The sequence below is a fragment of the Lotus japonicus genome, chromosome 5 (assembly GCF_012489685.1).
Source record: "Lotus japonicus ecotype B-129 chromosome 5, LjGifu_v1.2".
Lineage (NCBI taxonomy): Eukaryota > Viridiplantae > Streptophyta > Magnoliopsida > Fabales > Fabaceae > Lotus > Lotus japonicus.
Window position 1 is genome coordinate 9,131,356 of NC_080045.1, and position 142,945 is coordinate 9,274,300.

Genomic DNA, 142,945 nt, shown 5'->3' on the forward strand with positions numbered 1-142,945 from the left:
GAGAAAGGAGAAGTTGTAGATTTTTTTCCTTGCACCGAGGAAATTAATTATTATTGTTGGTGCTTGTCGTTACAACTACAGAACTACATATCATAGATGAGATTTTACTGCTTATCTTTGTTCGCTCAAGCTATACTATTGAGGTTAGGCTTTTAAAACTGGTGTTATCCTTTCTAATATGCTAAACGCCTAAACCAATGTTCTAACAATAAATTGATTTCCTTGGCTTCCCTGGAAACATTTGACATGAATTTATCCATAGGTACAGAACGGCAATGAGGTGCATACCTCTGTCTGACTAACAGAACGGCAATGAGGTGCATACCTCTTTCTGACTACACTCTCTGATTCTCAGCTAGCTGACGATGAAACATGATTGATGACTCAAGATCTTATCTTGCTCTCATTTCAAGTGAGACCAGTACTCATGGAGGTTTTTCTCAGTCCATTATATGTATATATTCACCAGATAAGAGATAGAGATGTGTGTTTGGTGTTGCACTACTGTGATGCATATGTATATATTCACCAGATAAGAGATAGAGATGTGTGTTTGGTGTTGCACTACTGTGATGCATATATAGTTTTACTGACTTATTTCATCAATTCTACATCTATCTATCATCATTACATATATTAAAAGTCACTTTTCGAAGGAAAGTTTAGATTTTATAATTAATCATTGTTCTACCATGGTTCAATTAATCAAACTTTAGTGTGATTGGAAGTCTTGCTTGCATGAGTGTGTAATTATCACATTACGATTTAGTATCAGCATATGTTTTTGATTTGGTTATTGTACTTTCAACAACAGGAAATATTAGATTTTATAATTAATCATTGTTCTACTATGGTTCAATTAATCAAACTTTAGTGTGATTGGAAGTCTTGCTTGCATGAGTGTGTAATTATCACATTACGATTTAGTATCAGCATATGTTTTTGATTTGGTTATTGTACTTTCAACAACAGTGCTACATAAAGCAAAGAGTTGTTTTAGCCATTCAACAAATATAATGGGTCTAAAATTTCTAGAGGGGTTTTCTTCCATTCATCTTCTTTAGTAGCATGCGATTAGTTTCCCCTTATAAATAGATCTGATTGGTTATGGAAACCACTGGAAGGCCATAGCCAAAAAGTGGCTTCAATTCATTCTTTGGCTTTCATATCTGTCTGCAAATTTGATTGTTATCTTTGCGCTATCATAGCTAGATTTATGTTGCGCATACTACTATTATGTTTGGTGGTCTTTAGTCTATCCTACTCTAACATGTCTATCAATCTCACTTCATGAGTTCTTGATTTTCTGTTACTTAGAATGCAGATACGGCTGTAAGCTGCTGATTTGGAAGCAAGTTTCATTTGAATTAGCATGAGTTCATATTAATTCATGTTAAAGTTGGACAACAATTAGGAATAGCACCTAGGATTGCTGCTGATTTGGAAGCAAGTTTCATTTGATTTTTTAATTAGAAATAAATATTTTAATGACTTAAATTCAAAATGTGATACCTTCTTACTTTATGAAGTGCTTTTTTATGCCAAAGAACAGACTCTGGTTGCAGTGAAAACAAAATTTGCATATGATGTTAGGTACTGTGTGGAATTTGTGAGTGTGTTTGTGGATAATTTATAAGAAAAACGGTGGTGATAGTGAGGTAGAGAAATCTGAGAGAGATTTTGATGTAAATGGAGATTTTTCTTTCTTATGAGATTGGACTTTTAATCCTTATCCACACCATTCGAAATTTCCATTATAAATACTATTATTTTCGACACTTATGTCACTGACAAATAATAATTAGGTTCTGATGTAATGTATATTCTTTGTAATGGAGAATTAAGTAGTTGTTTTTAAGAGTCTTTTATATATAATTTAGATGCAAACAGTATACACTCAGCTATCATTTGAGCACTAGAGCAAGTAAAGGGAGCATACTACGACTGCTTTACTATTCTGAATTTCTTTATCGCATAAATGCTCCGGTAAGCACAACAAGCTCAAAAGCAGAATAGCATGATGAAACTAGTAGATATTATTAATGAACCAAACCTTTAAGTTCCAACCTGTCAAGACCTTCGCTAGAAATTTGTTCTAAAGTACGCCCATTAGTACTACTATAAGAGCAAAGCAACATGCTTCTTATATTGGGAGATAGACAAAAGCAGAGGTTGCCTTAGTAAGCTTTCTCACCTGGATCAACAGAAAAAGCAACTGAAACTCGATCGATGAAAGTTGGAATGACAATGTTTACTCTTAAAGTCTTCGGCAGGAGGAGGATACAAGAGATCGACCTTGAAGCAAGCAAGGTATGGTGGGTGTCATCATCTTCATCGATATTACCCACCAGATAGACTTGAGAAAAGACTTTCAGGCATCCTGAGAGTAAGGAGAAGCTGGATCTAAATGTATTAGAAAGAGCCTAAAAACTTTTATATATAGGAAAAATATTTTACATGAAAATACTTCTACATAAAAATAAATGTTAATAAGATTTCATCGGATTTTTTTTTGTTACAAGAAAAACATAATATAATATAGTTTGATGTTATTTTTTTACTACATAATAATATAGTCCACTTTAATTTTTTTGTACAAATTATTATAGGAGTTAAATTCTCTTACGGGAAGAAATATATTTTAACAAGAAAGTACTTTCATTAAGTATTAATTAATGTATCAAATACAATAACAAATTTCGCGGTACATTCTTTTTTTTCTAAGATTAAAATGTGTTCTGAATGTTTTATTGGTGATTCTTCATATCTATAATTTGTGTTATTGTCTTTAGGCTCATGAAAAATGTGAAACGACTTCATGTTAATATGGGTCAAACTTAGTTTATTTTATTGTGTAAAAAATGAACTCGCATAATCACGTACATAAAGAATCTTTTCTCTTTTTTTCATTGTAGATTAAATCAGCTATTGTTTATTAGCCATCATTAAACCACATCCCCTAATATGTTTTGCATAATTTGAGATTTGGTTAACTAATTTTTTTATTAGTTATTCAATTGTACGAAGTTTAATCTATGCAACAAAGGTTTTAATTTAAGACTTTTTGTCCACTTTGCTCATCATTTCATACTCTTCTATTTCATCCGTTGTTTATTATATTTTTAATGATCAAGGTATTAATTGACCTATCAAATATAATATATGTATTCCCCATGCAACGCGCGGGTAAAAAACACTAGTTAAATAGATTTTAGCATGTTAGAAAGTAAAACTTTATTTTAGTTAACATAAGAAAAGTGTGCAACCTTTCATCAGCACGTAATGTGACGTGACATAAAATTATTAGATTGTAAAATTATTTTGCCTACACATTGTGTATAAAAAGTGCATTAATTAAAACTTCATAACATTTATTTATTGTAATATATAAATAAATATCTAACATTAGTTTATGTTAAAATCACATAATGCTTAGACTTACTCCATAATATTACATTAATTGCACTCATTATTATTTACAATTAATAGGGTTCATTTATTATTAAAATTATTAAAATTAATTTATATCAAACTTAAACGGAATAAACACAATTGATGCAAGAGCATAAATGCATAAGCACAATAACTATTTAACATAATAATCATTTAACTCATACCACGTGTAATTCCATTTAGTTTGGATGAAAAATGTGACCTCAAAGACTAAAAACAAAATGTGCAATTTTGTGAGGATGTTAAACAAGAAAAATATTTTCTAGGGACTAAAAACAAAAGTGATGTATTTTATAGGAACCAAAACCTTATTTAAGCCTAATAATAATATAATCTTAAGGGGCAAGTCTAGTGGAGCATGACAAGGTCTCGAACCTGACAGGTCGTAGATTCGAACCTCCTAGTTTCTTTGGATTGAGATAAATGTAAGTCTTATATAAGTGTTCTTTGAGTCCGATAGCTCTCCCTGCCTAGGACTAAGCACCGTTCCCTCACCCTAAATTTTAGTAAAAATAAAATAAAAATACAATATAATATAATACAATATATTATAATATAACTACATTTAATACTTTTTTTTACATTTAATACTAATATTGAAACATGTGAGAAATAATAAATTTAAGAAATAAAATCTTTACTTTTGCTACCTGGATTGAAAGTCAAACTGAACGTTACTCCTCTATCTTTCATTGTTGCATTTATCAACTTCTTGAGGATTATCTATACAATGGAGAGTACCTAGCTTTGCTATTTTTACCTATTTATGTTTTCCAATTCTCACACTAAGAGGAAGAGAGAGAACACAAGACAACGAAGAAAAACAAGGAGATTGAGTGTGTCACTCGTCATATGGAGCCACCTAAAAGAAAGCCACTACACAACTTTTCCATGCCAGGCTTGAAATGGGGTAAGCAAAAATCCATGAGGTGCGTCAAAGTCACTGACCCAGATTGTAATGACGACAACAATGTCGCTCAGATGAAGCCCATGACTGATCTCAAGGTCTCTACTGACAAGCCCAAAGTTTCCATCTCTAACAAAGAGAAACCCACAAGGCCCTTGAATTTGAGGTCCCAAAGAGCTGCTACCAACAAAAAGGATGAGGAGAAGAAAAAGAACATTGAGTGGCCCAAGTTTTCTATTTCACTCTCCAAGGAGGAGATTGAACAAGATTTTCTTGCTATGGTTGGGACCAAACCTCACAAGAAGCCTAATAAGAGGCCTAGAAGTGTGCAGAGGGAATTGGATGTGAGTAAAAATAACATCATCTATAATATTTTTTTTTTCTGTTCTCCAATTGATTTTGTTTGAACTCTTCTAAAAATAAGAGTTTTGTCAATTTGATTTTTCTATGTTTGGTTTATTCCAATATTTTGTAGACATTGTTTCCTGGATCGTTGTTGTCAGAGATCACTCCAGAATCTTACAAAGTCCCTGATGATCTGGAATGAGGTATGATAAAATGATAGTTTATTGTTATTTTTCTAGTTTCACTGCATAAAATATTAGATTTTCCGTCAAATTAATTGACATAACCTATTTTAATGGATGCAATAGTTGTTAACTACTTAATCGATATATTCACTTGTTGTATTTTAAAGTGTGAAAATCCCTTTTATTATTGAAGAGCTTCTATTTTTCAGCTCCACCAGTGTTGTTGATCATCTCACAAAATAAACTTGTGTTTATCCATTCATTGTAAACATTATGTAAATCTAACTCATGAAGGTAAGAAAGAAAGTAATCATTTCTCCTATCAAAGAAATTAATAATTTTTGGAAATCTATGTTTTATATGTATTGATTTATGGTTTTGAAAGAGTATTTGGGGAGTCCATATTAGAACCTGGTAACCATTAGCGGGGGTAAGGACCTAGGTGCACCTAGTTTTTTATTCTTGGAGGAGATGGTTATCGTTAGATGGAGCCTCTACTTGGGTATTTTTTTTTGATAAGCTGGATAAAATATATTGAATGAAGTACAAGGGGTACTTCAACCCAATACAAATAGGAACCAAGAGAAAGAAAAAATAAATGTATCAACCCAATATATTACTCTACTTGGGTAATATAACCTTTAGGAGGAGAGGCCTATCAGCTATATGTAGCCTATCCCGTTGAGATAATGTGATATGACATGATTCTAAATGGAAAGAAGAGAGTTATTCGTGAGATGGAGCCACCTATTGAATAAGATGATCATTAAAAGGAGAGGCAATAAGCAAGATGTAGCCGCACTTGTTAATATGATATGATATGGAGGAGGTAAGGGTTATTCGTTAGATAAATCCACCCCTAGGCCTTAGGAGAAATGCCATGTTGTAGGAGGAGACAACTATTTGGATTGTTGTAATTGATAGTATGCCATGCTTACACCAAGTTTTAAAGGATAAAATTTCATGCTTATAGTGTTTTCCCTTCTTGTTTATAGAGGTAGGTAGACCATCACTAGGTCTTTGTAACTAACCCTTTTCCTTTTCCATTGCAGATTCTCAAGTAGCTGAGTCGAAGGTTGTTTGCAGATGCAAATCGTCCAATCCATTCTTTCTAGTAGGTCTCCTTTGATTTGGCGGCCATGTTAATGTCTTTTGTTGAGTTTGTGTATTCTGCATCTATAAAGACTGTAAGGTTTTTCATTTGAAATGTGTAGACTTTGACTATGTTATCACTATACTTCTAGGGGTGGTAAAAACTCTCTTGATATGAAATTGTTGAATCCTTGTTTGCTTCATCCCTTTCTATTGTGTTGTCTTTGACTGCGGGCCCTGCTTTATGGGTATTTATTTTTAGTGTTCTAGTTTTTTTTTTTGGTGTTAAGGGGCTCTTGTGCTGGTAGGATTTTGCCATGTTAGGTTGTAATAGAGGCTTCTAGCTCATTTGGGAGAGCTTGCTCTTAAACCTATCAATATATCTATTCTACTTCTTTGAAAAAAGAAAAAAAACTAACTTAACAATTTATGTTAAAAATACAGTAAAAACTCTACCAAAATTTTATAAAATTTAATTTGAAACATGTTCATTTTGAAAAGTTATTTTAAAAAGGCTTTCCAAACAAGGGTAATAATATGTGCGCCATGACAACTTAGATTTTTGGCTTTTGGCAATTTTTCATTTCCCAACATTTTCTTATTTCCTTAAATATTGGTTCTTGCAATTGTAATTCCATAATTTGTGACTACTATTCTTCATTAAAAATTAATCCTATCACTTATTGAATACTATTCATAAATTCTTCCATAATAGTGAACCTTCAATCTTCAATTATTAGAATAAATTAAGCTTTCAGTCTTTAATACTCTTTAACCATGTTTCTTTTCAATAAATTCTTTGCGTTTTCAAAGTTCAGTTCTTCCTAGCTAATTTAATGTATCTACACTTACCTTTCAAGCTAATTGTGTTAAGTAAAGAGATAAGATTACTAAACTTTTCATAGAAAATTTTCGTATAAATGTTGGCAGAATTTAGGGTTTAAGATTGATTTTAGGAGGGTTTGAGGCCCGAATTAAGTGACTAGTATCAATTTTAGGGTTAGGTGTCGATTTTAGGATTTAGGGGCTGATTTTTTAGGTGTTGTGGGCCGATTCTAGGGTTTATGATGAATTTTAATGTTTAGGATCAATTTTGGCGTTTAGGATCAATTTTAGGGTTTAAAATCGATTTTAGAGAAAATTACATTGCTAATTAAATCGGACAAAGTTAGTAGGTGACAAAGTTAAATTGGACAACAAATTTTCCAAATGTAATTTTTTTTTATCAAGAATTTGTTTGATTCACCAAAAAACCACCTCTAGTTGTCTTATTTATTGCAATTAGAAGGAGACAAAATGTTAGTTGAACAAAAGGGTCTTTCTCATATAAATAAACAAGTGCTAATACGAACACACACAAGACACAAAGCTCGTTTTTTGGAGATAAACATCAAAGAAAACAAGATAGGAGAAAGCACTAATCATGGATTCCTGTTGTTCTGTCTCACAACCTCGTGACCCTTTTTATCAGGCATGAACACAAACTACTATAATCTCTACTTCTGCTTATCAAAAAAAAAAACTATAATCTCTACTTCTAAGCATTGTTTCATAACGAGTTTGGATCCACTATTAACATTTGATAATCAGTATTCCTCCATGCTATTATTAGGGAGGCCTAACTCAACCTAAAATTTAGCTCAAGAGTTGATGGGTGTTTTACCCTTTATAAACACTTGTTTGGTCACATCTCTAGCCAATGTTGGATTTCTAACACATTGAAATTACTCTACCATATTCGATTTTGCAATAGAAAGACGGATAATAACTTATTCACTTATGGAAAGAAGCTATAAAATATAACTTTTAGATTTACCATGTTTTGGATTGGGTGCCACGACACATTAAGTATAACAAAATCAAATTTGTGAGTGTTTAGATTAGTTATCACAATTGATTTTGGTAAAATTATTTTTGAAATCTGATTATAGCAAAAGTGAATTGTGAGTGAGTTGATATATGTTTGAATATATTTATGAACATGTGGTTTTTGTTAAGTAAGTTATGAAATTCAGTTGCAAAATCTAAACACAGAAACTATATATCCTCTCTAGCTTATCTCAGAATTGATTTTGGATCTGCAATCAATTCCCCATAATGACTCTCAAACATCAATACTTTCATCCATAATTAATTTCAGTCTACCATAATTGATTATGGGTTTTCAAAACAGAAACCATACAAACTCTTCATTGTGTATCATCCTAATTACCCTCAATTACTTCTCTCTTTCTACTATCATCAGAATAAATAGCAAATTAACAATGATTCTGATGAGCAAGGAAGGACTAATCATTTATCCATGACATGATAGTAGTATTTGAAACAAAATCAGTTCTTGACTTTCTTAGCCTTCCCAGCACACAAAAAAGAACACAGCCCAAAGAGGCTTGCACTTCCTTTAGAAAATGAAGGAGTTGGTAAGTTCAAGACAGGACTAACCCGAAGACTATTTACATAACTCTTACCTGATTTAGACTTTGGCAAAGGATACAAATTATTTAAGGCAGAACTTGATTTTGAACTCACTCTCTTCAGATTCAGCGATGACCCAGTTGATTTGCTCCGAGGCAAAGGAGGTGAAGAACATCCCAAACTATTATTCTTTGCATCACAATGGAGACTTCTGCTTTTGCTGAAACTCCATAAAGAATTTAACTGAGGTTTCTTCTCATGAACACCACCATTCACATCAAGTACCTTTCTTGTACTTTCTTTCTTGATCTTGTCAACTCGAGGCGAGGATTGACGAGGTGGGAGGTTTGTATATGGAGGCTCCTCGAAACGTGTGTGCTTCGTCGGCTTAGAGTTTTTCTTCTCTTGCACCTGAACAGGAAGTATCACCCCATTCGAGAAAAGCTCGTCTGCAGAAGATGATTCAAACTCAAGACCTCTGCTTGTTGTGCTGAACTCAAATTCCGGAATCGAATCAAGTAGATTCAATTTATTTTTGTAAGGAACAGTACCATCATGTACTCTCTCTGGTGAAACTTGTAGCTCAGAGCCAGAGAGATTATGTGAGAAAGAGAGACAAGGGGTGAGAGCTATTTTAGAACACATCATGATCACAAAATGAGGGGAAAGTTGAAGTGATTATGGATTGAGAACACAAGTTGAATTTGAATTACAAATAGTCAGAATGAATAGGAAGCAGAAGGCATCATCATCCAGATACAGATTACAATAAGAGGAGATTTTCAAGGGCAAGAGATATTGTGTGAAAGTTGAAAGATCAAAGGAGATTTAATGTTCTTTCTCTGAAAATGAGGAGGCACAGGGGATGTCTTGTCAATCGTTTGTTTGTAGAACAGAAACAAGGATATTGACTTGAAAGAAAAACAGTTATATGTGACAGTTTAGAGAATATGGGAAAAGTCGTATACTGCAAAGCCAGTAAAAATGTTGCTAGATCAAAGGTAGTAACTAAAGTTAGTTGACCAATTAGCATTCTTTCATATGAAATTTCTTTTTGAATTTCTCTAATGTTTCATTATGCCTATATGTTAAATTATATGATGTTTATTTTTCGCATTATATAGGTGAGACTTTAAAGTGATAGAGATAAATACAAATTTCAATATGAAAAATATGAGAAAAATTCAAAGGATTCTGATTAGACGGGTGTTAATACTAACAAATGATGTGCTATAATATTTTTTTTTGTTAAGTGAAGTATATGATAGATGTGCTGACATTAATTCCTCACCTCACTATCTGTGCATTAAGCGGTAAGAGGCGGGTCAATTAGTTTTTTTTATTTGTAAAAATTATGTGATGTAATATGAAGATAGAGATAAAAAGAAATATGAGCTCGATGGAGGTTTTTCGTGTTAACTAGTCTAGTGGGAATTTTTTTAATAAGACTCAAATCTACAACTTTTGTGTAAAAGAATCAGACATCTACTACTTAAAAACAGTTCCTTAGCAAGCTTGATGAGAGGTGGAGTTTAAAAAATCACAATTATTAAATATATGGGACTATATTTTTAGAGTGTTGGTCTATGAAAGAGCCATGCAACCAGCCAGTATGACTTATTCTAGCTGTAAGACAGATTTTTGGGATTCTTATCCCAACTACATGCCGAGCTTTTTCTTCTATTGTATATTATATTATTATATTTATGCTTATTTTAAAAGAAATTGTCTCATCTCTCATATAAATATAAAATATAAACAATCACAATTTGTTATATAATAAAAAAATCATTTTGATGGTGAATTAAGTACTGTCAAACAAATATTTCTTGATTAAGTTAGCTCCAGATAATGATCTTTCATCACTTTGTTCCCTATATCTGAAAGCGATTATAATAATCAACAATGTTGTCATGTTGAATAATTCTACAACACGCTGATAGACCAAACTGATTATATAATTTTTTTATATAAATTAAACGGGGAATAAATTAAACAACAAACTTGAAAAATCAATTAAAAGAGAAATTAATTCTGCATTATTGGCGGATGTATTTTCTATTATTATCTAATGGAGTCAAACTTTCCATAAAAAATATAGGAGATACTGGAAAACATACAAGCAATTTTACGTCTTACCACTAATTATCACGAGATACGATAATAAATATAGCTTAAATCATGAGTCGGAATCCATGATTCTTATCCAAAAATTGAATGTTTTCTCCATCTTAGTTACGTCAAGAATGGCAAGCAGTTGATCACTCATGTCACTAGACTCTCCTACCACATATATCATTTTATTCGTTGTTCCATAACTTGCCAGTAGTTTAAAATCGCCAAATGTTGGGGGAATTGTTATTTGAACTCATCCGACAGCTATTTAGACCATGTTAAATTCGTAAAATCTGAAAAGACTCTTTATAAAAAGAAATTCGATCGCACTGTGAATGTGCGACCACAACGCACTTGCAAAGTGCGTCCATCATGCACTTGCAAGGTGTGTCCATCACACCCTTTCAACGTGCGTTTTGGTCGCACTTTCACAGTGCGAGCGGAACACACAGTTTTTTTTTTCCCGTTTAGTTTCTGGAAGGAATTTGGGATTGACACTTCTTGATTAAGGTAACAGGACCATTCTGAGCTCAAATATGCAGTCAGAATCTCCAAATTCCTACACCTTCTAGTAGTCGTTTTACAATCAGGAGGAGTGCGGTTTGGAAAAGTGGAAAGTTTTTTTGTGTCGGATGCTCAAGCAACCAACTGCAACGTTGAAGAGAAAAATCAAACAATCATAACTTAGCACTTTCTTTGAAGGTCCTAAGATTTGTGTAATTTAGCCAAATTCCTTCATTTGGTATTTTATTTTGAATTTTAAAGTTTTTTTATTCCACCATAAATCTCCAAATATTCTAACTTGATTTATTGTGGAGTCTCATAATTTTTAAAAATCATTAGACATCAGTTCTGTAAAAATTTGCAGCAATTCCCCTTTAAAAGTGTGTTTCCATCGCACTTTATAAGTGCGTTAACAACGCACGTTTCAAAGTGCGTGAGTGACGCACTTTAGAAGTGAGTTTATTTGCAGAAAAAAATTATATTAAAAGCGATAGAAACAACTCCTTACAGTTGAAATTTTTCAAAAAAACGACAGAAGATGTAGGTTCTGGTGGTGGTGGCGGTGGCGGCAGTGGTGGCGGTGGTTTTGGGTTGTGGTGGTGGGAGGTGGTGGTGGGTGGGGTTTTTTTTTATTGAGGGTATTTTAGTATTTTTGCACTTTTTCAGGGATTTAAATAGTTGTGTGGGGGGTCTAAATAACAATTCACAAATGTTGGTATACTATAAAATTTAATTGACCAAGCATCATCAGTAATGGGCATGTTAGATCGTGTTCCACTAGCTCAATTCTGTTAACAGTAGTCTGAAATGCAATTCTATTGTCTCTCACGTGAATTAGTTGTTGAGAAAGAAGATTCATGATGTTCTCTTTCAGCACGAGAAACACAATTGTCATTACTAATTTGAATAAGCATTATAACCAACATTGCAATATTCATTTTCAAAAAAAAAACATTGCAATATGCATTTATCCTCTCAATTTAGCTCTTTGTTCTTTGTTCCTTTTGTACATTATGGGTTGAAATACCCCTAGTATCTCTATTTATATACCAATTTTGCGTACCAAAAAAAACTATCCTATCAATTTTTCTTAATATTGTCATGAAACATGAAAAATTAAGTCACAATACTCAACACCATCTTCTAACCACAACTCACCATAATTAATGTTCATTAATTCTTCTTTTTATGATAAGAATTTAGACTAGCTCAATGAACACAATAGATCAAAATACAAGACAACTACTTACAAAAACTGAAACCATCATATCAATTCATAACTTTTTTCATTACATACACTCATTTAGCGTCAGAAGAGGGAGGAGAAGTAGAGCAAGAGGAGGGGCGGCAAAGCAGGGACTGGGAGGAGAAAGGTGAAAGGGACATTTGGGCATTATGACAAATGTGACACTCGGGAGGCTTGTAACGAAGTTGTAAGAAATCAATGGGCAATGTCGGCTTGTCCGTAGCTAAATTTCGTGCCCATGAAATTATCATGCCCACATGACATTAGCGTCGTTTGGAGTAGCACTATAATGGCTGGTGATTTTAGTGTTTTCCTCTAGGTGTCTCTAATTGCTAGTGGGCAAACACTATTTTGGCCTGTGATTTTAGCATCCGTCTTAACCAATCTAAGTGGCCCCGGCAGCTTCAGCTCTAGATTTGAATGAGTTTTTTAAGTTGTGTGTCGGCTTTATTGGCGCTAAAGTGCTGAAATTAGCGTTGATATTGTGGTTGACATTAACTTATAATGCTAAAATGACTATTTCTTGTAGTGAAAGTGTTGAGGTTGAAACTTAAAGATTTCGTTCCTCACATTTTCTCGTGAGAGGTTGATACAACTTTTTTTAATACAAATAATCATTGATTTGCATCTTCCAAAAGTTAAAGTTTGTATCATGCAACCTTTCATTTTTCACATTTCCTTTATTTGCAACCATCACTGCCATGCACATATCTTGCAAGAATATGCAGAATTCCAAACCAGCTCTGATACTGTTGTTAAGAAAAAGATTACCTGATTTTTTTTCTTCTGTAATGTCATATTCTTTAAGTGAAAAATAAATGCTGAATAATGTACACACCAAATTGATAACATTGTTCAACTAATAATGTCTACATCCAGACTGGTGCAGATTTCTTATTACAAAAAACATTATATACATAGTCACTCACAAACTAATTGCACTCTTTGTTTTCTTACCTCGCTGGTTTTGTCTGTATGCATGCTGCTTCACTCTTGCATCAATATATAAATGATAATTAACCATTAGCATTGTATCTAGTTTGTTGCTAGCTAGATTTCCTCAAATTCATGCAATCACGTTTCAAATCCGTTGTGCGGTATTTCAAAAATTAGAAAATGTGGTCGATCAACAACTGACACCTGTTTTCAACACTTAATCACCCCATGACTAATATAACTAGTATCCGAACCCGTGCGTCGCACGGATGAAATAATATGGAAAAAGAAATTAAAATGAAGTTAAGAGCAATAAATAAAGTTTTTTATATGGTCTTTTTGTTTTAACCGAGTCGAGTTACATTTAGGTATGTTTTGGTTATGTTTACTTTTTACTTTGGTTTTAGAGAAGACATTGTTATACACAGAATCATGTGTGTATTATATTCATAGGTATAATCTTGCATCCGTTGATCACCATGAGTTAAAAACAAAGTAATAAAATATAAGATAAATTTCATCCAAATTGACGTAACGTTGAAATCTGAAATAACCCACATCTAAAATAGTATTTTAATTAGAGATATAATGAACCAAATTACATAACAAATAGATTTGGAAAGATCCTTAAAATGTGAAAATCACTTGAACTGGAAAATTCATTATAAAATAAATAATAGCAATGTAAAAATGCCTTTGATTTTTTTTTTGATGAAGTGACATTTTTTCTTTTTCTTTTTCATAAGTCTTCACCTGCAAAGAATGAGACACCATAAAAATTACATCACTAACTGGTTAGGACTAAAACTATTTATTTAAGAGAAAAAAAAAATATATTACTAAAATAATAACATATTTGTAGTCAGATGACATATTAGTGCATATTTAAGTAGCTTGAAATTTCATGTATGTAGTGATAAACAATTGTATTCCCACACGTAATAGCTTAAGCATCATATGAACATATAATATCATAACATTTGTCTAATATGATTCCAAAATAGGATGAAAGCAATATGCACTTCAAATAAATTATCAGAATCAATAGTAGAAATCATCTAACAGCTTTTAAGTAAAACTATTATTACCAACACAGTTATTTGTCGGGCTGAAAGACTCCATGAGTATTTTGCCACACAATATCTCTTGCAAACCTTCAATCATAATATTCAACAACAAAAATAAAAGGAATCACACAATTGAATTGGAATCTCATCATTCAAGTACCAAATAGAAATAGCAACATATTATATGATATATTGAAAGTACAAAGTAATTTCAATTGACTAAAAATATTAGATAAAGAACAAACCTCAAATATTTTCAAAGACCTCCCTGTAGACAACATTTGTTGCTGAAGTGGTAATTTTTTCTTCATCATCCAGTATTAGGATTCTTAACACTTTTCTACTTTTGACTCTTGATACTGCTACGTAGAACTGACCATGAGTGAATACTGGTCTAGGAAGGTATAATCCAACATGGCTCAAAGACTGCCCTTGACTCTTGTTGATGGTCATTGCGTAACAAACAGCCAATGGAAACTGTCGTCTTTCAAATTTGAATGGAAGACCAGAATCTTGGGGAATCAAACTCATTCTACCAATGTAAATCTTTTGCCAGAATTTGTTCCAGTTACAACAGTCGCACCGATCACATTTGGGCACAAATCCTCTATTAAAAGTCTAGTTCCATTACATAATCCAGAGGATTGGTCTAAGTTTCTTAGAAGCATGACAAGCACCCATTTCTTTAACACCAATTTGTGATTTGGAATTCCATAACATTTTACTTCATGTAGAAACTCCGGGGTTAACCATGAAACTTCAACATCGTTGTCCTCATAAGATCTGCAAGTAGAATCACAACTCAGATATTCTTTTCTTCCCCTTCAATGCAAGATAAAATATATTGATTGACTTTTTCAACTGATTCTAATGTGAGGGCTAATATAGCTCTTTCTTGATAAAAGGTTGGATCTGTAAGATGAGAAACCATATTTGGATAAACAAACTGTATAAGTTGGAGCAACGGTTCAGATGGATCAGTAATAAAAAGATCATGAGGAACATCAATAAGCATTTTGCCGTCATCATTGGGTGTTGATTCACCGTTTCCCAATTTAAGAATCTACTCAGAAAATTCTTTGACATCATCATTATCTTGATGTCCATTTGTATTGAGTAACCTCATATTTTTTGTCAAGGAAAGAACTTTGCAGTTTTCCCATAAATATGAAGAATTTACAGTTGCTGTAACTATATCTTGTCTAGACCCCTTTTGAATAACATGTAGTATTTGTTTGAAATCCCCTCCTAATACAACTACCTTACCTCCAAACGGTTTATTGGCATTTGCTCGATTCTCAGATGACATTATATCCTTGAGTGTCCTATCAAGAGCTTCAAAGCAAAATATGTTCAACATAGGCGCTTCATCCCATATGATCAAAGAAGATTGCTGCAACAACTTAGCCTTCAAGCTACCCTTGCTAACTTTACAGGTTAAGGTTTCATTGATATTAAGGGGAATTGAGAATCTTGAATGTGCCGTTCTGCCCCCGAGAATCTTGAATGTGTCGTTCTGCCCACCGTTGATGCAATTCCACTTGAGGCGACATTCAATACAATTTTACCAATTGCTCGTAGGCCAGCTGATAAAGTCTTCCAGATGTAAGTTTTTCTCGTTCCTCCATAGCCGTAGACAAAGTAAAAAATACCTGAATATTTGGTTACTGCACCCATGATTTCATCATGCACCTTTTCTTTGTTCATCCGTTAAGGATGACACCAGGTTTGCATGCATGTCTTGCATTTCTTCACTATTGTATGTCATCTCATCTACACCAAATTTATTCTGGTAGTGTTCCACCCCAGATAAGTCATAATTTGAGAAGCATGTAAAATCTGCCAAAGACTTCCCATTAGATTGCAAAATGTTGTCAATTTTTAGAAGACATTGTTTCTTCAGTTATGTTTCTTCAATTATCAAATCTGCAAAAAAAAAAAGTATTATGCATATTAATACGCATTAGAAGAATTTTTAATATAGTTAGCATGTTATCTGGTTTATCAAGGGACATGCGTAATGAGTATTCAATGCCTTCAGCCAATAACTGCCAAGTACTTTCCCATACATGGTCTGGCCTGCTCATAGAATTTGTTATGATCAAGGAAACAAATAACCCTCTTAACTGGTTACCTGATCCAAGCTCACTGGCCTCTCTGATAGCACCAATGTACTGTTTATCGTCAGACAACAACCCAAGAGCATAACATGCTTTTTGGTAAGTACTGTGAATTTCCCCTTTTACGGTCCTTATGCTCTCAAAGCTAGTGCATCCTCTTTGAACAGCCAATAACATCCTCATGTAATATAATTCTCCGATACCTGGTGGAATATATGTTAGTCTTCTAATTGAGTATCCTTGTTTCCTCAACTCCCATATTATGAACTTTTCATTATACACAAATTTACTTGGAAACTCAGAGTAGGTCAAATCCACGCCAAAAACATTGTGGTATAGTCCTTTTTTATCCAGTACATCCGTAATGTCTTCATGATCTCCAAAAAGAACGGATTGTTGATTCTCAAGGTGGAATTTTAATCCTTTTACCGGAGGCCACCTGAGATGAATGTCAAATGCAAAAGAAATAATTAGTAATTTTATGAGGGCATCAAAGATAACCTATGTAAAGTTGAATACAATACTACAATTAAAAGTAACCATGAAAGTATAAGTAGAATCAAAGACTTATTAGGTCTGCGTGTTTTGATGAAATAATCACCTTTCATGGATCTCAAACTTAAAAGTTCTCCAAACTGCTTCACACGGTGAAAGGTAGCGACAATCATAGTACTGCTTTATTTCGTCAACAACACGTTTATTTCCAGATGATTCAGCTTTTGTTGTAATCTCAGCAGTGACCCTGTCTGATCCTTTGTTAACATATTTGAACAGATACTTGATGGAATTTGACTTGTTGCAATACTCGACATTAATATGCGCATGATACCTCATTAGCAATTTTGGGTTATAAGGTACAACATTCCTGCTATCAAGTTCAATTCCATTCTTCAGAACTTTAATGCCAGACTGTCTTCTACGATAATGTGGATACCCATTGTCATCAATAGTTGTAGAATTCTGGAATTTCTTTGGGAAGTACTTAGTACACTTCCCATTCTTCATGCATGCACATGTTGGATTAGCTTTACCACATGGTCCATGCATTATTTAGGTGGAAACAACATCATACAATTTGGGGTATAATTGTGGATCTGGCAATTCTGCTGATATCTTTTTGTCAATATCATGAGGTGAGGTAAGCTTGCTTTCACCATGTAACCATAATAGTATATGAGCATGCGGAAGACCTCGCTTCTGGAACTCAATTGTTTACATTCCTATTTTAATCAAGGAAATTATTTTGTAGGTGTTAGTAGCATAAATACTTGAAATAGATATAGCTAAAATTAACTAACATAATTGTAAGTTAATGAAACTTGTAAGTAATCTGACCTGCATCAACTTCTCCAAAAATATTTTCCTTCTTAAGATCTGCAATGAGATTATCAACCTTCATCTTGAACACTCGACATACTATATATGGTCGCTCATCTGGTTTTAGGTTTATGGAACACACAAAATCTGCGATTTCTTTCCAATTAGAATTGCAAGTGATTGTAATAAAAAGGTATGGAAAGCCCATCTTCTTACATATCGCCATAGCATCCTGGCAATTATTGAACATATCAATACTTAGGTTGATTAGTTGAGAATATGGAATGAATGAGAATCCAAACATCGGGATGTTTGTTTCCTTAATCACAACAGCTGTAGTTTTTTCTTGGAAGTTTAGACGACAAGAGTGATATGTTGATTTGTACTTTCCGATAATACCCGAAACAACTAAACCACTAAATTGGTAGACCACACCTTCCATGAGTTTGTCATTAAAGATCTCAATGACAGTCGAGCCTTTTATTGATGCTTGTATTTTAGAACTCTGTAAATTATAAAAAAAAATGCTGAAATATTTGAAAATTTTCCAAGAAAAAAATTGTAAAGTTCGTAAATATACCTGATGATCCATCAATACCATGTCAATACTACCTATGTCTGATGGATTGTCAAAGGAAGGTAGAGTCCATAGACGTAATATCCTTGTAGTGAAGGAACTTGTTGCTTTTGAAAGACAAACATCTGATATGAGGTCTGTCATGGTTGAGGGGAAGGAGGGGAAGTAGAGATAGTTGTTTGAGAATTTTTGAGATGGAGAACGTGAATTCTGAAATGTGTGATAATGATTTTTTTTATAATGAAGTTTTTATTTTTAAATTATTTTAAATTTTGTATTTTAAATTTGCCTCTTTTTTTATGAGTTAAAGATGATGAATATAAGATCAGGTACATTGTTAACCTCAAGTACTTCTACTTGATTAAATCTAAACTAATCCACGAATTTAGAGTTAGTAAAAAATCAAAATTCAATTCTGAGTTTTTAAAGCATTGATATGTGACCAGGTGCCAGGATGTTTCAAGTTTCTTTTTCACCTTAAATTGTGGGATTTTTAATTCAAAATATAATATTATATTATCAGAATTTTTATTCAAAATTCAAAACTTTTGACCACCGAAGTTAAAAAAATCATTCGAAATTTTTTTAGCTGGTTGTTACGTTTGTTTTTTCTTTTCTTTTATATTTTGAATTTCAAATAGTATATAGGTTTATTAGATGAATATTATGAAGCTTGACTATATAATATTTCATGAGTTTTAATAGCTTGACACATGTCCCTACAATTGTGGAAGTTGTAGATTGTTGACACCTAAGTTTTAAATGACTCTCAAACTATATATTATTAGATTTTTATAAATTGGAAAGGGAAAATAACAAGAAACTTCAAATTAAAGATAAATTAAAACAGATGTGTATCAAGCTTGAGGTACTGGAGAAAATACAAATAGTCTAAGTTCTTACCACTAATTTGTCATCACTGGCTAAATACGATAATCAATCAATATATATTAGAAAAGAAGAACTTCCATAGTGACGTGTCAGCACCAGATTAATTCTTAGTGACGTTTCAGCACCAGATTAATTCTCATAAAAATTATTTCACGTGTCAATTTGTTAGAGGATATAATTTTCAATTGATATTTGTTTTAATTTTATATATTCTAACCTAATTAATTGATATTATTTTAGAAGATATAATTTTCAATTGATATATGTTTTAATTTTATATATTCTAGAATAATTTATTGATATTATTTTAAAAGATAAAATTTGGTCTTTTAATTTATTTTAAATTTATTTTTAGAATATATTGATTAATTTTTATTGAATTTTCGAATTTTTTATTAATTCGGGATTTTATGAGTTTTTATTGTGATTTGCTAGATTTTGTTAGTTTTTATCTATCTTTATTTAATACCATTTTTAATATTAGATTTGATTAGGATTTAGGTTGTTTATTTCTTGATTTTATCTTAATTTATCTTATTATTTATTTTAAATCCAGAAAATACTTTATTTTATTTTAGATTTACTTTTAGCGTATATTAATTAAATTTTCTTAAATTTTTGAATTTTTAATGAATTCAGGATTTTAGGAGTTTTTATTGTGATTTGCTAGACTTGGTAGTTTTTATCTATCTTTATTTAGTACCTTTTTAAATTTTAGATTTGATTCTAGGTTGTTTATTTCTTAATTTTATCTTATTATTTATTTAATTTTACTTTCAGGAAATATTTTATTTTATTTTACATTTATTTATAGAGTATAATAATTAATTTTTATATAGTAAGTCAGTGATGAATAATGTTTTCACGCTCTGCTAGGGCAGGCGATTTCCGGCAGGATCACTGGCCACGGAATGGAAGACAAATGCAAACCAATGATCGGAGACAAACATTATCCTTCTCCGTTTTCATTGATGGCTTGGGTGATAGGATTTCAAGGAGGAAAGTGGAAAACATATTTTCTAAAGCTGGACATCTGCGTGAAATTTTCGTCCAAAGGCAGAGAAGGGTGGGAAGGCGTTTCAGAGTTGGTTTTGTACGTTACAGCACTGATGAGGAAGCTTGGATTGCAATCCGAAAGTTCAATGGATTACGGTTGGATGGGGCGTTCCTGGAGGTAAAGAAAGCCAAGTGTCAAGGCGAAGCACAACGTATATGGAGACCCTCAGAGACTAGGAAGATCGATAAATCGCATCAACAAAAAATCTGGAAACGAAAGGTGAAAGCTACAGGTGCCTTGACAGAAAAACTTCAAGGAGATGGGAGCCTTTCATACACGACGTCCAATATAGATAAAGAATGGCTCAAACGGTGCGCGGGGGCATCGATGCATGGTTTACAGTCCATAGAAAGCTTGCAGGAGTTTTTTATTAGAAATGGTTTAACAAGCTTTAACATCAAATCCATGGGGGCGAAGGATGTGTTATTAGAATTTCAATCCGAAGAGGATAAAGATTTCATTTTAAAGGAAGCGAGGGGTTTTTTTGAGGATCGCTTTGAAGGAATCTCTTTGACACCAGAGTTATGGTGTGCTACATCACACTTGGTGTGGGTGAGACTATGGAAGGTACCGATGTGTGCCTGGAATGGTGATTTTTTTGATATGGTGGCAACTACTTTTGGAAGGTACGTATGTATGGATGGTCCTACAAAAAGAAAAGAACACGTGGATTATGCAAGAATATTGGTGGAGACGACGGTACCGGTATTCAACCCTCGAGAAGTAACAATACAGTTCGAATCCGGGGTCAGCTCGATTATTATCGAACGGGAAACTTCACTCGCTCATGATCGTAAAAGGGAGGAGGCTCGTGCTGAAAATCCTGTTGATAATTCATCATTGGACTCAAAGGAAACGAACACTTGGGAGAACGGAGATGAGGAAGACATTTCTCAACGAAATATGGATCCAGAAGATGTTTCAGATACTGATGATTTGTCCAACACTGGGCACGGCGGAGGAACGGTGACCAGAAACGCCGGTGAGAGGGTGAACAAACCTGACGAGTTAGAAGACACGTGGCGCAATCAAGGAAACGACGAGGCGGAATTGGGGGATAGAAATCAGTCGCTGATTTTGTTTGAAAAAGAACGGCTGATTCAGCAATCTTTGCAATGGTCAATCCCAACACAGCATCAAAACGCACAGGAATTAAGGAATCTGAATGCCATAACGGGTGGTCAAACTTTGATGGGGGGGGAGAGATTGTGGGCAAATGATCAGGAGTGGTCTTTGGAATTATTAAATGGACAGTTACAGATTTCAAATAATAAGGGAGATGTATTAGTTTTGTCCAAAGGGCCCACACGGGTTTTCTCCCATGGACCAGCGGTTATGGGTTCTTTGTTTGAATCTCAAAAACGTTTGTGTGGGCCGCAACTTATTGCCAACAATAACACATTGAATGAATCTGATTTGGCCCTACTAGAGATGGGTCAACAAGCTGGAGGACCGAATGATTTTGAGGGATCTTTCTTTGATGATATATCACAAACAGAGATCGATGATGTTGTGCCTGTAACGAGAAAAAGAGGCAGACCAAGAAAAGCTGAAACAACGGCGAGAAGGGGTAGAGGGCGTCCTCGTGGGAGCAAAAATAAGCAGGTGCGCAGAAAGGGAACTTCATCTTGGCGTGCAGAAGCAGAGGGGGAGCAACGCATGCTAACACGTGCTCAGAAAACCTAGATTCTTGGAAAAGAGTTGGGTTTGGTGTATCAGGGATCAGAGGAGCTTATGATTGAGGGATTGGAGGCACAAATTGCTTCTAATCATCCATCTGTACCTAATTAATGGAGTTGGGGGTGTGGGTCACATGGAATGTGAGGGGATTATGTGGCTCAGGGAAGAGGAGGGTGGTGAAGCATGCAGTGTCTAAACTAAAGCCAACGGTGCTGCTGTTTCAGGAAACAAAGCTTGATGCTCAGAGACAACACAATTTGGAGGATATGGCCAAGACCTTACATATGGGTCTTGTGACCGTACCAGCATCAGGGACATCAGGAGGGTTAGCAACATTGTGGAGATTAGGTTCCTTGGAGGTTGTGGGGTTGAGGTGTGAGAGCAGGTACATACTTTTATTTGTTAAGTACCCAGGTATAGCTGAAATTTTGTTGGTGGGGAATATATACGGGGCTCATACAGGGGAAAATCGAAGACTGATGTATGCAGAATTGTTGGAGGCAATGCGAGGTCATATTGGGGGTATGATTCTAGGGGGTGACTATAACACAATTTTAAAGGATGGGGAGAGGAAAAATGAGGCAGGATTGGGAGTGGGGGATCGTGAGTTTAAGGAGTTTGTGGGTGAGGCAGGACTGCTGGATTTCCCTCTTCATAATTCACAATTCACTTGGTTCTCCTCGCGCAACAATGGCATCTGGAGCAGACTGGACAGATGGTTTGTATCGGAGGATTTAATGATGCTATGTACTAATGTCACACAGACAGTGTTGGATTGGAGCTGCTCTGATCATCGTGCGGTCTCAATCTCTTTTGGGTCAAAAGATTTTGGACCAAAGCCATTTTATTATTTCAATCACTGGGTATTGGAGGATGGTTTCCAGGAGCTTGTGCGGGACTGGTGGGATTCAGCTATAGTTGAGGGCTGGTCTGGCTTTGTATTACAGTCCAAGTTAAAGGGACTAAGGGTGAAAATTAGAGAGTGGAGAAAAAAGAAAGGTTCCTGGGGTGTGGAGAAAATAAAGATTTTAGAGGAATCATTGAATGACATTATGCAACGGATGGAAAATGAGGGAGTGTCTGAGAACTTGAGGAGAGACAGGTTGGTTATTTTAGAGGATTTATGGAAGGAATATCGAGTGGAAGAACGAACTTGGCTTGCTAAATCAAGGCTGCGTTGGATGAAAGAGGGAGACCGAAAATCTCGTTATTTCCATAAGGTATGCAAAGTCAAGATGGCTAAGAAGAACTTGAGTCAGTTGGAGTTTGGAGGCAGAGTGCTGGAGGATCCTAATGAGATAAAGGAAGCTATTAAACAGCATTTTCAGACTTTCTTTCAACAAGAGGCGTGTGCAAGACCAGTTCTCCGTAATAGAGGATTGAAAAAGGTGTCTCCAGCAACCGCGAGGTAATGTGGTTTGGACACCCCCACCATATGGGGTTTTAAAATTTAATGTGGACGGGGCTGCTAAAGGTAGCCCGGGAGTTAGTGGGATTGGAGGGGTGTTGCATAATTCAAATGGCAACATTTTGGCTTATTTCTCCATGTCAACTGGTATTTTGTGGGCTTATGAGGCGGAGGTACAGGCTATCCTACATGCTCTACTGTTCTGTCCATTTTAACTGTCATCAGGTTCTTATTGAAAGTGATTCTACGTTAGCAATAGGGTGGACTTTAAATAGTCATAGGAGACCATGGAAGTTACAACAGATTTTTAATCAGATTGATTATCTGTGGGAATTGGTATCTTGTGTGGGAATACAACACATTCTAAGGGAGGGTAATGGAGTAGCTGATTTTTGGGCTAAACAAGGATGTGGCAGATCTGATGTAATTTGGTCTTTCACTGAGACCAATTTTTAGCTTAAATGGGAGGGATGTTCCCATATCTCACTGTTTCATTCAATAAAGTTTCATTTTAGAAAAACAAAATAATTAATTTTTATTGAATTTTCGGATTTTTAATTAATGCAGGATTTTATCAAAATAAATCTAAAATAAAATAAAATATAGAGTTTATCATGTTGTGATTGATGGTTTGTGCCATTTCAGTTTATCCTTTGTTCGTAATTCAATCCTGAATTCTTAAATTTCACATATTTTGTGTGTTTTGATCCAAAAGTTTACAAATTTTTGCATAGACCCTTTAACGAATCATTGTTGAAGACGTAATGTTTTGATTCTGATGTAATGTTTTTTCTATTGTTCTTCTTCCGCTTTTGTATTTTTTTAAACCAGATTTTAGTATAGTTTGTAGAAATCCATGCGTGTGAAGCCATTCTAAACCAGATTTTGGTATAATTTATAGAAATTTACGAAACTTAGGATAGCCTGAATTTATATTCATTTCTCAAATTTTGCATGTTTTTATTCATCATGTTTGAGCTGTGTGTATAAGCATACTATTTGCACTGTATGTGAATGATGCACAACTTACAATTTTTTTTTTTAATGATGCACAGGTCAGTCAAATTGATGAAAGCATATGAAGAGCTCACATTTAATCTTCATGAGTATGTTTAGCCCATTCTTAAGGTTGGTTCATGTTTTCCTCAAACTCATTAGTTTTGCATATACTCATGTTTTAGTATGCCAATTGGGTGACTTATCCTACTTTGCTCTATATATTTCCTTAAGTTCAATTTAAATTGATTGTTAGTATAAGTTTATTGGTGAAGTAACCACAATTATTTTGGGTGGGAGAATTATTTTGTTTTTTTCTCACATATATAGATAATTTGCTGGGGTGCGCACATATGGAGCAATACACCATTTTTTGTTTCTCTTGACTGAAATGTTCCTTTGATTTTTTGTTTCACAAGGGTTCCACCCCAAGATTCACAAATACACTAAATACAATTCTTTCACCACAGTCTTTTCAAATTGGTGAAGGAGGGTATTTTTGTAAGGCCCAAGTTTTTTTAAACTTATGCCAAGTAAATAGAATCCTATTCACGATTAGGGTTGATATATCGTGAAGGGAATCCTGAACTAGAGTTTACCAAATGAAATAAATTTATGAAGGAGGAAGTTCAGGAAAAGTCAAAGGATTGTATCGAAGTCGATTTAAGTTATAGCACGACTAATATTCGCCTTAAAACCTAGGACAAGAATCTTAGGAAATAACACTATGTTCCACCCTTGGAACACTGTAGGATTTTAGTCCAAAAATCTTCAGAGAAATGTTAGAACTTCTCTTTTTCCATATATCACAATCGTTTCGAGGCGAAACTCTAGGATCTACGAACGTCAGATTCCAATCATCGGAAGTTTGCCGAAACCGAAACCCTGGTATTTCAAAACCCTAGAATCACCCGACAATGAAGACTTTTTCTATTCAGAGCTTCAAATGAAGATTCCACACGCGTACACCCATTTCTCTCGATGATTTCGATCTTTCTTCAGAAGGAAGATTTCTATTCCGACATCCGATGCAAAAAGCAACTTATCGGGTAAAATAGTTTTACACCGACTTTGCATTAGTTGCCAAAAATACAAGGAGACCTCATTTTAGTTTTGGAATTCTTTCGCCAAAACATATCTATTAATTCACGGAGAATGAAGCCAGAAAAATCAGATTCGCGAAACTTTCATTTCGCCGCGTTTTGCCAACCTCTATATATAGCCAAGAAAGGAAGAAAAACACAAAAAAACTACCCATTTTCCCCACCCAAACCCGCGGCCAAGAGAAGAAGAAGGAGGAAGAGTTTTTCTTCGTTACTTGCTTGATCGTTGATCAATCAGTTGCTGCTTCAAGGTTTCGAGGTATAGTCGCTAATCCTTACCTCTGATCGCTTTTTCCATAGCTTTTCTATAGACTTTTCTAAGCTGATAGTTTTGAGGTTTTTGCAAAACTATCCTGAATATTTCATTTCTGATTCTAAACCTCTTCCTTATGTGCCCAAGATCACTTCTGCCGGATTAGATTTTCCGTTATGTCGCCGAAATTCCGCCGGAATCAATTTTAGCCTTAAATACCCATTTTTGGGGTAAAGCTTCAACCTTTAGGCTGAAAACTATCGCCTTAGCTTAGTGCTAGTAGGATTAGTTGTCATAAATGTCGTTAGTAACGTCCCTGTCAAATTTGCTTTTTGGGATTTCAGTTTTGAAATTCTAAGTTAAAAATCATGACCAAAATACCCCTGCGACAGTTTTTGATCCGATAATTTTTCCGAGTTTAGAATACCCTTAGTTACGGCTAATGATAGCATAGGAACCAAGTTTGATCGAAGAAAAATCGAACCCTACAATTACCAAAAGTGGCCGAGCCCTATAGGGGAGGAGGAGGAAAATTCCTTTTTTGAAAACTTGTCCTTTCGCGCTAGATTATCGTACCTCGGAGTATATACTACTTCGTGTAACCTTAGTGAGTATTGATTACTGAGTTTCTGATAGTCTTTGATGGAATTCTGTGGTTTTGCTCTAAAGGTTCTTTTGAAGAATTTCCTGAAGATCAAGGAGCTCATTGTGAAGGAACGTTTGAGGAGAACGCTGGAATAACTAAAGGTAAGGGCAACTTACCTTGCTAGTTAATGCTTTAGGTGTCGATGAATTCGACTTGATTTATTGTTTATGCACTTGTTTGTGTTTGACTGGTAAAATGTTTTCTGAGGCTTCGGCTGACAATGTAGATGATTCATCTACTGAATGCTTTTGATATTGAATTTCATGCTAAGTGCCAAGTGGGTAATTTAGGATGTGTGGTGCATGCTTTATATGCTAAGTGCTACGTGGTTATTGCATAATATGTGGATATATGACATGCTGGTTGATTGGGCTGAGTTATTTATGCTTTTGTAATGAAATCTGAGATTCTGTGTAGTGAGAATAGCGGGCAGGTCATGCCGATTTTATTTTGAGAAAGTTTGATAGGACGAATGAGATTCGGGCCTTGTTATGGTGTTTATGGATCGAGACATTCTCTGGAGTCATTTGGGGATTAGGAGATCCTGAGAACTTATAGGATTTGCGATAAGACTAAAAGGATATCATTTAGTAAAGAAAACTCATAAGACATTAAACAACCTCTAAATCTTTAAATAAAGATAATAAGCTCGAAAGGAAGCTTTGGATGCAAATCTTAGTTTTTGGAAAACGAGAAGTGTCGTCGGATCCAAGTGTTGAGATATTGAGAGGTTTTGAGTATGTTGATACTCTTGTGCTCTGGGAGCAGTTGTGTTGTTGGGCTATCTGAGAGATAAGCCGGGAAACGGGTAGTTTCCGAGCATGTTGATGCTCTTTGCTCGTTGAGCAGTGTTGACCATCGGATAGAGATGAGTCGGATGATTTGGAGATCATCATGAGATACAGTTTATGCCTTCGGGTACAGTTTATGCCTTCGGGTACAGTTTATGCCTTCGGGTAATTCGGACATCGACGGGGGATATGATCGACCGTGAGGTTAGGATCGACCTGTTGATTGTCGGGCATGGCGGAGGGAAAAGTCGACCCGCAGGGTTAGGACTGATCCGGCTATGTCAAGGTTGTAAGTGACACTCGAGGGTTATGGTCGACACAATGCCAGTGTTAGGACCGACTCGATCGTGCCCAGCCTACCTCTTCCAGAACTGTCGAGATTGACGTTGCATTGACATATCATGCACTCTAATTGTATTCGCTGAGATTTGGATGAGTGGATGTTGATAAACATCGTTAAGTGTTTTGATGAATAGATGTTGATAAATATCGTTAAGTGTTTTGATGAATAGATGTTGATAAATATCGTTAAGTGTTTTGATGAATAGATGTTGATAAATATCGTTAAGTGTTTTGATGAGTAGATATTGATAAATATCGTTATGTGCTTTGATGATTGAATTGTATTAGAGATTTGATAACATGCTATGTTTAAACCTTAGGGTAGACAATGCAGAACTTATATGTATATATACAACATATAAATATACCCCTTATACTTTACCTGATGTCTTGTATTCTCCATACTGTATTCCGTAAGTTGACCCTTGCACGTGCTACCTGTGTTTGGGGGGCTATGTATGCCCTTTTTGTCAGATGTCGTCGGTGGATTCTTTCGTGATTCTTCGTCGTTCGGGGAAGACCCGGAGCGAAATGACTACTACTGAGCCTTCGACGTGGAACCGGACTTCATGCATGACCAGATGAGAGTCGATGATGGAAGTATGGGGGATGGGTGTTTAGAGTCTACTAAGGTTGGGTGTTAGTGTCCTAGCTCTGACTTATTCTTATTTTTGAGGGCTTGTGTTGCTGACACTTGACCTATCATTTTGGAATTGTACATTTTTCCTACGGGCGTTACACTTTGTAAGATCAAGTTTTGATCTAGTAGTACAACTCTATGTTTTGATGATTACAAGTTAACCTTTTGATATGAACAATTGTGGTACTCTAACGTGTTTTTCTGAGTGTGCTATTTACAGGCTCTAACCTCAACTCAATCTCACACAAATCAGAAGCACTGTGTATAAAGGGTAACCCAAGCAACGCTTTCGCATTCACCATGTTCAGTATGAACAGTGGAAAAGCTTCAGAAGTTCTGAAGCTATACAAACTCTGATGTGGACTCAGTCGCTAGAAGCTCTGAAGATCCAGAAGTTCTGATAACCAAGAAACACTGAAGGTTCAGATGTTCTGATGGTGTAGAAGACTCTGAAGATCCAGAAGCTGAATAGTGGAAACTCTGAAGTCCAGAAGCAAGAAACTCTGAAGGCCATGTTCTTCTGTCTGAGTTCAGAATCAGAAGATACAATGGTCAGAGGATCTGTGCTTTCCCTCTGACTTTGATCAACCGGCTTCACAAGTTCCAATATGAAGTATTCCCCTGATCAGAAGTCTCCTAGGTTAAAAGGTCAAGTCGCTATCCAAGTACAAAAGCAAGTGTACCTTCCTGACGACCTACCTAACGTTCTCAGCCACAGCAGAAGCTGGATTTTCCAGAACTGCCCTCCAACGGTAGCATTTCCCATGCAACGCTCAACCCTAATCCTTGGAGTATATATAGAGGCTGAAGATTGAAAGAAGCGGCGAGAGAAAAAAAAAACACATATACGCGCAAGACATATTCAAAATATTCTAAGCTTTCTTTCATCTGAAATTCATTGTGTTTACTATTAGCTTTTTAGAAGCAAATCTCTTGTAAACAATTCTTTGATATACAGTTTGTTTAGTTCCTTTAGGAGATCAAGGTTGATCGGATCCTAGAGAAGACTAAGAGAGTGAATCTTAGTGTGAGCTAAGTCAGTGTAATTGTTAGTCACTTGTAGGTTTCAAGTGCAGTTGTAACTCTTACCTGATTAGTGGATTGCCTTCATTCTAAGAAGGAAGAAATCACCTTAACGGGTGGACTGGAGTAGCTTGAGTGATTTATCAAGTGAACCAGGATAAAATCCTTGTGTGCTTTTCTATCTCTTATCTTTAGCACTTAAGTTCTCGAAAGATTTGTCAAAATCTTTAAGGTGGAAGTTTTGTTCTGAAAACGTTATTCAAACCCCCCCCCCCCTTTCTACCGTTTTTCATACCTGCAATTGGTATCAGAGCGCAAGTTCTGATTACCACACCTAACAGTGTTCAGTGATCCGGGCCGGTGTGAAAAACAATGGCTGCCACCACCAGTGAAACTCAAAGAGATGGTTACAACGCAAAGCCTCCTATGTTCGACGGTCAAAGGTTCGAATATTGGAAAGATAGACTGGAAAGTTTCTTTCTGGGTTTCGATGCAAATCTCTGGGATATTATTGTGGATGGCTACGAGCGTCCAGTTGATGCAGATGGCAAGAAGATCCCAAGGTCAGAGATGACTGCAGATCAAAAGAAGCTGTACTCACAACATCACAAAGCAAGAGCAATTCTTCTAAGTGCTATTTCCTATGAAGAGTACCAGAAGATTACAGATCGTGAGTTTGCTAAAGGCATTTTTGAATCTCTGAAGATGTCTCATGAAGGAAACAAGAAAGTCAAAGAATCAAAGGCATTGTCTTTGATCCAAAAGTATGAATCCTTCATCATGGAGCCAAATGAGTCCATTGAAGAAATGTTCTCCAGATTTCAATTGCTTGTAGCTGGCATACGACCTCTCAACAAGAGCTACACAACAAAAGATCATGTCATAAGGGTCATCAGGTGTCTTCCTGAAAGTTGGATGCCTTTGGTGACTTCAATAGAGCTCACAAGAGACGTTGAGAATATGAGTTTAGAAGAACTCATCAGCATTTTGAAATGCCATGAGCTGAAGCGCTCAGAGATGCAAGATCTGAGGAAAAAGTCCATAGCCTTGAAATCCAAATCTGAAAAGGCTAAGGTTGAGAAGTCAAAGGCTCTTCAAGCTGAAGAAGAAGAATCTGAAGAAGCATCAGAAGATTCTGATGAAGATGAGCTGACTCTGATCTCCAAGAGACTCAACCGCATCTGGAAGCACAGGCAGAGCAAGTTCAAAGGCTCTGGAAAGGCAAAAGGAAAGTATGAGTCCTCAGGCCAGAAGAAGTCATCAATCAAGGAAGTCACTTGCTTTGAGTGCAAAGAATCAGGGCCCTACAAAAGTGACTGTCCAAAATTGAAGAAGGACAAGAAGCCAAAGAAGCACTTCAAGACCAAGAAGAGTCTGATGGTGACATTTGATGAATCAGAATCAGAGGATGTTGACTCTGATGGTGAAGTCCAAGGACTCATGGCCATTGTCAAAGACAAAGGAGCAGAGTCAAAGGAAGCTGTTGACTCTGACTCAGAATCAGAAGGAGATCCTAACTCAGACGATGAAAATGAGGTATTTGCTTCTTTCTCTACCTCTGAACTGAAACATGCTTTGTCTGATATCATGGATAAGTATAACTCTTTATTGTCTAAGCATAAAAAGTTGAAAAAGAACTTATCTGCTGTCTCCAAGACTCCTTCTGAACATGAGAAAATTATTTCTGATTTGAAAAATGAAAATCATGCTTTGGTAAATTCTAACTCTGTGCTTAAGAACCAGATTGCTAAGTTAGAAGAAATTGTTGCCTGTGATGCCTCTGATTGTAGAAATGAATCTAAGTATGAAAAGTCTTTTCAAAGATTCCTAGCTAAAAGCGTGGATAGAAGCTTAATGGCTTCAATGATCTATGGCGTAAGCAGAAATGGAATGCATGGCATTGGCTATTCTAAACCAATTAGAAATGAGCCTTCTGTGTCTAAAGCTAAATCCTTGTATGAATGCTTTGTTCCCTCTGGTACCATATTGCCTGATCCTGTACCTGCTAAAGTTGCTAAAAACCCTCTTAAAAAGGGATCTTTCTCTATGACTAAATATCATGCAAACATTCCTTTAAAATATTATGTTGAGACACCCAAGGTGATCAGAACCTCTGGGGTAACTAACAAAAGAGGACCCAGAAAGTGGGTACCTAAGGACAAGATTATCTATGTTGCAGATATCCTTGATAGCTCCACTGAAACACCAATCATGGTATCTGGACAGTGGATGCTCGCGTCACATGACGGGAGAAAAGCGTATGTTCCAAGAGCTGAAACTTAAGCCTGGAGGCGAAGTTGGCTTCGGAGGAAATGAAAAGGGTAAAATTATTGGTACTGGCACTATTTGTGTAGATAGCAGTCCATGCATTGATAATGTTTTATTGGTAGACGGCTTAACACATAACTTATTGTCTATAAGTCAATTAGCTGACAAGGGTTATGATGTTATATTCAATCAAAAGTCCTGCCGGGCTGTAAGTCAGATCGATGGCTCTGTTCTGTTTAACAGCAAGAGGAAGAACAACATTTATAAGATCAGATTATCTGAGTTGGAGGCTCAGAATATGAAGTGCCTTCTGTCTGTTGATGAAGAGCAGTGGGTATGGCATAGACGGTTAGGGCATGCCAGTATGAGAAAGATTTCTCAGCTGAGCAAGCTAAATCTTGTCAGGGGCTTACCCAATCTGAAGTTCGCTTCAGACGCTCTTTGTGAAGCATGTCAGAAAGGCAAATTCACAAAAGTCCCTTTCAAGGCAAAGAATGTTGTCTCAACCTCAAGGCCGTTGGAACTTCTGCATATAGACCTTTTTGGACCAGTGAAAACTGAGTCTATAGGTGGCAAGAGATATGGGATGGTTACCGTTGATGACTATAGCCGCTGGACATGGGTAAAGTTTCTAACCCGCAAGGATGAGTCTCATGCTGTGTTCTCTACCTTCATTGCTCAAGTGCAAAACGAGAAGGCTTGTAGGATTGTGCGTGTCAGAAGTGACCATGGTGGAGAGTTTGAGAATGACAAGTTTGAGAGTCTGTTTGATTCCTATGGAATTGCACATGATTTCTCTTGTCCCAGAACTCCTCAACAAAATGGTGTTGTTGAGAGGAAGAACAGAACTCTTCAGGAGATGGCTAGAACCATGCTCCAAGAAACTGGCATGGCTAAGCACTTTTGGGCAGAGGCAGTAAATACAGCATGTTACATTCAGAACAGAATCTCTGTGAGACCAATTCTGAATAAGACTCCTTATGAATTGTGGAAGAACATAAAACCCAACATTTCTTATTTTCATCCTTTTGGCTGTGTTTGTTATGTTCTCAATACTAAGGATAGATTGCATAAATTTGATGCTAAGTCTTCTAAGTGTCTATTACTTGGTTATTCTGATAGATCTAAAGGTTTTAGATTTTATAATACTGATGCTAAGACTATTGAAGAATCTATTCATGTTAGATTTGATGATAAGCTTGACTCTGACCAGTCAAAGCTAGTTGAAAAGTTTGCAGATTTAAGCATTAATGTTTCTGACAAAGGCAAAGCTCCAGAGGAAGTTGAGCCAGAGGAAGATGAACCAGAGGAAGAAGCTGGTCCCTCTAACTCACAAACTCTGAAGAAGAGCAGAATCACTGCAGCTCACCCTAAGGAATTGATTTTGGGCAACAAAGATGAACCAGTCAGAACCAGATCTGCCTTCAGACCCTCTGAAGAGACCTTGCTGAGTCTGAAAGGATTGGTGTCCTTAATTGAACCCAAGTCCATAGATGAAGCTCTTCAGGACAAGGATTGGATTCTGGCCATGGAAGAAGAATTAAATCAATTCTCCAAGAACGATGTTTGGAGCTTAGTGAAGAAGCCTGAGAATGTCCATGTTATTGGAACGAAATGGGTATTCAGAAACAAGCTAAATGAGAAAGGAGATGTAGTCAGAAACAAGGCAAGGCTAGTTGCTCAAGGCTACAGCCAGCAGGAAGGAATAGACTACACTGAAACATTTGCTCCGGTAGCAAGACTGGAGGCAATCAGACTGTTGATCTCCTTCTCAGTAAATCACAACATAGTTCTACATCAGATGGACGTAAAGAGTGCCTTCCTAAATGGTTATATCTCAGAGGAAGTCTATGTTCATCAACCCCCAGGTTTTGAAGATGAAAAGAAACCAGACCATGTGTTCAAATTGAAGAAATCACTCTACGGTCTGAAGCAAGCTCCCAGAGCATGGTATGAGAGACTTAGCTCATTCCTTCTGGAGAATGAGTTTGTAAGGGGTAAAGTAGATACAACTCTTTTTTGCAAGACTTATAAAGATGATATCTTAATTGTGCAAATTTATGTTGATGATATTATATTTGGTTCTGCTAATCAATCTCTATGCAAAGAATTTTCTGAGATGATGCAGGCTGAATTTGAGATGAGTATGATGGGAGAATTAAAGTACTTTCTGGGAATACAAGTTGATCAAACACCAGAAGGAACATATATCCATCAGAGCAAGTACACTAAAGAACTTCTGAAGAAGTTCAATATGCTGGAATCTACAGTGGCCAAGACTCCAATGCATCCTACATGCATTTTGGAGAAAGAAGATAAAAGTGGTAAAGTATGTCAGAAGCTCTATCGTGGTATGATAGGTTCACTTCTATACTTAACTGCATCTAGGCCAGACATATTATTTAGTGTTCACTTATGTGCTCGTTTCCAATCAGATCCAAGGGAAACCCACTTAACTGCTGTTAAGAGGATCCTAAGGTATCTGAAAGGCACCACTAACCTTGGCTTGATGTATAAGAAAACATCAGAGTATAAGCTTTCAGGTTATTGTGATGCTGATTATGCTGGAGATAGAACAGAGAGAAAAAGTACTTCTGGAAATTGTCAATTTCTGGGAAGCAATCTAGTCTCATGGGCAAGCAAGAGGCAATCAACCATTGCACTATCAACTGCAGAGGCAGAATATATCTCAGCAGCAATATGCAGCACTCAGATGCTCTGGATGAAACATCAGCTGGAGGATTATCAGATCCTTGAGAGCAATATCCCAATCTATTGTGATAACACTGCTGCAATCTCATTGAGTAAGAATCCTATCTTGCATTCAAGGGCAAAGCACATTGAGGTAAAGTATCACTTTATTAGAGATTATGTACAGAAGGGCGTACTTCTTCTGAAGTTTGTTGATACTGACCATCAATGGGCAGATATCTTTACAAAGCCCTTAGCAGATGATAGATTTAATTTTATTCTGAAAAATCTAAACATGGACTTTTGTCCAGAGTAAAGATGGATCAGAACCTCTGACTATGATACTTCTTGATCAGAAGATGTCTAGTCCAGAAGGTAACTCAATCAGAGTGTGTGTGCCCACTGGTACTGACTCTGAAGCTGAGACAACAACACGTGTGTCAGAATTTCTGATGCATAATTCCTTGTGCCCGTGTGACAGTCTGTTATGATTGCGTGTAGATATGCTTATCTCCTGTGTGTGATTTGTGTATTTTACTGTTACTATCTATCTTTAATTTTCAACCGTTGATTTCCGTTGATCTTAAAGTGCTTTTGAATCAACAACGGTTATTTGATAAAACCCACTATACACACACGTTCTCGTTCACTTCCGGTTTTCACTCTCGCTCTCTCTGCTTTTCAAAACCGTTTTTTCTCGATTTCTCTCTCGATCTCACTTCATCTTTCAACCTTCATCTTCTACCTCAAACCTTCAACCACTTCAAAATGGTGAGACAAACCAGAAGATCTACTGCAGATGCACCTCAGTTCCCTCACATGGTAGTTGGTCTAGCAACGGGTCAAAGGGGCTCTGAGAACCCGGCACAAGAACAAGTTCAAGCTCAAGAGCAGATTGTTCCAATTGCAGAACGGGGCTGTGCCTTTCACTGCGTATTTGCTCCTGAGGAACTTCAAGTCCTGGCAGAATGGAGATTCGACCTCGACAACCTGGCTGCAAATGGGTATGATCTTCGTCCTGAAGTCCAAGCTCAAGGTTGGGGAAATTACTTCAACCGACTTCGAGGACCGGTGTATGAGAAGTTGGTCAAGGAATTCTGGAAGCACGCCAACTGCGATGATACTCAAGTGGTATCTCATATTCTTGGCAGGAAGATCATCATCACGGAGAAGTCATTCGTGAATCTGCTAGGTGCAGACACTGCTTATGGGTTTCGATTCCAATTCACTGAGTCGAAGCTGAAACCCAGCACCAAAGACAAAACCAACCAGGCCCTGTACTCCACTTTCAAACCGGGCAAGACAAGTTACAAGGTGATGGACCTTCACCCCAAACTCAGGATCTGGCACAAGATCCTGCTCAACTGCATCAATCAGAGACCGAAGGGCAGTTCCCCAGATTACATCAACTTCAACCAGAAGGCGATGCTGTTTTTCATTCAAGACAAGAGGAAGATCTGCCTTCCCTACTTCCTGTTCTCCTACTTGAAGGAGTGTATCCGGAAGTCTAGGACTACTGCCTCAATCAAGTCAGCAATCAAGTATATCCCCTTTGGGAGACTGCTGTCTGATCTCTTCATTGAGAGTGGCCTCATTCAAGACCTGATCAATGCTGGTTGCACAGAGGACTTGAGCACAATTGTCAGCGATGTCTTCACTGCCAACTCTCTGAAGAAGATGGGTTTGGTCCAGAAGAAGATTGCTCCTGCTCATGAAGACACATCTTCTGAGATCAGAGGAAGAAGGATGCCTCTGAATGACTACCCACTGTGGACTCAAGCAGACAATCCTGAAGCCATCAGATGCTATGTTGAAGACCTCAGGGCTCAAGGATTCGAAATTGATCTTGATGATTTCTTCAGCAGACTGCCGCCAGCTCCAGAGTTTCCTTCTCCTCCCAAGAAGAAAGCTCAGAGGAAGATGGTTCTGGAAGAATCCTCTGAAGAATCTGATGTCCCTCTGGTCAAGAAGACGAAGAGAAAGCCTGATGATGGCGATGATAGTGATAGTGAGGATGGTCCTCCTAAGAAGAAGCAGAAGAAGGTCAGAATCGTGGTGAAGCCTACTCGGGTGGAACCAGCTGCTGAAGTAGTCAGAAGGACTGAACCTCCTGCCAGAGTGACTAGATCATCAGCACATTCAAGTAAGCCTGCACTTGCTTCTGATGATGATTTGAATTTATTTGATGCACTCCCTATTTCTGCTATGCTCAAACACTCCTCAAATCCCCTCACTCCTATTCCTGAATCCCAGCCAGCCGCACTAACCACCACTCCACCACATTCCCCAAGATCTTCCTTCTTTCAACCTTCCCCTACTGAAGCACCTCTCTGGAATTTGCTTCAGAACCAACCCTCTAGGTCAGAAGATCCAACCTCTCTCATTACCATTCCATACGACCCATTATCTTCTGAACCCATCATCCATGACCAACCCGAGCCAAACCAAACAGAACCACAACCCAGAACGTCTGATCACTCTGTTCCCAGAGCATCAGAACGTCCTGCTGTCAGAACCACGGATACAGACTCTTCAACCGCCTTTACACCTGTATCCTTTCCAACCAATGTTGCTGATTCTTCTCCCTCCAATAACTCTGAATCTATTAGAAAATTCATGGAGGTTAGAAAAGAAAAGGTGTCTACCTTAGAGGAATATTACCTTACTTGTCCAAGCCCTAGGAGATATCCTGGCCCTAGACCTGAACGTCTAGTTGACCCAGATGAACCTATCTTGGCCAATCCCTTACAAGAGGCAGACCCTTTGGCTCAACCAGCTCACCCTGTCCCTGACCAACAAGAGCCCATTCAACCAGACCCTGAACCCGAACAATCAGTGTCTAACCAATCCTCGGTTAGATCACCTCACCCTCTGGTTGAAACTTCAGACCTTCACCTTGGAACCTCTGAACCCAATGCTCCCATGATTAACATTGGTTCTCCACAAGGTGCCTCTGAAGCTCATAGCAGCAATCACCCAGCCTCTCCTGCACCCAACCTCTCCATAATTCCCTATACTCACCTTCAACCCACATCTCTCTCTGAGTGCATCAATATCTTCTATCATGAAGCCTCCTTGAGGCTCCGCAATGTGCACGGTCAGACTGACCTCAGTGAGAATGCTGAAAATGTGGCTGATGAGTGGAACAATCTGAGCCTTGGCTAGTGGCTCAAGTTCCGATTATGATGCAGCTCCTGCATGCAGAGGGAAGTCAGAGGATTGAGGCTGCCAAGCAAAGGTTTGCTAGAAGGGTGGCTCTTCATGAACTAGAACAGAGAAATAAGCTTCTTGAAGCTATTGAAGAAGCCAAGAGAAAGAAAGAACAAGCAGAAGAAGCTGCACGTCAGGCAGCAGCTCAAGCTGAACAAGCCAGACTAGAGGCAGAGCGACTTGAAGCTGAGGCTGAAGCCCTTAGATGCCAAGCACTTGCACCAGTCGTGTTTACTCCTGCTGCTTCTGCTTCCATTCCAGATCCTCAAGCTGCTCAGAATGTTCCTTCCAGTTCTACTCAGACAAGCTCATCCAGACTCGACATCATGGAACAACGTCTTGACACTCATGAATCCATGCTGATTGAGATGAAGCACATGATGATGGAACTTCTGCGACGCACTGACAAACCTTAGTTTTAGGATCTCTTCTTTTTCTTCTTTTTCGTTACCTTTGTTTTCCTTTGTTAAACTCTGTTTCTTTTTATTTATTTATTCTCTTTTGTTCGTTTGTGATTATATATGCATAACTATATACTTATGTCACATATGTTTGCTAAACTCGTTTTATTCATAATTGTTTTGTGTTTACATCATATTTCTTTCCATCATATAATCTAGAATGGAGGATCTCTCCTCATTCTTCTGCACTCCTGGCGCTGCTCTGACCTATCCTTCTCCAGACGATCCAGTACATGCTGGATGTTGCTGAGCCTGTTCTTCAGCTCATCCCTCTCCAGAATCTCTTCTGAAGTCTTGAGCTTCTCTTCCAAACTCTCTTTCTCTTCCAGCAGCTTGAGTTCAAGCCGGCTGAGTTCTTGCACCTCCTCCACGAAGGCAAGAAATTCCTTCAGGTCTCTCTCCAACTCTGGACGCAGGTCCTCTTCCAGCAGTGTCCGTGTTAGCTCCGCGATGGTCGTTGTACCCTCTGGATGCCTAATGTTCAGGAACAAGTCCTCTTCAAAGGCCTTCTTCCTCAGCTCTTCTAGTGCTACGTTGTATGATGCCATTTTTCACTACAAATTGTTCACGGTGTGAAGCTTACCTTTCTCTCCAACGCTTTATATAGGCTTCACTTTCTCTCTGAAAGTTAATGCTCTTACAGTTTCTCGAGGTTAAGTTCTTGGTAACTGACCCTTCTATTTACTCCCTTGACCGGTGGTAAACGTACTTCTCTTGCATTAACTCCTTTATCTATTTCGCCTACCTCTGATTCTTACATCGTTTTCATTTTCTTTTAAACTTAGACCTTCTCTAAGGGGGAGTACCTTGTACTTCAAGCTAAGTTTTTCACACCCCAAGCTTTTTGCTTATGACAAAAAGGGGGAGTAAACCAAGTTTTTGATTTGTAAGATGTGTTAGTGTGACTTATTTTTCTTTTGGAGATTTTAAGAGTTCCACCTTCATGACCATAGATGTGTCACTGGGCAAATACAAGGAATACATTTCACTTCTTCTGAAGTGATTCTAAGTTGACTCTGATACCCAAGACTCTGATACCTTGTCTGTGACTCTGATTACTTATGCGCTCTGATTATTCGTTTTTCATCTATGTCATAAGTTTTTCACTCTGAACTCTTATATCATTTAGCTCAGAATCTAGACTTTACTAACGTTTTCATCAAGTATTAGATTCAGGGGGAGCTAAGCTCAGAATCAAGCAGTGACTTGAATTCAGAATGAGCAAGATAAACTATTCACATCAGGATAAGTCTTATTCTATATCTCTAAACTCTGAGTGAATTCAGTTTAATGTTTAAGAATTGTTCATCAAAAATCTTAGTTTTGTCATCATGAAAAAGGGGGAGATTGTAAGATCAAATTTTGATCTAGTAGTACAACTCTATGTTTTGATGATTACAAGTTAACCTTTTGATATGAACAATTGTGGTACTCTAACGTGTTTTTCTGAGTGTGCTATTTACAGGCTCTAACCTCAACTCAATCTCACACAAATCAGAAGCACTGTGTATAAAGGGTAACCCAAGCAACGCTTTCGCATTCACCATGTTCAGTATGAACAGTGGAAAAGCTTCAGAAGTTCTGAAGCTATACAAACTCTGATGTGGACTCAGTCGCTAGAAGCTCTGAAGATCCAGAAGTTCTGATAACCAAGAAACACTGAAGGTTCAGATGTTCTGATGGTGTAGAAGACTCTGAAGATCCAGAAGCTGAATAGTGGAAACTCTGAAGTCCAGAAGCAAGAAACTCTGAAGGCCATGTTCTTCCGTCTGAGTTCAGAATCAGAAGATACAATGGTCAGAGGATCTGTGCTTTCCCTCTGACTCTGATCAACCGGCTTCACAAGTTCCAATATGAAGTATTCCCCTGATCAGAAGTCTCCTAGGTTAAAAGGTCAAGTCGCTATCCAAGTACAAAAGCAAGTGTACCTTCCTGACGACCTACCTAACGTTCTCAGCCACAGCAGAAGCTGGATTTTCCAGAACTGCCCTCCAACGGTAGCATTTCCCATGCAACGCTCAACCCTAATCCTTGGAGTATATATAGAGGCTGAAGATTGAAAGAAGCGGCGAGAGAAAAAAAAAAAAAACACATATACGCGCAAGACATATTCAAAATATTCTAAGCTTTCTTTCATCTGAAATTCATTGTGTTTACTATTAGCTTTTTAGAAGCAAATCTCTTGTAAACAATTCTTTGATATACAGTTTGTTTAGTTCCTTTAGGAGATCAAGGTTGATCGGATCCTAGAGAAGACTAAGAGAGTGAATCTTAGTGTGAGCTAAGTCAGTGTAATTGTTAGTCACTTGTAGGTTTCAAGTGCAGTTGTAACTCTTACCTGATTAGTGGATTGCCTTCATTCTAAGAAGGAAGAAATCACCTTAACGGGTGGACTGGAGTAGCTTGAGTGATTTATCAAGTGAACCAGGATAAAATCCTTGTGTGCTTTTCTATCTCTTATCTTTAGCACTTAAGTTCTCGAAAGATTTGTCAAAATCTTTAAGGTGGAAGTTTTGTTCTGAAAACGTTATTCAAACCCCCCCCTTTCTACCGTTTTTCATACCTTCACACTTTTCTACTTTCCGTCACTGGAGGTTACTCGTGACGAGGTCGCTACTTACAGCGGGGAATGTTATCTATATTGTATACTAGTTCTGTTGCCTTTCGCTTTTGGGTTTTATTTATTTCAGTCTTGTTTATATTATCGACAAAAAAAAATATTTACGTTTTTCCGCATTAAGTTTATTTTGGTTACTAAAGTGACGCCACCGAAATCAGGGTGTTACAATTTTGTTCTTCAAGACTTCATTTTGGGTTTCTGTTTCAATCTTCTTCATGAATTGATTTTGTTCTTCAACTAATTGTAAGATGTCATATGCTTCAAGGATTCCTGCTTTTCTCTTCTTAATCAAAAGCAAAAGGATTGAGGAAAAGAAAATCTTCTAGGGTACAGAATATTCACTAATTGGAAAAAAAAATAACACGTGTCATTCTCAGATTAATTCTCATAAAAAAATACATTTTAAAATTTTAGATTTGATTAGGATTTATGTTGTTTATTTATTGATTTTATCTTAATTTATTTTTGATTTATTTTTAGAGTAAAAAAAATACATTTTTAAATTTTAGATTTGATTAGGATTTAGGTGGTTTATTTCTTGATTTTATCTTAATTTATTTATTATTTATTTTTAGAGTATTAATTAATATATCCCAAACTTTTTTTTAAAAGAGTGAGTTTGAAAGCTATAGCTTAAGTTAATTTGTTAATATATTTCCAAATAATAATAATAATAATAATAATAATAATAATAATAATAATAATAATAATAATGATAACATGTGTGTGCGGATATGGGCCGGTTGGGTACTATAGTGCCCATACCCGCACCCATACCATCTATTTTTTGCGGGTAATTATCTATACTCAACCTCATACCCATTTAGCGGTTTTTTACCCTACCCATAGTGGGTATTTTTTGCGGGTACCCTATGATTTTGAGACTCATTGTCATCCATAGATTTAGATTTTGGCAAAGATGGATAGCTTCCTGTAATGACATTGAATTGTCTAAAGGTGGAGAGCTTCGAGTTGCTACCCACGTGAGTATGGAGACGGGTACATGTAATTTTAAAAAACGCGGGTATGGAGATGGTACTATATACCTATCCATTGTCATCCCTACTTAGTTGGAATAAACACAATAATGTTATACTTTATGATATATCTTACACAATCCTGATTTGTGCTACTATCACATTAATTTTTTTTAAGATTAATATGTTGATAATTCCTTATATCTATGATTTGTGTTATCGTCTTCATATTTACGAAGAATGTGAAACGAGTTCCTCTTGGTCTCAATCGGGCTTAGAAGAGAAGTCTTTATGTCCACTTTACTCATCAATTCTGACTTTTCTATTTCATTCGTTGTTTAATATATTTTTAATAATCAAAGTATTAATTAATGTATCAAATACAATAGACATATTTCCCGTGCAACGCGCGGGTAAAAAACACTAGTAATAAAAATACCAAGAAGGTAAAGACAATAAATGTTGGCACAATTAATTAATTCTTGAAGCCTTTGATATAGACAGAAAATTTTAAAAATAAAAATAGTTCTATTGACTTCAAAATCTTTGAAAGTTAGATCTTCTATAATTGCCTTATTAGAAAAATGAAGCTGATGAAATGAAAAAAGCATTCAACCAAAGGGTTAGTGATGCAATCATGCAAAAATGTTCCAATATAATTAGACCACTTCTCCATATTCATTAAATATTTAATTTATTGCCGCTTCCAAAACTCCAACTAGTAGTTATTTGGATAATTAAGAAGAAGGAAAAGGCCGTTTATTCACTTGGAGATGACAAATCCATAGCCAATAATGTAAAAGCAAGAGAATAGTTCAGTAATAAAGGGAACTTTATTAAAAAAAAAACTAACACAACTTAACGATCAAACTAGCAAGGATCTACTTTCTTACAAAAAAAAAGTAGGTGGGGGCTAATTCACTATCATGTTAAGGACTAAGAATTTAGTTGTTGAATGGCCAGGAATTATTTATTTTTCTAAGAATTACATCCTATTTTCTAAGGATAGAACTTCTCAATACATCTACGCTTCACCCATGATCTAAACATGCCAATCACGTTATGTACTTTGACAAGAAAACAGTGTTATCCATCAATATGTTATAACTTGGTCAAATTGATGGATGATGCTCTCTTTATAATTAACTAGACTATGACCTGGAGATACAAATTGAGGTAATTACATAAGAGCCATCTACGGTCGTAAATAAATTGTACCCTCTTCTAAGCTTTTCAATGAAAGAAGATAAGTACGACAGCTTAAAAACATTTGCTTACATCAATAAAATGTCAATTTCACTTTGAATATTTATAATGGAGGAGGACTCCATTTACTCTAGGAGTAAGTTAAAAATCTTACTCCAAATCTTGACCCTTGATTTTATTAAAAAATAAAGGTTGAGATTAAACTTAAAAACCTCTCACATGATCTCCTCTGCCAAGATTTCTCCTTCTTCTTTTTGTGAAACCCTAGAGGAAACACCACCTCCTGTTCCTAATCCTCATTATCAACACATACTTTTCGTTAAATTCTAAACTCTCCTTAATCTGGAGCAATGGCAACGACACCCCTGTGGGAGAAACTTTCAGGGCTGTGTGAGTGGGAGTAACCTCCACAGCAATAACACCAGAATTCCACAATGGATAAACGTACAACAATGGTGAATTGTGTTTAAAAAAAACAATAGTGAATTGGATTCAAAGTTGAATTGACAACGTTTCTGCCACAAGGACCACAAGAGTAATAGGATTGGATCTAAAGGAGCTTAAAATTTTAACCAATTATAGAATTGGATTCATACCAGCTTACAATTGTGTCCAATAATAGGATTGTAATCTTGATTGATGAGTACAGGAGAAAGAGCGGCAGAAATAATTAACAATGTGATGAAAAACGAGAAGAAGATGAGATTTTACATCTGCAGTTTTCAGATCGAAGATTAAGAACTGGAGATAGTATTTCCTATAGGGTTTTACAAAAAGATGAAAGAGAAATCTTAGCATATGAGATCACGTGAGAGGTTGAGAGGTTTTTAAGTTTTAATCTCAACCTTTATCTTTTAATAAAATCAAGGGTCAAGATTTGGAGTAAGATTTTTAACTTACTCCTGGAGTAAATTAAGTCCCCCTCTTTATAATGATACTGATTAAGAAATGCTTTGTTTTCTCGCAAAAGTCTTACATTTGAAATGTCATTGTGTTATGTGCTATTCACTCCTTTTCTTTGTTTTTTTAGTTAGCAAATTTTTTTAGATGAAATGGTTGATAGTACAAACATTATTCAACAAAATGAGCATAATCTCTTCCAATATTACATAGGAAAACCTTAAAATCAAATTATTTTGGTGCACCCAAAGATAAACCTTAAAAACCCAACACCAAAGAAACACCTCACTGCATAAATTGCAGGAAAAACCTCAAGCAACAATGACAAGATCCAAACTCGGATCAAGCACCAAACGACCAATGAGAAGACCGAAGAGAAAGAGCATCCGTGGGGACCAAGATATAGCGAAGAAAAGTCACATAACCCAATGAAAACAGAGCCATCTCGCTATTGGAGGGGACGCAAATCAGGACAGGACATCAACCGGAAAGCAAAAGTAAGATAACAACAAGCAACCCCAACACCACCACCGCACCACCTCTGTAGTAGGATAAGACAAGAAGAACGCTAAGGCCAGAAGGGAACCGGCCTGATCACAATTGATTTAACCCATAGAGGGAGTTATCAACCCAAAACTTCGCTCCAAGATACACAATTTCCGTGACCTGCCCAAGAACCTAAAAACACATATCCATACAGAGATGGACAAACCAAGGAGCGAAAACCCCAACCTACCACCATTGTCAGCTTCAAACCACATGTTCTGCCACCACGAAGACATAACAACCCAATCATCATAAGCGTCGTGATCAAGAAAACATGAAACCCTACAAAACCCCAAAACCACCAGATCCACGACACTCATGAAGCGGAAGCGAGTAAACAACAACGGAAGCCACTAGGAGAGGCCCTTGACGACGCATCTGAAGGTGAGGAAACCCACGAAGCAGCAAGATCGTCGACAAGGGACGCGTCGAACAGAGCAAAGATCGGCAACAAAGAGAAGAATAGGAAACCAGGGTCTTCACCGGCCAGGTCATCGCCCCTGGCATCAGAAACAGGGGGACAGAACAATTGCGACGCTGACACGCCTTCACTAGACACACCACCTCCAAGATTGACGAAGGCATGACAAAGCCACTACAACCCATGGAAGGACCCGAATCTCAAGAGGTCCGCTGCCGTAGAGACGAGCACAGCCAGATCCAGAGATCTGCCTTCTTGAACGGAAGAAGGAACAACAAGGGACGCCACCGCCGCTTTATTGGAAAATAGGGAACCAATTTGAGAGGATAACCACCGCCGAACTTTGGAAGGAAGAGATGGGTGGTGTGGTGACAGTGGTGGGGGGAGAGGTAGACAAAGGTCAGGTAGAGAGAAAAGTTAATTTTTCAACTCACTAAGACCTAATTGACATTAAGTTGACAACATCAAGGGCTGAATTGATATATAAGTGGTAGATAACGTGTCATGTCAGTCACTTCGTTAACGTTTGTTAATTTTTTAATATCAGGACTGACTTGACTGACGTTTTCCACTTTCAAAGACTACAAGGTGCACTTTGATAGTTTAGGGACCAACTAGTTAGGGATCAATACTTTCATCGACCAAATTTACCATTTACCCCATTTTCTTTCAAATTATTACTATATCTAATAAAACTATTCGTGGATACATGGTTTTTTTGTTGTTGTAAAGACTCGGGGTTCTGTAGTTCACTCCGCCGTCACTCACTCCTTTCGTCCGCCGCTGATAGCCATCGCCGGTGAGTTTCCCCTCTCTCCATTTCCTTTCAAATATTTATACTTTACTTCATTGCCTGTGTGTAAGAATGAGAGGTTCAGTTGGTGATAGAGTATGGGCTTATGCTTTTCAAGTTTTGGTGAACGATATTGCTTACTATGTGATGTGCTCTTCTGCTGTATCTTGTGTTCTGTTCTGAAAATTGTAAATCTTTAAGGATGATGCCAAGTGGTGTTGTCAAGAGGTGGATTATTTTATTAAAATTTTTAGGTGTATTAGTGTTTTGAAATTTAAAGTTTTCAAGTTTTTTGGACATTATAAAGCTTGAATTTTTGTATTATTGTAGCAATCTATTACCTTGCATCACTGTCTGTTCAGCTAAAAACAACTGGAGTTGCTTTGTCTAATCATGATTATGTGACCTTCGGCTTTCCTTGCACTGATAGTGTAACACCCACTATCAAGGTGCCAAGCAAACCAAGTGTACGTGCTAGCTATGCATTTTGCACATAACATAATTACTGCTTTCTACCTTTAAGGAGAAATTAAACATATTTTTGGGTTCATCAACATGTGGGGAAAGCTCTCTTTTTTAGTTTTATTTGTTATTTATTTTCCTCACAACAGGAAATGGTTTTGATAGTTTATATGTTTCAACCTTCAAATACCAAATTTGTTTTAATGGGTTCATCAACTGTTTTTCAGATTGTGACTAGCAAACCTTATCAGGGACTTGCATAGTTGCTCTTATCCCCTCTGTTGCCAGTAAATATAAACAACAAATTATTATTAGGTTATATATGGATTTGAGCTTCTCCTTTTTTTCTTTAGACCATCCTTTTAGTCTATTGTCCCTAATATATAAACTTTCATTGTAATAGAAGTTTCATGAGTTTTGACAAATTTTGATTATAACAGGTAATCCTGTACCGAGCATCTAAGCTTCTTTTGTCTGTTAAATATGTTATACTTTGAACCTGGGGTTGTATCATAGATGTGAATAAATATTTATTTTGTGCTGAAATTGATGTTCTGTGTCATGTTTGAAACTGTGAGAAAGCCAGTTGAACTCTTCAGACTTACTTGGCAGAGCTTGTAGTAGCTGGAACTTGTCACTCAGTACTGCATTTTAGAGTAGCTAAAATTGCATTTTCTTTTTATCTACGTAAACTGTCAAAAGTTAACAGGTTACATCCAATAGATACATAAGGTTTCCAGATTGTACTTTTAGTCAGAAAGCTTCTCTAAACTTGGGAAGTTTCAGGAATGGTGGGTTTATCTCTTGGTGAGCGACATTTCATCCAAGGTGGCATTGCTCAGGATCTTCGCTGTGATGGTAGAAAGAGATTGACTTACCGGCCAATCTATGTTGAAACTGGAGTGATTCCTCAGGTAATGTATGACTTGGCACTTGCCAGGGTATCTTGATGATTTGATCCTTGCCATCTGATTTTTTCATAGTATAAATAGCTTTAATTTGTACATTTATGAACTTCATTATAGGCACATGGTTCAGCTAGAATCAGAATGGGTGCTACAGAGGTCATTGCCAGTGTGAAGGTTAGATAAAATGTTTAGATTGATCTATTCTTTCATGATTCATCACATCTTTTTGTTCAATAGTTTGAATAACTTTTTCAAATCATATCAGTTTTTATATTAACTATGATATAGTGGCTGTATAATGCAGGCTGAACTTGGGAAGCCAAGCTTATTACAACCTGACAAAGGGAAAGTCTCTATATATATTGATTGTAGTTCGACTGCAGAGCCAGCTTTTGAGGTTGCATATTCTGTTGCTTATCTTCTTTGTAGTGAAGTATCCAAACGTTCTTGTTTTCTCAAAATCATTGAACTTCTGAGTTCTGTGAAAGTTGATAGCAAAACAAATATATAATTTTTGGAACTTTGCTCTTGCACCAAATGTAGTTAGGTTGCTTAGTTTAAATTGATAAGACAAATAAATAATCTTAGTTTCCAAACACCTATTGATTATCTTAGTTTGTCCATATTTCTTGGGCTGGTAGGTTGAAATTCTTTTTGAACTTGGTTCCTTAGTGTTTAAACACCTCCCTCAAGAAATGACATGAACAAGGGATCCCTGTCACTTAGAGTGGATTTAGCCACTCCATGTAATCTCACTACCTCTTTGGCACGCATTTCAGCAGTAACTGTGTTTGCACTGTAAGGGTGTTTCAAAGGAATAAAATGACTGTATTTAAATAAGTTATCCACCAATATCATAATTTCTTCATAATTTTAATATTTAGGCAGCCCTATAATGAATGAAGTCTATGTAGAGGTCTTCCTAATTGTAATAACCACTTTTTAGGGGCTAAGTCAGAATATTTTTGTCGTTAGCAAGTGTACAACTCATGAGATTGTTTAAACTCCCAGACTCTCTTTAATTCTAATCCCATACGATCTGCAGCTATTCTGTTCTGTATAATCCCAAATGCCTGACTTGGTGAAACGTATGATGTTCTTCTGACATCAAAGGAATGTGTGATAATTGAGAGGAAATTACTAATATGCGTACATAATGTAGCAACCTGTAAACAAGTGAATGCCCCACTCTGTCTGTGAGGTTTTTCTGCAGTTTGTTGATGATATTAGTTAATATAGGATCATCCTGATATTAATAAGATGGACCTTCCCTCCAAATTAGAAAAGATGTCAAGCTAACCTCTTAACGTCCCCTAGACAATGCATTAGCTGTCCTACTCTCCTTCCCTGGTTCATATAGAATTTCAGTTTTCAAATTTATACCCCAATAACTTGGCTACCAAATTCTTCTGTCAGGAGTTATTATTTGGTTTTAGAGCAAAATATTTTCACTGTTCTTTTTTATAGACACTCAACTTCAAACTCCCTTCCCTGTTACAGCTTTGCACGCGCAAAAACAGCTGAAATGGTTCTTAACTTCTTATATTTATGAAAATGGAGGAATTTCTACAGTGGACACTGGATAGCTCTAGAAAACAACATGGCACGATTGGGATAGAATCAGGGAGAGAGGGAGAAGAAGGAAGAACAGAGAGAATAGAGAGGGAAACAGGGGAAAAGGAGTATTATTATCATCAACATCATACCAATTACAATGGTGGACTCTACTTATATAGGCACACTAACTAACTCCCTAAAAGATGTGTAACATGGTGATACAAGAAAATGAAAGACAATGAGAAAATGTGTCTCAACGCCCAGAACTGAGAGCCCTAGCCAATATGGCCAAATTCAATCTGCCCCTCCCCCCTCCTTCCCTTATTACTAACTTACTCAGTTCCTTTCCTTTGTCTCCCTATATCTCTCCATGTCACTAACTATCCTCATTTCTCTCTTCCAGTTGTCGCTTTCTTCTTCCTAGTATAAACATTCAAGTCTGAGGTCCATGAACTTTAGTCCAGCAATTGGCCCACACTCTTTTCCTTGTATGGGTGCGGACTCGTAACATTCAATCCTTGAAAGCTTGGAATAAGGTTAAACGATGCAATGTATTAGAAAATGTTTGACTTTGACTCATAAAAATAGTGTTTTCTGTTATGCTGACCTTGTTATCCTTCTTGATATGTCTTTTAAGGCTTCAGTGTAATTAGTTTATCGGTGTTCTGTATCTTTTGGATGTATATAGGGTAGAGGGGGTGATGACTTGTCAGCAGAACTGTCTGTAGCTCTTCAACGCAGTCTCTTGGGCGCTAAAAGTGGAGCAGGTCTGTCTTTCTCCTAGTTTCTAGATGATGCTTACTACCATATGCTATCCCTTCCAAGTTCTTGCCTCTTAATTTTATGTTTATTGCTCTTGTCTCTGCTGTTTATTTTTCAGGTGCTGGTATTGATCTCTCCTCGCTCATTGTTGTTGAAGGGAAAATTTGTTGGGATCTTTATATTGATGGACTTGTTGTTAGCTCAGATGGAAATTTGTTAGACGCACTAGGGGCTGCCATTAAGGTACGGTTTAAAATAAAAACAGAAGAATAAATGCTTGAACAAGATGACAATAATGGATTCTGGCGATGATGTAATTAGCATTTCAGATGCCATCCTTTGATGATGATGTCAATACCGTTTACTTTTCAAATTTTCCTGTTGGCTCATCATATTTTAGACATGGATCATATTACTAATATGATATTTGGGCTGTTTCAAAAATGTGAACTAAGACCCCCTTGTTTTATTTAATAGCACTTTTGGGAAATGGTTAGAAGTTAACTGAAACTTGAGTTTTCTATTTTCTAATTGCTTCATTGAGCTGCAACTTTGTTATAGTAAATACTAAAGAGTTAGGTCTTGGTTTTGCTTACTGGTATGCCAGCTGTCTATAGCTGTTTGTAATCTGTTAGACGTAGTTATAGTTGGTTCTAAACAGATAGTTAGTTACTTAGTCAGTTAGTATTAGTATAGCTTCTCATGTAAGCTGATCACATAGCTATTCTATTCTATATAAGAGCTATTCTCTGTAATCACTATTCAGATTATTGAATCCCGAATTCTTTCATCTTCTCTTACAAGTTTTCTCTCGTCTTACTCTTCTCTTATCTTAATTAACTAAAAATATCTTAGTTCTTTCTACCTGTTATCTTTGTAATTACCCCAAATAATCCTGCAATCAGTTTAATGGAGGTTGTTGCTCATGGATTTGTCTTTTTACCTAGATGTTGAGAATATAAAGCTATTTTCAGAATGAAATGAAAAGGCTCTAATGCAACTGATGCCTTACATTCTTTTAGGCTGCTTTGAGCAATACAGGTATTCCAAGAGTCCAAGTTGCTGCTGGTGCGTCAGGTGATGAGAAACCAGAAGTTGAAATAAGTGATGATGAGTTTTTGCAGTTTGACACATCTGGAGTCCCTGTTATAGTTACACTGACTAAGGTAACTGTCATGAACCAACTGGGGGTCTTTTTTTAGCTTGGTTTTTTCTGGTTGTTCTTGCTCCCTGGTTGGAGTGCTTTTTTTTCATTATTATCCTTTAATAAATTTTCGCTTTAAAAAAAATACTGTCATGAATTAACTAATCCTAAAAACTTGAGGTGTTCGGTGAAGACACGTGAATGATTTTAAATTATATCTGTAACGCGGCCTCTCACATAAGAGCTCATTGCACTTTAAGTGTGGACAATGTACAGTGTGGACTGTGGACATTGCACCTTGTGTTGAAACTCAATTTTTTTATTACAATAGTGAGGGGTAACAAGGATTGAATGTTGTACCACTTAGTCATAGAGACTCTGATACCATTTCATGAATCTACTATCCCAAAAGCTTAAACTGTTGGGCGAAGACACACGAATGATTTTGTAATACATTTTTATCTGTAACATGCTATCCCGTGTTCTCAGATTGAACTTAGTTTGTGACTTACTGAATTTCATACAATCTGCTTCCTAGGTTGGGAGGCACTCTATCGTGGATGCCACATCAGAAGAGGAATCACAAATGAGCTCTGCTGTTTCCATATCTGTTAATAGGCAAGGTCACATCTGTGGTATCACCAAACGAGGAAGTGTTGGGCTGGATCCAAGTATCGTTCTTGATATGATATCTGTGGCTAAGCATGTGAGCGAGCAGTTAATAAACAAACTGGATTCAGAAATAGCTTCTGCTGAAGCTGAAGATGACTCATGACATAGAACTTAGTCATAACTATGATATGTTGTACACTTCAATTATTGAGTGGTTTACTTCGACTAGTAATACCTACATTTTCATACTGATGCAGATCTCTTATTGAAAAAGAAAATACACTCAATGTTTACAGAATACAGAACACTAAAAACACCTCACAAGTCTCCACATAATTACACCAAGAAGCTAAGATCTTTTCTCTCTTTGTTTTCTTACCTCTCGCTGGTTTAGCTTGTATGTCATTCTGCTTCTTTTGTCTGTTAAATATGTTATACTTTGAACCTGGGGTTGTATTATAGATGTGAATAAATACTTATTTTGTTCTGAAATTGATGTTTGGTGTAATGTTTGAAACTGAGAAAGCTAGTTGAACTCTTTATTAGACTTGCTTGGCAGAGCATGTAGTAGCTGGAACTTGTCAGTCAGTACTGCAGTTTAGAGTAGCTCAAAATTCATTTTCTTTTTATCTACGTAAACTGTGAAAGGTTACAGGTTCATTCCAGGCAAATGGGCACCGGGTTTTGTGCTTCAAAGTATGTCTTGCTTACCATGTAGGAGAAATGAATTGTATCTGCTTTAATCATTCTTTTAGTGTAAAATATTTTATATTTTATGCCCCAATTTCAGAACCCAACCATAGGAGCCGTACATTCTACAAAGTTGCTTTAACAATTTTATATCTGACTAGAAACCATCAATTCTCTCTAGTAAAGTCGATGCCATTTTAAAGATGAATTGTATACAAAATTACGTCTAAATATTTCTTGATACTCAGGCCTATAGTTTTCATTGATCTCCCTCCCCCTGCACATGGGACTATCCTCCTTCTTGCCAACCCTCCTTATTGGTGCTTATATGAGTTCTTATTTAATGCCCAAACCGGGTGCTTATATGAGACTTCTTATTACATGCCCAAACCACCTAAGATGGCCTTGACTTGTAAAGGGAAAACATGGTCCTATAAAGCTTCCACTTGTTTGAGGGCCAAGGAGGTGTGTCATGACCCACTTTGTGGATTTAATGTAGGCAACCTTACCTTGCATTTTTTGCAAGAGGCTGATTTTACTATTCGAACATGTGGCTGCAAAGTCACAGCAACATTATTGTTCCTTATATATAGATAAAATGCTTTATTGAACCTAACAACTAAAAACTAACTTTCAGAAGAAAAAAAATTCAAATTGAGTTGGTTATTGAAGTGTGCCAACTAGCTCTTAAAGTGCCCTGACTCACGGTGGGGCGGGATAGGGGTGGATAGGGTGAGCTTCTCTATATTGACAGACTTAAGGCACTCTAAGGGCTAGGTGACACACTTTATTAAACAACTCAATTTATTTTTTTTTATTCTGAAAGTTAGTTTTTAGTTGTTAGGTCCAACTAGAGAAGCTCACCCCATCCACCCCATCTTAAAAAACAAATGAAAGTAGATAATAGAATTCACCGAAGTCATTTTTTTTTAAAGTGGCCAACAATTAAATTAAATTAAAGAAGGCAAAGATGTCAGTACATCATTGTTCACCAAATGATTCGCAGCGGGAGGAACCTCACCGAAGTCAGTTAGTAGTAGCATTAGATTTTTGTTTTTGAAAGTAGTCCAAATGCATTAATCAAACCAGCACCGAAGCCAAAGCATCAAAACGAACAAAAGTATCAAGACCAGGAGGCCCCTCCTTTATCCAAACCATAAAGGAGGAAGCGTTCGGATCGACGAACTAGTAAGACTCAAATTATAAAATAGCTAAAGCAAGAGAACGACAATTAGAGATAATCAAATTAAGGTAAGAGCTGCCTCTAGAACACGTCTCCACCTCTGACCTAGCTGCAAAGAATAAGTCTCAAAACACACCGTTTGGAATCCAAGATCAAAATGAATAAAAAAGATGAAACTATTTGATAATTTTAATTTAAAATGTATAAATTAAAAAGTTCAAAACAAAAATTAACAATAAATGGGATCCTGATTAAAATAATTATTTTTCTTTTTCTTTTTTGACAAAAAAAGGTTAGGTTGATATTTAACGATTGAGACGCAGTCCATTATTGTCGAGACCAAGACCGAGAGCATCGTCTTCTTCATTCTTCTTCTTCTTCTCTTTGAAATGGTAAGATTTTGCTTCACCTGTTTCAGTTATCGCTAATCTCCGTTTTCACAAACCCTAATTCCTGTTCATTTCTCAACTAACATATGCATAGGGTTTTCGTGTTCTTAATTCATCATCACGTTTTTGTTTCTTCGCGAGATTTGATTATCGTAATTTTTGTTTTTGCAGGCTAATAATCGGCACACAATTATTCTAATGCAAACCTCTCACAACAGAGCAACCAGAACTTTCATGGATTATGCTTCAATAACACAGGCCATGGAAGGTGTGTGTGCTATTACTAGTACCATAGTTGTACTCTTTTTTGTTTTGTTGTGTTGCTGCTGTTTTATTTGCTTGTGATTTCACTAGTAGCATAGTTGTGCAGCTTCTAGTTTTGCTGCTCTGAATTTTGCTGTGTGTGCAATTTTATGGATAGAAAACACCAGAGTGTAAACTGATTCTGTTTGAGACTGAGTTGTGATGATAAATTTAAAATCCTCTTTTTGTGGGTAAGGGGCATATATTTTCTTAAATGTTTATTTCAAAAGCGTTGTCGAACAAGCTACTGTGGTCCCGAGCAGCTAGAACGGTTACTTACTAGCGTTGTGAAACTGTTGATTCTCTTTATCTCATTTAGCTGGATACTTGAACCAATCTAATTTTGATAATGTCATGTGCATATACTTCTGGACGAGTAAATAATGACTGAATTCAATTCTTTTGATCTGAACAATTATGATTTGAACGCGTTGACTTTGATAAGGCTTTGCTCAACTGTCGAAGGATTGGTAGGATTTTTGTGGCTTGTGGTTTTGTCTTTATATTTGCTAATATGTTCATGAAGAAGCATTATAGAACCACAGAACACTGGATAGATCATAGATGATGAGTAGATATATTATGGCAGCAGATTGCTGTTTTCTTGGTTATGTGATGCAATCAAACCTTGGGTGTGATACCTAGGTTTCTTCTCTTCTTGTACCCAGTGTTATCAAATATCCGCCATGGCCGCGCCATGGCAGTTTTGGCTTTCCGCCACGGCCGATATCCCGCCATATGGCCGCCATAATTTGTCATGTATGGTAGGATTTTGGCTTGCCTCCATGACATGCCATCCGCAATTAATAACACTTCTTGTAGCCCATCTTCCTTAATTTTATATCTACCCAAACCTCTTTTCCTTGGCAGACAGTAATTAGAATTCAACTCATCAAATAAAACTCTAATTAAACACGACCTGGACAGGCACCAATCTATCCTTATTATCCCTTCTATACATAACAAATGAACCTTCAATAACCCGTTTCAAACCTAGTCCTGTTTACATTACTTGAACGAAATATTCGGGTTGTTTATTCCATGACAATCAGTAAAATATATATACAAAGATGATCCCATAAGTTTAAGGGTAATAATCATCCTTAAGAAGGAAATATTATATCTAACCTAAGAGAAATCCTAATAAGTACGAAACGAAAGTTACGACTAGCTATTAAACATTTTGATTCACTTGATTTCCGGGGAAAACATCTGATATTACATTGTCATTTAGTCCATTCTTACATTTCGTTGGCCTTTTTATTCGTACCTAATAGCATTCCTCCTGACCTAAATAAGGAGAGAATGATACAGATCATATCCCTCATAATACCCTAATAATATATTCAGTATCTCACAACTAGGGTTTTAAATTCCGGTTGCGGACAATGCGGCCATTGCGATGCATGTTGCGGCCGTTGTGGCGTGAATTGATGTTTCATTTGCACCGTGTGTTAAAAAAAATAACCATTATTATAATTATTGTCAAACATTAAATATATTAAATAAAAATACATTAAACTCAATCATTTTTTAAAATATATTTCCTAATTCCCCTGACCCTTGAATTTCTGGTTATGCATTATCAAATTCAAGGCCATGCCTTTATCGGTATTCTCAAACCTAATCAATTTAATTTTTGACCAAAAGTAATCAATTTATTCTGTTACCTATTTCTCCAATCTTCAGTTGTTCATCCCACCCACAAAGATAGATGAAACTAGAAGGGCTTGCCCACCGCAAAACAGCGACAGACACAAATAAACAGACAGAAGGCAGTCGCCGCCACCCGCCCCACCCCAGCTACAACCTACAAGCCCGCATATGGCACCTTCGACCGCCACCCACCCCTGCCTAACCCCAGATTGCATCGACGCAAAGGCCAGATCAAAATATCACAGAGAGCATACCAAGTTTCACGGATGCTGATGGAGGTTTGGGACTCTGCGCATTTGTCAGCAGGCCAGAAGATTGGGATTTTTTTTTGAACAGGATGCTGTTTGCCGCCATCGGAACTCTGTTGCGGAACGGTCTGATGCGGAGATGTTGCGGCTGAATTTCTGTTTCGTTACAGTCATTTTGTGTGATTCTAGTTCACCTCGCAATTGCGACCCGATGCCGACGTGGTGCCCTCCGCAACCGCAATATTGCAGCCGCATCAGGGGATGCAGTATGCAATTTAGAACCCTGATCTCAACACTATTAAAATGCTAACCCTTCCACTGCCTACATCAATAATGTTGAAACAGAATATTGTGGATTGCATAATTCACTCATTTATAATTTTAGATCTTTTCTTGGGGCGTGTGTTCAATTTGAAATATTAGATTTAACTTTGTCAATTTGTTTTGATCTTAAATATTAAAATTGGTTTGTCCATTGTTACTGTTTTACAAGTACCTGATGTTTGGTTGAATGAACTGGTTAAGTTTTGTGAAGTCCAAAGACTAAGTTGTTGATATTTTGGGGCCACCATGAATTTGTGTGGTTTTTGGTGGGCAAGGACAGTAGCATGGTCAATAACTATCGTTCAGAGAGCATGAAATTAATTAAGTACTGTTTAGAAATTTGCCAATTTGTTGAAAGTTGGAAACTCAATCCAGCAGACTAAAACAATGTGTGGATAAATTCGGTGATACATTGAACCTTCTGATCAAGGTAACATTTGGCAGCTTAAAAAGAGAGAGCAAATGATAATGGTTTTTATATTAAATTGTAGGTTCAAGGATCAAGTAAAGCCGTCCATGAACAGTTTATTTTTTTTTCATTTCATATGTATTTTGTAGAAAATTGTTCTTTTTCTTATTTAAAGGAATTTCAATAACTTCATGTACAGAAATTCACGCAAAATATACAGGTATGCATCTACTGCTAACATAAAGCAAATGAAAATTATTATTAATATATAGTTTCTTTATCCTTTTTACTTTTTGAGGTACAAGTGTTGGTATGACTTTTTGATATTCTTTATTGATGCTTTGTATGTGTTGAATATTGGCATTACTTAGAGCTTCTAATCTTCTGCTTATGCAGGCATATGTGGACTGTATGAAAGGAAACTGAAGGAGTTGAATCCGGCCATCAGAAGTCTCTCTTATGATATTTCGGATCTCTACAACTTCATAGATGGTCTTGCAGACATGAGTGCTCTAGTGTATCTCTCTCTCTCTCTCAAAAATCATGTGCATGCATTGTTCTTTAATGCCGTCACAGCTCTTTTAGTAGTCTATATTTAAGTATATCTATGCTTTGTCTTTTTTTATGATTTTTCATTAAAAAAAGGAAAATTATATGCAGTGAAAAGGAAAGAAAAATAGATGGTAGGGAAAAAACAGATAGGTTATGCAGATGCTGAATCCTTCAATGCTGTCACAGCTCTTGTAGTACAGAGAATATTTATGCTTTGTCTATTTTATGATTTTTCAAAAAATTGAAAAATTATATGCAGTGAAAAGGAAAGAAAAATAGATGGTAGAGAAAAAACAAGATAGGTTATGCTGATGCTTTGAGTTCGTCATAGTTAAAGAATAAGTTTGGTCTGTTCAGTAGTCATGTGCTTGCTCATTTCAACTAGATTTTGATGTTGAACTAGAACTATAGAAGTTGATGTTTCTGTTTTTTGACATTGAAATGTAGATCAAGGTAAACAAAAAATGAACTCTCTTGGATTAACTGATATCGAGAGTGTTGACATTTTCTCATGAAACATATGGAAATTAAGATTACGGGTAGATAAATTGGTAGCAATTTACGAGTCTTAAAAAACTTATAGTTTGTTGATGTTGTTTTCTTATTGATGGAATAAATGACCTTCAAGAAAATTTGTATATTTTTTAGAGGTAACGCTAGATAGAGTGAAGTGTTGGAGGAAAAGTAGTCTGTAACTCCCCCCTCCCTACCTGCCCCTTCATATGCTGGCTCTACCTTTTCTGACCCTCCTGAGAAAAAAAAATTAAGCAAATGAACTGGACCTATGGGATTGTATTTCTCTTATGTGAATGAGTCACTTCAAAGGGAAAGTTGAATGAGTCACTTCAAAGAGCAAATTAAATAGTTATATACCTTGTGATTGGAAAATCATAAGTTAAAATTTAAATAATTTCGGAGTTTTGTATGTGCATGATATGATCACATTTAGTCATGATTCATAGACCACTCTATAGTTTAGACAACCACAAACAACTCATTTTTCTCTCTATTTCTCACTTCTTTTCACATCACACCATATATAACATTCATTACTTCTCTCTCTGGTTGTCTACACCGAAGAGTGGTCTGTTTAATCATTTTTGTTGTGGAAGCCATTTTTGTAGTAATGCATAGCTTAATTAAATTGTCTATGTATGTAGTAGGCTCTTTTATTTACTGGGCTTTCTTCATACATGTGGTTTGCCCTGGCAGTGATTAATATAACTCTGGCTGTTTGGTTTCTACTTGCAGTTATGATACCTCAATTCATGCTTACTTGCCACATGATCGCCAGTGGATTAAGCAGCGAACCTTTCAACATTTGAAGAAATTGGCACATTGATTGGTCCCCAAATACAGCAACTTAATGTAAATAAATTCACCAAGGGTAAACCTATCTGTTATCTGGGCTATACTCTGATGGCTATGTTGCTTGAATGAAAGATTTTACATACTCTTGGCTAGTAATTGTAATATCAATAGCTAGTATTGCTGAAGTTTCAGACACAAGTGATTGTTGTCGCCATGCTTTACTTTATCATCAGCATGTGGCTCTATCTTCTATATGTAGAAGACTCTGTCCCTTTTTAAATTAATCTTTATCGTGTACTATTTAACAGTGAATTACATTAGTCATATCATATGAATGATAATTTTGAGAGGTCATATCAGACTTGAATACTTTGTCTTGTGCTGGAGATAGCAAGTACGCTTAGAAAAATCAAATTTTATGTAGCTGTAAGTGAGGGAGATTCTTAATATTTTAAGAGTATCGCATATTACTTGAGGTGAGGACATTAGAAAAAGCAATCTAGTTATGTATGTTTAGATGTTTCATCATTTACCTTCTATCTTTCTAATGTCTTATTGTCTTATACGGAAACACATTCTATATACTTAGCATTTACCCTTTCTTTTATCATACCTTAGTCTTCCCATATGCCAAGGGGACAATCACAGCTTAAGCAGAAGAGTTAAACCCCTTCTGTAACCAGTAACCATCCATTTTTGTTGAATTTTAGTGCTGACTACATAGACCATCGAATTTTGTAGAATTTTAGCGCTGACTACATAGGCTTCTCAATTCCACACGCTGGAGTCTTCTAATATGCCAAAAAATATGGGATTGGATTGAAGCCATTTATCCACGAATCCTCATGGTCATGGGCAGATCTATGTTGATGGGTGTCGGGGACGGGAATCGCACGCACATGATTTTTGTTATTTTAGTGATAAAGATATTTTGAAAGTAAAATGATTGTATATAATTATGAAAATGGGAGAAACCACAAAATGATAATATAATATGTAGTGATAAATATTATTGGGATATCATGAATGATATATTTTGAATGTGTTGTCCGTTCAACGGTTCAAGTGATATTTGTTTGATTCTAAGGGTTTAAGTTCGAATCTTGTGTATAAAAAAATACTATTCAATCAGAATGTGAACGTTCTAAACTCTTATTTCTTGTGATGGATACATGTATTAGAAAAAATATTGCTGCCACACTCGGATAATAGCACAATCCGATGCTTTTAAATCTAAAAGTAAGTCCAATATTTTTAATGTTTTTCAACTTTTATTAATTATCTTTTACATTCTATGAAGAAGATATGACTAATGAACTAAGAGAACTACTTAAATAATTGGAAGTAAACGGCTGAAATTTGAATAAATAAAATGTGAAAAAGATGATAGCCTAAAAGATTATAAGCAAAGTAAAGTGCTGAAAATAAGTGATACAAAAAATACCGGAAATTTGTGGTTTAGATTCATTGATGATTTGTATTATTGTCTAAATGACCTTTCATCTATTTATAGGGGTCAAATTTGGCTAACTTACGACAGTTGATAATCACCCGCCACTAACCCACATTCCCATTCCTTGCGAACACTCATAGATCATGGGTGTTGGTGTTTTATCTCCTAATCAACCTGGAAGGTTGCTTTGAACCAATCTTCCTTGTATCGGCCGGTTCAATAATGGAAACTATCTCCCCTATTTTCATAGGATTGAACATGTTAGTGATTTATGCAAGTGAAGTTGTTTTAGAAGCTTCGTGTCCAAACTTTTGTATCTTCCCTCAAATCTTGTCCAAGTACATGATTCCTCTAGCATTGTCGTTTCACCCTGCCGCTTGAAGGCTAACCTAAGCCTTCAACTGTTCTTTCAAGGACTAATTTTGTTCTAATAGCTAACGTGTCTTTTCAGTTATTTTAGTAGTCGTTAACATACCAGGCCGTATCAAATCAACCACCACCTCGCATGCAAATCGCAACAATAACTAAAGATTGCAAAATTTGAAGATCAAAAAGATAGATTCTAAAATGATTTTGTAATCACTAATCAATATAGTTTAATTTTCCCTTATTCAAATCCCTTATTTTAGAAGGATTAAAATTTTAGTTTGAATAAAATTAACTCACATGCTTTTTAAGTCTTGACTTAAAGACTTAAAGAGACGACTTTATTGGTCTCAAGGGTGACTGACTGAATCTAATTTTCTCCCGGGGAGATTACAACAACCACGTTATAGGACTAGCTCCAAGTGATAGTTTGTTGACCAAACAAGAGACTGACTGTTTTTTTTTTTGTTTTAAATTGAAGACTACACATTTTAGACTAGGTGGTTTGACCACAATTATACATACTGCTTTCATTTTTCAAAAATATGTTTTATTACAAAATATTACTTATAACATGAAAAAATAATACAATTTTTACTCCTGAGTTTTAATGATGGCTTAATTGCAACTTTGGTCCTTGACGTTTATCAATTTCATGATTTTAGTCCCCCACCTAATTTAATTACACAGATGGTCCCTGACTTTGCTGGCAGTCTGCAACGTTGGTCCTACCGTTTGTTTGTTAATGGAGGATGTTTACGTGGATGGTCACTTAGCTGATGTGGAAGTTGAATTGGAGAGAGAAAGAGACCAGCAACTGATTCAACCTTCTTCCTCGCCTCTAGGGACTCGTTCGTTCTTTATCTCTTCCCTTTTCGCTAAATCTCAAGTTTCGAAACATCTTCCTTATGGTGCTCTATTTTTTAAGGAGGAAGAGGGTAGAAGATTACCGTTGCAGGTCTCACGTGCAACTCACGTGCTCCGCTCTCTCTTCAGTCCTTCTTTCTATCTCCAATTGGACATCCACGTAAGCCTCCTTCGTTAACAAATAAACGACAGAACCAACATTGCAAACGGGCAGCAAAGTCAGGGACCATCCGTGTAATTAAATTAGGTGGGGGACTAAAATTGTGAAATTGGTAAACGTCAGGGACCAAAGTTGTAATTAAGCCTTTAATGAACTATGTGTTATAAATTAAAATATTTATATTACTATTAAGGTGTTGGTCAAGTCGTAAAAAGTTATAAAAAGTTAGATAAGGGTAAGAACAAAAGTTCAAAACTTGTAGATGGACATCTATAATTTCTTGAACGCTCATTCATGTGGAAAGACAAAATAAAATATATTTATTCAATCACAATAATGATTTAAACATGTTTTTAGTCCCGATAAAATATAATTGATTTGATGAAATTTGTGAAATTAGTCTCTTGGTTTATTTTGTAGCAGTTAAAAATCAGCGTTAATACACAAAATCATCATAAAAAGTACAACAGAAACTAATTTCACATATTTCATTATTATTTTAGACTAAAATACATGAATTTTTTTTAAAGAGATCAAATTCAATTAACACCATTTAAATGGACAAAAAACATATTTGACTCATAAAATATTTGCTTAGATGAACTTATCCAGGACTTTTAGTAATCCTGCATCTACTTTTAATTCTTACGCAACTTCTTAGCTGTTTGTTTAACTTTTTTCTTATGACTCTTGCACAAAAACGCAAATGATTAAATTGGAGGGTAGTTTCTGCGGGCTGTTCACTCCTTGAAGCCCCACCCACACTTGACAATTGGAAAGAAGTAGCACACTGGAAATCTAGAAAACCATCATTCCTATATCACTTTAGGGCAACTTGCATAATATAATTATATATAGTCTATAGACCTTTTATTTTTTGGTCAATTATAGTCTATAGACCTAGACGTTCAAATCTAATATATAGATTTGTGTGGTGAATTCTATAATCTACTATTTTAAAATTGTCATGATAAAACTAATATGTTTTTCACTTTTTCCCCAATAAAAATTATTCAGACTAACATCAAGAATCTTGATCTAGATGATGAAAAGCATAATGTTGATGTCGTTTTAGCTCAATTCCGCCGATGAACATTATGGTTCATAAATCATTTTTTGTTGTCGAGATGGATGGTGCTTCATCGTTATATCAAAAGTCTTATACGTCCTCCATCATCACTTTGGGGGTCCTTTATTTTCACGTTTAGGATCATCCACTGTCCCATATCATCACTGTTGCGTTAAAGTAACACACATACTCACATTCTATCGCAAAAATAATATGAGAAATTTTTTTTGCTATAGAATCCAAAGGACTAAGGCATGAATACTTGGTTCAAAAAAATCACATGTTTTTGAAAGGTAAAATATAGGTGATGTCATTTAAATGAGAATAGGTGATGTCATAAATAATTATTCATAAGTGTCATTTTCCCCCTTCAAAGTTCAAAGTGTATCCATCCATCTAATAATAGTACTATAATAACATGTAGTAATGGATGAACTCTGCATCAGCATCTCATTTACTACCAAACCTCACCTCACCATGTGGGTTGCTCCTCCACACTTCCTCCTCCTCCTCCTCCTCCTACTCACCACCACCACCACCTTCCCAACAACCCACTCACTCTCCTTCAACATCACCAACTTCGACGACGACACCACCGCCATCGCCTACGAAGGTGACGGAAAATCCACCAACGGCTCCATCGACCTCAACAAAGTCTCCTACTTCTTCCGCGTCGGAAGAGCCATCTCCGCCCAACCCCTCCACCTCTACGACCCAACAACCAAAACACTCACCGACTTCACCACCCGCTTCACCTTCACCATCTCCGCCATCAACAAAACCTCCTACGGCGATGGCTTCGCCTTCTACCTCGCCCCTCTCGGCTACCAAATCCCACCCAACTCCGCCGGCGGCACCTTCGGCCTCTTCAACGCCACCACCAACAACAACCTCCCTCAAAACCATGTCGTCGCCGTCGAGTTCGACACCTTCGTCGGCTCCACCGACCCCGCCGTCAAACACGTCGGCATCGACGATAACTCCCTCACCTCTGTCGCCTTCGCCGCCTTCGACATTGATAGAAACCTCGGGAAACCCTGTCACGTTCTCATCACCTACGATGCTTCCTCGAAGACCCTTTTCGTCGCTTGGTCGTTCAAGGGAAGAATCGAGAACAACAACAACGATTCGGGTTCTCCCAATTCGTCTCTTACATACAAAATTGACCTAATGCAGATTCTCCCTGAGTTGGTGAATGTAGGGTTTTCAGCTTCCACTGGGCTTTCCACTGAGCAGAATGTGATTCAAGCTTGGGAGTTCAGTTCAACTTTGAATTCCACGATTCTGGATGGAAGCAATGGGAAGAGCAAGAGCTCTCACTCTCGAATTGTTGTGGTTGTTGCGGCGGCGGTTGGTTCGATTTTTCTGGTGCTTTTGGGGGCTGTTGTTGGGTATTTGGTTGTGTGGAAGAAGAGAAGAGGGGAATTTGATGGTGAGGGTGATGAGGATGGAGGTTTGATTTCAGTGAAATTTGATTTGGATAAAGGGACTATACCAAGAAGATTTGATTATAAGGAGCTGGTTGAAGCTACTAATGGATTTGCAGATGATAGAATGCTTGGGAGAGGAGGGTATGGACAGGTTTACAAAGGGGTTTTGAGCTATTTAGGAAGGGTTGTTGCTGTCAAGAGGATCTTTGCTGATTTTGAAAATTCGGAGACCGTGTTCATTAATGAGGTTCGGATCATAAGCCGGTTGATACATCGGAACCTAGTTCAATTCATAGGGTGGTGTCATGAGGAAGGAGAGTTTTTGCTTGTTTTTGAGTACATGATGAATGGAAGCCTTGACACTCATTTGTTTGGGAACAAGAAGAATTTGCCCTGGGAAGTGAGGTATAAAGTGGCTCTAGGTGTGGCGCAAGCGCTTCGTTATCTTCATGAGGACGCGGAGCAGTGTGTTCTTCATAGGGATATTAAGTCGGCGAATGTGTTGTTGGACAATGATTTTAGCACTAAGCTTGGGGATTTTGGGATGGCGAAGTTGGTGGATCCGAGGTTGAGGACTCAGAGGACCGGTGTGGTTGGGACTTATGGGTATTTAGCGCCGGAATACATTAATGGAGGGAGGGCTAGTAAGGAATCTGATATGTACAGTTTTGGGATTGTGGCTATGGAGATTGCAAGTGGGAGGAGGATTTTTCAGGATGGGGACTTTCATGTGCCTCTGTTGAATTGGGTGTGGGGACTTTATGTGGAAGGGAATGTTTTGGATGCTGCTGATGGGAGATTGAACAAGGAGTTTGATGTGAATCAAATGACTAGCTTGCTCATTGTGGGGCTGTGGTGTACTCATCCAAATGACAAGGAAAGGCCAAAGGCTGCAGAAGTGATTAAGGTTCTTCAACTCGAAGCGCCGTTGCCGGAGATTCCGCTCGACATGCATGATCGTCTTCCTCATTCAGGGTTGCGGCAGGGGCCGCGGCAGCCACCACCGCCCCCGCCCAATTACTCTTCACAACCACCACCCATCACCCACAGCCTTGTTAGTGTTGGCACCAACAGCCTTGTTAGTGTTGGCCGTTAATTGATTTGAGTTACACCATTCTGAGCAGCTATGTGCATTTTTTTGTGTGGAAGATGTGCTTCTTTATGTTCAATTGAATTCATTCAATGCAACACCCGGCGGTTGGTTCAAATTGTACATATTTGATTGAGTTTGAAAAAATGTCTCGAATGCAAGCCCCAATAGAATATGGATGTCTGAGGCGAGAACAAGATTGTCTCCGTATAGGATGTATTTGTGTGTTAAATAAAAAAAATCATTCTGTATTTTTATTCCTCTATGTAACAAATTATTTGATACCTTGATAAATGGTTGAGACAGGTCGTTTTCATTTTTTCCTTCTTTTTTTCCTAGTGTTGTTCAATGCCTCATGTTGCATTTTCACTTTTTTTTTTAAATAACTTTGTGAATTATAATGATCTAAAACCAAAGGACCCTTAAACTATTCCTAGCAGCTATAGTTGAATTGAAATCATTCTATGCATTTTGATTCCCCTTGGCACACTATTTGATACCGTGATAAATGCTAGGGACATATAATTTTCTCTTTTTGCTTTTTTTTTCTGGTGATATTCAATGCCAAGTTGCAAAAGAATTGATAAATTAATTTGGTTGACTGACTTATTAAGACAATATCACTATTTTATTATTATAATTATGTCACTTTTTTTGTCGGATAACATTTTGTTGCTCTGTATTTGCTTATACAGCACATCATTTGTACTGCCCAGACAAAATAGCCAGGTAATCAACAAAAAACAAATCCAACACAGCCATATAATAACATACCAGTGGGGCTTAGTTTACTGGTATGAAGAAAATCAATCTACCAATGGAAAAGTCTATAGTAAATAGAGGCAAGAGGATTAAAGTAAATAACAAGGCAAATTGGAGAGAAAAGCTTAACTTTCTGGGTATCTTTGGTACTCAAAATTCATTACAATTAATTATGAAGGACTGGAATCTAAATATTTTAGAAAAGAAGTGAATTCAGCAAAACTAGCTCAGAATTTTTAAATAAACCACTTGGGTTTTAGTGTTTCTCTCTTGGGCCTTTTGGAGCTATCTGATAGTATTGGCCCAATATCCCAGCTACCAATTACATATATGTGTACCACACCTATTAATATATATCCCTCACCTTGAATGAATGTCCCTCACTTTCTCACATTGTGTAAGCTACTTATACCTGTCCTCTCAAAATCATCTAATTTTCATCCTTTACTTTTCAAGTTGTATACAAACAAATGGCTAGATTTAAGCAAACACTGGCTTGGTAAATTCCTGTATATGAAATTGAGAATCCCTCAGGATTTCTTTTATGCTTGGCTATTTACCATCAACACTGTGTACAAGGGAAACCAATTCAACATCTATGGTTTCTGAAGTGTCAACAGCAACCTTTGAATTCGCGATTTCGCTCGGAAGAATAGAAGAGTTAGGATCAGCTCTAGGCACCAAAAACAGCAAGCAAAGTGGAGTGATTCTCAGAACGTTCCGGATCAAAATAGCCAACCAAAGATTATCAAACCGTGTTCTTGTAATCTTCAGAACGTGGAGCACTAATCCTCCTCCCCATGATGCTGAGAGAACTCCAAGATTATCAATTGACATTAGGAGAGCAAAGAAAGTGCCTTCAATACCTGAAGGGCAAAGCTTTGTGCTGAGTACAAGCATAGGCATCCACTTGAGCCTACTAGTCATTTGAGCTATGCTTTCCACAACCACAACAAAGAAGTAATCTGGTATACCAAATTTCAGGTTCCATCTCAGGACTAGAATCAGATCAAACATCCCTGACAAACCGTAAAGCAACTGAGTCCAGAAGAGCACGTCTCTGAACGCGTAATCCTTTAGAGCATACTGGTATAGTATTGCACCTAAAAGGGAGCCCACTGAACAAATTGAAAATATGAAGCCAATACTCTCCTGTGTAGGAAAATGTACAACAAAGGTTACTGGCATTATCTGCTATACAGATTTTTAATTCAACTTGGTTAAAATATAAAACTACTGCCATGATATTAAGATAATTTGTTTAAGCAGCAGAAGAATGTCACAGATACCTGAGAGAAAGCTGGTCCATCCTTTGAGTCTGTAGCCCAATAAAACATTCCTTCAAAGATATTTAAACTCAATGCAAGGGATAAATACATGTATAAGCAAGGCCTCCATACATCTTCACTCTTCAATGTATTCCACATAGACTTGCCAGCATCAAGACAATTCCGGTTAACCTAGTCAACACATGAAAATCAGCTTATACTTGTATTAGAACCGTGGAAATAACAAAGTTTGTTATACCTGTTTGCAAGAAAAGTTGTGCATACGAGGCTCATTGAGAAGAAAACCAACCAAAATTACAAGTCCAGCTGGGATAGTCATCAAACCAAACACCCCCTATGAGGAAAAAGCTCTCATATTAAAAACCAATCAAAGAAGTACTTAAAAAAAGAGACTTTTCAGGTTGTAAGAAAAAGGTTTCTGTAGGCTAACCATAGGTCCTATAAGGTGAACAAAGATACCACTAATGGAGAATCCTAATAGTGCTCCAACAGAAGAACTAAAGGCACACAAACTTTGCATGTCAGCGGCAAGTGAAGGATGAGAGATACTGTTCTGTGCCACACAGGCATCAATGGTGACATCTGCTATTGCCACGCCGGCACTCCCAGCTGTTAATGACAAAAGGGCCAACACAAGATGCAGGTTCTCATGCAAAGATAACAAAAGCATGGAAATCACCCCTACAAAACCTGCAACCATATAAGAGAGTCTATAGTTCAGATTAATATGTTAGTGAAGCAATTTCTAAATCTCTTCTTCAATCCTAGCATCAAGCATTAATCCGTGGTCTGTGATAATGGACAGTGTAATCCCTAATAAGAAACTCAAAATTATAACTGTCTCCTTCTAAGGTTGTCTGAAGCAAAACAAACTTCATTCATGCTTAATAAAACATTGTATAAAAGTATGAGAAAAACTCCATCTTCGTAGAGATTGCATCAGTTTGGTACTTTGTCAATGATAAGATATACCAAGAGCTAAGTAAATACTTCAAATGATACCATCATAATGCCCATAGGTAGTTCATTATCCAGAGTAAGAAATGAAATGAATTCGTGTGCATCTGCACATGTTTTTAATCATCTTCTCAGACAAAGAACTTGACTTTTTGCACCTTGTTCTCAAAAAGGTGTCTTTAGACCGAATGGAATGGCCAATGATGGCTTCCTGAAATGAGAAGCTTATCCACAGATGCTAATGCAGTGTTACAGAACTAATCTTGATAATGTCTGCATGAAACCTATATCAGGTACACTGAATTACTATGACCAATGTTCCATATTGTCTCAGGAACTAGAAAGCAAGAGGAGATAATGGCCCAGTTAAGAGACATCGTCAAGTAAGTTTTCAGTATTCAAATTTACTACTATACCATCCCCAAAACTGTTATCGTATTGCTTAGAGTCTTATTGGCTTATCCGAAATCTTTCTTCTGATTCAAAATCATGGTATAAAGTCCCCCCCCCAACCCGTTACGGTCATGGAATAGATGAAATAAACTACTTTTGTTCAAGAATGACATTTTATCCAGTACATCCTATTCCTTCTAGGTTAAAAGAAATTCCTACGGCTCCGATGAAGAAAGTTAATAGTACTAAAACAAGCATAAAAAATAACATAGAGTTGTCAGATTCATGAGGATAAAAACAAGGCAACCTCTAAGTACAAAAATCAGTACTATGAATGAAAAGACTGGTTAAGATTTTTACATTTCGATTAATTGGAGATAAACATGTCTTTTTGCAACCAAAACTATGAGAAGCACTGATTTTGACAAAGTGCAATCTCCCAATGTCATCTAAGTGCAATAAATTATGCTCACCCTCCATTATTTCCAAGCTTCAACTCTATATACAATACTTGAAATTAACAGAATTGAAATGTTTTGCACCCTTTGAAGTTTATTTAAACTAACAAATATCAAGGAAAGCAATAATCCAGAGGTAACTAGTACAAAAAAAAAATCAAGCTGCAATTTTTTATTCACAAATTACTAAAATTCCAACCTAAATAAAACATGAATTGAATTGAATGTATGCAACAATGCTTGAGCTTAAAAAGACAAGAACATATGATATGAACAAAGAAAACATTACATACCAGCAAAAATGAAATATGGGCGCCTCCGAAATCCAAAAATTGGGACAACATCAGTGAGAAGACCCCAAAGAGGTTTGACAATCCAAGGAATTGATGTAATTCCTGAATAAACCTGTGCTTCAGATGGCTGCACCTTCTGAACATCTTTCATGTAATACTTTGTGCCAACAGTGGCAAAAGCTCCACCCACTCCTTGGCTTATTCCATAAACAACTACCACTCCAAACACAAAGCTCCAATGCATTTCCCTTGAAAGCATGTTAAACCAGTGGATAGGAATACAAAGACAGTTCCAAACCCTTCTTTTGGGTTCATTTTCATTTTCCTCCACAGATTCAACAAATGGGTCTTCTTGATTTTCCTCCTCCTGCATTATCAAGCCTTTGATGTAAGCAGAGACCAAAAATTGAAGACTAGATTCAACAATCAGCTTCAAAGAAAATGCTCCAAAGACCAAAGAGTCGTTTTTCTCTGATGGGAATTTAGCAGGTCTTTGAAGTCATTTTTCTCTCCTGTAAATATCCCAAAAGAAAAAAGAAGGGATTTTGACAATCTTCCAAAATATTTAATTTGTTTAGTTTTAAATCATAAGATATACTTCCTCGTGTGCCGCACGTGCCGCGCAAATCGTAAGATATACGGCCTCGTGTGTCACACGAGGCTGCACGTGCATCGCACAAGTAACTAGACTAATGGGTTAAATGAAATGAGAAAGCTCGTAGATATGAATCATAAGTTTTATCTTTCGACTAATTGATTTCTCTAAGTATAATTGCAACTCGGGCAAGTGTGATTATAACTCGAAGTTTGATGACTTCCAATAAAGTGGTTTCCAAAGTAAGATGAGATCTTGAATAGCAGCTTCTGAAATTTTTATGCGGCTTTTAGAGCATCTCCAATGCTAGTTCTAATAGATGAGTTCTTAAACACTATTCATGTGGGTCCATAGTGCCATATGTGCTTAAGCAGCTCTCAAGCAACTTTTGCAGATTTCGCTCCAATCACGAGTTCTTAGTTCTTAGCACTATTCATCTATTCCCACAATATCACATTATTTATACTTTTTATTATAATAAAGCAATAAAACAAAACTCATAAAGTAATAAAGCAATTTACATGAGAGAAAAAATTTTATTTTATCCTGAGAACTCATAAAGAGAAAGAGAATCACCAGTAACAATTATGTCATCAACATAAATCAGTATGAGAACATGATGAGTTTTTTTTATAGGCAACTTAATTATATTGAATGAAGTACAAGGGGTACTTCAAACCAATACATAGAGAATAAAATGAAGGGTTAATCATCATATTAGTCCTTGTCTTTGAGTCACCGTCTGATCTAAGTCCCTCGCCAAAAAAATTATTGTAAATGGTCCTCTTCTTTGTAAAATGTTTGGAGCAGGTCCTCGCCAGAGCTCGGAACTCCGGCGAGTAATGAAATGACATGCTGACTGGATTAAGTTTGCTGACATGGATTTAAAAAATTTTAAAAAAATAAAACTAAATAACAAGTCAGAAATTTAAATTTAGTTAAAAAAATAAAACAAATTAACAAATCTAATTCTAAATTAATTAACAAAATTAAATTCCCCCAAATTAAAAAAGTTAATCCACAATCATCCCTTCTATTTTTCCTATTCATCTTCATCATCATCATATTGCTCTCATTCCAAAAACTTAAAAATATTCAACTCAAAATCACAAAATACCATCATCATCATTGAAACCCAGAGCAAAACAACAAAGGAAACAAAAACACATTCAGACTTTTGTAACGCCCCAAATTCTAAACCGGGGATCACATTAGTAACCCAACAAAATATGGGGACTAACTCGGGTTTTTTTTCTTCTCCAAACGGTGATATTTCGAAAACAAATGCCCATCATCACCCAAGCAATGGCCCGAGAAGTTCTCAGGTAAGCTGGCCGGGCACAATGCCCCGCATTAAAAGCCTTTCTTGCCTTAGACAGAACAACTCGAATTCTTACTTTAACTCAAATGAGGTTTTTCAATATCATTTACAATCACTTTTCAAAAACCGATTCAATTATCCTTTAAGTTCCCAAAAATCAATTTGATTACTTTACTTTAATAAACTTTGCAAAAACTTTATCATTTGATTTATAAACCATTATCCGATTGACAATATTCAAATGTAAATGTCAGTTATCGCGATAATATAAATAATATCCCGATAAAACTCCTAGTTAAACCGCTAGGGCAATATTCAAAATCCAAAACCAACATAATATCGGCGTACGGAACAAAGTATAAAATTATTTAATAAACGTTCGCTTGAACGCTTTCCATCTCCGTCGCCTCAAAGCCTCGTCACCTAGCACAAGTCGTCGCCCATCCACTCTTGTCGTCAAGAACAATCAAACTTCACCACTAGACGACTCGTCATCTAAAGCGTTAAGCGCCCAAGTAGACAAGTAGCAAACATTAAGGGTTAGTATCAACAAACAACAACAAAAAGTTTAAAATTTAAGAGAAGATAAGATATTGAATTTCAATTTCAAAGTAAAAGATGAGAAGAGATTTTCAAATAAAAGATAACGATAATCCAAATATTATCTTGAACAACAGCTTAAAATAACCAAAAAAACATCAAGAACAACAACAAGTCATACGAATTAGGTTAGTCCTAATGCCTACATGCTTCTACCAAGATGGATCGATCAAAAGCCTCACAAAGCTAGACAACCACATTGTCGAGTAATTCAAAACATCTCTTCGAGATGGGAGAACAGTGGGACAAATAACCACCATGTTGCCATTTAAAATTTCAAACCCTAGATGCTTTTGTTAGCATTCAAGGCCCACAGCCATCAACAACAAAGGGGTCGTTTAATTTTACCAAAATTTCAATGGTTCAACAATTTTTATCCAAATTTAAGACATGTTTCTCATATCATCAACAAGCATGCATCAACATGTAAGAGCAACAAATAGCACAAACATACAACTATATTCACAACGCCTTTTTACAACTTCCTTTCACATATCATGCAAAAAAAAATGAAAAATATACATACTCACGCACTATTCAAGAGACTATCCTTACCTCCTTAAGTAGTAGTGCATACGAGGGAACCTGAACGAAAAGAGCAATATTCATTGTCAATAGGTGCTAAAAACGATAGAACTACCCCTCCCTTAACCCTACTATAACTCACGACCCAAGGAGAAGGAGTTTTGACGATGAATATACCTCAACGAACGAAGGAAGGAAAAACACTCTTGATCAACAAAGGGAGGAAGGGATTCGGCTAAAGAGAGAGAAATGGCACTTGAGTGTGATGCTCTCAAGTGTATTTTTTTTTCAAGTGAGGGAGGCAGTTCAGGGTTTGTGACTTTTTCACACACTGAAGGTCCTATTTATAAGAAAACTCTTAACCTAAACCCTAGGCCTCCTGAATTTCGGCCACACCCACTCTATGAGGAGGAAATATTCTGAATTCACCCCTTTTTGCTTCTTCCCTAAGTCATGGTTCAATAGTTTTCCCTTATTCTAACTTTTCGATAAAATCTCAACAGATTTTCTTTCTGAAAATTCCTAAATTAACTATTTTAGATTTCCATCATATAAAAACTTATCAACAATCAATGTAATGATATTCCTCCTAATTTAGAAGCTTCTCTAAAAATTTGAAACCAAAATAGCTTAATTTCCTTAATTAACAAGCAATTCTAGGTTTAATTAATTAATTAATAAAAAAATATAATAATTCCGAAATTAAATATTTAATTACTTCTAAAATATTTATAATCATCCTCAGATGGTTTTCTAATACTTTTACAACCCATCTTTTAATTTTTAAACAAATATTTTCAAGATACAGTTTCTACATTACCTATTTTAACATTTAGTTAAAATAAATTGAGTTATGATATATACACACCTCTCTACTTCTTTTCCACCTTCATTTCTATCTATTTCTCTTTTTTCTATCCATCAAATCATCTATCACATCTTTACTTTCTCTCTCCTTTCTTCATATCTCTCTCTTTCTCCACCTCTCCACACCTCAGGTTTTAGGTGTGATGATATAATTATTCAAATAAATACATATCAGTCAATGATTTATTTATTTTTATTAAAAATAAATATTTTAAGTCATATAAGGGTTTCGGCTTTTGTACCCAAATGGTATAGTTTATTTTGGAAATTACAGCTTTGGAGTACTTTTTTTTATTTACCAAACTAGTATAAATCGCCATTGTCAGTGGCGATTCTATTTTTTTTTTTACTTTTTTAAAGAATCGCCAATGCTATTGGCGTTTTTGTTTTTGTTTTTTCGTTTTTTAAATAAATCGCCAACCATGTTGGCGTTTTCTTTTCTTTTTTTTTAAATTTTTTTTTCCTTAAAATCGCCAACACAGTTGGCGTTTTCTTATTTTTTATTTTTTATTTTTTTCTTAAAATCACCAACACAGTTGGCTTTTTCTACTTTTTTTTTAATTTTTTTTAAATAATAATTAGAATGATATTTAATCAATTGATACTCACACACAATTTTGTGTCATTACTCACTTTTGCAACACTTTGATCATAAATATTTGAACTGATATTTAAAAATAAACATATGCATTACATAATTTAGTTCAAGAGAAAATTATTTTTTATTGTGGAGTCGAGCATTAATGGATTTTTTTCCGCACACGTTGGGGTCGTTGCCTTCGAGGTTCTTCCAACACTTGATTTTCATTTCCTTCACTTATGTAATGCATATGTTTATTTTTAAATATCAGTTCAAATATTTATGATCAAAATGTTGCAAAAGTGAGAGTAATGACACAAAATTGTGTGTGAGTATCAATTGATTAAATATCATTCTAATTACTATTTTAAAAAAAATTAAAAAAAAAGTAGAAAAAGCCAACTGTGTTGGCGATTTTAAGGAAAAAAAAAGAAAAATAAAACGCCAACTATGTTGGCGATTTTAAGAAAAAAAAATTTAAAAAAGAAAAGAAAAGAAAACGCCAACCATGTTGGCGATTTATTTAATAAACGAAAAAAAAAAACGCCAATAACATTGGCAATTCTTTAAAAAAGTAAAAAAAAGAAATAGAATCGCCACTGACAGTGGCGATTTATACTAGTTTGGTAAATAAAAAAAAAGTACCCCAAAACTGTAATTTCCAAACTAAACTATACCATTTGGGTACAAAAGCCTCATATAAGACCTAATATCAATTTATTTCAATTTTATATCCTACTTTTCAATTTTTAAAAGATTTGATCTAGATTTATAGAAAAAAACCTAAACAAATCCAAAATAAATCTTCTAACCCACTTTTCTTTCTCCTAGTCATCAATCTCGAAAATTATAAAATAAATAGAGTGGAGAGAGAGAGAAAAGTGAGAGAGAGGGATAGAGCGAGGGCCCAACGCTACGAGGTTCGTCGCTCTTGGGAGTCTACCATCGGCAAAAGGGAAGGCAGGTTAGGGAAAGGAAATGCACAACCAAGTGGTGGTGATATCACTCACTACGTTTTCTCTAATTTCCCTGAGAACTTCTCTGAGAAGGAGCTTTGGCCGGTGTTTCAGAGATATAACCAAGTGTGGGATGTTTTCATTGCGCCACGCCAGAATAAACAAGGGAAAAGGTTTGGGTTTGTCCGGTTTATTGGGGTGAAGGATGCGACGAGATTAGAAAGGGAATTGAACTCAATTCTAATTGGGAGTATGAAGATGCACGTTAACATTCCCCGGTTTCATAAGCGTTACGATGGTCAGTGGGGTGACAACCCACGGAATGAGAGGTTCCCTCAAGACGTGCGGGGGGCGAAGCATAACGGTGCTCCGCAGGCTAGAGTCAGATCGGAGGCAGGTCCGGTGCGTTCCTTTGCTCAGGTTGTTAGGTCTGGGGCAGGGAAGCACGCTGCTTCTCCAGCGGTGGCCACTGTTGCATTGCAGCCTAAGGATGTTACGGAGGTTTGGAAGGGACCCGCTGTTGTGGATGTGGCTGATTGGCTTGCCCGCAGCCTGGTGGGTGTTGTCAAGAATTTGGAGCTGCTGGCTTCACTGCGTAATGCGACATTCTTGCAAGGCTTGCAACATATTCAGGTTCGTTACCTTGGAGATGGGTTTGTCCTGCTGACGGGGCCAGAGGGGTTTGATTTGGAAGGTGCGCTCCAGGACCTGGTGACTGGCCTTGATGCAGTGTTTGAGTCCCTTTTGCCGTGGACGGTGTCGGTGGCCCCTATGTCTAGAATTGTTTGGCTACGCTGTGCTGGCTTTCCCGTTCATATGTGGAATAGGGAGTGCTTTCAACAACTGCTGAAGCCGTTTGGTGATCTGATTTCTATCGATGGGGGTACTGCTGATTTTTCAAATTTGGAGTTTGCCCGGTTGAAGGTGCGGACTATTCACCCTGGTCTTGTTTCGATTTCGAAGAGGATCAAGATTGGGGACGTCATCTACAACGTTCGCATTAGTGAGGAGCTTGATGGTGAGCTTCATGTGTGCCCTTGTAGGAACCAGGTGAATGTGGAGGATAACGAGGAGGAAGGAGATTCGTCGACGGAGTTTGGCGGCTCCGGTGATGACGTGTCGATTCCTGATACCTTAATCCTGAAATCCGGGGATCAGTTGCTAGACACAGAAGGGGCATTAATGGTAATCATGGGGGAGTGTACAGCCATAGCGTTGATGGCGTTGCTAATAATGATCTTATGATTGGGTTTTCAAATTCTGAGGGTTACGTCAACTCTAAGGAGAATTTGGTGGATGTCGTTGGTCATTTGAATTCTATTAGTGGATCAGTGGAAGTTTCAGTATCTGAACAGATGGGGTCCACCGGGGATGGTGTCGTGGGGGACCAAGCTGGTCAACGTAAATTGGCTGACCCAGTTTTTGAGGCTGGGCCTTTGGGTGTTTTGAATCGGGTTGGGCTGCCCATAACTTCAAACGGGTCTCCAAAGCCGGTAACACGTATGGCCTAGGATAATGTTCAGATTAGCTCGACTAAGCTCCCTCAACCACTGACTTGCAATAGAAATGAAGAGGAGGCGGTGTCTCAACTACCATCCTCTACGGTGGCAGCGGGTAACTCACAGGCTAGAGGTACAGTAGGGGTGGTAGCGACAGATCCCGGACCACCCCTGGAACTTTGCAGTTCAGTGGCAGTTTCGAATCAATTTGGTGCTCTTCGAAGACAGGCTTGCTCTGCAGCAACGGGGGGTGATCGTGGCTCAACGTCTTCCCCTCCAAGGGACCGTTGCGTCTCCAACGCTGGCATCCGTAAGGATTTGAGGGATTTGTGCTTCTCCCTAACTTCTGTACAGTCTGAACCTTTTCGACCTTCTCACCCTTCCTGGTTGAGGGGTCTTTCTTCTGAGGCCAAGGAACTGTGGGCGCTTGGGAGGGAGCTCGGGGTGTCCGCTGGTGGTGACGAGGGTGCGATTATCAACAAGTTGATTGAGCTTGATCAACGTGATGCTATAGGGTGTGGTCGTGCTGGTGAGGGGAGATCAGTGGGTTGTCAATGAAGATTCTTTCCTTCAATGTGAGGGGACTGGGAGGGAGGGGGAAGATGAGGGTTATAAGGGAAGTGGTTTGCCACCATCATGTGGAGGTTTTGTTTGTCCAGGAAACAAAATTGCAGCGTATCAGTACTCGTACGTGTGCTCAGCTGTGGGGGGAGTCGGGGTTCGATTGGAAGGCTACTCCTGCTGTAAATCGGGGAGGTGGCTTATTGTGTATATGGAATCCAAACTTGTTTGTCTTGGAGGAGTGTGTGGAGGGCCAGGGTTTTATAGGGTTAGTGGGGGTTTGGAAAGCTTCTCAGAGTCGGTGTGTGTTGGTAAATATCTACTCTGCTACTGATATGGAGGGGAAGCGGGCATTGTGGAATGCTCTGACTCTATGGAGGGCTAATTGTACAGTAACGGCTTGGTGCCTTGCCAGCGATTTTAATGTTGTTCGAGTAGAAGACGAATGTAGAGGTTGTGTTGGTGTTCTACCTGTGCAGAGGCAAGAGATGGAGGAGGTTCACCTCTTCATCTCAACAATGGAGTTACAGGATATCCCGCTTGCAGGTCGTAGATTCACTTGGCGCAGGCCTAATAACCAGGCTCGTACCAGGTTAGACAGGTTCCTTGTGTCTAATGAATGGGATGGTTTTTGGCCGAATTGTTCTCAGCTAGTGCTTAACCGAGACATCTCTGACCCTTGCCCGCTTTTGTTACGCTAAACGATTCAAGATTGGGGGCCTATGCCTTTTCGTGTGATGAATTGTTGGCTTGAGCATCCTAGCTTGGCTAGTTTTGTTGATCATGGGTGGAAGGGGCTCCGTTGTAGGGGATGGGGGGCATTTGTTCTGAAAGAGAAACTGAAAGGCCTCAGGGGATTGCTAAAGGGGTGGAACAGGGAGGTCTTCGGGGATTTAAAGACTAGAAGGGAGGAGACAGTGAAGAAGATTAACCTCTTAGATGTTAAGGAGGAAGCTGGTGGTCTATCTCACGAGGAAATAATGTTGAGGCAGTCGCTTTTGTCTGAATTTTGGAGTGTTTTGAGGCTTCATGAGTCTCTCTTATGTCAAAAGGCTCGGTCTAAGTGGGTTGCGGAGGGGGATCAAAATTCGGGCTTCTTCCATGCTACGATTAATTGGAAGCGTCGGTCAAGTTCTATAGTTGGGCTGCTGGTTGATGGGGTGTGGGAGGAGGATCTTAGTCTGGTTAAGGAGGCCATTAGGGGTTTTTTTAGAGCAAGTTCAGGTCGGTTGGTAGGCCTAGGTTGGGCCTTGACGGTGTGCTCTTTCGAACTTTGTCTGATGTGGATAATTTTGCTCTAACTGCTGCCTTTGATGAGGAGGAGATTAAGTCTGCTGTGTGGGCGTGTGGAAGTGACAAGAGCCCAGGGCCTGATGGCTTCAATTTCAGGTTCATTCAGAGGTACTGGGGGGTGTTAAAGGGGGACTTTCTTAAGGCAGTGAAGGAATTCTGGAAGCGGGGTGCCTGGCCTAGAGGGTGCAATGCGTCTTTTATTGTCCTCATTCCAAAGGTGAGTGATCCTCAAGCTTTGAATGACTTCAGACCCATTTCTCTTATTGGGTGTATTTACAAGGTGGTGTCCAAGTTGTTGGCTACTAGGCTGCAGGCTGTTATTGGGAAGGTAATTGATGAGCGCCAATTTGCTTTTATTGGTCAACGGAATATGTTAGACAGTGTTGTGGTGGTAAATGAGGTGGTCCATGAAGCTAAGATAAGGAAGAGACCCACAATTTTTTTCAAAGTGGACTACGAAAAAGCTTATGACTCTGTGGAATGGGATTTCCTGGAATATATGATGAGGAGGATGAATTTCTCTGATAAATGGGTCGGTTGGATTATGGGTTGTCTGAAGTCTGCTTCTGTGTCCGTCCTTGTTAATGGAAGCCCTTGTAGTGAGTTCAGCATGGAAAGAGGCCTTAGACAAGGGGATCCTCTTGCTCCGTTTTTGTTTCTGATTATGGCGGAGGGGCTGAACGGGTTGTTTTCTAATGCAGTTAAGTTAGGGAAATTCAATGGGTTTAAGGTTGGTACTGGTGGGTCTGTTGAGATTTCTCTTCAATTCGCAGATGATACTATTTTTGTGGGTGAGGCCTCTGTTCAGAACCTTGTGGTGATTAAGTGTGTTCTCCGGTGCTTTGAGTTGATTTCTGGTTTGAAGGTTAATTTTAAGAAGAGTAAGCTGGCCTCGGTTGCAATTGATGACGGGGTTACTCAGTAGTTTGCTTCCTTCTTGAACTGCAAGGTAATGAGCTTTCCATTTACTTACATGGGCATACCAGTGGGAGGAAAGGGGAGCTGTCAAAAGACTTGGGAACCGGTGGTGAAGAAGTTCAGGGACAAATTAGCATCCTGGAAGCAGAAATTTATCTCGTTTGGAGGCCGCATTTGTTTAATCCAAAGTGTACTGACAGCTCTTCCCTTATTTTTCTTGTCTTTCTTTAAAATTCCGGCTTGTGTTGTGAAGGTGTGTACGGGTATTATGAGAAAGTTTCTTTGGGGTGGGAGTGAGTTAGAGAGGAAAATTGCTTGGGTTAGTTGGAAGGATGTGTGCCGTCCAAAGGAGGTGGGTGGTTTGGGTATAAAAGACTTACAACTTTTTAATCGGGCTTTGCTAGGCAAATGGTTGTGGAGGTGGAAAACAGAAAAGGGTAGTCTGTGGGGAAAGGTTATTCAGGCGAAGTATTACAGTGGTAGTAGTATGCTAGAATCTTCATGGTGGAAGGAAGTGCAAGGTGCTGGTGTTTATGATGGCCTTGATTGGTTTCAAGATGGGTGTGCAAAGCAGTTGCGGAGGGGGAATGATACAAGCTTCTGGCTGGATAATTGGGTTGGGAATATGGCGTTGCGTGAGAGCTTTTACAGATTGTATAACTTGTCTACGTTGAAGAGGGCTAGTATCAGTAATTGTGGGGAGTGGGTTTCAGGTCGATGGCGCTGGGTTTTGGCTTGGAGACGTCCCTTGGGTGCTCGGGAAAAAGTTTGGCTTCGTGATATGTTGGAAATTGCGTCTTCGCCTTCCTTGACAGAAGGGGTGGATGATAAATGGTCCTGGGATGCTGATCCTGAGGGCGTTTACACAGTTCAGACAACGTATTCCTTTTTGCAGGGTCCATTGTTGCCGGCTACTGATTTAGTGTTCCGTTTGCTGTGGTCAGCGTGTGCTCCATCGAACGTGAAAGGCTTTGTGTGGAAGTGTGTGCTGGAGCGTATTCCTTCGTTGGAAAATTTGGAAAGGCGTGGTGTTGTTCAGTCCAATGGCGATCTTCTGTGCAAATTGTGTAGGGGTGGGATTGAGTCATGCTCTCATCTCCTTTTTTCTTGTCCCTTTTCATCTGAGGTGTGGTGGAGGTGCTATGCGTGGCTGGGTATTTCGACAGCTCTTCCTATAATTGCTAGGGATCACCTCTTGCAGTTTCAGATTGGATGGAATGCAGGTCAGAGGAGGGGTGCCTTGTCAATCTGGTTTGCTGCATTATGGACAATTTGGCTCGTCCGGAATGAGGTTGTATTCGGGAGGGTGCTGCTTGTGTTTCGACAGCAATGGAACTCATCAAATGGCGGTCTTGGATGTGGGTTAAAACTCTCATGAAAGTTTTTAATTATTCCTTGTATGAGTGGTCAACAAATCTTCTTGTGTGCATCATGGGGATGTGAGGGTTTAGATGTTGGGGAGCTCTCTTTGTTAGCTGGTGTGGCAGAGGTTTTATTTTCTTGTCTTGTTTTTCTGTCTGTGTTAGTTTTGGTTGTTGTTTGATTGTTCTTGTGTATTGGGTTTGAAGTACCTCTTGTGCTTCCTATCAATACAATTTTGCTTAGCTAAAAAGAAATAGAGTTATTTCAATTTTATTTTTAAGAGAGAGATGAAGAGATCGACCAAACCCAGGTGTGAATCGGAGTGAAGAGGGGGTAGATCGGAAGAGAAATGGCTCGATGATGATGATTTGGGGTTCACCCTTGTTGGATCTGGAAGAAAAATGTCTTCTTTGCCCATATTTTTCCTTGTTGGATCTTTGATGAAAAATGGGAGAGAAAAGTTGTTAACTTTCTCAGATTTGGGATGATGAGAGCGTGAACAAGAGAGTGAGTGTTGGGGGGGGGGGGGGAGAGAAATCAAGTTGAAGAAGTTGGTTTCTGGGTTTCTAAGTTGGATTAAGGAGGAAGATGAGGAAGATGATTTCTGGGTTCTGGGTTTGAAGATTGATGATTTCTGGGATCTGGCCAAATTGATAAAGAATTGAAGATTGATGATTTTTTTTTTTCTGTTAATAGGATTAAATCCTAAACCCTTAATTAATTGAACCCTAAACCCTTAATTAATTAAACCCTAAACCCTTTTTGGGGTAATTTGAGTTTTTAATTTAATTTTTCGATGTGTTATTTTTTTAATTTTTATAATTCACGTAAGCATTTTTATCCCCGTCAGCGATCTAAATCAGCACTCGCCGGAGCTCCGCCCTCCGGCGATGATCCGTCCCAAAAATATTTCAAAGATGATGATCAAATGCAATAAATTTTCCGACGAGAGACTTAGATCAGACGACAAGACAAAGACAAGGATCAATATGATGCTTAACCCTAAAATAAAAGGAGCAAAAGTCTCTGCCTCATAAATAGTAGACAAAGAGCCATCTACAACTTCTATCCTAACCCCCAACCCCTTGAAGAGAGATCATAAAGGATGGATCTCATTAAAACCTTACTAGTAAAAAACCCATTGGAAAAACCTAGTAAGGAAAAGGAGTTCCCATACTCTAGGATCAAAAAAGAACTTCAAGGAGAACCCAATACAAATATTCCCACAGCCAACAGAAAACAAAATTCCTCCTCATTCCAGCATCTTGCCAGTACCATATATGCTACAGATTACCCTCATAAACACCACCAAGTCCCAGTCAAAACAGATCAAGTGATGCATTCCCATCTTGAACCACAGTGCAGGAAAAAAGTTTACAGAACTTGCAGCGTAACATGAGCATAGAGTAGAATACCAAGAGCCAAGAATACAAATTAGATATAGCCATAAGCCAAAACAGTCCAGCCAACCAGATTCCAAACTCATCCAGCCACTGCTTCACAAAATATCAAAACCGCAACATTCCAACAAGCAGCAATAGAACAGCAATATGAATTAAGGTAAGCAAAGCATTGGTTCATTGCACCATTCAAAAAAATAATACTTAAACTCCTTTTGCCTAGCCCGAAGCCAATTTGAAGCTTTTAATTTTATTTTGTCCCCCAAATCTGAACTTTCTACAACCTCCCCCTGAAAAGTAAAGCATTTCTCCCATTCCATAGCACTGCCACATTAGCCAACCAAACTGATGAGAGTCCTCCCCTTTTCGACAAAGAGCAGCTCTCCACGAATTGAATAAAATGATTATTTGGATCATCAGTAAGCACCAAGGGCAAATTAAACCAATTAAGTACCTTAGCCCACACCTTCCAAGCAAAGATACAGGTGAATAATAAGTGTGCAGTAGATTCTGTCTCTGAGCTACACTAGGGGCAAGAAATATTATCAATTGGAACTGAAGGAGGTCTAACTTAACCCAAAAGCTAGCTCAAGAGTTAAGGTTTGCACAACCATATATAAGCAATTGTTTGGCCACATCTCTAGCCAATGTGGGACTCTAACACACCCCCTCACGCCCAGTGTAGAACATCTGACGCGTGGAATGAAACGGGTGGCCCAAATATGGGGAGTCAACAAATGGATCTAGGATAGAGGCCCAGGCCCATGGTCAAACAACCATTGGCTCTGATACCATGAAGGAGGCCTAACTTAACCCAAAAGCTAGCTCAAGAGTTAAGGTTTGCACAACCATATATAAGCAATTGCTTGGCCACATCTCTAGCCAATGTGGGACTCTAACAGCCTTCGAACTAAATTTTCCTTTGTCTGGATTCTATCAAACAACAGGCGCCAACATAATGCCACTGCATTCGAAGGTGCACATGCCTTCCACAATTTACTAAACACTGTTATGCCAACAATAGTGTCCAAACCAGAGATAATGTCATAGGCAGACTTTACAGAATATTGGTCATCTCCTTCCACAATCCATACCCATGAGTCCTTTTTCCCTTTGATTAGCGGGAAAGAAGAGATAATATGCTTCATCACCCCAAGTTTCAAAACATCCTCACTAGTAATCCTCTCCTTCCATCTAAGATCCCACACCCAATTATTCTCTAGCCAATAGCTCATCTCCATGATTTTGCACTCTTGCTCACCAGAAAGTAGAAATAGGCTATCAAACGTTTCATTAAATTTACGACACACAGCATTATCAAACCATGAGCCATCTACCCACACCGATGGTGGTTCAACTGCAATAGAAAGGTTTCAACATCTAACCTTGCAATCACATTCAAAGACTTGAGCGGGACACATGGGTCCTTTCTTCTAAATAAGGGAAAAGGGAGAAAAAAAAATTAGATCATGTCCCAGATGATTCCCACATATCCATGACTGAGCACATAATCTTTCTCATAGGTATCGGAGATATCTCTTAATTATTTCAAATTTGAACATAAGTCTAGGTTTGTTAGATAAGTTTAATCAATGATAACAAACACTTCATATTTAAAGAAAAGAACTAATGATAAAACCATTGTTTGTACACTCAATGGTCTTAAACAAGCTCCTAGAGCAAGTGTGATCATTTTTTACTATGAGAACATGATGAGTGATATGTAAGTAAAGAAGGATCACACTTGCTCTAAGAGCTCGTTTAAGACCATGGAGTGCCTTTTTCACTTTACAAACAAGTGTCAGCACTTCTTCTCTTTAAATATGACGTGTTTGTTATCTTTGATTAAACTTATCTAACAAACCTAGTCTTATGTTCAAATTTGAAATAATTAAGAGATATCTCCGATGCCTACCCAAGCGAGAAAGATTAGGTGCTCAGTCAACGAATGAATATGTGGGAATCATATGGGACATGATCTAGCTCTCTTTTTTTCCAGTACTCCCCTTTACCCTTATTTAGAAGAAAGGACCCCATGTCCCGCTCGAGTCTTTGAACGTGATTGCAAGGTTAGATGTTGAAACCTTTCAATCGCAATTGAACCACCATCGGTCACCATCGGTGTGGGGAGGTGGCGGATGAAGAAAGAAAAGAAAAAACATAAACAAATGGTAAACTACAAAAACGTTTAAACTAAATAGATTAAGTTTTATAATTTAAATGTCTTTATAAATTATTTTTTATTTTAATTAGAATTCCATATTTTAATTGTAAAATATAAATATTCTACGTACTGAAATACAAAATTAAAAACTTATCACCCAAACTCATAACATGACATCTTACACCACTAATAATTATATTAGTCAATAAAGAGGGGGCATGACTGCCATCTAATTTACTGAGAGCAGTTTTTAGTTTGCATGTTAAGAAAACTTTTAAGTCGAACATTATTTGGATAAGAATAATATTTAAATTTCAGAAAAATAAAATCTTTTTTATGTAAGGTAATATACAATTACAAAATATAAAGAGTCAAGTTTAACTAATTTTTTTAACTGATGGACTTAAAAATAAACAAATTTTCCTCTTACATATAAACCAATATAGTATGGTAGTTTTAATTTGATATAATTATCTTTTGTTGAAAACAAACCATTTAACTCACAATGATTTGAATTAAAATATAAAAATTAAGGCTTTGCTTAAAAACAATATGATTTAAATTTAAAAGGTAAAACTAAAATAAAAAATAAGACACGGATTAAAAATTGAATTGAAAATAATATAATAGTATCTATTTATAGAGAGTCTTGGGGTTAAGTTATGTCTACAGTTTATTATAGTGTGAAAGTTAAAAAATTACTTTAAAAAGTGGTGTGAGAAATCACTTTTCCAACTCATATCTCAAACTTTATAATTTAGAGATAGATATAAAATCACCCGGTTTGTAAGAATGACACGCAGTCTATTTTAAAATAAAGTACAAGTCTTATTCTTATTCAAAATTTACATTCCAGGTTCTAATAACTTAATCTCATCTTAAAAGATGCTAATGTAATATGATATTTAATATAATGTAAATATTTAATAATACTTAAAATAACAAAAAAAAATTGATTTAAAGAAGTTTAAGAATGAATACTTTTGCTATATTTTAGTTGAAGCTATTTTTTGTTAATACTTTCACTTCTAGTGTTCCGTTTCGCCGTATTTGTGGGGGCATTCCTAAGAATTCTTCCACAGTGGGCAGGCGTCATCGTCCTCATGGTGAAACTAGTTCAGCCAAATGCTGTGACGGGAAATTGTGAACGTGAAGTGTATTCTGCTATAAGGTGTAATTATCATAAGGGTCTAAAAAAGCAGTGAAATCTGACATATCGACAAAAAAGGAAAGCTAGAGGAGACCCACCATCTCCACCGTTGCCCCCCCGGGACCCTCCCAGAAAGGGGAGTGGTGCATTGCATTCAGTTGCTGTAGTGGGACGAGCTTACTGCGAGAAGCACTTGTCAGGATCAGAGCATAATAACGATCTTGGTGTTCTTGGAGCAGCGGACAACTTAATGAGAATCTCAATGGAGATTCGTCATTAGAGCTATGCAGTGTTTGTTTCTTGAGTTGTTACCTAGCATTAGCACATATTTTATTGGCTTTAAGCTTATTGGATTGAATATAGTTTTCAAAAAAAATACTTCCTCCGTTCCAAAAAGTTTGTAGTTTAAGGTTGTGGCACAAAGATTAAGAAAACAATTATTGATAGCATAATTTGACTAGATTGCCCTTATTTAATTTTACTAGTATGATGTGCAACTATTAAATTATACTTAGATAAAGAAGAATGTAGTTAATAGATAAGAGTTGTGGTTGGTTAATATGAAATGTGATAAATGAGGGTAGAGGTGGAAAAAATTAGCAAAAAATGCATTGATTTTCTAAAACAACAAACATTTTGGGATATTGAAAAATGGTGCAAAACAACAAACTTTCTGCAACGGAGTGAGTAATTAACATTGAAACATAACACACTCTTTAAATTAGATAATAACTATATATAACAAAATAACACACGTAACATGTGATAGTAATATGAATTACATGTCTTATTTATTGTCATGAGAATTGGTAAGTAACTTAATGTTTTCTCGAGGAAATAATTTTATCATTAAAACATGCAAATTATATGAATAAACTACCTAATTTTCAATATGTACGTAATGGAGAGAAAATTTAAATTATAAAATAATATAAATTATGAAAATAATTATAGAAATAAGAGAAATATGTATAAGATATATTAACATTTTCTAAGTAAAAATAATTTTTTTATTATTATTTTACTACTATTGAAATATTTCAATAGAAGAAAAAGCTGGCTACTAAAGTCAAAAAAACCGTCTATAATTTTTAATTACAGACGGCTAAAAAATTGTAGGTACTAACCTCATCAATACTATTATTTGAAGGCGCTTTAAAAAACTGAAGCGGTTGGTACTTACCCACAGGTATTTTTGTAAGAAGAAGTAGTTGTAGTAAAGTGAGATGTTGTGAATTATCAAAAAAAAAGTGAGATGTTGTGACGGTAGCCATCGGTAATTATGTAATTTCTTATAGTGGAGTGAGCGCTCAAATCTACTTAGTTAAATATGTTTCCATTACATCACAGTTCACACATTCGTGGACTTACGAAGAAGGTCTGTCGTCATTAATTTTACATTAGCTTAAATCTTCAAATTCTGTTTGAGGGTAAATTCATCTAAAGATCTTAAAGTTATCATTTTGTTGCACTTTCTTGACAATCAAATAACAAGCAGTGAAAGTAATAATGGTCACAGAAATTGAATGAGAAGTTCCACATCCCACTAAATTTAAAAATCAAAGAAAAAAAAATGCTTTTACCTTTATCGCTTCTGAATCCCCTACTATCAAGTATAAATCCTTCCTCTTACCTGTTCAGCGCTACCTTTTTATTTTTATTGGATGCCTCTCCATTTGAGGGGAAGCCTCGACGCAATCATAATGTTGTTATCATGTGACTTCGCAGTTTGCGGTCACAGGTTTAAACCGTAAAATTAAGCTCTTGCCAAAATGCAAGATTAAGCTGCCTGTTCCGGGAATGAATATTGAGGGAAGGGATAGTACCTAGAGAGTGGAGGAATGTGCTAAAGAGAGAATGAGAATGAGAGAGAGTGTTGAATTTCATGTGTTATTTCATAAAATGAGCCAAAGTCCCTTACAATTAGTATCTACCTCCTATTTATAGGACTTGGGTACTGCCTATTGGGCCAATTGGGCCTCTGAAGTTGAGGCCCAATTTAAGGCCAGGAACTCGCCTTTGGGCGGGTTGAACCCTGGGCATCGCCCCTCTAGGGGCTCGCCCAGTCCACTAGTCCACAAGACACCGAGCTCGAAGTATGAGAGCTAAGTGTGTCTTTTAAATGCTTTAACATACATCCTATGGTACACTGGAATCTAAGCTGCCAACATGGCCTGAGAAAAAAGAAGAAAACTACGTCGCCAACATGGCGTAAGCAAAAGGAAACAAGCATCTTTAGCCGCCCAGTCCATTGGTCTTGGCGAGCAACCCAGACCGGCAAGTCCACAAGCCCAAGGTGGCGGGAACGGTCACTTTGGCTGGCGATGTCGTTGGCAGGCGGCTGAACTTCATTGGCGACATCGCTTGTTAGGCGATGGCGTTTGGTCTTCATGGTGGCGAGGCCTTTCGCGCTTTCTCTTATTTCAAAAACCTTTCAAATTCCTAACTGCTCCACGTGATATGTCAGTTACGCCAGTTTTCCCCTTTCTCCGCAACCGTCACCTCACTCCTCTTAAATGTCCAATCATGCACAATAACTCCCCATCACACGCGTCCCACTTCCCAAAAGCCATAATGACTTCTAACCTTCCACACGCGTCCACCACGCGTCACTCTTCCAACTTCCCCCCTTTGCCTATAAAAACCCTTCTTCCCTACAATCATCCCTTTCCGAGACCCCTCTTTACTTCTCTAATCGCATACCAAGCTCTCTCTCTTCCAACTTCCGCTCTGGTGTCGTCGCCTTTCACCCTTTCCGCTACCCACTCTTCACGTCTTTGCTCGGTGAGTCCTTGTTCCCCTATCTCTGCATCTTATCTCAACTTATTTTTTCTTTTCCCTCACTTAGTTACCAAAGATGGCTTCAAACCCTAAATCCCCTAATCACACCTCTTCTTCTTCTGAGAATGACCCCGACTCCACCGCAGCCGGCTGCCTCCGTCTAGAGGTCCCGGAGATTCCCCAGTACCGAACGAAAACCTTTGCAACCCTGCCCCTTCCAGTCCAGATAGCACCCACCCACGAGGCGATAGACCAACCCTCCGTTTTCCAGGATAGGGAGTCTATCGTGGAATTCGTGAGAAACCTTGGTGGTTTGTCTGACGATGATGAAGTGAACGCCAAACTCAGGATTTGGCCCTGCAGTGCTGAGGACCGCCCCTGGCTTCATAAGATTAACGGCGACGTAAAGAGATCCCATTTCTTCTTTGCGTATGAATATATGTTTGGCGAGCTTGGAGTCAAGCTTCCCTTTTCGCCCTTCATTCAAACCGTCCTCCGCGATATCAATGCGGCTCCTTGTCAACTCCACCCCAACGCCTGGGCCTTCATCCGGTGCTTTGAAATCTTGTGCGCCGCTGTTGGCACCGCCCCATCTCCCACCAGCTTCTTCTACCTCTACGATGTTGACTCCAAGTCCATCAAAAATAGAGGATGAGTCTCTTTAAAGGCCCGGGCCGGCCGTAAGTGCTTGAACCCTCATAAAAGTAACGCAAAGTCCTCCTTTGCCCGGAGATACTTCCGCGTGGCGGTTCACCCCGCTTATCCAGAGGCCTTCACACTTAGGGACGGGACTGCCCTTTTTCCCCTTTACTGGACGGAGAAGCCCAATGGGATTACCGATCCTTCAGAAGATTCTTTGTCTGCCAACGACAAAGCCTTTTTAAATCTCCTCGCCCCGCTTCCTATCCTTGACTGCTCAACAGTCCTTGAGGGCGCTCGCCTCTCAAGGACACCCAAATACTTAGGTCACTTATAGTTTATTTTTATCATCGACATTTTCTTTCTTACCCCCTATGTTGTTACTGACCCCCCTCTTTTTTTTTGCAGAAGATATGAATTTCACCAACGCCGAGCTCCTGAAGGCCCGCGAGAGGAGAATGGCCCGTTTTTCTCCAAAGTTCAACACTGAGGGCGACGGGAAAAAGCGGGGCGGTGCCGAGAACCAAGCCGAGGGCGCCCAAGTCCCCAAAAGGAGGAGGTTAGTTAAAGTTTCATCTGTCGGCCCAGGATCTGCAGTCGCCGGCTCCTCTAATCCCGGCGCTCAACCCATCACTGCCGCTGTATCCAAAGGCAAGAATGTTGCCAAATCCTCCGCCAATGTTTCCGCCGCCACGGCCACCGAGTCTGCCCAACCTGCTCCCAATTCTGCCGCCGGTGGTACAGCCACCGTTGCTGCCGCCAAGTCCACCACTGTAGGTGCCGCACCCACAACTTTGGCCAGTCATCAACTGCTGGCACCACCACCAACACTTCTCCACCTTCAGTCGTCATCAACGCCACAACTGCTGCCGCGTCCTCTGATGCTCCCGCCGGGGAGAAAGAAACAGAAAAAGAAACCTCCAAGTCTCCCCCTCGCCAAGTCACACCTCCTAGCCCGCCTCCAACGAATGATGGGCGCTCCATGTCTTCCCCGCCTCATCAAGAGGAGAGACCCTCTCCTGGTGCCGCCACCACCTTTGAAGCAGCCCGGATCGAGCGAGCTCCTGGCAACGAGGGCGGCTCTTCTAGCTACCACAATATGCTTCCCAACGCCATTGAACCTTCGGAGTTCTTGCTTACCGGCCTCAACCGTGATGTCATAGAAAAAGAAGTTTTGAGCCGGGGTATTAATGAAACCAAGGAGGAGACCCTTGCCTTTCTTCTACGCGCTGGGTGCATCTTCGCCCACGCGTTTGACAACTTCAACTCCGCAGCTGCTGAAGCTGAACGGTTGAAGGCTGAGAGTGCTCAGCACCAAGAAGCCGCTGCTGCTTGGGAAAAGCGCTTCGACAAACTGGTGGCGCAGGCGGGGAAGGAAAAAGCTCATGCCGACAAGTTGATTGGCGCGGCGGGAAACAAGATCGGCGAGCTGGAAGACCATCTGAAGCTGATGAAGGAGGAGGCGGACGACCTTGATGCAAGCCTCCAAGCTTGTAAAAAAGAAAAAGATCAAGTAGAGAAGGACTTGGCCGCCAAAAGCGAGGCGCTGGCTGCCAAGGAGTCAGAGCTTAAAACATTGGGCGCTGAACTGGAGTTAGCAAAGAAGGCGATGGCGGAGCAGGAGAAAAAGTCCGCTGAATCTTTGGCTTTGGTGAAGGCAGATCTGGAGGCGATGCGGGCTACTTCTGAAGAGATCAAGAAGGCGAACGAGGCTCATGGGGCAACCCTCGTCGCGAAAGATGCTGAGATTACTTCCCATCTTGCGAGGATCAAAGAGCTGGAGGGCGAGTTATCAGTGGAGAAAGCCAAGGCCACTGAGGCGAGGGAACAAGCCGCCGACATTGCCTATGACAATCGCGAGTGGGGCTTCTACCTCGCCAAGGACCAGGCTCAACACTTGTTCCCGAATCTTGATTTTAGCGCCATGAGAATAATGAAAGAAATCACTGCTGAAGGGCTGGTTGGTCCCGATGATCCTCCTTTGATTGACCAACACCTCTGGGCCGCAACTGAAGAAGAAGAAGAAGAAGCAGAAGAAGAAGAAAGAAATAATGAATAATGTAATTTTAATTTTTACTTAGCTTTTACCGCCATTGCGTTCGCATCGCCTTTGTATGCTTTGTAAATCTCACTGAATGATTGTTAAGTTTTGGCGATTATCGAATGATTGCTCTCGTCGTAAATCCTTTTGTCATCACTTCGCAAATCGCCGCATTCTTATTGTTTAAAAATTTAAGAATGAATTTCATAGTTAAACGCCCCGACGCCCCGGAGTAATAAAATACTCAACATCCTGAGTGACCAAGCACTCGCCTTCCACCTTATTCATTCGCCGACCTTATATCTTGCGCTATTTTTCACGCGTCATGTGATTGAATTACGCCTAACGATTTCGTGCATTAATTTTAACTAGGGCTTGTTGCTTGGTATTTCTCCGCCAAGACTTTAAACGTTTTCCACAAAAGGATAAACGACCTCCATTTTTGAGGGCTTCGCCCGGGGCTTTGCCCGCTCGGGGCTTACAATGCTTGGGTCCCAATGGCCATTTGGGGGTCCCAAGACTTTTGCCTAGTTAATGGCGCTCGTCGTATTCTGGCGAGACTTACCCAGCACATCGTTTACGGGACCGGCGATCACGTCAGACTTTCCGGGGGATGATTCCCAGGCATCAAAGGCCATTTGTGGAATCGCCGCCACCTTCAGGGTTCCAGCAAGCCCCTTTGGGGATCAAGCTTGTCCCACCTAGTGATCGTCGTAATTCTTTATATCGATCGGCAATTCCGATCGTCAGGGAATCCCTGGAATCTTTGGACACGAAGTTCATGAATTTTCGTTTTATTGATGGAGCGCCTCGTTAAAAAACTCCTTTCGGAGAAAAAGAGCACGCTTTTGTTACAATGGAGAATTTGGAGATATTTTTAGAAAAATTGAAGAACTTTGGCGAATTCACTTTGTTCACTTTCTCGCCCACGATCAACTGTAATAATAGCGCAGGCTCAAACCGTTGAACGACCTGGGTAGTCGCCTTCCATCAAGCTCTTCTAAGTGATAGGCCCATGTACCAAGAACTTTGACAATGCGGTAGGGCCCCTCCCAGTTCGGAGTCAGCTTGTTTCCTGAGGTCCCTGATCGCCACTTGAGGACCAGATCGCCAACCTGCATATCCCGGACACGAACCCTGCTATTGTACTTGGCGGCCACGCGCTGCTTCATCGCCGTCTCTCGAATGTGTGCCTCGTCACGTGTTTCAGACAAAAGATCCAGCTCCATCGCCATATTGGCCTGACTCCTTGGCAGCCAGCGCCTCGCTTTTGGCGGCCAAGTCCTTCTCTACTTGATCTTTTTCTTTTTTACAAGCTTGGAGGCTTGCATCAAGGCCGTCCGCCTCCTCCTTCATCAGCTTCAGATGGTCTTCCAGCTCGCCGATCTTGTTTCCAGGAGCTCGCTCGATCCGGCTGCTTCAAAGGTGGTGGCGGCACCAGGAGAGGGTCTCTCCTCTTGATGAGGCGGGGAAGACATGGAGCGCCCATCATTCGTTGGAGGCGGGCTAGGAGGTGTGACTTGGCGAGGGGGAGACTTGGAGGTTTCTTTTTCTGTTTCTTTCTCCCCGGCGGGAGCATCAGAGGACGCGGCACTGCCAACATTAATTTTTTATAAAGTGAGTCTAACCCCATCAAGAATCTTACACATAATTGCGGGTGTTTTATAGTAGAAGATTTACCCTATTGGATACCTTTCCATTTCCTCATCCTTAATCGTGTTCTAAACAAAAAACAGAAAATGAGAAAATTAGAGCTAAAAACTTCATCACATAACCCATCTTTGTACAAAAAATGGGGTAACATTTAAGCCACGGTATGCTAGTGATATGTGCTGAAATTTAAACACTATCATGAAGTCCTGAATTATATACAATGGCGCATACTCAAGGATGGATGCTAGTTAGAAGCAAAGGGAAAAAAATTCGAAGTTTTACACTAATATAATACACTCCTATAAAACTAAGTGAGATTAATTGCCTTGATGACTTTGCCTTTTAACTTTGAGTGCCACTTTTAAATGCTTAATGGCTATGATAGTAGGTTAGGCTTTAGTAATTAATTGTTATCTAACAAACTATGAAAACCATATATTCTTTTTAATAGACTTTAAATTTTTTATAAAAAAAATACTTCGTTCATTTTAATAATTTCTATGCACCGACGGTGTAAATAAGTTTTACACCATCATTCAATCACATCCCTCCATTTTGTTAGCTCACAATTAATTTTGAATTTAATAATATCTAAAATATAAAATGGAAGGTTGTGATTGAATGATCGTGTAAAACTTTTTACACCGTCAGTGCATAAAAATTAATCTCCATTTTAAAATAACCGTCCAGAAAGAGAAAAAAACATGCATATAAAAAATCCAATTAATATTGTCAAATTTTTTAAACATATTATTTGTTTTCCTAGTTTACCATTTGAAGAGAATTTTTATCTTTTCACATTTATTGTTCTCCTAAGGACATTATATGGAAAAACATCAATTAATGCTTCCTTAAACTTTTAAATGAACAGTTATAATGAAACAAATTTTTTTCCTCTAAGTAGAGAATTATTTTATAACGGATGAAGTATTAAACTAAACATATTTAAGCCAAACTCTTAACTTGCCCCCAAATCTGAAAATTCTTAGGGAGCGTTTGGTAGAAGGTTGGGAAATACATTCCCGCGAATAATATTCCCGGGAGTCTGATTGTTAGGAATATCATTCCTGGGTAAGACTTAATGTGTGTTTGGTTAGGATTTAAGATTCTCGGAAATATTTTTAAATTTTATTTAATTTAAAAAATTCAAAATGATAAAGAAATATGATGGAATTTGTGAGTAGTAGAGGTTACATTCACTTTCCCATGAGAATGCAAGATTCCCAACTCATTTCATGGGAATCAAATGACGGAAGTTATGTCATTCCCGGGAATGTTTTATGCCCGGGCATCCAATTTGCAATCTTATAACAAACACGAGAATATGATTCCCTACCTCCACATTCCTGAGAATGTATTTCCCAACCTTCTACCAAACACCCCCTTAACACACTAAATGAGTTAGTGAAGGCATCTCTCGTGAAATTCATTTCAACCAATTTGAACTTTCATTCGGTTTGTTTTTGTATAAGTGTAAGATAGTATTTTTGGAATGTTTGGATTTTCGGTGAACATGAAATTTGAACCGCAGTAGAATTTCTCCTATAAGTGATTATGGTACTTCCTACCATCGAACCAAACATGCTTGCAATCCAACATTCACATGCACCGATAAAAGGTAAACAAAACTTTTCCTATATAGTAGATTGAAAAGTCTATTCATATTGCACTCATGACTCAATAGGCTTCTTATTTTACTATTTTCAACTCTATGTATTCCTTTATCCGTAGAATACATTGAATGTACAGAAATGGCTATAACAGAGTTTCTGTTATTCGTATTAACAGCTACTCTAGGAGGAATGTTTTTATGCAGCGCTAACGATTTAATAACTATCTTTGTAGCTCCAGAATGTTTCAGTTTATGCTCCTATCTATTATCTGGATATACCAAGTGAACACATTTGTGTAAGCATATATACCTGATGTTGCATCCAGAATTACTTTCAATATGATATAATTAATCAAATGGTTGCATCAACTGGGGCAGTACTTTTCACACAACCATACCTTTAAGTTAGAGCAATAATATTCCTCACATCACATTTAAAGAAACAAACATGTCTTTAACAATACCCTTGTCTATTGTGCACCAAAGATGCAATCTCTTTTAGTAATCTGCACTCTCACTCTCATCATAAAAGGCAGATAGAGTGTAAAGCGAACGGGCACGGGGTCTTGAGTATTACAATCAGCATGTTCGGTTACAAATTGGATAAAATGAAAACGGAAAAATGTTCCGTCACGAGGCAAAAATGAAAAGGAAGTTGAACTTATTTTTTCCTTAACGAGGGGAGAGAAACGAGATCTGATTAGTAAACAAATGGACACAATGTCCTTGTTAGACACACAAATTAGAAACAATCATCCGCATAACCACTTTTTCCCCTCTGCAGTTTTCCTTTTGCTCCACACTTTAGTTAGGGGAGACAGAAGAGTAACAATGGTTGTTGAACAACTTTCGGTATCATCAGTTGAAATGAGCTATGTACATGACTAACCTGCAAATTGCATTTAAAGAATTTTGAGGAAGCTTGTTGTAAAGGAGTTGAATTGCTTCTGGCTCCTTGATCTTCGTCTCAAAGCTGTCATTGAAATATCTCCATGCGAATATGCAAAATATTAAACTCACTCGAGCTAGCAACTTGGCTTCTCACTTCCAAATTCCCCTTTAGCAGCTTGAACTTATAGATATGCATATTTCAAATCCATATTGTCAACTGTGAACTGTGATTATCCAAACAACGAAACAACAACCAAAGTCTTATCCCGCTAAGTGAGATCGGCTATATGGATCACACTACGCCATTGAGCTCGATCGAAAGCCAGATTATAAAGGATATTACTGATAATGAGATCATTTTTAACAATATCTTCTCAAGTTCTTTTCTGCCTCCCTCTACCCCTCTTTGCAGGACTAAACATCGAACCAGCATTCACTGCTATAGAATACACAAATTGCAACCCACCATTTGAAGTGATGTGCTACCTTCAATATCCTCTCTAGCAACACCCAGCAATAGGAAGAAGTAACTCTCTTCCAGGGGAATTCGGCAGGAGACTCAAATCTTCATTCGCTTTATCCTGTAGGGTTTTCTGCGCATAGAAGATCATGTAACATTGTGAAGCTCTGACTGTCGCCTCATCAACCTCTGTTATACAAGCATCATCACATCTGTACCACTGCTTCCTCAAACGCACAAAAGTAACATAATGGCCCGACTCGAGAGTCCCTGAATGTGTCACCACTGCAAAAATATCAAACTCGGAAAACATGTCTGGTTCATCACCCCCGAAAGCAAAGATTCTATTTCCATATCTGGCCCTGAGGATTGAAGAGGACATATATGGTGTCATGTCCAAGGAGAATGGAAAATGCAGGTAGCGATCTATTTTTCTTGAAGTCTTCTTCACAAAAGAGTGCTCAAACCGTTTCACATGCAAGCTAAGTACCAAAGGGAGCTTTCTAATTGACATTTGTTTCAATGAGTTCTGTCTTTGCTGACAGTTTTGGCAGTAAAGTTTCTGGTCCGATCCCAACTTCTCTGGCCTAGTGAACAAGTCCAAACAACCCAAAAGAGTAGACATGCTTCCTTCCCCATCCCGTTTGGTAAGCTTTTTACCGTTTTCAGTTAGAGAGACATTGGTATCTAAGTTAAGTGAAATGTCCAAACAAGGGTCATAGGTTGTTGAGGTGAATCCACAGGCCATACAGGTAACATCTGATCTCAATAGCCCATAAAACACTCTATGAGCAATGCACTGACAGTCTCCGTTACCTGTAAAAAAACAATAATCATGCACAATGTAAAAAAAGGGCAGCCCGATGCATGAAAGCTTCCCACTAAGTGCTGGATTCGTGCCACCGCCTGATCTATTGCACACAATCTTACTCTGTTTTTTACACAAGAGACTGCTTCCAAGATTTGAACCCGTGACCTCAGTCACATGGCAGTAACCTTAAACTCCCCTTCTAATATTCATGCACCATGTATTTGGGTAAAAATAAAAACTGAGTAATTTGACAAAACTGCACTTTCTTAATTGTTTCTTTCTTTTTTCATATGCACAATGCTTCCCAGACCGCAAAATGTTTGGAATGAATGTTGATGTTAAAATTGTCAATGTCTTCATAGACTAACCTTCCAGCCAGTTATATATCACTATGTTTTTACTTTTTTGATGTAGTACAACATTACGTAATTAACTAGAGTTATAACATAGAAAGTCACACATCAAATATGAGGCAGCAACAATTGAATGAAACTGCCAAATCTTAGCATCTAAATACCTCTGCTTCCGTTCCTTGTTTTGCCCTCTTTCTCATGGATTGCATCTAACATTGAAATGAAAAACTCGTGAGCATCCTGCTGCTCATAACTCGCTAAATTTGCTGAATGCTGCCACCAGCTTGAAACAAAAACAAAAATTTTCACCATTCAAAAGAAACAGGAGTTTGAGGATCAAAGCAACATAATGGGTCCAAATCCAAAGTCATAAAATTTATCAATTGAAGTTTGCTCCAGCTAACTTGCAACTAGAGTTATGCAAAAACAGATCATAACAAAAACATCAAGTTAGTATATGCTTTTGTCACAGAAATCTTTACCGGATGACATGCTACTTTGCCACTTCAGTCAGACCAATGGAGTAAATTCATAACAATTGACAACCTCAGAGTATCAACGAATTTCCTCTGTTCTATATACTTATTCAAACAAATTCATCTCCAGCTTGTTGAATATCAGAACACTCAAAATCATACAATTTCACAAAAGAAGCAATTTATTTTATCAGGAATACTTATCAGCACCGTAAAGCTACTAATTTTCACGAGACAAAAAGCTAAGTGCGTGTTTGTAAACTCGTTCAAAAACCACGCCGTAAAGACAAAGTCACAGTTGACACAAGCAAAAGCTCAGGAAAGTTGCTTCTGTCCACTGTGATTTTCTCCGGCTTCATTGTGGTTTTCAAACTGAGTTTCCAAACATGCACCAAAATGAATAATGACATAAAGAACAATGGCAGACCTGTAGAGAAACTGAGCAGGGCTATATGGATTTCGATCACCCGAATACACAGCTGAAAAAACAGCATTTATATCACAAAGCAAACACATCCGATCCATGGTTCTCTTCTGACAAGCATCCAAACAATGACCATCACTCAAGAAATAGTCCCTGAAAGGAGGTGCATGTAGTAATGCTTGCAACACAGAATTCATGAAACAAGTACTACCCAGATTGTTCAACCCCCTCAACCCCATTGGATAACAAGATTTAGCCCTCAGATCTTCAGCTGGAAACCTGTACTTCAATTTCCCCAAATCCAATCCAACCCCAGAAACCAATCTCCTCCTTTTGATCAATCTCTGCCCAATGCTCTCACTCCCATTCCCACCCATTGAATGTTTAGACATCACAACTTGATCAAAATCAGGATCATACAATTGATCACAGCACACCCCACAATAAAGTTCAGCTCTTTCAATGTCCACAAACACAGCATGACCAGATTCAGATTGAGGGTGCAAAAGGGTATGATCAAAACAAGAGAATGAAGAGCAAATCAGACATAAATAGAATCTCCCTTGACACCCATTACAGAAACTGCATCTGGGTATTGCTGTATTAGGCTTCTTGACACTGGTTCTCCCAATCGGAGATGTCACAAGGAGATTTTGGATAGCTTTGTAGCCATTGAAGCCATGCTTGAGCTTGTAATCAACAAGATGTTGACATGGTTCTGGGTTTGTGTATGAAGAAGAAGAAGAAGAAGGGTTTGTTGTTGGGATCATAACGGTAGAATCTGGAAGAAAAGTTGCAGAAATTGATGAGATCGGAATGAAGATGAAGAAGCGATTGAAATGGGGAGAGGAAAGAGAGGTGTTGCGGCGGATACCAATCTGGTTTCAAGAAATGGGGTAACACACTTTCAGTTCACATGGGGACCAAACTTGAATTATCAAAAAATGTAAGGGGGTTAAAAATGGGATATTGAAAAGAAATGGGATGGGAGTTGAAAAACAATAAACCGGCAAACAGGTGATGGCATGGAAAAAGTTAAGTGGTGCCAGGTTGCATACTTGGACAACAATTTTTTGTGCTTGGTAGGGGGCCATGGCTCATGGATCATGATTCATCATATAAAAGAAATTAAAAGAAAGAAATAAAACTAGGCATGCTTCAATCAATGGATTCTAGCTTTATCTAGAAATAATAGAGCATAGAGAGAAGACACCAAATAAATTACTTGTGAGCTTTCACTTTTCTAATTGAAAATGAAAAAATTAAACCGACTTAGTAAACTCAACTAGTTATTGGTCATTTAATAATAATAATAATAATAATAATAATAATAATAAATTATAAAAATAATATAGAAGGCAAGAATATGTGCTTTGGTAGGGGAGGTCCAGAGATCAATCCCTGGTGAACGCAATTTATCATTCCGATGTAACAAAAAAAATTAAATTAGCATTTTCCTGTTGTAACAAAAAAAAAGTAGCCAGCAATAGGTCAAGTTTGGCCATATTTACCACGAAGACAATGTTGTCTTTTGAGAGAGTTGTTCTGTCCTTTCTTTGAGGCCTTTGGTTTTTCTTATTTCTAGCTTCTGTACACAGGCAAATTGAATCAAAATCTCGTAAGGTATTGATTTAGTGGTAAGAAAGTTATGTCTCGTAAGTCATAAGGATAAGAGTATAAGTTTGAATTTAAGAAAAATATTTGTTGGAAGAAACATATAACTGTTTTTCGAATAGGTGGCGATATCCGTCGAAGAAAAAAAAAATATTTAAATCCTAATAATGATACGATTAGAAGGCTCATGTTAGATATCCTCATGTTAGACTCCATGCTGAGTTTTTAGTAAAAACGAGATCAGGTAATACGATGTTGAAGTTTACTTAATAGTTAAAATGTAAATAGTAGAATAGTTTTTACATTTTTATATTTTTTTTAGTTTTTTTAATAGTAATCCGAGTTTGTAAATAGTAAAATCCATGATTTTATAGTTTTTTTTAATAGTTGAATAGTTCCTTAAAAAGTATGAGAACGTGAATAGGATATGAAATTCCAAAGGAATCTGAAAGTTGAGAGTACTTGTCGGCACAGGTGATAGATAGTTGCGTGTCTCTGCTTCCTTTCTACTTCAAGTGTTCTTGGTCTCTAGTCTAGGTTAAAATATCTTGCTCACCGATTTGTGGGTCATTTGTTTCTTTGTTTTTATTGATGCGACTATGTGGGCTTTTGTTGGTATTTGGGTTAGTTTTAGGTCTTGCTAAGTGCACGACCTAGTAGGGAAGCACTAAAACCATTTACAGGTTTCATAAGTATTCTCTTTTGGATGAATGCTCAAGTTGGTCCTTAAATATGTTACACGAACTTCATTCTTAAACTTTAAACACCCATCTCGCAGTCTCTGATCAAGTAATTCTCTTCGTCGATTTTGGTCAACTAACGGATATGACGGCTGTTAACCGAAGATGTGGCAAACATTATGAAATTTAGCGTGAGGAGGATTCGAACCTGGAACATGGGTTGGAAAAACAAACCCTTTACCAGTTGAGCCAAGGGATTAAATGGTAATAATGTGAACTCACTAATATTTTTGTAACTTCTAAATGGTAAATTGAAACATTAAATTTAATATTTGAGAAAAGGGGATTCGATTAACAAATAAAATACACAATGATATTTGGCTTAACCAACCACTTTCACAAGTCACATGGCATGCCCAAAATTATCCTGCTTCTCCATTGTGCTCAAGTTAATTGTACCCATGTCGTTTTGAAAACGGAAAAACTACAAAAGCAACAAAGTTAGCATCTTTTAAGTTTGACTCAATTCACTTCAATTCAACATTTCCACCTTTGCAACTGCAAGTAGACGACGCACGCAGACTCTGAAAATTCATGGAAATGGAGAATTCTAATGTTATGTTAAATTTTCAATAAACTATACCTAATTATAGATGTCCTTGTTTAAGAATTGTTCAGTTGAATATGATGTCAATGATGTTAGCGTCACTGTCTTTTATTTATTTTTTGATTAATGATGGTGTGTGCATATGATAACAACTTGGTTATATAAAGGAGAATGATAATGAAAGGTTTCTCTCAAGCCCAAAGTCAGAAGAAGAAATGAGAAAAGAGCTGTTGGATCAAATGTCAGAAATACCCTCAAAAGTACAAACCAGTACTATTGTTGCTGCAGACAAAAATCATACCAACGAACCTATAATCGACCACCCCAAAGCAGTCTTCTTGTTCCTCATGTTCTAGTTACAGCTCAACGAAATACATCAAGGAGAAAGAGAATGCCTCATATTTAATAATGTAGATGCAACACGAGTTTACGAGGGCCCCACAAACAGAGGGACATATGATCTGGACCGTGCAGATGCAACACATGTTTACGTGGGCCATAGAAACACAGGGGCAGTTAAAGGAGTAAATGTTTTTGGCCCAAATGATGAATATGTGATGAGTGGCTCAAATTGTGGCCATATATTCACCTGGAAGAAGAAAGAAGCTAAGCTAGTGAGATTAATGGCAAGTGATCAATATTCGGTAAATCAACTTGAGGCTCATCCCCACATGCCTATTCTAGCTACTTGTGGTTTAGAAAATAATGTCAAAATATGGGCTCCTCTAGGCGGTGGTATTCCTCCATATCCAACAACACATGTAACACTTACTCCTAATACGGTAAGTGATGGTGACTGTGATACCTCTTCTGAAGTTGACTCTCCTAAAATTCCAGAGACTGCAACATTAGCTAAAGCTTAAAGGAGTATGTTTTGGGTATCGTTTTTTATGAATGCAATGTGTTTTGATATTGACCAGTGTAATGTAACTTATTTTTATCAGATATTTGAAATAAACATCACCTTCCAATACCACTACTACCGCCACCAACAATATCAAAATACCTCTAAGTGGTGATATTCCTAGAGGAGCACATATTTTGATATTATTTTTAATATCTGATAAAAATAGGTTACATTACACTAGTCAATATCAAAATATATTGCATTCATAAAAAAAGATACCCAAAATTGACTCCTTTATGCTTCAGCTAATGTTGCAGTCTCTGGAAGTTTTGGAGAGTCATCTTCAGAAGAGGCATCACTGTCACCATCACTCACCATATAAGGAGGAAGTGTTACATGTGTTGTTGGAAATATAGGAATATGACCACCTAGAGGAGCCCATATTTTGACATTACTTTCTAATCCACAAGTAGCTAGAATAGACATGTGGGGATGGGCCTCAAGTTGATTTACCGAATATTGATCACCTGCTATTAATCTAACTAGCTTAGCTTCTTTCTTCTTCCAGATGAATATATGGCCACAATCTGAGCCACTCATCACATATTCATCATTTGGGCCAAAAACTTTCACTCCTTTAACTGCCCTTGTGTTTATGTGGCCCACATAAACCTGGTTTGCATCTACACGATCCAGATCAAATGTCCCTTTGTCTGTGGCCTGTGTAAACCCGTGCTGCATCTACATTGTTAAATATGAGGCATTATCTTTTTCCTTGGAGTATTTCGTTGAGTTGTAACAGAAACATGCGGAACATAAATACTGCTTTGGGATGGTCGATCATAGGTTCGTTGATACGATTTTTTGTCTACGGCAATAGTAGTACTAGTTTGTACTTTTGAGCGTATTTCTAACATTTCATCCAGCAACTTTTTCCTCATTTCTTCTTCTGACTCTGGGCTTAGGAAGAACCTTTCATCATCATTCGCCTTTATATAATCAAGTTGTTATCATATGCATACACCATCATTAATAAAAAATTAAAAATAAATAAAAGACATAGTGATGCTAACATCATTGACATCATATTTAACTGAACAATTCTTTCACAATGACATCTATAATTAAGTATAGTTTATTGAAAATTTAACATAACATTAAAATTCTCCATTTTCATGAATTTTTAGAGTTTGTGTGCGTCGTCACTTGCAGTTGCAAAAGGTGCAAATGTTGAATTGAAGTGAATTGAGTCAAACTCAATCTATATTTCACGTGTATAATAAATAAACTAAAATTAAAATTAAATTCTTAGTTTAAAAAATATAAAAAAACCCATTATTATATCATTAATAAACCCATAAATTAAAGAAGTTTTCATTTTCTTCTCCACTATTTTCCCCTCTAGTTGAAAAGTAAAAGCAAAAAACTTCAACTCAGGAAAAAAAAACCGAGATCAACCAGATAAATTTGGGGATTTCGATTTTCTCCGATCAAGGCTAAATATTCACGGTAGTCAAATAAGGATTCTCAAATCACAGCACAATGTTAGTAGTCAAACAAGTTATTTTAACATGTAAGTGTGTGCACCTATGTTGGCAATGAAATTAATGGTGAAATAAATCATACATTTTGAGTGAATAAAAAGTAAGTTTGTAGAAAATTCAATTGAAACTCATAAAATAACACAAAATCAACAAACACAAGCAACTTCGGCAAAACGATATGTAGATATTTAAATAAAATGGGGGAGAATAGACGACTTACCTTAATCAAATAAATCACAATGGTTGAAATACTTCTTCTAAAATATTGCAAACCCCAACACATGGTCACCGAAGAAACTTAAGCCAGCATTCACTGACTTATAGGTCTACGGAAATGAGATAGCGCAACAAGCTTGAGTAAGAGATCAAAAGATCCTAACCAAAAGCAGATAAATTAAACAAATGATAAAATAACAAGAGAAGTCGAACAAATATATATGATGAACAAGTAAAATTAGTTGATCAAGATACAAGATAAGATACGTACTTAAACGAAGTAATCCCTAGCATCCCGGCTTTATGAGGGATTGGATGGACAGTGGAATGAATTTCTTGACTGGCGGCGCTCGGGAAGAGCTCAACAGGAAACCCTATTCATGTGTTTGTGAGGGATAGAAAAATGCATATGAGAAATTTATAGGGGAAGAATGGGCTTTTTTGTCAAAATATGGTGGGCTTTGTTTGTGACCCATGACATGACGTTGAGATTAATGTGGGTGTCATTTCTTGCTCTTGATACAAGCACTACAATTTAAAGTTTTATTTATATATTAATATATTAATTAACTTGATAGAGAAAAATTAGTTTTTACATAGATTAGTTAAAATTTGAACCAAATTATTGACCATCCACTGAAGGATTTACCGTAACAACCAATCAAGGATATGCAAGTTTTACCTGGAAGTCCTATAATATTGCATTATATAATCAAACAACAATGTAGATCAATTGACACGTAATTATTCTACCTTAAGCAATAAATTATTTGGAGAGATTTGAATAATATCAAATTATATAAGAAAAATTATGAGTATTTTATTAATAAAATTTTAGATTTCAATAATTTTTTCTTATTTATATATATTCATAAAATAATTTTTAATAGATTTTTTAAGAAGACTAATAATAAATATAAATATAAAGTTATTAAAAATGTAACTTCTTAAACTATCAAAGATATGATGCCACGTTCACTTCAAAAAGTTGAATCTCTTTCTTATATGATGTGTCACATATTTAAGTTTCTATATTAAATTAAATAAAATTCATATTAATATTTTTAACTAATTTAAGAATTTAATTTATATGCACTATTAGAAGAAGTCTCACATAATTAACGATAAGCAGGCTTTGCGAGAAGAAGGATCCTTCATTTCCGGTCTCAACAATGCTGCATCAACGTGGATCAACGCTTTTCAACAATTGAAAGCGTGCTTACGATCCTGCTGGAGCGGAGTGAATTATAATCCTTGAAACTTTTCTATGTTCCTGACACTTTTCTATCTTTATTACGTGTTTATCTTGTCAATAACTGTTTCAACTCATGCTTAAAATATTTCTTTTCCTATGGCTCTATTACCACCATTGTACAGTTCTTTTTTACAATGACAAAGGGGAATAAAAGGAATAGATTTTAGAAAAAGGAGAAGAGGAAAAAAGAAAGGTTTTAGAAAGAAAAGGATTGAACTCAATTTTTTTACTTTATGCATAAATTGTCTAACTTAGGGTGAGCTCTCACTAAGTTTTGTTTTCTCTCTTTAAGAAATTTGTTAGCTCATTCATATTAGAAGTTGTCATTATCAAAAGGGGGATATTGTAAAGTTGACACGAATGATTCAAAAAATCTCTAATCCTATATTTTGAGGAGTTTTGAATAATAAAAACGTTTTTAACTGCCTTATCTTGAAGTGCACAAATTTCTCTATGAGATCCTATGTTTTGCCTTTTTGTCGTTTGAAGAATCGGTAAAAAGAAAAAAAGAGGAATCATGCATCACCCATATATCCTATCGTCCTTAATGTAACATCCCGACTTGACAACTGGCCTCACGATAACAACACGAGTCTTTTCAGCACGCTTTGTTCTCACTGACGCGCTTTACGAGAAAACTTCTCAAGAGGTCACCCACCCCAATATTATTGCAAGGCGAGCACACTTAACCTTGGAGTTTCTAAGTGTTGGGATACAGAAAAGAAGATGCATCGTGTTTTCGAGAAATTGCGATAAATTCCTTCATTACCAATTGGACAAGTCTTCTAATAGTTTATATATTAGACTTCACATTATAGTTTTAAAGAGCTTAGTAACGAGTTGGTCTCACGCACATGAGATTGGGCTTTGTTGGCCAAATGCAAAACAAATCAGAGGAATTGCCCCCTGCGCGCATGATATATGGGTCTTACTAATTTTTTGCTGAATCTATTTTTCCTTTGAAAAACATAATTTTCACATGTGCACCGTCGCCTTGATTGAGATTGTATCACCAATGTTCATTGTGTTGTTGCCCTCTACCTAAAGGCTTGCCGCCCAGTATTAAATTTATATACCCAACAATGTCTTTACCTAATATTAAACCTATTTTGCATAGATGACACACAAGTTTTCTTCTTCTTCTTCTTCTTTCTTTTCCTGGGCAGGTGAAATTGATCTCAATATTTCTGGTATCTCGATGACCTAAAGGGGCTGTTTATTTTTGGGGGGGGGGGGGGGAGTGTTTGGGATAACACTTGAATTTTTTTATAGATAAGTCGGGATAACACTCGAGGAAAATAAATCTAATTTAGGACTCAACTCACTAATTTTATTGCCCTTGTTCGTGTTGTTGCTACTGTAATTTGTTGTTGTTCGCGCTCTTCATATAACATGGAGGAGGCGGAGGTTAAAGGTAGGGTGGGGGAACCAAGAGGTTGTTGCTACTGTAATTTTTTGTTGTTTGCGCTAAGAAACAACTGCAGACTTTCCTTCCTTGGTGCTTTCCCTTTTTATGACTGCAATGGACCTCACTAAGCCTAAAATTTAAGTTTATCTAGGAGAGCAAAGATCTCATATGGTATTTTTTTTATTTCACATATGAGTTACCTGCATTAGCCTGTAGTGACAATTTTAATGGACAATGATATTGAAGTAGGTCAAGCAGTGAGAACTATTCATGCTAAATAGAGAGAATTATTGCTTAGTAAGGGCTGTAACATTTATCTTGATGATTTGGTTCAAAAATTGCAGTCTCCATAAATCTCAAAGTTGATTGTGATTTTTAATTGTCTTTATTTTTGGATGTCATGTCTAAGCTGAATGTGTATAGATAGTATACAAAACGGAGTTTATTTTAAAAAGAAACTAAGGAACTAAGGATCCATTGAAACTTTGTGCATTAATTTGAAAAGAACACAATAGACTTAGTATTTCAATCTATGTTGACACACGTGTTATTTGTTTGGTAGATAAATCTAATTTTATATTCTGATAATTTTTATTAAGAATCTCCATGTTTCTCATTTGTTAAACCTATTTGGTTGACTAATTACATATGACATTTTTTTTAGACAAAACAGAACCTGAAACCCAGTTCTCATATCATATGAATGGATTTTAAGGGTTTAACTCTTAGTTTTATCCATATAAATTAGGGGTTGTGGTTAGTTTATTCAACTTAAGCGAAGAAATTTGCAATTTTTGTGCTCCATGAACATACTTTAAAATACTCTTTAAAACCATTTTTTGTGCTTATTACATAAATGTTGATGGTGACATTTCCATTCGTTAAACAGTAATTTGGTTCTAAACCATATAGGTTTGTTACTGTTGGACAAAATGACAAGACAATCAAAATCCAACTGCAGCAAAGAACTACATTTTTTGCACTTATCACAGGCTCGGTTATAGCAGAATGCAGGCATACATATGTGTGTGTGTGAGTGAGTATATTTATTTCAATTTTTGAAGAATTGTCCAACTAACTTATTTAAAATCATTGAATGGATGATCTGAATTAATATAAAGGAATGAAACAGAATGGAACGTGCAATGATATATCCTTTCATCTATTGTGTATTGGTGAATAAGGTGTTAATAGTTGGATTCTATTGGCCCACGTTGAGGAAGGATTGTTTAGAGTATGTTAAAAAATGTGAGAAATGTCAAGTGTTCGCCGATTTACCTAAGGCCCTGCCAAACCAACTTGCGATCATCACTTCGCCATGGCCATTCTCCACGTGGGGGTGGATCTAATAAGTCCGTTCCCGACCGTCAGGTCATAGATAAAATCCATTTTAGTGGCGGTAGATTATTTCACTAAATGGATAGAGGCAGAGCCCCTCGCCACAATCACATCAGCAGAGATTATAAATTTCTACTGGAGAAGAATCGTATGCAGGTTTGATTCCCAAGGGCGATAGTTTCTGATAGTGGCACACAATTCACCAGTAAACTAAGGAATTTTGTGACTGCATGAGAATACATATGAGGTTTTCGCCGGTAGAGCATCCTTAATCTAACGGATAAACTGAGTCGGCCAACAAGGTAATTTTGATGGGCATAAAACGGTGGCCAGATGAGTCAAAAGGAAGGTGGATCAATAAACTTCCCATAGTATTGTGGGCATATAACACGACGCCGCAATCTAGTACGGGCGAGACTCATTTCAGGTTGACTTATGGAGCAGTATGCTCTCGGTAGAAATCAATAACTTGTCTTGGCGAACACTGGCTATGGAAGTATGGGAAAACAATATAAATTTGGCGGTTGCATTGGATTTCCTCGCATAAACAAGGGAAGAGGAAGGGATCAGGGAGGCAGCAATGAAACAGAAAGCGGCGAGAAAGTATGATAGCAAAGTTAGGCCAAGAAAAATGCAAGAAGGTGATTTAGTGTTGAAAATGTGAACAGGATCTCAGGGGAACAAGCTTAGCCCAAACTGGGAAGGTCCTTATAGAATTATGAAGGTCTTGGGACAAGGAGCTTATCACTTGGAGGAACTAGATGGAAAGCGGGTACCACGAACATGGAACGTCGCCGACCTCCGGTATTACAACAGCTAGGGCGATCAAAATCAAAATGTAAATAACGGCGTACTTTTTTTCCTTTCTAAAAAGAAAGTTTTTTAATGAGGCCCCAAAAGGTGTAAGTGTGAAAATCATTAGCAAAGATGAAAGAGCTATGAAATAAAGTTTTTCAAGAAACAAAGTTTTAACAAAAAATGGTTAAGTTACGGTTCGTTATGGGGTGGGAAAGTTGTAAGACCAAGATTTGGTTCTGTTGTACATCTCTAGGTTTTGATGATAACATGTATACATTTTGTGTACGAAAAACTTTGATACTCTAACGTTTGTCTTTTCTTTGCTTGACAAACAGGTTCTGATTCTGATTGAAAGTGGAATTCAACAGAAGTCAAAGACGAAAGTGTTGACCAATAAACCGCTTCTGCACTCACTACGTTCTGATGGACGGTAGTTTATTGCTTCAGATGTTCTGAAGATAAAAGCTCTGATGAGGGTTCTGAAGAATCAAGTGTTGAAGACTAGAAGTTTTGAGTGAACGGTCAAAGACTCTGAAGACTTGAAGATTCTGAAGACCCAAAGAAAGCTGGCTTTGAAGACCAAGTGCTTCTACTCTGAAGACCATAAGTTCTGAAGTGAACGGTCCAGATGCTAGAGACTTGAAGTTCTGAAGATCCAAGCATCCACGTGACTTTGATTAGAAGCCTCACAAGTTCAAATTTGAAGCGCCTCTGAAGATCAGAAGTCAAATGCAAAGGCAAGGGTCACTATCAAATAGTACAATCGCAGTGTACTATCCTGACCGCCACCTAACGAGGATCAGCCATTGTACGATCTGGAAATTCCAGAAGTACCCTCCAACGGATAGAATTTCACAACGGAAATATCACTCAAGGTTTGGAGTATATAAAGGCTGAAGAAAGGAAGAAAATGCTAAGAAACTTATTGCAATCAACTTACACTCAAGCGAATACCTTAGCAATCATTTTCTTCATTGTTCTAAATCTATTTACCCCTTGCTTGTTTTAGAAGCACTCTTTGTAAACCCAAAACCTTGATCATATTGTTTGTATTCCTTACCAGTTAGGTCAGGATCCTTGAGAAGACTAAGACTTGTGTGTCTTAGTGGTTGCTAGTTCTTAGGTGTGTTAGTCACTTAGCAAGTTGTGCTAGTGCAGTTGTAACAACCATTGATTAGTGTTTTACCTTCATTCAACGAAGGAATAAATCACCTTAACGGGTGGACTGGACGTAGCTTGAAGATTTGTTCAAGTGAACCAGGATAAAATCATTGTGTGCTTTTCTCTTTATCCTTTGCACCTTTCATTCTTTGCTACCAAGTGATTTACGTGAAACTTCAAAAGGAAACGTTTTTATTGCAAAACCCTGTTCAAACCCCCATTTCTAGTGTTTTTCATACCTTCAAAAATCTATCCGAAGTGGCGGTTCAAATAAAAAAAATGTATGAATGACCCGGAAAAGTCACATAACAGTCAAACTCATAAGCGATCTGTAGGGTAACAACTACCCGCCCAGGTCTCCCCAGAATAAAGGCGGACATTTTACTGAGCACAACCTTGGAAATTCCAAATGGTCATTAAAACCCAAGCACATTAGTCTAAAACAGGGCGAATGCTTCACCAAAGTGAAGTCTCACGCTAGTGAGGACAAACCTTGATCAAATTAAATCAAGCTCAGCCTTAGTTACAAAACACACGAAATCTCTAAAACGTAACATAACAGTAAATCAAAGTAAAAAATAAGGAAGCGAAATAAAAAGGCGAATGAAAACAAAATATTAAAGACAAAGAAATTGGCAGGATAAAAGTGCGAATGTCATAAAGGAGCCACGAAGGGCTAAAAGTACTAAGAGCTCAAATAAATTATAAGTCAAACATGTTATCACGAGATTATGAGGATGCCATATGCTTTACCTCGTTTCGCACCACCAGTTGTGGCTGATGTTGATAGGGTCACTGAGGATGTTTTCAGTCAGGATTCGTGCTCCTCACTGGGAGACTTTCTGATCCATGCCCCGGAGAAGGCCCTTGCTGCTCGAGAACCGTGAGGACCACTCATCATGTCGGGTTTTGGGAGTGTGTTGATAGAGTCTGTCTTTAGGGTTGTGAGTTCGTTTTCCTTTTTCTAGGGTCTGAACTTAACCTGGAGTCCTTCTTGTTGTGTTGGCTTAGGTGCGGTCGTGCAATAGTTTATGATTTCAGTCTAAATGAAGAATAAAGATTTTGTAATCTTAAAGTTTTGGAAACAATTAATAATATGAGGTTATTCAGTCATTTATGTTTATGTTAATGAGTTTTATGATTAAAGAGTTTTTATTTTCGGCGAAAAATTTACTCACGTTATTGAAAAATGGTTACAAAAGTGACCCTCGAGAAATTAGGGTGTTACATTGTGGTATCAACACTATGGTTGAGCAAACCAGAGCTTTAGGTTAGTGGTCCCTAAGAGTTCATTCCGAGAGAGTTGGGTAAAACATTGTTTGCTAAGATGTTTACTTGATTGAATTAATATCTGGAGTGTCACAACCATGATACTCAAAACCTGGAGTTTTCAAACTCATAAACTTTTGCCTATGTTTGATGTTTGTGAACTGTGGACTTAGATGGTGAACTTGTGTAGGTTGAAAGATCCCTTCACGACAGGGCCCATCTAACACACAGTAAAAAGACCTTGGGGACACAACAAAGGGGTTGATTGTGTCCATGTAATTCGATCGGGATTGACTAGTTTCTACTGGACTACGTAAATAGAAGGCTTCGACTAAGCTCTTAGTCCAGAGACGAGTTGTGCAGGTAATAAGATAAAGAGTAGTTACTCGTGCATTCAATAACAAGAGTAGTATAAGCAGCAGACAATGCACACTAGTCTTTTATCCTAGTTCACCCTATATCGGTGGGCTACGTCCACTTCACCTGAAATTAAAATGTAAAACAGCTCCAAATTGAAATTTAGTTTTTGGGAGAGAACTGAAATTCAAATGTAAAACAGCTCCAAATTGTTTCCATTTATGCTTTTTTTTTTTGAAAAGTGAAAATTGAAAACAATTTTTAGAAGTCATAGAAGTTTTTTTGTAATCAATCAAACCCAAGTTTTTCTTATAAACCTATCTAACAAAAAGTGTTAGCGTATTTGTCCGGCATAAAGCCTTTTTTTTCACCAAAAAGATAAATAAAGCCTTTTTTAGCCCCTTACAAAATATTCAGGATACCGCTGAATGCTAATTCCTAATGAAACAAAAACTCATTATTTGTAACGACAAGCATACACTGTCCAATTGATCGTAAACGCATCATTTAGCTGTTTCCTCAACAATAATCCTAATTATAACTTTGGCGTTTGCAGAAGTGCTGACTGCTGCTAGTTCTAAAAAAAAAGCTTCACATTTTATACTTCATATGCAAAGAAATGCTACCAATACTTTTTGATTGATTGAAATCTATGTAGCTCTACCCAAATTGGGATTCAGCAAATAAGAGTGTTGAAAAGTGTTATAAAGAGTGCTGATAACAATCCCCAATCCCATGCAAAGTGTGCACACATTTCATCTTGCATTAGTTAATAAAGATAAGGCTTCTTTTCCAGAAAATAAAAAAGAACTCAACAAATTAAATGAAAAAAATCTTAAACTTAACTAAATACCAACATAGTACTATGAATAGTGACTAAATTGACTCAGAAAAGCATTTCAAAACCAGTGAATCAAACAAATAGGTACGAAAGAGTGCAGTCTTACTGCTGGTTCCCCCAACGCTTTAACAGTCATACTGTGCAGCATACCTTTCAGATACAAAATAAATAGGTACTAAATTGCCAACCAGCCATTATCAGTATGTGCCAAAACAATCTCTCATCAAGGCTGTGTTAAACCAAATGTTTTCTTTTGCCACCTTAAGATGAAATCCACCTAGAAAGTGGGCAAAAAGAACGCTAGATACTTAACTCCTAGGACAGCTAAACTAGCATAACTACAGATAAAAATGCCACCAATAATTAGGAGGTTACCACAAACGGTTAAATAGAGGGACCCGACTGAGGAAAGGAATGTTCAAATACTGATAAGCAGAAAACGAGAAAGCAGCTAAAGGACACACCATCTCTAGTTTCTTCCACGCTTCTTTCCACTTTTGACCTCACTCCCAACCTTCGATGAAGTTGATGTCTTACCCTTTGTGTCTTCTACCTCTCTGGTTGAATCATCTGAGGTCTCATCCTCTGAATCTGTAGACTTCAACGAAACAGATTTCACCTTCCCAGGGCCATTGGTATTAGACTTGCCACTTTTGGGAGATTTTGCCTTGGAAGCAGCAGCAATCTTAGATGTTTCTTGCTTTGATTTTCCAGTCTTCGGAGTTTCATGCTTAGACTTGGCAGATTTTGGTGTGCTAACGTCATCTTTTGATCTGCTTATCTTGGAACTGTCGGTGTTCTTGGATTTGCTTTTTTGTGCAGCATCAATAGATTCATCACATCTCTTCAGAGAATTATCCTTAGATTTTCTACCCACTTCATCCTCAGATTTGCCAACCGGCTTTGACTTATGGCTAGACTTCATGGATGCCCCTTTTGATTTACTTGATGTGGCTCCTCCGCTACTGGAAGTAAAAAATTGAGACATCAAAAGAAGAATGGAGATGACATTTGACATCAATTCATAACAGCATTTACATACCTTTTAGAAGCAGAATCCCTCTTTCCTTCCTTTTTGGTTTCACCAGCACTTGTCTTCCCTTTCTTTGTGGGTGGCCTGAATATAATCATAGGAAAATGAGGATGTATAAGAGGGAAAACCTAAAAACTGACGACAAGCTCAGCTAAAAAGCACAATCTACAAAATACAGTAACAAATAGGTTATATCCAATTGAATCTTTTAACAGGATGCAAAAAATCTACAGCAATGTCTACCCTCCAATGTAGAATATTTCTGGCATATTAATTCAATGAATTCTTAGCACTTATTGCAATTTATCATCACATCCACCTGAAAGTACCCAGCAATACTTATATTATCATGTTTTTAAATTGCTTTATAATACACACACAAATTGGCTGCAACATCAAAATATACAGCACAGCAATAACCATCAGGAATGACAAAATGAAACCAACTTCAAAATATTTCAGAACATTGCCCCAGGATAAATCATAAGGCATGAGCAAATCAGCATAGGGAAAATATATCTCTAGATACTTTTAGGGTATCATTCCACCAAAAAGGATGTATGAGACCAGTAACGTAAAAGTGGCACAAAAAACATAACACACCAAGCAGAAATTGGACACCTGCTACAACACAAAGGATATTCTTCAAACAATGTAACAAAAAGGACATTTATAATAATTAATAAACATCATCCACGAGAAAAACATACATATCAGCGGAAGCATCATCATGACTGGTACCACCTCTTGCTTCTTCCTGTAAACAGAAATAAATATCTTCAATTAAGATGAAGAAAATTTTAATAGAACATGTTCAAGAAAGAGAGGCCCACCTCATCTGAATCAGCATCATCTTGAATAATACTCCATTTTTCCTTTTTAAGATTTAATGTTTCCTGATCACCATCATCATACAAGACCTAAAATAGCAAGAGCAGTCAGAAGAGAATAAAAATACTAGTAATGAGCCAATTTGACAATTTAAAAAAATGTCAGTAAGGAATTAAGTAGTCCTGAGTTTGCTACATATGCAAAAAAATGCCAGATTCAGTATTCAATTAATCTATACACACAAAAGTTAAAATATACAGGTTATTGGGAAGGGGGAGGGGAAAAGGAGTTGCAGTGTAGTTAGATTATAGCACAGATTGTAAATCACCTTGTGCTTCTTACTGGAAGAATCAAAAGAATCGACAATACCTTCATAAAACCTGTAAGAGATTTGTGTCAACAAATATAGATATTCTATTTCAATAGAAAAAAGAAGTGAACTGCCAAAATGGAATATACATATGATAGTGTTAAAAGCAACAAAAAAGCATTAGTTCCATTTTCCAATTCAAATATATCTCTCTCCCAAGTCCAACATTTCATAAGAAAGCTTTTTATAGCAAATCTTAGGATCTTATCATAAGCAACATAGTTACAGTTTGCATTATGGAACATTGGTACAGCTAAAATAACACAACCTAACAGCTTATACAAACCGTTAAAGCACGGGACAAAATTAGCACAAAATCTAGAGTTCAAACCATTAAAACAAGAGAACTTAACCAAAAAGGTTCAGCAAACTGAGTACATAGCATAGTAGTTAATTGAAGATAGAGGCAGTTAAACTTATAAACACTAATACTGTATAGCACATCATGAAGCAAGCAACTGTTGCATTGAAAATAGAAGATACAAAGCTGATAATTTCTCATAAGCAAACTTGTGCTCAAACATATACAGAACTCAAAACTTAAGACATCAATTATTAATGCCCAAAATCCACAGCTAAATTGCCAAATCATAAATCCAAGGCATAATACAGGTGGCCTTAGCACAAAATTTCTGAATAGAGGCTTAGAAAAAGGAAGTGCCTCGCCAGAAGCAGGACAAGCAGCTGTGCCAAAGACATGCAGGCTGCTCTGGCTCTGGCCTCTGGGGAACTTCCCAATTAAGTGCAGTGCAAAAAAGACAGATGCAGGTTGCTGAGTGTTAGAGACAGGGATAGGTTAAGCCTGTGGTGAAAAAGGTCTATGTAAGAAGGAATAAGGGACTAATTAGAAGTAAAGAGTGAAAAGCTGCCAATATCCTGTGGCATCACATTTGATCTCATGTGTAGTTAGGAGGACCTCACATTTGGTCTCATGTGGAGTTAGGGGGACATCTGAGTCAGAGCATGGTTAGTTTAGGGTTTAGGTTAACCACTAACTACTATTTAGTTAGTGGTTACAATGAACCACATTGGGGGAAATAACTGAATTGGGAATTGGATCTGTTGGTTGATTCAGTTGGGATTTTCCTTTATTCATCTCTGTTCTTCTTGAATTTCAGTAATACTTTGGGATTCAGTATCTTAGGGTTCTCGATTGTGTTTCAGTACCAATTTTCTTCACTATCTCTGATTCAATTGCCAGTTCAAACAGTGAGTAAAGCCGAAAGTAAAATAGGGGAGGACTACTGGGAATCTGCGAAAATTGGTGGGCCATGCAAGGACAGACAACTCTAGGATTGTACAAACTCTGATTGGTTTGTGTCAACTATCTGTCAAAGTGCGAAGGATATGTTCAGAAAGAACATGATGTTCACCCTAGAAATAAACCCAGGATGCAAGGGGTCACGAGAAAAGAATTTCCCCCTAGAAAGATAATAATGTCCGCAATACGGTGTGAGGAAGTCAGATTTTAATATGTGAGAATAATAGTCACTCTGCACCACTCCACAGGATAGCACCACAATTGTAAAGAACATGCAACCATGTATACCAAGTAAACAAACAGTTTCAGCAACCAAGTATGGAAAAAGTACAAATTGCAACGAAGTGTTCTTACTCTTTATCCTCTGGCCACCAAACCTTAACACGGGTTCCAACAAGCTCGTCACCATATTTCTTGTTATCAGATTCCTGAGACAACAACCAGAAAATTCGCAATCAGCGTGATAAGAAATGTAAAACTCTGCAATAAGCAAGAAAGGCCAGAACTGCGTATGTTTTGAAAGTGCATCACAATGCAGACTATCAAAAGGAGTATGCCCATATAAACTTGCATAGAATTACTTCCTACACTCCTATATAAGAACATAGATTGGTAACATCTCACAACATTGGTAGCGCATTTAAAAAATTATCATAACAAAATTGCCTATACTGAAAAATTCCAGCACAGAAACTATATAGCTGAAGACAGGATTTTCCTAAAGGACAAGTCCCATAAGATTTAATTTTCATAATTTTAAAATTACCGAGCAGGACCCATACATTTTCTTTTCCTGGAGTACGTTTCCTCTTCAAATTTGTCTTAGGTGTCTCCTCCAAATGTTCTTTGGTTGATTTCATAGCTGACTTTTGCAAAGACACCATTTCCTAAATAATTTACAAAAGCTATTTAATCATTATTTTTTGAACAAAATAAAAAGGAAAACAATATGATGCTGCAATAAGATGAATAAATAATAGAACCCAGAAGTACCTCATCCTCATCTTTAGCGGAAGATTTTGCAAGAGCTTTTTCAGGGTTACCTTTCCCCCGTCCACTCCGTTTCTTGTCCTCTGACAGCCTCAAGGATGACCCACCACTACCCTTGTTTCTTTCTTCTGTTTTTTTAGCAGATTGTTTTTTCACATCTAAATCATTTGACCCACTACCTTTTTTTACTGCATCTACGACAGTAGTTATTTTGACATCAGAGCCACGTCCAAGTCCCTTTTTTGCTGATGGCCTAGTTGGTTTTGCTTCTGAATCACATGTTCCTTCAGACACCTTTTGCGAAACATCTTCCGCAGCCACTTCTTTTGCCGAGCTATCTTTCTTTTTCGTGCGTCCACGTTTCTTTGAACGGCTTTCATCATCATGGGTCCTCTCACTTGGTGAAGGAGAAGCAACAGCATCAGATTCACCATCACCTGCTTTAGGTGATGAAATCTTGGCATTAACCTCTTTGTTATTCTTTGAAGGTCCTGCAGCCTCAGCACAATCACCCTTATGAGAACTAGGAACATCCTTGCTATGACTTTTGGAGTCAATTTTTTTCTCAGCATCTTTCTCATCAGCAAGATATGAACCCTCAGAAGGCTCTGCCATTTTTGAAGTGCTAGGTTTCCTTCCCCTCTTCTTCGTTGGTTGAACTGGCTTTAGTTCATTGCTCTCAACATTTTCAGGGTTCAAATCATTGGGCTTCTCATTACCTGATAAATTATCACCTTTGGACTGAACAGAATAATCAGTATCATCTGGCTTCAATAGGGACTTGGAATCTACCAAAGCATCATCTTCTCCAGCCTGTGCAATGCCATTACTCATGACTGACTTAGGAGACCTGTCACCAACAGGATCATCTTGTTGAGGTTGTTCAGCTTCTTTTGAATTCTCTGTAACCTGACCAAGAAAAGTTGACATGTTCCAAGTGTCAAAGCTGGTGGAAAAAAACAGAACAAATAAATAGAAAACAAAATGTATGGAAAGTATAAGTTATCTCATCAAGAAATAATTATATACCAATCAAATATTCATAAAAATGAAAGCAAGAAAATTAACCACATTATCACTAGTAGCACATACATCATTTTGGTCCAGGTTACCAGATGTATCTTGGCATATTGAGGCAAGAACATCATCATAATCATCCAAAGAAAGACCCAAGGCATCAACTGCTTGCACTAAATAGGGTTTAAGTCTGGTTGCAGAACTTTCAAGAACTTTCTCCCCCAACCTTCGAGCAATTGGCAAAACTTCCTGAATCATGATGACCAGAAGAAATGAGCAAGGAAAATATGCTTTAACTTCAAATCACAATCTACTTAAATAAAGAATCAAATCAAATCTTCAAACTCCAACCTCATTGTCTTTCTTTACACTGTCTATGATTGGACAGAGCAAGTCCAACGATATATCTTCACTTTCCTCTAGAACAAGGTTCATTATGGTTTCCATGGATGCAAAAACACTCCCCGAATGATGCTCCCTGAAATTTTCAAACATTGCTAGTTAGAACTGTGTTTGCACACACATTGCTTCCAGCTGCCTGAAGAAATAAAAAAAAATGCATGTCTATATGTAACAAAAATATGGAAGCAAATAAACACTTGAACCAACACCCATATACAAGGTATTAAGATAAAAAAGGGTGGAAAAAGGAAAAGATAAATCAAATCATAAATACAAAGAAACACTAGAATTACAAATGCCACTTAAATTTAATATTAACTTTTTACACCAAAAATTATTTAATATTAGCTTCAAACGATGAACAAAATCACATCATTTAATTTAACCAACTAGTATAAAAAACTATGTCATAGAAACAAATGCTTAATTAACGTTACAATAAATTACCAGCCTCTTATATTTTATAAGTTTCCCCAGATAAAGAATGCAATAACTACGAACACGTTTGGGTAAATAAGGTAGTTAAATGCTTATTAAGTGAGTGCTTATCACATGAGAGCCTATGCCAGAAACTTAATATAAGCTGATTTTCGTTAGCTTGTTAAAATAAGCTCAAAAGAGCTTATAGATAGGTCACAAGTTATTTTTATAAGCTTAAGTGCTTAACCAACAACAGCTTACATGTTTATATCATTTAAAAAAAACTACAATAAGATCCAGACAAGCTCTTTCAAACACTGCCTTAGTGCAATAAAAACCCATATCAGGTTGCATCAAAATAAATAAAGGCAAAACCATGTGAGAAACACCAAGATCTTTATCTAGAAGCAGTAATACTGTCACACTCAATCAAAAGTACATTTCTCAATAGATGCATTATAATACTGAAAATATTTTACACCTAAAGTAGATACCCACTTAATGTACTTCCTTTGGAATATATTGCTAAATATAATACGAAGCTAGAGGAATGCAATAAAAAGGAATCAGAAGCTATTATTATGCTGAACTTGTATTCATAGCATTTACCTTATTGTCTTGAAGAAATGCTGAAACATCTCTGAAATTAGGGCATCACATTCAAGATCCAGCATTACCACACATGACCTGACTTTTGCAACTGTGTCAAGAATCGAAGTCCTTTTTGCACATGACCGGCTTGAATCATCATATAGATTTTCAAATGAAGATACAATTAACCGGAAGACCGCCTGGAAGAAAATGACATCAATAAAGCTTCACAAATATTATTTGTAAAGAACATGATAATTGATTAACTTATAGTAGAAAATGATAGCGCGTACCTTCATTTGGTCATCATCGTAAGGAGCATCAGGTGCAGTGATTCTTGTTATCTCACTGATGCACGAGGCAACTGCAACTTTGACATCAATATCTGAATGCCTTAAAAGTTTATCATCAATTAATGCCTTCAATGATGGAGAGAGCGCATCTTGCATAGACTTGGGAGGTGATTGTTCTACCTTCAATAGGCAATTTTCAACTTGCTGCAGTTTCAAGGGTAAAGAAAGTAAGATCAAGCACAGGTAATTAATATTTTGGTCAATGTTCACCTATTACTCGTTCTTCAGACTATCTTAACTTATGTCAGAGGGGAATTCCTGAACAATTCAAACCCATGCTTTACTAAGAAAGAGTGACTAGATGAACAAGGAGAGTTAAATAATGCATTTCACAATACTTGTTAAAATTATATGCAGTATCAACAACTTCAGAAAAATTAAAGTAAATACGAAGAGCACGTCAAAAAATATCAGACTCAACTTCTGAGACCTAGGAGTATTAGCTATTGAGAAGAAACAGAATCCACAGACAACTTCAGTGAGAGGCATACAGGCAGTTATGTAAACATTAAAAACTTAATTTCAACAAAACTAGTATAATCTTCAATAGATATGAATAGCATGCTGTATCATATGCAGTAGCTACTACTGGTTCATATTTTACAATATAATTCTGTTTTCCTTTTATATCAAGCAATTAATTCACAAAGTATACATCAACAATAGTCAGGGCAACATAAGCAAATATAATCTTAGATAGATATTCACCAAAGAAAATGTAATCTAGTGATAATTAACAGATACAACCATACCACGTTTTTGCATGTGACTAGATAAATTTGGCAGGACAAGTACACCTTATATTACTAAAAAACTATAATACAAAATATATATAGCAAACAACTAATTTCCAATCATTTATATTTCCTTATTTTATTTTGGCTTAGGATAACTAGTTATCCTACACTTCGGTATTCTCCTCAGCTTCTCCTATTTTCTACCACAAACTCAGTTGCATCTTAGAAAACTCAGCCAGTACACAGCTGTATCTTCAGTTTCGTGATCATTCTGAATGAACTCAAGAACATCATTCTGTTAAACGATTTCCAGTTCCTCTAGCACCATTTGTTTAAAAACCCTAGACTGTAGATGTTGGCAAAACAAAATAATTCGCGCGATTAATGTTGATGAGAACCAACACCAGCCAGCAAATTGCAGATTTAATACTTTTATTACAAATTAAACCTCAGTAGTAACTTCATTCATGAAACAAGCAGTGGTGAAAGTAGCACACAACGCGCAAGCACACCGATACTCATTAATATCCAAATCTCAAAACTAGCAGAATTCATTTCATTCAAAACTGAATTTTTGAAAGATCTGATTCACTCACTCACAATATCTTACACTTCATAATTGAGGATATAAACACAAATTACTTTCAATTTCACAACCAACAAAATCCAAACAGTTCATGACTTTTACTAATTGCAAATTAATCACAACAATTCAGTACAAAGCATAAACCATTCCAAAACATGACAATTAGGGCAAAACTAAAGTCAGCCACGGCATGCAATTCACACAAAATCGAATCACGAAACCCTCAACAACAACATGCTACATACAGTGAAAACGCGAAATGGAGGGAGGAGAGTGCTTACATCGAGAAGACGAAGAAGGTCGTCGACGGAGGATGGAGGATTTGCGAGCTTGTTACCAGCTTCTCGTAGCTGCTTTTCAAGCTCCTTATCGGTGGAAGCCATTGACGAGGAGTTTGGAGTGGTTCTTCGTTGTAGATCTTGCTGCGCGCTCTCACTCCATCGAAACCCTAACCCTAAAACCCCTCCAATTGAAGTAGATTCAAACCAACACACACAGAAAACGAAAACGATAGCTAGGGTTTTTCAACTGTTTCTCGCGTTTGCGAAACAGAGAAACGGAGTAGCGAGAGAAAGTGAGAAACTCACAACAGAAAAACAACAGAGAGAGAGAGAGAGAGAGAGAGAGAGAGTAAAGTGAGTGTGTTGTGTTTTGGGGAGATTGATTTTCGGCAAAATCAATTAATATACTACGTGTGTGTATATATATATCATTTTTTTTAAGGGTTTGTTTTTTATTTATTTTTATTTTTACTATTATTGTTGCAATTTTAATTTGGGTGCTTGTGAAAGGAGAATCCAGCTACGAGCGGCTCGGATCTCGCGGGTTTGTAAATTTGAGTTAAATTTAACTTTTCGAATCCGCCTTTTGGATTTTCATGGGCCTGGGTCCACGTGGCTTTCGTCTTTATCATAGATATGGATCGTTTGATACTTTGATTCCTTTCTTACCCTTTTTGCTATTATTGAATGGTGTATTCTTCATGGTCATGTCTCGGATTTGGCGTCTCGTTTGATAGGGTGTCATGACTTAAGTTGAAGCAAAGGAGTTTCACATTTGACGTCTTGTGAGTATGTGAACTGGATAGGGGGTCATGTCGCCCTAGTCAAGGGGGGCTTATAGAAAACGGGGGAGAGACCCCTTAGATATTGAGTCGAGTTGTATGCGACTAGGTTGAACCCGAGATAAGACTTGTATAACGATTCTAAGGCCCATGATGTACTAGCTCTAGGATTAGGGTTTTCTTTTTGGCTAAGAAACAACTACATATACTCTAGATCTAATGATCCTTAGCTGCTTGAGATAAGAGAGAAACCCTAGCCGCTTGAGAGAGAGAGAGAGCGCTCCCAACAACACAGCCACCCCCCATTGGGGCTTCTCTCCTTTGGGAGGTTCCTCCTCCTTCATGGAGGTTTTTCTTCCATCTAGATAAGTGTTTCTCCCACAATAGGTGGGTTTTCTTCCACACCAGGTGGATTTTCTTCCACACCAGGTGGATTTTCTACCCATTTAGTGGGTTTGTCTTCCTTTAAAGTAGGATTTCTCCATTTTTGTGGCCACTTCGGTGGCTTCCACCCTCTGTCCCTGCCTCCGCCTCTACTCACCCTCGTCGTTGCCGCCTTGCCACTGCCGACGTTGCCTCCGTTACAATCCTTGCATCCACCCTCACCATCCTCGTCTCCCTCTTTCTTTTGGTTGTGTGTTGGTGCGGATCTGTTTCAGATCTGTAGATTTGCAGTTGTTCCTTTTTTCAGGATCTCAATGTTGTCGGATTGACTCCTCACACTACTGTTGGAGCCACGATCTAGGCTCCTCCCTTGATGATCGTTCAGAGTGTTGCAGCCCCGACAGAGTCGGTTGAGTTGTGAGAAGTGGAGTGGTTGATTAAAATGGAATATTAACACCGCCTAGAATGTCAGTTTGACGTTTGACCCATTGGAGATTTTTTGAATTTTGGATCTTTGCAGGTGTTAGTTTGTTGATTGCTTGTGTCATATTGACTGTAAATGCTTTTATTTTAATGGTTTTATCTGTAATGCATTGTAATTTCAGTCCTTCAGAGTAGTCTCACAGATGTAAGTGTCTCCTGTAAGTATCGCTAGGCATCCTTGAATTATCAATCTAAGATCCATTAGACAAAAAAAAATCTAATGATCCCTAAATTCTTACGAAAAATTATTTTATGTCGAGAGATTTTTGAATGTGATATTCTTTTATTTTAAATTAAATTCATAATGTTACTTTTATAGTACGTAATTAGACCACGAGAACCCTCTCTAACTTAATGAAATCGATATAAATTCTAACTAATTTAAGAAAGTATATCGAAAAAGGTGAATTAATACAACTTCTACTATATTATCCTAGCAATTGCTGCTATTATTATTTTATTATTTAAGATTCACTTACAAATATATTTTACCTATTTATCCAGATGGTATTTTTTTTTTAAATTTAGATGGTATTTTTATTGCTTGGTAATAGTTATTTTATCAGCGTAGTATATAGAGTTAGTCAAAGTAATAAAAGATATCGACCATAAGAATTGTGGATCTATCACTAGTTTTTGATTAACTTTATCACTTTTAAAACCATTAAAAAGGAGTTTTGTTGTTTGATTTCAAAAAACTAGAAATAAACGGAAGCAAATGACGGATAGAAATCAATAAGAAAAGTATAATTGAAATGTAACTTCTTGAGTTCATGATAAGTCTCAAATAATCCCGTGTTTTACCTCACTTTTTACTTTCAAACGTCTTAGGCTCTTAGCTAAGCAAAGCACTTGACTATCTTAGTACCTAATCATATTTAATCAAAATCAAAATGAAGTGATCCTAGTTCAAGCCATAAGATTTACCCTAATGCCTAAGATGCAAAAACCTAACCAATTTGTTCCCCAAATCCTTATTCATAATCAATTCATTGATTGAGCGAGAAATAATATGGTAATTGCATCGACTCAAGTTTTAATTAAAACGGAAGAATAAATTCATAGGTAGAATTAAAAAGTCATAAACAAACTTAAACATTAAAACACAATTAAAATAACTAAATTCATCAACCCCTAGTACCGTAAAAGGTTTAGCCAAGCATAGCTGCAATGGAGAAAACAAGATGAGGAAGAAGAAGGAATCTCATAGCCAAGAGATTGGGAAGAGAATTCTCATCCTAGTAGAGCCTTCAAGCCTCCAAAAGTCACCCCCAGTGTGTTTCCTAATGTCTCTGGTCGAATATCCCCCCAAAAGATCCCAAAAAATATGTTTAAATCGCAGAACAAAGCTAATATTTCAGGCTCCCTCGCGCAGCTGCGCCCACATGGCAGAAACCTCACCCTTTACTGATACGTTGCTTGCAAAATTGATTGCTTTTACCTCCTTCCATAAAATGCCTTGTAAGGATTCATTCACCTTAGGATCACACTGAAATTTTGATATGTTATTCACAACAACTTGTCCTCAAGTGTAAATTCAAGTAGCTTGTCTTCAAGCACAGAAAAATCACCCCTAAATCAGATGCAAGTGTTCTTATAGTTCACAAGATGAATGGAGAACGTCAAATTAATTAATGCAAATGCAAAGATAAGAAAGTTGGGGAGCTTCAGTAAGTGAGAGTGAAGAGCAACATATATGCTCAGACAAGAGATTTCATAATAGTTTCTAATTTCCTCCCCATTCCTATACCATGCTCGTACGCGTACCATAAAAATTTAAATATATGTATTGGAGATAAAATATAGAAGATGGGGTGTCTTAAGCAAATGTCACATCCACAACGACTATATTTCCAACGGTCAAATCTTCAACAGGAAAAATGTTTGTAATTCCCCTTTCACACAAAAAAAATATAAATAGGGAAAGACCGATCATGTGTAAGAAAAATACACACCATGGATCATTATAAAAATGACTAAAGCTACAAGCCAGAGGTAGAATAGAGTAGAGAAAAATAAAAAATGGCACTGAAGTATCAAACACACTCTAGCTGTGGAAGAAAAGACTGAAGAAGAAGAAGAACAACAACAACAAGACAAGGGCGAAGATGAAGAAGAAGATCAAGAAGAACTCTGATGGAACATTCACCTCGATCACATCTGCTATAGATATAGAATGCAATGCAAAACATTGTGATATTCTGCTCCATTTATTTGTCTTATAAATACTCTTAAGTGTGCAACAACCGATAAAATTATAAGCACCTTAGACAAAGAGTATATGATCCAAACCAGATCTACAATCACCTTAGAAGGCGAAACTCAAAGTAGATTCCACTTGTTCTAAGTTGAAAAGACTAGAGAGGATGGTTAAAGAATACTTGTTTGAGCCGGGAGAGGCTAGCTAAAGAATACCCATTTGAGCCTGGATAATCCAGCTAAAAAATACTTGTTGAGCACGGAGATGCTTGTTAAATAATATTCATTGAGTCTAGAGAGGTTCGTACATGAATACTCATTTACCAGTTAAATAATACTTATTGAGTCTTGCTAATACTCAATGAGGAGAAGTCCTGTAAATACTCCCTGAAGGAGGAGTCTTGCTAATACTCATTAATAGTGAAAATATTGGCAGTTGGCTAAGAACGGGATGTAGCCTAGTTTGGGGTGAACTAGGACAAGTCTTTCCTTATCTTTATGCATTTTGTCTCCATACTTTCAAACTTTGCAACCAATCAAATTGACGATGCATGAAATGAACTTTTAAACAAACAATAATAGTTGTCAACCAACAAAAAAAAAATTCATAAACATAAATCAACCTCATTTTTACGTCTCTGACATTAACTTCAGATTTCAGTCCCAACATTCCCTTTGATATTTTTTATGGGGATAACTTTCTTTCTAAACCTTGGAATATTGACGTAGAACTTCATATTCTTAGTGAATATGTTGTCCTGTTGCCTCTCCAATTGACTTGGACCCCGCACATCTAGAAACTTGACCAAGTCAAACCAATGACATGTTTTATCCTTCTTCGTCGGTATGAAAACTTCCCTCACCCGCCCCAGTTTTGAAAGACCCTCTACATGACCCTCTCTCGTCGAAGTTATCCGAGAAGTGAGAGAAGAAAAATGACGTAACAGTTCTTATTTCATGTTTGTCTTCTTTCTTTCACACCCTCCCAACCTTCCTCCTCTCCTCCATGGGTTGTAAATTATGTTTTGAGTGTCAACCGAACATTATACAATTAAAATTTCTTACACAATTTTGACATGATCGATTTAGCCAATTCATTACGAGTTCTTTGAAGAACTCGTGTTTTGCAAAGATCATATATAGTTTGCCATATTATAAATTGATGATCTATATATTAAATTCCATGCATTTTTTTTAGGGTTAAGGGTCATATTAATCTCTGTGTTTGTAAAAGTGTTTGATATTGGTCCCTTAGCCAAAAAATGATGATTAGTGGCGGTTTTTTTTCAGTTAGTGGCGGTTTATAATACAATAACTGGCGGTTTTTTGACTGAGGGACCAAAATCAAACGTTTTTACAAACACAGGGACTAATATGACTCTTAACCCTTTTTTTTTTATCGTGTTTGTGTTTGTGCTTGAGCTATTAATAAAAAAAAAATCATATACCTTATTATAGGAGGCTAGGGTCATTCAATACTATTGACCAACTAATAGTCCTCTTTACTCTTCTTGTCATCTAGCAGTTTTCTTGTTATCTCTTGCCGCCAAATTGCAAAACTGGCAAGGAGAAAACTTACACATATGAGAGTTAGCAATTTATGTCATGGTGTACTCACCATGCTTTCTGCTTGTCATCATTAATGTCATTCACACCTACAATTACTTGATAAGTGCTTGCGGTCATGCCAAATATAATCCTTTGTGACGCAACACAGACATTGGCGTAAACAAGAAAATCATCTAGTCAATTAAGTGGCATGTGCACTCATTAATTTCATCGATATTTGAATAATTGTGTACATGCAACGTACGTACTAACTTCTAAGGCGGATTCAGGGGGAGATATTATCCTTGGAATCGTTTAGTTGGTCTTCTTCTAGCATTAATTCCTGGAAAGAGTTTCTAGCTAAGATTGATATATATGGAAAGAGTTTCTAGCTAAGATTGATATATATATATATATATATATATATATATATATATATATATATCAGCAACTTAATATCATGACCTGAATGACTGTGTTCTAAGTTCTAACACATCTATCTCTCTAATCTCTAGGATTATCATATGATGTTTTTTTTAAGGAATTATCATAGGGTTAAACATCATATTAATCCCTGTCTTTGAGTCGCCGTCTGATCTAGGTCCCTCGCCGGAAAAATTATTGTAAATGGTCCTCGTCTTTAAAATTTTTTTAGAGCGAATCCTCACCGGAGGCCGGAGCTCCGGCGAGTGCTTAAATGGCATGCTGACCGGGATTAAAATGCTTACGTGGATTATAAAAATAAATTAAAAATTAAAATAAATTACACATTAGAAAATTAATTAAAAAAATACAAAGCCTCATCATCCTTCATCATCAAATCAGCGTAAATCAAAAAAAAAAATAACCTTCATCATTCTTCATCATCTTATCATATTCATTCTTATTATTCTCAAACCAGAATAATCATTTTTATCTTTTCATTATCCTTTTTTTTTTTTCAACAGTATTTCAAACCCTCCTAGAAAATTCCTAGATTCTACATCAAACTCAGATCACCCTTACGCACTGCAACCCCATCTCATTCTTTAAACCCATATTCTTATAAAAAACCAGATTGTCCAGGGGAAGAAGAAATGGAGAAAGGAAACCAAAAATCACAAACCAGATCTAGGAAATCCATCACCCATAACCCCTAAGAACCATAATCTCTCAGATCTGCTGCTACCTTCCCTGGGCTTGAGATGGTTGTGGAGAAAGAAGTTGGTCCTTTGCCTCTCTTTTGTGTTATCTGGTCACCAAAGTGGCGATGGGTATGGTGGGTGGGGGTTCGAGTTCTGGGTTACGGTGGGTGGGGGTTATGGGTTTCGTGAGTGATGGGGGTTGCGATGGGTGTGGGTAAAGATTATGGGTTCATGGAGTTACGGTGGATGGAGATTGTGGGTTGCAGTCGCTGGGAGATGAAGATGACGATGTGGGGGTTGCAAATTGTCAAGTGAATACAAGTCATTCAAGGTCCTGGATTTCAATGCTCCTCCAAATAGAAAAAGAATTTACCATCATAAAGAGCTGCAACGTGATTGAATCTTGGAGAAGAAATTTTCTGGGAGATGAATTTTTTGGGGAAGAAGAATGACATGAGGTAGCAGAGATGCAGAAGATGAACCCTACTTTAATTGAGAATTGGGGTTAATTTGGGTTTGTTAATTAGATTAGGATTAATTAATTTTTTGAACGTAGGATTAGTTAATTAATTTTGGTCAATTTTGGTCATTAATATGAGATGGAATTTATTTTTAGTTTTTAATTTATTTTAATAATCCACGTAAGCATTTTAATCCCGGTCAGCATGCCATTTAAGCACTCGCCGGAGCTCCGGCCTCCGGCGAGGATTCACTCCAAAAAAAATTTAAATACGAGGACTATTTACAATAATTTTTCCGACGAAGGACCTAGATCAGACGACGACTTAAAGACAGAGACTAATATGATGCTTAACCCAATTATCATATGATGTTCAATACTAGTAGAATACTAGAATTTTTAGGGGCCAAACCCAAAGGCCCACGCAACTTAGCCCGATAAGCCGCTATACGTATAGTCATGTCTCTTGGCCCCACTCTCTTAGAATTGCTCCTTCGCCAGGTATCTTGGACAAGGGAAGCAACAACAATGTAACAACCTTACTTATAAGTTATGACACAGTGGCATGAATCGGGTCGGGACACTCATTTTTTATGGTGGTTAAAGTGAAAAACTTGAAAATAATAACAAAACATATTTCGTGACGATCTAAAACCGCCACAAAAATAAGTGTCGCACATTAGGTAGTGATTCACCAATTGTTTTTACTTATAATAAAAAGTCATCCAACACATCTAGTATGCACACCTATATGCACACTATCACAATTCTCTTACCATACTTGACCTGTGATTGACTTCTCAGCGCTAGAGTCTTTTTTATTTATTTAGATCCTATGTAGCCTCTCCATTCTCTACAGTTAACAAATAGACATGAAATTTTTAATACCATAAGTTATTTTTTATTTGGATCACTTTTAACCATCAATTACATAAAATCATAAACCAATGTCTATGATTGTGCTGCAAAGAGATGCAGACAAATCATGTTGTAGAGGATCCAATTTTGCACATTTTCAAGTGACTGGTTAAAATTTCATTACTCGGGGCTTGGACTTCGCTCCATTAAAGCAACCAAGAGGTAAGTCGTCGTGTAAGAATATCAAGTTTAAGTTAGAAGTTCCACATTAAAATAAATTGATAAATAATTTGTAAGTAAGAGGACCCTTAAGGGTCCTAATGTGAAAATTTTCTAGAGTTTTAAAGTATCTAATAGCCCAAAGAGTCGGTCCATACGAACAAACAAGACAAGAATCATCCGTTTATTATAAATCAACTATTCCAAAAGTTTAAATTATTCCAAAAGTTTAAATTATTAGGTGAAGACACTTGATTCCGAGAATCAGAATTTATTCAAGTTTCGTATCCTATACAAACAAACAGTTCTACCTTTTATTCATACAAACATACAATATAAGTCAAATCTGACAAAGATTATTTATATGCAATCAGAACTGTCAATGACTCGCTCCACTAGGCTAAACTGAAGCATGGGGAATTGGGAAGCACCTCCTCTTCCTTAATTAGTGATGACTATTGCTTTGAGTAACTTGCAATTTTATCAGGTATCTCATCCCATAGTGTAAGAAGGGGCTGGTAGGTTGATTACTGTGGTCTTAACCTTTGTCATCATGTTAATACTGTTGGTGATTCCTTGAGAACCAATACCACTATCCTTCAGACCCTGCCACAAATCATATTCAGCAGTTTAGACAGAGAAAAGAGTTTATTTTAAAAAAAATGTACTAAAATATCTTTATGAATCTGCATGGGTACACATTTATTCTTAATCAGTGTTGTTAATTGCAGATCGTTGTTAATTGCAGATCGCAAAAAATAGCGGAAAGTAAAAAATCCGCAATATCAAGACCTCAAAGCGGAAATTAGAGGCAAATATCGGATAGCGGTGAACCCTCACAGTACTACACTATAGCTGTCATAGCGTTGTGATATCTGCTATTTGACAACAATGTTCTTAATAGGTTTTGAATCACGGACTGCGCCATAACATCTCAGTTGTGGCAACTGTGACAACCGTGATAGTCCACGATTGTAGGTTTCTTGCTTGTTTGGAACCACACTGGGATGCATGTTGGTGATTTTAGTATCATCAATGGATTTTAGTAGTAATGTGATTTATTGAAGGCCGATGCGATTATGCGTTAAGCTCGGAAACGAGTAAGGGTAGTGCGGAGTGCACGCTTGTTGAGCCAACGCATAATCGACCGCGATTAGATTGCGGGGTTCCAAGGGGCGGAGCCCCTCGAAATTTTTCGAAAAGACATTCGGTTTTATTAACCGTTTTTTCCCAGTTTCTGAAACAAACTCCTTATAAAGGAGTCATTTGGCCTTCAGTTTGACACACAGAAAACAAAACCGATATCTCTCTACATTCTTGATCTGTTCTTCATTTGCCTGAAGCAGATTGCTCTTCAGAATTATCCTAACAAGGATTTCATGAACCCAGGCAAGAATAGAGTCGAAATACTTTGTTCGGAAAGTGTACGAACACGATTCTTCGAAGTTATCCAGGATTATCATACCCTAATTTCTAACAATGCATGTATATGCGCATTTCCCCAAAAGCATGAAGTTATAGCTTCTACACAGATGTGTACTTGCAGCGTGTGCACAACTCATTTCCAAACACATTATGCATTGGCCATAATTGACCACAATAGTTGCAATGCAATTGTGAGCATAATCCCAATTTTAAATCTTAATTAGATTCTATAATTCATAATATCAATTAATCATGTTTGCATGGTATAAAGGAGAAACCATGCTCTAGAAACCTTGAGATTTATTTTCTAAAAACAAAAGATTTGTATTATGAAGATTTCTACAAGCTATGAAGCTTTATGGCAACTTTGCTAGATGAAGGATGACAAAAATTGCACCTGAAAAGGAAAGTGATCAGGTCCACGAGCTGGTGCTGAATTAATTTGAACTGTTCCTGTCTCCATCGCATCGCTTATCAGCATTGCTTTGTTTATGTCTCTTGTGAAGACACATCCCTGCATTACACATAGAATTGAAGTGTTAGATGAAGTAAGAAAAAATTCTGCCCCTGAAATAGATTAATGGCATTTTAACTGAGAATGAGGAGTAAATTATGTCTTATGATGTCACACTCTCAAGTCATCACTAATAAAATGAAAACAAAGTAAGAACAAAATAGACAACCCCACTTTAGACAGTTATTCATATAAGAGCATCTTATTTTTGAAAAAAAAGTTACAGAATTAAAACTTATAATAACATCAGTGAAACATAGAATGTAGCCATCTTCTATGATGTGATATTTTTGTCCTTTGAATTGAATGAATGCACATTTACCAACTGATGCCATACCTGAAGGCCAAAATTGCTAGCATTACAATGGTGGATTCCTTCTTCAACATAATTGATTCTGATAACAGGCAAAACCGGTCCGAACGGCTCCTCCCATGCTATCCTCATGTCAGGACGAACGTTATCCAACAGAACTGGCCATATGAGATTTCCCTCTCTTTTGTATTCCTGGCAGAATGTTGCTCCTTTCTTCTTAGCATCCATTACCAACCCTTCTATAAAGTTAGCAGAGGATTCTGTTACAACTGGGGTGATATCGCAGTCATCCTCAGGAGGCCCAACAGTTAACTTTGCAACTTTGTCATTGATTTTTTTAACAAGAGTGTCAGCAACTGATTCCATGACCAAGGCAACCTTCACAGCCGTGCATCTCTGACCACTGATAGAGAAAAAATTTAAGAGCATTTGAATATGAATTGAGGACTATTGCTGTAATTGGGTCTAATGCAAACACAATGAGAAGGATAGTTCAAGAGAATTTGATATTTTGATTTAATATATATGCACTGTCAGTGTAAAACTTCTTTACATTTGCACTGATACTCAATGATTGTACGACACGTCAGAAAGTAAATTTTAAATTTAATTAAAATTATAAATGATGTGACTAATTAAGTTGATGTGGGTATGAACTGTTTTGATATCAGTGACAATGCATGCAAATTAAACTAATGATATTTCTCATACAACACATTTTTAAAAGCTGGATAATTTTCGGCTGAAGGTGCTACATGCTATTGTTACCTGTAGGAGAAACCTCCTTTTGCAATGTTAGCAGCTGCCAAATCCAAGTCAGCATCTTCAAGAATAATGCAAGCATCTTTTCCACCCAGCTCCATTTGAAGAGGAATCATTCCAGATTTCTTTGATATTGCTATTCCAGTGTCGCCACCTGTGAAACTGAGGATCAATGCGAAATTACGAATTAGGTGGGAAAATTTCCATTTGCAATGAAGAAACACCTCTCAAGTAACCAAAAGAACATGTAGGAACTTTTCTATCTTCATAACTTAATGCAATAACCCAAAGGTTTTCACGTTATTATCTTATAATTACTTTTGAAACTAAAAGATAAATTGATAACGAAAGGCATGATAAAACCAGCCAAGGATGTAGAGAGAAAGAGTATTATTGTGCAAGATAAACCCAAATCCCAAATAGGAATTAGAGAAGGATACATGAATCTGGTGAGCATTTGAGAGACTCACCTCTCTCCTAAGTCACAATTTCCTAAATGATCCAAAAGATGATTAACCATCTTAACACCCTTATTTACAGTATCCCTCCTCTTAACTAACTCTATGAGCTACTAGAGTTCTAACTGAACCGCTAACAACACTCTTACTAACTGCTACTAACTAAAGGATGCCATGTGGGTACCTATCAAGGCTAGATGAGATGTCTAGTATCTTGCTTGTGTCATGAACCATTCTAACACGTTTGCTCATGTAAGAGGCCTAACTGGAAAAAAGGTCAAACTCTAGACCACATGGTCATAGAGACTCTAATACTATATCATGAGCGAACTGTGCTAAAAGCTTAAGCTATTGGGTAAATGACACATGAATGATTTTATATTATATTTCTAACAGTTGTTGGAAGTTGGAACTACATTTGAGGATTAGAAATCACATGAATTACTGTAAAGAAAACAATAAACCAACACCGGAATAGTGGACAAAAAGCAGAACAGGATATGCTAAAGAAGTGAAAACTTACCTTATGCAGTTCACCCCTGGATGCATAGTAAGAAAGTCACCAATCTCAGATCCTTTTCCTGTCACACAGCTAATAAGACCTTTTGGGAAGCCAGCCAAATGAAAGCAATGCACCATATGTAGTGCAGCAACAGCACCCTGTTAAAACATGGAAATGGAGTTATGGAAGTTAACCAAACCTTATTCCACGGCAGTTACATAAGGTTCCTCTTTCTTATTCCTAAGAAAGTCCATGAGAGGGCTTTGTTGATCCATGATTTATATCTCGTCTTTGTCTGACTCATAAAGACATACAAAATATATGGTACTTGAAATTGTATTTAAATTATATAAATTGTAAAACTATAATTAATAAGTGTACATGCCCTATGAACAGTAGCATACCTGGGTTGGAGGTTTAAGCACAATGGAGTTTCCAGCAATAAGCGCCGGACCAATCTTTGAAACAGCCAGATTAACAGGATAGTTAAAGGGTGGAATAGCTAAAATAACTCCTAGTGGAATCTGCATACAAGAAAATATCTCAAAATAACACATTATATACAATCTCGAGCATAAAGTCTAGTATATGCTATAGACTGATATTGCAAAGGGAAGTAACAAGGGGAAATTAAATTTGAAAAAGTAGTACTTCCAGTCCTAATTACTATTGCCTACCCTGCAACCAGACTCTCCTCACACATCTTATTTTCTTTGCATTTCCATAAGAAATCCAACCTTGTAATGGCTTCCTTTAAATAATTAGAGGAAATAGACGCATAACTCAATTTTAATGAAGTATAAAATACGAAGATTTAAGAGTTATCCTTCTTATAAACTCTTTTCCAAAAGAAAGTAATCAATTTCGGTTGTGTCAAAAATATGAAGATTTAAGAGTTATCCTTCATATAATTTTTTTCCAAAAGATAGTAATCAATTTCGGATGTGTGTCAAAAATACGAAGATTTAAGAGTTATCCTTCTTAGAAACACTTATTACAGATAAAATAGGAGTATGTGTGTCAAAAGTGACACAAGAGATGGTATAACCATAACCTTTCTCTTATAGTCATTAATATTAAAGCCATGATGTAATGAAGCAAAGTTCCTCCATGCCCATCCAAACATATAGCAAATTAGATATTAGCATTCAAAATTCAAACAGATTGCTATCAGTGGAATGCAATTCATTGTTACCTTTTCGAGCTAACTTCTAATTCTGTCATAAATTGTTGAATAGGAGGGAACGATATCCAAAGTGAGTATGCTTTAAAGTCTAGTAAAACAAATTGCTGATGATGAAAACAATGAATTGTCGTTGACATGTGTTAATATGAACATCCTAGGCAATCTGGCAAATATTTTTAAACTAAACATAAATAACTTAACAGAAAACAGATTGAACTCATTTGAAGTTCAAGATTTGAAATGACATTGGTCATATTCCTGTCAAATGGAAGCCTTTGCCCCAAGAAATGGATAAGCCAAACAACAACCAATTCAATTGCTACTTTGTATTTTCAAAGCACTTTGTTTGTAGTATAACCTTCAGACATACAAAAACTAAGGGTATGATCAGTTTCAATTTTCATTTTCATTTTCGGCATAGGTTTTGTCATTCCTGGATTGACACTACTGTTTGAGGGGGCAAGTACTCAACGATCACCTCAATATTAAACTCAATGTATGTTTAGAAATCCTTCTGCAATTGATTCTAAACCCAAAATCAAATTTGGGAAGAATTTTCTATGAGTAGGTTAGGTGCTGGAATTGATACTAAGGAAAGAAAAGTAGATTCAAACAGACTATAATAGAAAAATTGCACTCAGAAAGGTGAAAAAATAACAAGAAGATTTTGGACATTGCAACTTTCTTAGTTAATACTAGTTACCACTTTTGTATGCCTGTTAATAGGTGTGAACCATCATTACCCCCAAAAAACTAGGTCAAAATACCTTGGAAGTGAGACAGTATTTGGTTCTTTCATTGCCTGGAAAACTATCAGAGACCAGAAATTTTCCTTCCCCAAGAATCCTCACACCTTCCTCAGCACAGTAGGACACCAAATCCCCTGATCTGACAACCTACATAGACATCACAGCATTCACATATGATCAAAAGTATAATGCAAGTGAAGACCCAAATGACCAAATCTCAAAAGCATTTACAATATAAACATCTAAGTGAGCCTTCAATAATTGATTCTAGAGTTTAAATCCATTATAGGGGAAAAAAATTTGTTCTGAGTGTCAGAATTGATTTTGAAGAAATTGAAGCTGATCCTAACATGCTATAATTCTCATTAAGAATTCCTAAAATGATATATACATAATATTTGAATGCAAAACTAAAAGTAAACATGAAAGTTGAAAAGAGTAGAAAACAAAGTGGTCTTTAATGAAAAGTTTCAGTTGAACATACTTCAGTGACTGCATCCTTAGCTGGCTTTGCAATCTCCTTAACAAGGCACTCTGCAATGGGGGCTTTGTGCTCCTTCAGCAATGCTGCAGCTTTGTGAAGCAACTCTGCTCTTTTCCACAGTGGAGTCTTGGCCCATGATTTTTGAGCTGTTTTTGCTGATTCTATGACCCTGTTAACCTCTTCCTGGGTACAAGCTGTTTTGACACAAAAGTTAGCACCTTCCAATATAAAACTAAAAAAATAAAAATCAATATGATGATATAGAACGTTATTACTTTTGAATTGCATCAACAACACATATGATTGGTTTTGTTACAGAATAAAATTATAGGTCGAGTACATTGGCCCAATATTGACTTGTTCTTATGCATTTTGAGAATAAAGATTCCTCATTAAGGTGATATTGTCTAATAACTGATATATCTGTTATACAATAATATCATATTAATATTTGATTCTATATATTCAGGTTTGTTGCACCCTACGTATATATACATCATTAGGGAACATATCTCATGTACACACTAATTTTTCAACAAGAATCCTTATTTCTCATTCAACTTTGCTGACTTGAGCGTCAGAGTGTTTTGCAAGTACTCACCCCCGGCGCACACCTAGACATTGGATACTTGAAGAAAGAGACCCTTGGCGAGGAGCACCCAACACATTGGTCAACCTTCTAACGTGATTATCCACCAAACAAGTTTGGGTGAAATTCTTAGTCATACCGAGAAAATCACTTTGACGCCAAATTCATAGTGATCTTAGTTTCTTCAAAAAGAAATTTCTACCATTGTTCTATGTAGTACTTTTATAGTAAACATACCCAAACATAAATCACCACTCTCAACTCATTTTATCATAATCAATTTTGTTATGACTGATGACCAATTCTATCTAAAATTGCTTCTTCTATAAAATTACTTCTCAACCAAAGATATGTTTCTTCAATTTATGTCAAAATCAGCAGGGATTGAGATGTTAAAAAACTAAAAACAGTGTTCTAAAGGGGTGGAATCAAAAGGGTATGTTATGCACTTATGCTATCAGCTATGTAGTTACCTTGGACCTTGAAGTGGGTCTTTCTGGTGGTGGGATTGATGATAGGAACAGATTTTCCAGATGAGGATTTATTCCACTGGCCATCTGCGTAGTATTTAAAGACTCCATCATCACCATCATCTATGATCTCTGCAAAAATACCACTACCATAACCAGCCATTTTTGTGAGCAAGTAAGTGATTTGATTTTGGGTATGGACTTCAAATCAGAATTCAGATTATTTGTGTTGGTGGTAGTGCATGTGTTACATGAACTGTGAAGACACGTGTGGTTGCTTATTGGGGTAGACTCATATATTATACAGGGTCAAAGAGCAGCTACATATGTTGCTACTATGTAGTATTTTAGTCTATAGTCCAGTCCTTGACCGATCTGTGTGCTGTTCAGGCAGTTTACATTTCTGCTTTCTTTTTTTTTATTCGGTCTAATAGGTGTGTATCTCTTCAAACAGGATTCATGCACTTCCCAGTGGAGTTAGTTTCACCAGCAAGAATTTTTTCCATCTGCAACATTATTTAAAGGGAATTGAACAAAGGGAGTTTAATCTTTGTCGCCTCTAATTAGAAAAAATAAATTAAAAGTGCATGATAGATGAGCTTATACAAGTTGCAATCTAAAAATATGCAAGCTCGTTTAGAGTGGTTGCAAAATTTTTAATTTTCAATTTTTAATTGTAAATTTGAAAACGAAAATGTTAGATAAAAATGGAGTTGAAATGATTTTTTACTTAATTTTAAAACGGTTTTAGCTTAATTTTTAAAAACACAAAATATGATTTTGTGACTATGGTTTTTAGATTCAATGACGTATAATATCATGGTCAGTTTACGTTCCACCCTCCACCACCACCACCACCTTCATCGCTACCATGGTCGATGTCGTCACTACCTCCTGCCTCCACCTGCCAGCACCACCATTTCTTTCGTCACCACCATCGACAACCATTCGATCCACCGTTAATGCTACTTCCACTTCCACTACCCTCCATCACTACAACTGTCCCACCACCACTGTTGCCACCTCCACCGCAAGTATGTCACCCTCTAACACCACTACTTCCACCTATGCCTTCACCGCTACCACTAGTACTGTTGTCACTTCTACGAGCATTCCTACCAAAGCCATTGTTGACGCCACCACCATGTAACATCCAACTCCACCACCACCATAACCACCTCTCGTCGCTACCATCATTAATATTAGCATCACTTGCACCACCACCTATAGTGCCACAAACACCCTCCACCATTGTGACCCTCGCCACCCCTACCTCCACCACGATCCCTGCCATCACCACCATCCCCACTAGATAACACCGACCTCTACCACTATTGCTACCTAGCTCTCCAGTATTCTGTCTCAGCCTTTTTTTTGTACATCTGAAAGATAAATTGCACTCAACATGAATTGATCCCTGAACATCCCACATCTAACTCATATATCCCCCAGCTCTTATTACTTGAACTATCATTTAGGAACAAAAAGCTCAGCCTTATAAAATTGAAAACTAATTTAATTTTTTTAAATTTTGAAACATAAAATTAATACCATCTCGAACGAGGTAAGAAATTAATTTTTTTTTAATATTTAAACAAAAATGTATTGTCTATGATGAGCAGCTTTCTTTTCCTAGTTATTTTTCCATCGAGTGCATATAAAAATTATAAAAATAATAATTAATCGTGGAAAAACATTAAATAGTTTAAAGTGGATTTTCCTCCTGTAAACCAAAAAAGTAGTTTTAAGTGGTAATAATAAAAACATTTTCGTTTTTAATTTGCATCGGCATTCCTTAAAATTCAATGTTCACGCATACCAGCTTAGCATTAGTGGTCTCTGTCACAAGGTATTTGACCTACTCTTTCCGGTCACGTAAAAACGCCACAAAACCACCTAGCTTGAGGGGGAAATGATATTTTTTTATGTGTCGTAGTTTTGGTGATGAATATATTAATAAAAGGAAAACAGACTTAACAAAAGAAAAACAGACTTCACTGTGATCATGGTTTATGACCAAAGAGTCACATAAAGGAATTGTTTAACCTTGTAGCTCGTTTGTGTCGGATTTTAAATATCACCGGAGTAACATCGGCTTAAAGTACTATAGTTTGGGAGTACTGATAATATTTTTTCTGCTTCAGTGGCGTATCTAAGAAGGGGTAGATAGAGATCACGACTCCTTAAAATTTTAATATTTTTATCGACAATAAGTATTTTTATGTAGTTTTATTTGTGGTCATAGTCCAGATCCTCAATATATACTTTATTATCGCTGTAGAGTTTTAGTCTCGTCCCTCAACTATCACGAATTAATGGTACTTTGCAGCGTTCCAGTGAAATTAGATGAATTCTTATTTTAAATTTATAAAAAATTTGATAAGCTTGTTTGATGCAACTGCTAAAGTTCTTGAAAGTAAATTCAAAGAAGTAGAACCTCTCTTCCCGTTCCCCAGAAAAAAAAAAGGCTAAAATCACACTCAACAAACATGGAATCAAGTCAGCATATGCTATATACAACCACATATATGAGACCCAAGATGGCTACCTCAAAGAGTCTACAACTATAAAATCTCATGGTTGTCCTTCACCCATGATTTAGCAAGTGGAGCCTCAACTTAACAAAAGCACACTTTCAACCTTTTTCTTCTCCCCTTAGAAAAAGAAAAACCTAAAAAAATTTCCTTTTGTGATGCGATTTCTCACCTCCCACATAGCAATGTGAAGATTCACAGAATTCGCCCGTTTTTAGGGTTCGAAGTTCACACCCAGGTTCTTGAAGGATGCACGATGGTGAGAGTGAGAGAATGGGTTAGGTCATGTGCAACTCACATGCAAGGGTCCAACTCAAGTCTCCTCTAAATCGTGAGTAAACTCAATTAAAATCTTCCACATAATCAAAAAAACGTTAGAATTTTGACGAAAAAGAAACGAAAAGACCAAAACCGCAAACAACAAAAAACACCATGGACTCCGATTGCTCATTTCGAAACACAAGAACCCCATTTGGACATTTGCATTAATAGGGGACTAAAAGTGCAATTTGTAACACCCCGATTTTGGTGGCGTCACTTTAGTAACCAAAAGAAAATACTTTAAGCGGAAAAACGTGAATTATTTTTTTTCGACAATATAACTAAAGACAGAAAGCAATAAAACTCCCCAACAAAAGATAAAAGGAACTACTATACAACTATATATACATGCCTCGCTAAACACTACCACGTCACGAGTAACCTCCAGTGACGGGTGACAGAAAAAGAGTAACGCCCGTAGGCAAAAGTACAAACCAAAAGAAAAGTCAAGTGTCCGCAACACTATCCCTCAAAATGAGAATGAGTTAGCCCAGATGGCCTAGAGCAAGACCTCTTAGCCCAACCAACTCTCTGTGATCCCCGTAGAGGAACCACACAAAAAGCTATAGGCGGGAAACTACCCTGTCCCCAAAGAAACAATGACGGTCAGAGCTAAGACTCTACTCCTACACTAATCCCATCTCGAGTAAGTCGCTCGGTGGCCAGCGGGGTCGACCACCCCTGAACCGTAGTCCTCCTGATCAAGCTTCTTCAACCTAGTTTCCCCTGAAGGGTGAACCATCGTGAACCGGTCCGCCATGGACATCTGACAAAGGCGTAGTCCGCCCAAACACACATAGAAGACGCGAGGGTCAACTCCAAAGAATTATATAAATATTAAAGCCAGATATATATATATATGGGATAATAATTATTAGCCTCTCAGGCTTAGAGTTTAGGGATAACATCCTAGGGTTGCATATATCACAATGAATATAAAGATAATAATAAGAATTAGCATGCCTCAAGTAGGATAAACAGGTACCAATCACACTCAGCAACTAAGTCAGCATGTATGTTGCATGAAATGCAATGCTGGGTAACAAAATGCATTCCGGAAGAAGGATGGACACCATCGAGTCAGCCCTAACACCGGCCAAAGTGGGACCATTCCGCTCGGGCGCCTCTTACACCACACAAAAGTAGTCAGATCAGCAGTGAACCCGTAGGTCTGCCATTCCGTCTGCTACTAAGGACCACCGTAGTGTCCTAAATATGGAAATCCGGGTCTTATGACCATTTTGGAATCCACCGAGGTCCGGTAATCCGCCATGTATTAACCTCAAAATGAGTGCATGAATGCAAGTGATTAGCCAAACAACGTCTCCGACCTCACTCGACACGTCGTCACGTGTTCTAGCTAACTTATTGTCTCTAAAAAGCCTACCCTAAGGCAAACGTCGATTCTGCGACAAAATGAATTAATCAAAAGAAGAAGAATGTACTTTGGAACTCATGGTTCCCGGCTAAACTTTAGATAGCCAATCAACAAACTGCTCATCGAGCGAAAAGGTACCGAGTACTTGGAAACTTATAGTTCCCGGCTAAACTTTAGATAGCCAAACATTAAACTGCTCATCGAGCGAAAAAGTATAAGCATACTCGGAAACTTGTAAGTTTCCTCAAGACTTGGACTCGACGACACTTCTCATATTTCCCAAACTAATATTCAGGCTCTAAGCTCTTATCTAAGGGTATCATTATTGTTCAAAGGATTTAGAAATTGATTAATGTCTTATGAGTTTTCCGTGATAAAATAGTTTTCATTTTAATCTTATAATACTTCCTAAGAGTTTTTAGAGATCCCATAATCTCAAATAATTCCCTGAGAAGGTCTCGATCCATTAAAACATAACAAGGTCCGAACTTCGTTCGTCCTTTAAAACTCTCTCAAAATCTCATAAAAATTTGGCATGACCTGCCCGTAATCCTCACTCCTCAGAATCTCATGTATAAGTGGAATAGCATAAATAAAACAGCTCAGTCAAAAGCATAAACAGCATATTCCAACACATCCTAAGTTAACCATGTAGCACATAGCATGTGAATCATTTAGCAGACAATATCATGGCATCAAATACTCAACAAGTTCGGCCGAAGCCTCAGAAATCATTTCAGACATTTAGCAATTAGGTGCATAACACATAAATCAAGTCGAATTTCATCGACACCTAAAGCATTATCTAGTAATTCAGAGAGTAGCCCTCACTTGTAACTCCTCCAGCGTTTTCCTCACAACCTCCTTCACGTTCCTCGCCTTGATCTCCAGGAAACTCCTCAAAAGAACCTTAAGCCAAAATCACAGAAATCAACACATTGAGTCAGAAACTCAGCAAGCAATAAGTCCTAGGGTTACACGGTACATTACAAACTCTGTGGTACGACAATCTAACGCGTTAAGACAAGTTTTCGAAAAAGTCGGATTTCCTCCCCCCTTGGTATAGCTCTCGGCCACTTTCCTTAATTGGGAGGGTCGATTTTTCTTCGATCAAACTTGGTTCCTAGGTTAACATAAGCCGTAACTAAGACGGTTCTAAGCTCGGAAAAATTTTCGGATCGAAAACTGATATAGGGGCAGTTTGGTCATTATTTTTAGCTCAGAATTTCAAAATTGGATTTTTGAAAAACAAATTGGATGGGGACGTCCACAACGACGTTTATGACGACAAATCCTACTAGCACTAAGCCAAGTCGATAGATTAGAGCGTAAAGGTTGCGACTTTGCCGAAAAATGGGTATTTAGGGTAGAAATTGATCCCGGCGGCATTTCGTCGACATTTGACAAAATCTAATCCGCAGAACACGCTCAGGAGCATGCAGGGAAGAAGTTTAGACGCTGAAATCAGCTGATTTGAACAGTTTTTCAAAAACCTCAAAATTTTGAACTCAGAAAGTCGCAGGAGAAATGGACAGAAACGACGATTCGAAGGAGAGTATAGATTACCTACCTCGAGGTCTTCGATTAGTGACGATCGGTGAAGCAAACGGGCAAGAAACGACGAAGATCCGGATCTCTCTCTCTCTCTAGGAACTCGCGGTTTTGGGGGTGGGGAAAATGGGTTTTTTTGCAAAAAATCTAATTTTTCAAGCTATTTATAGGTTTTGGAAAAAACGGAAAAATGATTTTTTTGCGATTCCGATTTTTCCTGCGCGTTCCTCTGCGCATTCTAAGATAGGTTCTGGCGACAGAATTCCAGAACTCAAAACAGGATTCTTGGAATTAAACCAAAAGATCCAAAATCGGCATAAGTCGGTGTAAGTCGGTTTATCCCGAAAAACTACTTTTTGCAGTGATCGTCGGATGAGAAAACTTCCTTCTGAAGAAAGATTAGGAATGATGAGAGAAGTAGGAGAACGCGGGTGGAATCTTCATTTGAGTTTCCGGATAGAAAAAGTCTTCATCGTCTGTCGATCTTAGGTTTATCGAACTATCAGGGATTCCGTTTCGGCAAACTTCCGAGAATTGGAATTTGACGTTCGTACTTTCCAGGATTTCGCATCGAAATGGTTGTTTAAGGACGGAAAAGAGAAGTTCTAACATTTCTCTGAGGATTTTTTGGAATTAGTTTCCATCGAGTCCTAAAGCGTAAATTAACTATTCACTAATACCTTCGACCTAGGATTAAGCGTATGTTAGTCGTGCTATAACTCTTTCGGTTTTTCGATACATTCTTGGACTTTTCCTGAACCTCTTTCCTTCCCAAATTTATCTTAATCAAATAACTCTTTTATTTTATTCACTTATCCAAAGCGTTAAAACTTGGGCCTTACATTACTACCCTCCAAAAAGAAAGTTTCGACCTCGAAACTTAAGGGTCAGTAAAAAGTTCTGGATACTGTTCCTTGATCTTTTCCTTCAGCTCCCACGTTGCATCGCCGGTGTCCTTGTTCCAAATAACCTTCACTAACTCGATCTCTTTTCCCCTCAACTGCTTTATCCTTGTGTCACCAATGCTGATTGGCGGTGTCTCGAAAGACAAGTTATCCTTCAACTCAATGTCATCCAACTCGATGACGTGCGTCGGATCAGCAATATACTTCCGCAGTTGTGTCGCATGGAATACATCGTGAATGTTTGACAGAAAAGGCGGTAGTGCGATCTGATAAACTACCGGTCCTACACGACGAGTAATCTGATAAGGTCCAATGAACTTTGGCGTAAGCTTTCTTGATTTGATTGCTCGACCAACTCCTGTAGTCTGAGTAACTCGCAGAAACACATGATCTCCCTCTTCAAATTCCAGGGTTCTGCGCCTTTGATCTGCATAGCTCTTCTGTCTACCCTAAGAAGCCTTCATCTTCTCTCTGATCTGTTTAATCTTCTCAGTCATCTGTTGCAGAAGTTCCGGTCCTACTAACAAATTCTCTCCATCTTGATACCAACATAAAGGTGTTCTACACTTGCGGCCATACAAAGCCTCATACGGTGCCATACCTATGGTCGTATGAAAACTGTTGTTATATGTGAACTCAATCAGTGGCAATAGGGTATCCCAACTGCCCTTGTTGTCTAACACGCAAGCTCGTAGCAAATCCTCCAATGATTGGATAGTTCTCTCAGTTTGCCCATCAGTCTGTGGATGATAAGCAGAACTTAATCTCAGCCTCGTTCCCAAAGCATTATGAAGAGCTCCCCACAAATGTGAAGTAAACTTCGGGTCTCTATCGGAAACGATACTTGTTGGCACTCCATGAAGTCGCACAATCTCAGCTATATAAATCTCTGATAGCTTATCCACGTTGTACGTAGTTCTCACAGGTATGAAATGAGCCGACTTAGTCAATCGATCCACGACTACCCAAATCGATTCATATCCCTTTTGAGTTCTTGGCAACGCTACGACAAAATCGATCGATATGCTATCCCATTTCCATTGAGGTACATCCAAGCTCTGTAGCATACCTGAAGATTTCTGATGTTCCACCTTCGCCTTCTGACAGATTAAACATGCAGCTACATATCCTGCCACTTGTCTCTTCATCCCTGGCCACCAAAAATTCACCTTCAAGTCCTGATACATCTTTTTCCTTCCAGGGTGAATGCTCAACTTGCTTTTGTGACCTTCGTCCATAATCAACCTCCTTAAGTCAGGGTTGTTAGGTACGCACACTCTATCCTTGCATCGCAGGATATTGTCACTCCCTACCTTGAATTCCGGGTCCTTACCCTGAATTACTAAATTCTTATTTTCCGAGTAAAAATTCATCTTGTAACTGTTGGTCTCGGATTTCTTCCATCAATCCATTGGTGATCTTGATCGTCCCAAACTTCAGTTCTCCCTCAGATGCTCTCACATCTAAGCTCAAATCTCAAAATTGTTCCAGCAGTTGCAGCTCCTTAACCATCATTGATGAGATATGCATCTTCCTGCTCAATGCATCAGTAACGACATTAGCCTTTCCAGGATGGTATTGTAAGGTAAAATCGTAATCCTTGAGAAATTCCATCCAGCGTCGTTGTCTCATGTTCAACTCCTTCTGGTCAAACAAGTACTTTAAGCTCTATGTCGTCCTGCTCGACCACTCGTGTCGGTTCTATGTTG

At 37.3% G+C, this 142,945-nt stretch overlaps 13 protein-coding genes across 15 annotated transcripts; 6 read left to right on the forward strand and 7 right to left on the reverse strand.

Moving 5' to 3' along the window:
- The first annotated feature begins 4,305 nt into the window (after positions 1–4,305).
- Positions 4,306–4,907, forward strand: LOC130719032 (uncharacterized). The gene is made up of 2 exons (XM_057569684.1): positions 4,306–4,704; positions 4,836–4,907. Exons 1-2 carry the CDS (start codon positions 4,306–4,308, stop codon positions 4,905–4,907), a joined length of 471 nt encoding a protein of 156 aa, XP_057425667.1.
- Positions 4,908–8,100: 3,193 nt separating this feature from the next.
- Positions 8,101–9,373, reverse strand: LOC130721236 (uncharacterized). Its single transcript, XM_057571997.1, has one exon. The coding sequence runs from the start codon at positions 9,043–9,045 to the stop codon at positions 8,314–8,316; it is 732 nt and encodes a 243-aa protein (XP_057427980.1). The 5' UTR covers positions 9,046–9,373; the 3' UTR covers positions 8,101–8,313.
- A 5,419-nt stretch (positions 9,374–14,792) lies between these two features.
- On the reverse strand, positions 14,793–17,432 carry LOC130719034 (uncharacterized). The gene is made up of 6 exons (XM_057569685.1): positions 16,987–17,432; positions 16,226–16,824; positions 15,958–16,104; positions 15,446–15,693; positions 15,213–15,328; positions 14,793–15,087 (listed from the first exon to the last, which is right to left on the reverse strand). The coding sequence occupies exons 1-6, from the start codon at positions 17,430–17,432 to the stop codon at positions 14,793–14,795; spliced, it is 1,851 nt and encodes a 616-aa protein (XP_057425668.1).
- A 4,585-nt stretch (positions 17,433–22,017) lies between these two features.
- On the forward strand, positions 22,018–23,771 carry LOC130719035 (uncharacterized). The gene is made up of 3 exons (XM_057569686.1): positions 22,018–23,275; positions 23,382–23,488; positions 23,541–23,771. Exons 1-3 carry the CDS (start codon positions 22,018–22,020, stop codon positions 23,769–23,771), a joined length of 1,596 nt encoding a protein of 531 aa, XP_057425669.1.
- Positions 23,772–43,569: 19,798 nt separating this feature from the next.
- Positions 43,570–51,011, forward strand: LOC130717559 (uncharacterized). 2 transcript variants are annotated; one of them, XM_057567816.1, is made up of 9 exons: positions 43,570–44,997; positions 45,142–45,208; positions 46,451–46,578; positions 46,690–46,746; positions 46,877–46,969; positions 48,818–48,896; positions 49,010–49,134; positions 49,914–50,057; positions 50,574–51,011. In XM_057567816.1, exons 3-9 carry the CDS (start codon positions 46,453–46,455, stop codon positions 50,808–50,810), a joined length of 861 nt encoding a protein of 286 aa, XP_057423799.1. In that variant the 5' UTR covers positions 43,570–44,997; positions 45,142–45,208; positions 46,451–46,452; the 3' UTR covers positions 50,811–51,011. The 2 variants fall into 2 exon arrangements, with proteins under 2 accessions (XP_057423799.1, XP_057423800.1); XM_057567817.1 differs by lacking the exons at positions 43,570–44,997; positions 45,142–45,208 and adding an exon at positions 45,646–45,669.
- A 1,793-nt stretch (positions 51,012–52,804) lies between these two features.
- Positions 52,805–58,079, forward strand: LOC130717916 (enhancer of rudimentary homolog). The gene is made up of 4 exons (XM_057568316.1): positions 52,805–52,912; positions 53,081–53,177; positions 56,246–56,366; positions 57,653–58,079. Exons 1-4 carry the CDS (start codon positions 52,910–52,912, stop codon positions 57,741–57,743), a joined length of 312 nt encoding a protein of 103 aa, XP_057424299.1. The 5' UTR covers positions 52,805–52,909; the 3' UTR covers positions 57,744–58,079.
- A 3,959-nt stretch (positions 58,080–62,038) lies between these two features.
- On the forward strand, positions 62,039–64,474 carry LOC130718813 (L-type lectin-domain containing receptor kinase IX.1-like). Its single transcript, XM_057569438.1, has one exon. It carries the CDS (start codon positions 62,054–62,056, stop codon positions 64,151–64,153), a length of 2,100 nt encoding a protein of 699 aa, XP_057425421.1. The 5' UTR covers positions 62,039–62,053; the 3' UTR covers positions 64,154–64,474.
- Positions 64,475–65,121: 647 nt separating this feature from the next.
- Positions 65,122–68,851, reverse strand: LOC130718904 (probable folate-biopterin transporter 2). Its single transcript, XM_057569548.1, has 5 exons — positions 68,300–68,851; positions 66,629–66,888; positions 66,437–66,532; positions 66,199–66,369; positions 65,122–66,061 (listed from the first exon to the last, which is right to left on the reverse strand). Exons 1-5 carry the CDS (start codon positions 68,670–68,672, stop codon positions 65,462–65,464), a joined length of 1,500 nt encoding a protein of 499 aa, XP_057425531.1. The 5' UTR covers positions 68,673–68,851; the 3' UTR covers positions 65,122–65,461.
- A 6,945-nt stretch (positions 68,852–75,796) lies between these two features.
- LOC130719036 (uncharacterized) lies at positions 75,797–76,504 on the forward strand. Its single transcript, XM_057569687.1, has one exon. The coding sequence runs from the start codon at positions 75,797–75,799 to the stop codon at positions 76,502–76,504; it is 708 nt and encodes a 235-aa protein (XP_057425670.1).
- A 5,150-nt stretch (positions 76,505–81,654) lies between these two features.
- On the reverse strand, positions 81,655–82,017 carry LOC130719037 (uncharacterized). The gene has a single exon (XM_057569689.1). It carries the CDS (start codon positions 82,015–82,017, stop codon positions 81,655–81,657), a length of 363 nt encoding a protein of 120 aa, XP_057425672.1.
- Positions 82,018–93,267: 11,250 nt separating this feature from the next.
- On the reverse strand, positions 93,268–97,126 carry LOC130717306 (ubiquitin C-terminal hydrolase 22). Its single transcript, XM_057567488.1, has 3 exons — positions 96,235–97,126; positions 95,496–95,614; positions 93,268–94,983 (listed from the first exon to the last, which is right to left on the reverse strand). Exons 1-3 carry the CDS (start codon positions 96,999–97,001, stop codon positions 94,208–94,210), a joined length of 1,662 nt encoding a protein of 553 aa, XP_057423471.1. The 5' UTR covers positions 97,002–97,126; the 3' UTR covers positions 93,268–94,207.
- A 13,096-nt stretch (positions 97,127–110,222) lies between these two features.
- Positions 110,223–119,433, reverse strand: LOC130721089 (sister chromatid cohesion protein PDS5 homolog C). 2 transcript variants are annotated; one of them, XM_057571821.1, is made up of 13 exons: positions 119,039–119,433; positions 117,375–117,578; positions 117,100–117,281; positions 116,020–116,146; positions 115,744–115,917; positions 114,655–115,560; positions 114,444–114,548; positions 114,016–114,089; positions 112,359–112,410; positions 112,033–112,119; positions 111,910–111,956; positions 111,209–111,283; positions 110,223–111,128 (listed from the first exon to the last, which is right to left on the reverse strand). In XM_057571821.1, exons 1-13 carry the CDS (start codon positions 119,138–119,140, stop codon positions 110,636–110,638), a joined length of 2,628 nt encoding a protein of 875 aa, XP_057427804.1. In that variant the 5' UTR covers positions 119,141–119,433; the 3' UTR covers positions 110,223–110,635. The 2 variants fall into 2 exon arrangements, with proteins under 2 accessions (XP_057427804.1, XP_057427803.1); XM_057571820.1 differs by having other exon boundaries at positions 110,223–111,131; positions 119,039–119,432.
- A 7,829-nt stretch (positions 119,434–127,262) lies between these two features.
- On the reverse strand, positions 127,263–134,956 carry LOC130718263 (NADP-dependent glyceraldehyde-3-phosphate dehydrogenase-like). Its single transcript, XM_057568797.1, has 9 exons — positions 134,551–134,956; positions 133,489–133,682; positions 133,023–133,151; positions 131,474–131,593; positions 131,091–131,227; positions 130,116–130,271; positions 129,372–129,750; positions 128,918–129,034; positions 127,263–127,701 (listed from the first exon to the last, which is right to left on the reverse strand). Exons 1-9 carry the CDS (start codon positions 134,708–134,710, stop codon positions 127,588–127,590), a joined length of 1,506 nt encoding a protein of 501 aa, XP_057424780.1. The 5' UTR covers positions 134,711–134,956; the 3' UTR covers positions 127,263–127,587.
- Positions 134,957–142,945: the final 7,989 nt, after the last annotated feature.

What these genes read in the sequence shown, in the direction of transcription:
- LOC130719032 (XM_057569684.1), top strand. Translation starts at nt 4,306, where the DNA reads ATGGAGCCACCTAAAAGAAAGCCACTACACAACTTTTCCATGCCAGGC. An exon ending in GTGTGCAGAGGGAATTGGAT is followed by an intron (nt 4,705 to 4,835) that starts GTGAGTAAAAAT and finishes AATATTTTGTAG; the next exon opens with ACATTGTTTCCTGGATCGTT.
- LOC130721236 (XM_057571997.1), bottom strand. Translation starts at nt 9,045, where the DNA reads ATGATGTGTTCTAAAATAGCTCTCACCCCTTGTCTCTCTTTCTCACAT.
- LOC130719034 (XM_057569685.1), bottom strand. Translation starts at nt 17,432, where the DNA reads ATGCATGGACCATGTGGTAAAGCTAATCCAACATGTGCATGCATGAAG. An exon ending in AACGGATGAACAAAGAAAAG is followed by an intron (nt 15,694 to 15,957) that starts GTGCATGATGAA and finishes TAACCTGTAAAG; the next exon opens with TTAGCAAGGGTAGCTTGAAG. An exon ending in AAGATATAGTTACAGCAACT is followed by an intron (nt 15,329 to 15,445) that starts GTAAATTCTTCA and finishes TTTTCTGAGTAG; the next exon opens with ATTCTTAAATTGGGAAACGG.
- LOC130719035 (XM_057569686.1), top strand. Translation starts at nt 22,018, where the DNA reads ATGGAGTTGGGGGTGTGGGTCACATGGAATGTGAGGGGATTATGTGGC. An exon ending in GTGTGCAAGACCAGTTCTCC is followed by an intron (nt 23,276 to 23,381) that starts GTAATAGAGGAT and finishes GGGCTGCTAAAG; the next exon opens with GTAGCCCGGGAGTTAGTGGG. An exon ending in TGTGGGCTTATGAGGCGGAG is followed by an intron (nt 23,489 to 23,540) that starts GTACAGGCTATC and finishes AACTGTCATCAG; the next exon opens with GTTCTTATTGAAAGTGATTC.
- LOC130717559 (XM_057567816.1), top strand. Translation starts at nt 46,453, where the DNA reads ATGGTGGGTTTATCTCTTGGTGAGCGACATTTCATCCAAGGTGGCATT. An exon ending in AGGTCATTGCCAGTGTGAAG is followed by an intron (nt 46,747 to 46,876) that starts GTTAGATAAAAT and finishes TGTATAATGCAG; the next exon opens with GCTGAACTTGGGAAGCCAAG. An exon ending in CACTAGGGGCTGCCATTAAG is followed by an intron (nt 49,135 to 49,913) that starts GTACGGTTTAAA and finishes ACATTCTTTTAG; the next exon opens with GCTGCTTTGAGCAATACAGG.
- LOC130717916 (XM_057568316.1), top strand. An exon ending in AATAACACAGGCCATGGAAG is followed by an intron (nt 53,178 to 56,245) that starts GTGTGTGTGCTA and finishes CTGCTTATGCAG; the next exon opens with GCATATGTGGACTGTATGAA. An exon ending in GCAGACATGAGTGCTCTAGT is followed by an intron (nt 56,367 to 57,652) that starts GTATCTCTCTCT and finishes TTCTACTTGCAG; the next exon opens with TTATGATACCTCAATTCATG.
- LOC130718813 (XM_057569438.1), top strand. Translation starts at nt 62,054, where the DNA reads ATGGATGAACTCTGCATCAGCATCTCATTTACTACCAAACCTCACCTC.
- LOC130718904 (XM_057569548.1), bottom strand. Translation starts at nt 68,672, where the DNA reads ATGCAGGAGGAGGAAAATCAAGAAGACCCATTTGTTGAATCTGTGGAG. An exon ending in ACAACTTTTCTTGCAAACAG is followed by an intron (nt 66,370 to 66,436) that starts GTATAACAAACT and finishes TGTGTTGACTAG; the next exon opens with GTTAACCGGAATTGTCTTGA. An exon ending in ATGGACCAGCTTTCTCTCAG is followed by an intron (nt 66,062 to 66,198) that starts GTATCTGTGACA and finishes TTTCCTACACAG; the next exon opens with GAGAGTATTGGCTTCATATT.
- LOC130719036 (XM_057569687.1), top strand. Translation starts at nt 75,797, where the DNA reads ATGAAGATTCTTTCCTTCAATGTGAGGGGACTGGGAGGGAGGGGGAAG.
- LOC130719037 (XM_057569689.1), bottom strand. Translation starts at nt 82,017, where the DNA reads ATGGAGATGAGCTATTGGCTAGAGAATAATTGGGTGTGGGATCTTAGA.
- LOC130717306 (XM_057567488.1), bottom strand. Translation starts at nt 97,001, where the DNA reads ATGATCCCAACAACAAACCCTTCTTCTTCTTCTTCTTCATACACAAAC. An exon ending in CCTGCTCAGTTTCTCTACAG is followed by an intron (nt 95,615 to 96,234) that starts GTCTGCCATTGT and finishes TTTTGTTTCAAG; the next exon opens with CTGGTGGCAGCATTCAGCAA. An exon ending in AACAAGGAACGGAAGCAGAG is followed by an intron (nt 94,984 to 95,495) that starts GTATTTAGATGC and finishes GTTTTTTTACAG; the next exon opens with GTAACGGAGACTGTCAGTGC.
- LOC130721089 (XM_057571820.1), bottom strand. Translation starts at nt 119,140, where the DNA reads ATGGCTTCCACCGATAAGGAGCTTGAAAAGCAGCTACGAGAAGCTGGT. An exon ending in GTGTAAAGAAAGACAATGAG is followed by an intron (nt 115,918 to 116,019) that starts GTTGGAGTTTGA and finishes ATCATGATTCAG; the next exon opens with GAAGTTTTGCCAATTGCTCG. An exon ending in GATGATGCTTCCGCTGATAT is followed by an intron (nt 111,284 to 111,909) that starts GTATGTTTTTCT and finishes GATTATATTCAG; the next exon opens with GCCACCCACAAAGAAAGGGA.
- LOC130718263 (XM_057568797.1), bottom strand. Translation starts at nt 134,710, where the DNA reads ATGGCTGGTTATGGTAGTGGTATTTTTGCAGAGATCATAGATGATGGT. An exon ending in CTAAGGATGCAGTCACTGAA is followed by an intron (nt 133,152 to 133,488) that starts GTATGTTCAACT and finishes ATGTCTATGTAG; the next exon opens with GTTGTCAGATCAGGGGATTT. An exon ending in AATACTGTCTCACTTCCAAG is followed by an intron (nt 131,594 to 133,022) that starts GTATTTTGACCT and finishes TCTTGTATGCAG; the next exon opens with ATTCCACTAGGAGTTATTTT.